Here is a 144,179-nt window from a genome sequence, read left to right on the forward strand (position 1 = left end):
TCCCTGGGTTTTTCTTACTCCGTACACTAGGCTAGATAGCTCATGAGCTTCTGGAATCTCTCCTGTCTCTACTTCCCATCTTAGGAACTCTGGAAGCATTGCTGAGTTCAGCCTTGAATGAGTTCTGGAGATTCGGGCTCAGGTCCTCACATTCACACAGCGAGTAGTTACCCACTGAGCCACCTCTTCAGCTCTCTCAGCGCGTTCTAATGGATCAGTGTCGACTCTGGGGAGGTTTCATTTTAATTGCCCCTGTTAGCAGTAGCCACCCCACCCCGGCCATCTAGCCGCTCTGAATTCTGTGTCCCTGTGGGCTGGCTCCCAGGTAGGAGTTGAGGGCTCAGCATGCTTTCCACTTCCTTCTCCTCGCTAGGAGTTGGACTTGGAATACAGTTAAGGTGGCTGTGATTCTAGGGTGAAAAGGAGACAATGGGGCTGTCCCTAATAGCTGGGCTTCTTTCTGTCTTCCTGATTATCTGTTACCTGAACAGGTATACAGTTTATACATACTGTAGCTTGGACCATGAAGGTAACTGTCAAACCCATATGGGCACAGCCATCTCCTAGGTTTTTATTGTGTATCACAAGAACTGGCTTATGAAAAGTTAACCGGGCAAGCACCATCCTCCATCGTCTCTCTGGTGCGTTAAGTGGTTGTCATTACCGAATAAAATTGCAGCAATGAGCCTCCTTTTGGCCTCTTGTTCTGGAAGCAGTTCTCGGCACACGGGTGACTCTGAAGCTGAGGTCCCCAGCAAGGGGACTGTGGGAGTCACTGCAGTGCTGGCTGGGGATGCATTAAAGGGAATGGGTGGGCATGAGGGCTTTATGGGGGACACACAGGCAAGACTATGTAGATAGAAAGGGAAGTTGTGGTATCAAGGGTGGCATTCTTTGACTCAGGGCAGCCTGGAGATTCGGGCAAAGACCTTTGACTGTGGAACAGAAATGATTTTATTAGACTGTTCAGTTGCTGCTTTGTTTGTTTTTGTTTTTCCTGGCTGTTGTGATAAAATGCCACAACAAACACAACTTAGGTGAGAAAGGTTTATTATAACCCACAGTTCCAGGTTAAAGTTCATCAGAGCAGGGATGCCGCGGTGGCAGAAGCTTGAAGGAGTTCATCATATCACACCCATAATCAGGAACAGAGGAATAGATGCACGTTAGTGCTCAGCTCATTTTCTCTGCTGTTACACACTCGTTTTCTCTGCTCTTACACACTCGTTTTCTCTGTTCTTACACACTTCGGAATTCTCCTGCCTAGGGAATGGTGCCATTCACAGTGGGCAGATCTTCCTGTCTCAATTAACACAGTCAAGATTGTCTCCCATAGACATGCTCATAGGCCAACCCAATCTAGACTACACACACACACACACACACACACAGACTGAGAGAGAGAGAGAGAGAGAGAGAGAGAGAGAGAGAGAGAGAGAGAGAGGGAGAGAGAGAGAGAGCTCCTTGGTTATAAACATCTCCCCTACTACAAAACTCCATTGTAACAGTCCCTTTTGCGATGCTCCTGAATAGTCTTCCAATTGTGTTTTAACACACCATTGATTTTTTTTTCTTTCTTTCTTTAATAAAACAAAGGTGAGGAGGGGGAGAAATCACCCAGGGCCTCTATCAGGAAAACGTACTTATCCTTCCCTCCTAATGCTATATAAACAGGATTGAACCTGTGACGTTGAGCCTTCTGCAGTCGGGTTTGGTTATTATTACCCTACCTGTAAGACCGGCTGTCAAATCTACCCTAGGGCAAGTCAGAATAGTGACTGGGACAGCTGCAGGATGGGAGGTCACACCCTAGTCTCCAATGCTTCCCATGTACCCTCAGGTAATCGAGCAATGACGTCAAAGGCCTCAGGCCTGCGGGAACCGCTGCGGGGAATGGGAGCCCCAGGGCGCGCAGCGCGGGGGTCAGAGGACGCGGGGGACTCCCGCAGTGCGGTGGCCGCCAGGTGGCACCACGGGCCCGGGGCCCAGGCGCTCCCGCGGGCGCGGGGCGGGGCAGGAAGGGGTTAAGACTCCGGCAGAGCGGCCGCGGCGGTCGGGGGAAGCCCGGCGCGGGGCGCGGAGGAGGGAGCGGCCGGCTGCGGGGCCCCGGCCAATCGGGCGGCTGGCCGGGCGCGCGGAGCCACAGCGCCATGGAGGGAGGCGCGGCGCCCGGCCGCCCGTGACCGAGAGTGGCGAGCCCAAGCGGCCCGCGGCGCCCGTGGCGCGGAGATGAGCAGGTCCGCCGCGCTGCTGCTCTGCCTGCTCGGCTGCCACGTTTGGAAGGCGGTCACCAAGACGCTACGGGAACCCGGCGCGGGAGCCCAAGGTCGGTGGGCGGCGGCGGCGGGGCCGGGGGCTGCTTTTGTGTCGCGGCCGGGCCTGGCGCGGCAGCGGTGGCGGCTGGACCCGGGCCGCATTGTGGCGGAGGCCCAGCAGCTCGACCTGCACCGCGGTCCTGCAGCCCCCCACGTCGCGATACCCGGGGGGCGGCGCCGCCCCGGGAACACGCTGGGCCCGCGGCGCAGATGCTCCCTGGGGATCTGGGTGGCACCAGCTGCTCTGGCTGCCGCTTAGGTGGCAGCCGCTGGTGACTCTTCTGCTTACAGCTGAGGTTCTTTCCTTTATGCATGACTCGGACACGCGGCTCCATAGCCCCTGCCGCGGGGAGAGGGCGACGTGGGTCAGGCTGTCTCCCTCTGCTTCCCTCTCTGGGGTCCCTGGAGCTCCAGTCCTGGAGTCCCAGCATGAAGGCTACTCCCGGCCCTTTTGTTGTAGCAGGAGGGGGCGGCCGCCGCCCCGGGGTGCCCCCTGAGCCCTGGCGACCCGAGGTCTGCTGCGGCAGTTTAGGAAAGTTTCGGGGTCTTCTCCCCCCAACCCTTATGCTACATGGTTTCCAGACCTTTAGGGATTTGTTAGGCAGCCACAGGAATCATCGTGAGAAAAGAAGAGAACTGGAACTGGGAAGCCCTAATCACTTAAAACCATTTCCATGTCTGTCTGTCGCCAGCTCCTGCCTTTTGTCTAATCTTTGGCCTCTTGCAAATTTGCTTTCCAGCCGCACAAGGAACGTGGTCGCCACCAAGAATGGCCATAGGTTAAAAAATAAAATCAGAATTTATTTGAGGACAATCCTGGAGCTTCCTTGACATGATTTTGTGGGGACAAAGTCTAGGGTTTCTCTATTGCTGGCCTTTTTCTGAAGAGCAACTAAGGCCGGCAGATGAGCATCTGTGAATCTATCCAGGGCACCTCTTGCCGGGGGTTAATTTGGTTAGGGAGGGGCCTTCGCTGTGCTTCTGTGAGCTCCAGCAGGCACTCAGACCCTTGCCAAGATTCCTGATTCATGGCAGAAAGGTGTGTGCCCTGCTAAGTTAGCCCTACAGGCTGAATGAAGGAGTGCTTATCCCGGTATCCTGTTACCGGTTCTGCCTGACCATTTTTCCCCATCCTTTGGAACTTGGGACTAGGGACACCTTGACTTCCACAGGATATCTTGTTGGTTTCTGTTGACAATCTGAGTTTGGTTAACGATGCTGAGGGTTTTCCTATGCAGTGCTTGCTGAATCGTTGGCTGGCATCTTTTAAATGCATTGCTGCACCGCAGCTGACAGTAAGATATGACCGTTAGGAATTGGGTGTGAATTTTAGTAATGTATGTTATGGAAGAAAGGCATTGACAAGGTACCAAAAGACCCATGAGTCTCTGTAAGAGGGGGGTATTACGACATTAGGCCATCAGTACTGAATGATAGCCTCTTTCATTTACACCCCACTGCTTTTTGAATCAGCTGTTTTAATGAATGATACTTGTGCCTCAATGAGGTCATTATTTTCTGAGGGCAGGTTGGGTTTTTTTTTTGTGTGTGTGTGTGTGTATGTGTGTGTGTGTGTGTAGTTGAAATAGCACTACATGGAAATAATGAATTCATACATTTATAAAATAGGAAAAGGCATGACTTCAATTGAAAAAAAATCATGGAGGGGATAAAAAATACCTAATGGTTTCCGGTCTAAGCCTATGTTTTTATTAAGGTCTTACTGCTAAACCCCTGGAAATGGACTTTTCTGTGAAGCAGAAGGGAAATGACCAGCCCGTGAGACTCTTTATCCTTGTCTAGGTATATCCTAGGGTTTCAACGGAACGTGGATACCGTTCCCTTTGCATTTCCGTCTTATTTGCTGTTTCCGGTAAGGGTGGCGTTTAAGGTGTCAATCTCAACACCTGTATCAGAAGTCTCTGTCGCACCACCTGACACCTGGATTTTGAGCTAATGGGTCTGTAAGGAAATGGACCAATTCTCTTGTCATTTGAGGGTAACTTGAACTCGCGGGGTTCGTCAAAGCTTCTTGCTGTCTGTCATTCTCCAAACATAGTTGGTTTCTGTTTGCTCTCTCTCCTAGGTCTGTATACAAGCAAGACGAGCGCCAGCTCTGGTTTCACTGTGCATATGTAAGCCAATTGCGCGTTTGTTTGGCACAAATTTGTTAGTCAGTGCTGGATGGGAAAGAAGTTGAAGATACTGAAGTGTATACCACAATGTAGCCTGAAGTCCTTTTACTGCGTGTATTTTAGGAAGTTTGTATACTTCCTCTAAAATCCAATTTTTAAGAAGCTTTGCTTCTATTACAGAAATGAGCTTGAATCATAGCTTGAACAGACACTGTATAGAAACAGGGCTTGGCGATTGCTTAAGGAAAACTACTGAAGCCTCAAACATAAAGAAGCCATCCACGCTAGGATTACAGCTAGTTCCCAGGACTCGACAGTTCCTCCTTTAGTAAGGGAAGCCTTGTCGTGATATCCGGGGAAACGATCATTTACAACATTTCCTGCTATTTCTTTGCTCTTGAAGTATTCATGATAAGATTTAAGGGTTGGCTTCCCTTGTTGTAGCTGCTTTGAATCTGCAGAGTAACTTACAGCATGCAACAGTTAGTGGCCACGTGACCGGCTGTGACTCTAAACTATCCAGAATATGACTGGATGTTTTTAGATGTTTCCTCTGCATTGTTCCGCAGTATATAGTATCATTGTGTGGGAACTTTGCAGGAGGCATTATTGAAAAGAGTTGACCAACAGCTCTGTGTCTCGTACAAAACCACACTGAGGAGCCTGATAGAAGATTCTTCTCCAAAGATGAGCCATGCAGATGTACTCTACGGGATGTCATTTTGAAGCTGGACACGAGTGCCGGAAGAAGGCTCAGAGCTAGGTGAGGGACTTGGTGCTTAGACTCTTGTCATTTGACCTTTATTTTGCTATTATCTGACAGAAAGGTATTTTGTAGTGATATATTAACTTTTCCTTCATCTTGGAAAATCTACCATCTGCTGGAACATTTGAGAGCACGCTTAGCTTCTTCTCTTTCCAAGAGGCCTATTTTTTTACTGAACTTGAACTTCAGTTCAGAATAGCATGTTCAGGTGAGAGACAGGGAAGCAATGGATGAATGGGAGTGGGGGTGGCTATCAGGAAGAGTAGCCAGCATGCTATACCCCTTCCTTAACCTAAGACAACTAAATGCAACTCCTCTGGGAACAGAATGTGTTGGACTTACTGAGCCCATTGGGTTTCAAAAGGAGGATACATTTTTCCACCTCACGCTTCTACACCTTAAAGTCTAGTTGGAAAACAAATGAACTAGAAGATATCACTGCTGTCCTTTTTATGTACTTGGCTAAGCATCTGTGAAGTAAGGTGAACTACTCACGGGACAGAAAGGCTAGCTCCTGACAGTCGGCCATGCTCACTTCTAGGCGTGTCAGGCTCCCCACAGTGCACAAGGGAAGCTGTAGTAAGGGCAACATAAGCACACAACACCTCACTCCATGCTCCAGGAATGTGGAGTTGGGCGGAAGAAGGCCTCTTGGACAGCAGATATTTGAGCCGCCAAAGCATAGATTAGGCGGCACTGGCACCGGAGCTGTAGTGATTTCCAGTCTCGGTTTGAGGCCGCAGATAACGCCTCTGGAGGCAGTTAGCTGAAACTCTCTGATGTTGGGTAATCTAGTTGGGAGGGTAAGATTGTCACATGCATGTCTAATATAGTCATCAAAAATTTTAAACCCTTGATTTTTAATAAAATATAAAAAGACAACCTCCCGTGTGAGAACTACAAGATGGTTTGGAATTGCGGCAAGTCACAGCTAGAGCAAAAAAGAAGGCCTGGGGGACAGATGTTTGGCAAGTGAGTTTGTTAAAGCCAGTGTCCCTGTACGGCCTGTCTGTCCTGCATTCAGCTCTCCCCCACAGGATAGGAGTCTGAGTTGAAGGATGAAGGGCACACCTATTTTAAAATCAAATGAGTACCCTCATTTGCTTAGACTTCTTTCCTTGAGATTTGAATAGAAAAAAAAATACTGAATTTGTGATGGGAAAATGATTTTTTTAAATGTCATCCTGGAAGAGCTGAATGAAAGACACCGAACTCTAGTTAAAGCTGTGCTGTGTCCCTCGGGTGACTCACATCAGTAAGGCTTCAGATTTCAAGACCAGTCTCAGTGGATAAAGGTTCAGCCGTGTGGAGTAGGGCTGATCCCTGGTCATTCCTTTGCACCAGTATATTGTCCTGATAAAGAGGCCGACAAGCGGTATTTCCTAGTGGAAATTTATCTCACAGAAGAAATTCAACCTTGTGAACATTATATCTGGATATTTTCTTAGTAGTGACATTTGTTATTTTGTTAATTATATATTGACCATTATTATCATTTTACAAGTAATTTAGTTGTGGACTTTGTTGGGTCATTGATTATACTTTCTTATTAATGAAGTTTTAGAAAGTGTATTTATAAAATTTAGATCCCGAGCAGGCCTCCAAGGGCTTATGCGATTAGATTGGATGCATAGGCTAATCTGTGATCTGAGCTCTTTGCCTTTATTACTTACTCCTGTTACCTCTGCAGTCCCTTTGCCACTAAAAAAAAAAAAGTGCCTGTATGTGTAGTGTATATGTGTTTGTGTTGTGTGCACACACGTGCACATGTGTGGAGGTCAGAGGCCAGCATCAGGCGTCTAATCAATGGCTTATTTTTTGAGGCAGGGTATCTTACTGAACCTGGAATTCACTGTTTCACCTAGACTGACTGGCCACAAGCCCCCAGAGTCTGCCTGTCTCTACCCCTCCAGTTCTGGAGTTACTGACACATGCTACCGCGTCTCACTTTTTGCATAGCTTCTGGGGTTCCAGACATCGGGTCCTTGTGCTTGTATGACAGGCACATTACCTACTTAGCCACCTTCTCAGCTCTGTCATGACGTAGCTGTAGAGCTCAGAGAGATAAGGGTGTGGGTGTCAGGTTGTGCGTCTATGGTATGGGCTGGATCTTGTCTGCGTCAGAGAACAGAGGCTGTCTATCCTGAGACTAGGTATTTCGAAGAAGGCGAAAACGGCCATGTTGGTTAGTATTGTGCCACTATGACTAAAATACCTGTCAGAATCAACTTAAGCAAAGAGAGGTTCATGTTGGCTGATGATTTCTGAGACTGAAATCATTATGATGGGGTGGAGGAGAGTAGGGCCGCTCAGTCTGCAGCGGTGGTGGGAACGTGACGCATTGTTCATGCCAGAGCAAGGGCTGGCCTGTCACCTTCAAAGACCCCTTGTGACCTGCTTCTGCCAGACAGGCCCCACCTCCCAAGGACTCCACAGCCTGTCATCAATGTGGCCAACTAAGAAACAAGCATTCAAAGCATAAGCCTGAGGGGTCATTGTAGGTGCAAACCCTGACTGCTAAGCACATGTGTTTCCTACTCTTCTCGGGAAGTGTTTGGGGGCAGGGGACTTCAGAATTCAGCATAGACACACACAAGAAAAACATAAGGTGGCTTATATGATACCGAAAGCTGTGCATAGAAGTGGTACATTTAAAATTGATTTTTTTCTTTCTTTTTTGAATTTTTAATTTTTGACCTGAGCACTTAGAGTGAGGCTTTAGAAATTAGCTGTGATTTATTAAATTCTCGTAGTTGTAAATATTTATGGTATTTCCATCACACTTAGTATTTTACCAGTGTATTAGAAACAGGAACCCTCATAGGAAAAAGTAACGGTGATAGGCTAGCATGGTTAGGTGCTTGCTACCATGTGGTACAATCTCATGGGTTATCATCGTGTGAGTCTCCAAGGATTCCCCCGTCTCCACCTCTCCAGCTCTGGGGTCACACGTGGCAACTGGTACAACCAGGCTTTTTATATGGGTTCTGGGGATTTGAACTCAGGGCCTCATGTTATATAGAAAGAACTTTGCCAACCAAGCCATCTCCCCAGCCCCTCAACGTATCATTTTCCTTAGTTAAGAATGTACACTATTCTCATTTTATAGAAAAAGAATGTGGGGCAGAAGCAGCAAACCACTTTCCCCAAACCACACAGAGATTCGTATCCGCTGGGTCACAGGAGGCTGCCCCACCCTTACCCTCAGACTGTGTTGCTGTATGACTGGTGGGGGGGGGGGATCAGATTTAATTTTATGCAATTTCCATCATCATACTTTGCCAGTGTGAATAAGAGGTTCTTAATGGTACAGATGATTTTTATGAAGACAGACAACAAGTATCATCTGTGTGGCCCCTCTGTGACCTATGGAAAGTGACCTTCAACAGACGTTGGCTGAGCTGCTCCTAAGAGCTAAGCTTGGATCCAGATGTGGAGAACAGATAAGAAAGTCATATAAAAAGCTCCCAGGGGCCCTTGAGGGAGGTCTGTAGAGCAGGGTGCGATTGTGGGTTGGGAGAATCTTCTGGCTTGGTTTCAAAGCCCATTAGCGTTTCACAAACAGTTTTCATAACTAGAGAAATGTGTTTGACCCTGACTGTTGTGGGGTGGGGTCAGGAAGTATGTGGGCCCCTCTAAAGCATTCAGATGGATCCTTGAAGCTGAAGGAGTTGCCTTTCTCTCTGCAGAGTGAGGAGAAACTCTATTCTGCTCCGCGTGTGAAGAACCGCGGCGATCAGTGTTTGTATATGCTCACAAAAACTTAACCTTTTTCTTTCTAAAACAAACTTTCTACTTCCCTTTTGCTTGTACAATGACCCCAAAATTAACTCTTATAGAAATGGTGGTTTTATGTAAGCAAAAAATTGTTTTCTAACCTGCTTCATGTAAAGGATGTTATACTGAGTACTCAAACACACTAGATTCTACAGTCGACACCTTACCGAGTTTGCTTTACTTGCCTGTTACCGACACACTGTCCTCTCCATCCATTAATCTTGATTTTTTAAAAATGCATGAACATGTCTTTGGTACCAGTCATCTTTTCCCCCCAAGTACTTCAGCATGTATATCTTTAGTGTTGAGTATTTAGTTTTCTCTTAGGCAAATTTAAATATGAGGAAATATATGATTTGCTTAACATTTGCAAATACCTGTGCACCTCGAGCCCCTTTCAAGGTATAAAATATTATCATCACGAGAAACCCTGTCTCGAAAAAACAAACAAACAAAAAAAACCAAAATTATCATCACTCCAGGAAGTCCCTCGTTCTTTGTCCCAGCAAGTCCCTGCTCCTGACACTCGAGAGCATCCTTGGTTCTGGTACTTTTCCTACCATAGATTATTTTGTTGCTGTTTTCCTAGAACGTTAAGTAAACAAGACTAGATAGACCATATTCTGACATCTGCTATTCGTGAGAACAATCCTGAGATCTACCATGTTATAGATGATCGCGATACAGTCATTTCTTTCCTTGTTGCCAGTTTTCCATTCTATAGCTATTGTAGGTTGCTCATCCATTCTTCTACTGATGGGTGCTTGTCCTGGCTAATTTTGTGCCAAATGGCACAAGCTAGAGTTATCTGCAGGGAGGGAACCTCAATTGAGAAAATGCCTCCGTAAGATCTGGCTGTAAGACATTTTTCTTAATTAGTGACTGATAGAGGAGGCTCCAGCCCGTGGTGGGTGGTGCTATCTCTGAGTTGATGGTCCTTGGTTCTATAAGAAAGCAGACTGAGCTAGCCATGAGGAGGAAGCAAGCCATTAGCAATCAGTGTCCCTCCATGGCCTCTGCATCAGCTTCTGCCCTCTTCGAGTTCCTGTCCTGACTTCCTTCAGTAATGAACTGCAATGTGTAAGCTGAATAAACCCCTTTCCTCCCCAATTTGCTTTCGGTCACAGTGTCTCACTGCAGCAACAGAAACCCTGACTAAGACAGTATTCATCATTTCTAGCTTTGTCTGTAAATGTGGTTTGGATGAACATTTTACAAAATTCTTTTGTGTGCATGGTTTTCATTTCCCTTGAGACTATACTTACAAGTCACTGGGAGGATGGCTCAGTTAACAAAGTACTTGCCAAGGACCTGGGTTTGGTCCCCAGAACCAACATAAAAATATATGTAATTATAATTCCAGAACAGGGGAAGTGGAGACCAGATGTTCTCGAGGGCTTGCTGGCCGGCCAGCCTAGACCAGTGGATGAACTCTAGCCCAGTGAGAGACTCTTTCTCAAAGAAAGTGGATGATGTTCCTGAGAATGACACCCAAAGTTTCCCCCTTACCTTCAAGCACAAGCACATACACGCATGCACAAACACTTTGACATTTATATACTTATACACAAATGCATATATGCACACATAAACTTGTGCAAGAATGTTTTTGAAAGAGGATTGCTTGTTTAGGCAAATGTTTACTTTCATAAGAAAAATTCTAGAACTTTTTAAAAAATTGATTTTATCTTTATAATCTTTCTTTTAAAATGTACAAACTGTTCTCTTGTTCTCTCAATACTTGTAATTGTTCTTTTTTTAATTTTAGCTTTTTGAGGACATGTATCTTATATATATATTTGATGAAAATATATGTAGTGTATTTAAATTGATTGAGTTTTTGATGTGCTGAAGCATTTTTAGAAACTAAAATTCAAGTTTAGGTAATTTACACTTATTTTCAATGATATGGGAGTGTAAATGTTTATTTTTTTCTTTGATTTTTAATTAGTTCTGTAATGCTATCAAATTATCTAGGTGACTTTCTTGTCTCATCATGTAGAATCACTTCATCACACACCTGTCTGGTAAACTGTTGTGTGGGTGTAGGTTTACAAGAGCATGTATGCACACGCATGTGCGCATGCACCTGTGTGTGACCTCATCTAGGTTGGAGAGGCAGCGGGACAGAGGCAGCTTGTGGCTGTCTCAGTGCTGTGTTCTTTCTTCAAAGACACATGCCACCTAGGGGTGCCAGTTCCCACCCTCAAAAAGAATCAAGATCTCTTCATGCCTATGCAGTTTCTAGAAATTATTTGGAGTCTTCGTGAACCCTTCTGGGTCGTCAGTGCAATGAGTCAGTTCTTTAAAACATTCTAGTAGCTTTGAAAAGTTAAGATAATAGAGTTCTAAGTGTATCCAGAACAGAAGGCAGAAGATTTGGTCCAGTCTTGAGGGGCCAGGAAATGGTGTACCGTAAGACGTAAAATGTCTTGAGATTTATGCAGCTATCCCCAGAGACTGGGTTCGTCCTTTAGAATGATGGCAGAGTGTGACTGTTTCCTTATTTCCTCCCCTTGTGTCATCGGCTTGATGTCTGTAGGTATGTTCCTGTATGATACCAGTGGCAACTCCCGAGCCAAAGCTGAAGGCACCAGAGCAAGGCTGACATCCTGCATAGTGTCCCCCAGAGGGAGGCAGAGAAGTGACGTGCTGGAGATCTAACTCAGCCCCTGCGTAGGCTAGGGTTTCTTTGGACCTCCCCTGAGACTTGTAGCCACCATGCTGCCAAGTGCATTGCCTCAAAAGCATGACTTCCCCCACTTTTGAATGCATAGCCCTAGTGACACTTGGAAGGTGGGGGGGTTACCCCAGCACAGTGTGATTTGGATGGGTTACTGCAGTGGTTTTACCCTCACACATGCACCATCCTGACCCTCAGAACCATCAGTCCTCTGCTCAGCATGCACTCACCTCACTGTTGCTGTCCTAGGGGCTTTTACAAAGACAGTGCCCAGAGTTGATCGCATTAATTCTGAGTCACCATGTATGTACTTGGCCTTTCTGGTGACTATACCCATCCAGGTGGGAAGAGCTATTGCAGTCAGCCATATTTGGATTAAGGAAGAAGTGGGTGCTGGAATCAGTTTCTTCTCTCTGCAGCTCTTCTTTCTAATTTCGTGGAGTCTTTCCTAACTATTCTGTTTGTGAGCTTCCTACTTTTAGAAATTGCATGGAGAAAACAGCCCTACACACAGAGTTATATATATTGTCTTTCCAGTGGGGCTAGTTCTCAGTGTCCTTTTGTCTGGCCTCTTTGGACTTTGCGTAGACAGGTAGGATTAGTGTCATAAATAGTCCTCTGTTGTTTGTTATTAAGACAGTATTTATAAAATAGAGGGTTTTCTTTTTTCAAGCATAACCCGTTTTCTTGCGTCAGTACTCATGAGGCATGCTCTTCAGCTCCTTTCTCCTGTGCAGTCCTACACATACCTGGGATTTAAAGTGACAGGAAGTCCTGTCTTGGAGTTGCTAATCAATCTGACATCATTACACATGTGCTTGATTTTAACCCATTCCCCCCAACACTGGCCTTTTGCCCACCCCTCGCTGGCTCCCTTCCACTACCTAAATAGTCTCTCTTACACTTTATTTTGTTGCCCTCTCTTTTCCCCTTGCTTAAGATCTCTTCCTCCCACTGCTGATCACTTTCTAGTTTCATGACCTACACACACACACACACACATACAAAATATGTATATATATATACATATATAAGTATATGTGTGTATACTTATAGTTTTAAATCTAGGTCCTTATTATGAAAGAACTCATGCAGCATATCTTTTTTAGCCTGCTTGTTTCACTTAACATAATGATTTTCATTTTTACGCAGGTGTCATGATTTTACTCTTCTTTATGGCGGAATAAAATTCTATTATGTCTGTGTACCACACTTGCGTTATCATTCATCTGTGGATGGAGATGTAGGCAGGTTCCGTTTCCTCGATATTGTGTAGCAATGAACACTGTGCAAGGATCCCTGTGGTATGTAGACTTAGAGTCCTTTGTGTGGATAGCCAAGAGGGGTATAGCTGGGCCATATGGAGATCTATTTTTAGTTTTCTGGGAAGCCTGCATGTGATTTTCATACTGACTGCACAAGTTTACATTCAAAGCAGAAGTTTACATGGTTCCCGTTTCCCCACGTCCTCACCGGCATTTATTGTCATTTGTTTTCTGAAGATGGCCCTTCTGAAGGAGGTGAATGGGGTCTCAGAACAGCATCAGTTCACGTTCTCCAGCGACTAAGGATGATGCACACGTTAGGGCCATTTTCCCCTTGGGGAACCTGTCTGTTCAGTTCTTTAGCTCATTTATTGATCAGATAATTTGCTTTCTGCTATTTAATCTTTGTGCTTTTTTATATATCCTAGATATTAATTCCTGTCTGATTTGTAGACAGTTAATTTTTTTGTTTGTTTTTGGCTTTTTTTTTCCCATTCTGTATGGTATTTCTTCACATTGGCGATTGTTTCTTTGCTGTGTGGAAGCGTCTTAAATTCCATGCAGTCACCTCGCCTGTTCTTAGGCTCATCCCTGTGCTGGTGGGGTCTTCTTCAGGAAGCCCTTGCCCATGCCACATCTTTAAAGTGTTTTCCTTGCGTTGCCCTCCAGCAATCCCAATGTTTCAGGTCTTGCTAACACTAAGACCTTTCATCCATATTTAATTAATTTTTGTCCAGGGTAAGCTATGTGGATCTGTAATAGCTTCGTTACTTTATGTGTGGAAATTAGTTTTTATCAGAACCATTTGTTGAAGAGGGTACTTTTCTCCATTATTTGTTTTTGACATCTTTGTCAAAAGTTATTTGTCCAGGTGTGTTTCTGGATCCTCCGTTCCAGCCCACTGATCTACATGCCTACTTTTGTGCATGCTATTTTGTTACCAAGACTCTGTAATATAATTGGGGATCAGATGGTGTGATACATTATCCTTTCTGCTTAGGGTCTTTTGTGATTCCATATGAATTATGGGATTTTTTTTTACCCTGTTTCTGTGAAGAATGCCATTCGAGTTCTGAAATAGCTTACATTAAATATGTAGATCAATTTTGGTAATACAGTCATTTCCCAATTCTGCCGATCCATAAACAGGATTCATAGGTACTTTTCGGCTATTATAAATGGGATTTTCACTGGGACTGATGGAGCATGAACCCTGACAGCTCTTTGGACTGGAGATGGAGAGGGGAGGGAAGGGGGGTGAGGGGGAGGGAAATGGGAGGAGGGGAGAAGGTGAAAATTTGTAATAATAATAATAACATAATAATACCAAGCAAAAAAATAAAATAAATGGGATTTTCCATTCTATTTTCTTGGTATATTCTTTATTAGGATATAGAAAATGATACTGATTCTTCTCAATTTTGTAGCATACTACTTAGCTAAAAGTATTTATCAATTCTGAGAGCTTTCTGATAGAGTCACTGGAGTCTTAAGCATTGGATCGTGTTTCCCTAGATAGGATAATTTTACTTTTCTTGTCTATATTTTTCTTCCTTGTCTTCCTGCCCTGAGACATTGATATTGGATAAGAGTGAACAGAGTAAACACATTTGTCTCATTTCAAGTTTTAGAGAAAATATGTATACTCCGTATTTCTGTATTTAGGTTAACTAAAGATTCATCATATATATAGCCTTTATTATATTTAGATATATACCTTCTATGTCCCGTGTCTTCAGGACTTTTATCATGAAAGGATGTTGAACTTCAACAAAGTCCTTTTCTGGAAAGACTCTTGTGATTTCTGTCATTAAATTGATGTTCGGTATTATTTATTGATTTGTGTATGTGCTCAAATAACTTTGCGTCTCTGGTTTGGAAACAACTTGGTCACGGTGTGTGGATTTCTTAGTGCATTTCTGGATTCAGTTTGCATCTGTGTTTCCCGGGGAAACAGGTCTGTAGTCTTCGGTGTTGTGTTGCTGCTGGTTTTAGTTTCAGGCTTCACGCAGTGGGGTAAGTAGTGTTCCCTCCCTTCCCATTTTATGATCAGTTTAAAGAGCAAGGCTGCGCCACCCGTTTTAAAGTTTGTTAGAATTGGATGGTGAATCTTCCAGTCCTTTTTTCTTCTTTTTACTTTGTTGAAAGACTTCATAGTAGAGCTGCAAATCTCACTGATTGTAATGGGTGAGCTGATTTCGCTTATGCCCTCTTGGTTCACCTTTGATGAGTAATCTATGTCTAGGAATTTATCTGTTTCTCTTTTATTTTTCAATATGTGTGGAATATAAGTTTTCCAAGTATTCCCCAGTGATTGAGTTGCAATGGAATCTGTAGTGACCCCTCCCCGGCTTTCATCTCTATTTGTGTAGCTACCAGAAGAGACAGGTTTCGCTATGTGGTTCCTGGTAAGTGGGCCACTAACCAGTGGAAAATCACACATCCAGAATATTTGGACATTGCAAATTAGTCTTGAAGTACTGAACAAAAAAGGATACCGTGGTTGCGTTGCGGCTTCCCGGTTCCCCTCGGGGGGGGGGGGGCACCCGAGAGCGCAAGAGTCCTATTAAACCTGGACATCTTTTAATTTGGCTTCTTTTGATTTGGCTTGATTGGGATTTTTGTGACGGCAGAGAGCTCGTGTTAGGAAATATTTCTAAAAGTTTCTTTGTTAATTTTTAGTTTTGCCAACCTCTCTGGAGGTAAGAGCAGGGAATGGAAATCACCCACGGTCATTGTGTCAGAACCTGTCTGACTTTTGATGTCCATTAGTGTTTGTTGGATAAAATTCAGAACCCCAACATTTGGTGCATATGTGTATAGTTATTAAGCCCTCTAAATGGATGTCTCCATTTATTGCTATGTAGTTAATTTCTTTATCTCTTCGGACTGATTTTGGTCTTCAGTATACTTTATCAGACATAAGAATCAGAGCCCCAGCTTGTTTTCAGCTTCCATTCCCTTGATAGATGTCTTCCATCCATTGACTGTCGGTCTGTCAGTCAGTAGCCATCTTTACCTTGGAGACAGTAGATGTTTGGATCTAGTTTTTTAATCCAGATTTCAAGTCTGCATCTTTTTGTTGGTGAGTTGAGGCCATTTACATTTAAGTTTACTAATGAGAGCAGCTTATGGTTTCCTCTAATTCTCCTGGCTGTTTTTATATTGTTTGGAGTGCTTCTTCTGTTCCGTCTCCAAATTAGTATCAGGAATTTGCTGCTTTGCTATGTGAGGCACGACAGAGTCTTTCCTAGTTCCCTTCATCCATTTGCTCCTCTTCAAAATTGTCTTTTCCTGCACTCCGGTAGCTGACACTGTCTTTCCACACTGTGTGGAATACTCATGTAAGATCCTCGCCAGGGCTGCTCTGGTGTTCATGGATCGCATTGATTTGTGATTTCTTGAAATGCCTTTATTTCCCTGTCAGTTTCATTGCATGTATTTGTGTCTGTGCGTCTCTGTGTGCGCACACACACACACACAAATGCATGGACACAAAGAAAACAAAGCTTTTGGATGCGGCTTGTGCTTCCCCGCCCCGCTGAGGAGCTGCTGTCACTTGCTGTCCTGTCATTTTCTTCCTGTTCTCCACTCCTCTCTTCACCTTGTCACTTCCTCCATAGAGTCCAGAGCTCCTCCTCTCATTATCTCATTGGAAGAGGTCTTTTTGTTGTTTTTGTTTGTTTGTTTCCTATTCTGACTTTCTCTTGGAGTCACCTAAAGTCAGCCGCTATCCTGCCCTCTATGTAGAAGTCTGGGTCGTTCTTGTCTGATACGGAGGAAATCTGTCATTATTTCCACTTAGATAAGCAAAGCAACGTTAGAAAAATGTTAATCTATTATTCTAAATATTATAATATGAGATGACAGCACTGGCTCTTTCCGGATGGTGTGAAAGAACTTACTTATGCGTATTGTCACATGGTTTTCTAAGCATCCCCATTGAGTCTGAGTTTGGAGGGGAAGGGTTTGGATGCCGCCTTTGAAAGGGATTTTCCGCTTTTTGCCCTGCTGGTCCAGCTCTGCTCTTGGTTTCCTCCCATCTGCTCTCCATGTTTTTTGCATATGTGATAAGGCATATGGCTGAGGGATGGAAAAGTCAATGCATGCAACTAGTGAGGATGGAGGACACTGTGTGTACAGTCTGGTCGAGTTAGCAGCCCAGCTGGCAGAGCACAGAGAGCCCTTTTAGCAAGCAGCTTCCCTCCCGGGCCCGCGTGGGGAGCCCCTCAGTCCACATTTGTCCAGAGGATTCAGCGTGGCAACATCAAAATGAAGACTTTCCTCTCTAAGTGGCTCGGCACAAAGTGCAAGCCCTGGCGTGGCTTTACAGACACCTTTGTTTTCTTTTGCTGTAGACTTGAAGAATGGTAATGAGATGAAAGGGGGAGTGAGCCCCTTGCTCATCTATCTCTTTACCTCCTCCCCATCAGTGTCTCACAGTACAGCCAGATTGACCTTGAACTCCTGACCTTAGGCTTCCTGGTGCCAGGGTTCCAGGTGTCACCATGCGCAGCTTCTGAGGGGCTTTTCATGTACATTTGTGTCTTCTGTGGAATTGACTTGGAGTCTGGAAGTTGGGCTTTTCGTTGGACTGAAAATTAATGAAAGGCTCTTATTGTATGCTTTCCCCATGACTGTGAAGGTTTTCTTCACCATCTGGACTCTTGTTTGCCTTTTTAAATTAAAAAATAAAACCACTGCCTATGCTGTTAACAGTGCTAACAGATTAGTGGGAATGAGATGGGGTAGACACTGCATTAACTATTGAAGGTGGGCATTCTCCATCGCTACCTCCTGTATGCTAAGTAAACAAGAGAGGGCTTGCTGGAGTTTTGAAGCAGGGGTTTAATTCATGTGCACACATTAGAAAAAATAAATTCTAGAGTGGGACTTCTCCCTAAACTCAGACTCCTTCAAGTCCACAAAAGAAGGGGTTAGCAAGACTCTGAGTCAGACACTTCTAACTTTATTCTGTTCATTTCCTTGTGGCTTGTGAGCCTTGTTTATTTGTCTGACACAAAAATATGTCAAAGTACTTTATGTACTTTGGCCAACAAAATGTCTGCATCAATATTGTAAGTGTGCATGGTGTCCTTGATAGACCTCCACATCATAACCTGTTCTGCGCCTCACCATCCTACAGCAATCCGAAAGATGTCAGTCCTTTTCCTAATGAGAAAAGCGTGAGTTGAGGTCTTGTGGTACACTGGGTGGAGGTGGCAGTTCCACATGTGTCTCTTGTCCTGTCTCACACATACTGCCTCCATGGCTTAAGCACCCACTTTCTACACGGGCGACTGTTCTGAGACACATAGTTCCTCGGCAGGCACGCGCTGCTGCTTCTCAGCACAGCTCAAAGGGTCATGGAAGTGTGAGCAGTCACTTGGCATATCCCAGCTCTGGGGATGTCGAAAATTAACACCTAGTCCCTGCTTTCTAGGAACTGAAGCGCTCTTGAGGGAAACAAAAAAATAAAATAATAAAGAATCCAAGTGGGATAAAAGCACTGTTGGTAAGAGCATGCCATACAGAGTGAGTGGGGAATGGTAAGGATGGCCGGGGTAGGGGGAGAGAGCATAAGACAGGATGGAAGACAGTGAGTGGGGAATGGAGGGGTGGGGGAGGGGCAGCATAGCTCCAGCAGGGGTTCCAATTAGTCATGTGGGGGAGAGAGACACCCTTTCCATGGGCCATAATATTATTTGTTTGAAGTGTATTTGGATGGAGTATGAATGTTTTGACATCCTGACATCTTCCACTGCCAAGATGTCTACATTTATACATTATGAACTATTACAGAAATAATAGTACGGGGGGGGGGCGGGGGTCTGAAAGGTAGCTCAATGGATAAGTGCTTGCAGCAGAAGTGTGAAGATCTGAATTTAGGTTCCCAGAACCTGCCTGAAAAGCCCGATGTAGCAGTGCACACATCTGTAATACCAAGCCTCCTGTGGTGAGTAAGGAAGCCTGAGCAGAAACGCTCAAACCAGCTAGTCTGGGTACACAGCAGCGATCATCCGTAGAGCTGGTGTTAAGCAAGGTGACAGGCAAGGACTGCCACTCAGCTTTGTCCTCTGCCCTCCACAGGCACACTGGCGTGTGCATAGTGAGACTCATGCAGAAGCATACACATATGAGTGGAGAGAGAATGCTTTGTTTTCATTCTCCTTTTCTGCAGAGTAGCCAACTGCTAAGGTTCCTCGTCAACTCAGTGGGTAGTGCGTGGCAGTCTGAGTCCGTGACCTCGTTGCCCTGTCTGCTTGGTCTTCCTCTTTCAAGTCACTATAAATCTTCTTTGTCTATTTGTGCTTGTTGGTTGATTAATCTTCAACCCGATATTCTAACATCAAAGCGTCCTGCTCTTGTACTTCCCTCGGCCCTGGCCTCTCCTCGTGACGCGTCATTTGCTCAGAATGTAATTAGTTGTTGTCCCAGTGACTGGCGACTGATCTCTTTCTTTCCTCATTCTTGTTCTTGGCTTTTCCGTTGAGTTCCCTGGGAAGTGTCCACATCACAGCTAACAGAAGGGCACAGAAAGTTCAGCCCCTTTCAAGCAGGCTCGAGGGTTCCCTGGAAACCATAAAATGGTTGAGTGAAGCTGCCGGGCCCAGTTTATATAAGAGTTATCAACTGTGCAGTGTTTGCCTTCCTAAGTCTCCAGATATTTGTGGTGAAGAAGCTGGTATTTAGTGTCTTGGTGGTGGTGAAGGAGGATTCGGCTCCAGGGGAAGGGCTCCTTTGGGGGCCTTTGTGGATGATGCCCAGGAGGGAACAGCTCATGTAGGGCATGGCCTCTTGGCAATCAGGAGTGAACTGGGCTCCTTTCATTCTCTTGTCTTGGAGGAGTCGACGAGGAAGCAGGGCACTGCAGGGAGAGCCAGTGCCTAAGTGCTGGTCATTAGTCTTGCTTTTACTATTATTCATGGAGCCCTGTTTGACAGGCACTGGAAAGTGACACATGATTGCCACCGTCTAAGTTTATATTTAGTGCACGAAGGCCTCTATTCGGTTAGCAGGATTGCCATTCCAGGTGGGAAATACGTGCTTAGACCTGTTGAAAACACCTGTCTACAGGTGTGCGGCTGTGCGAGCAGCCTAAGTACATTTCATTTTCTTGATAGTGCTCTAAGTGACTTGATGGCATGTGGTGAAAAACCAGGTTTGCTAAAAAAAATCAGTTAGCAACGATCATCGGAAAGGAAAAATATAATGCAGACCAGCTACTGTTAACCTTAAAGCTATGTCCCCTATATAGGAAATACTGCTATGGAAAGAAAGGGGACAGAACTCCCAAATGGCAGCATGCAGCAAAGGCAGAAAGATCCCTGGAGCCCCCTGTCCAAACAACCTAGCTGAAAGCTGAGCCTCAGGTTCTTTGAGAAACCCTGTCTCGAAAGAGTAAGGGGGAGAGTGACTGAGGAAGATGCTCTGTACCACTCTCTGGTCTGTACCACTCTCTGACTTCCTCATACACACGTGCATATGTATACTTATGCAGCCATTCAGTGCAGCCACCTAAACTCACATATCTAACCAACGCACCCCCTAAACACACATACTTACCCAATGCACCCACTTAAACTCCATACCAAACCAGTGCACCCACATATACAAATGCACACACACAAACATGTTTACATACATACACTGCACACACTCCAACAAAATTTTTGAATAAAATAAAAATTAAGGTTTTTGAGTTAAACATGATGGTCCAGGCTCTTAACATAGCTGACACAAGAGAGAAAGAACAGTTAGAAGCCAGACCGGGCTACACAAGATCTTGCCTCAAAAACTAAAATTAATAAATGATACCGATGGATAAAGAAAAGGAAAACAGCATTATATTTAAAATCTAACAGAAGTTATAAACCCACTTAATGTATTAAGAGCACTGCAGGGTAACTTCTCCCCCCTTACTTGTCCCTCATGTTGCCTTCGGCTGGAGGGTAATTATACAAAAATCTGGGCTTGCTCTTCAGTGCCATTGTCACATGCACTTCACGTGCCTGTCAATCACCTGCAGATCTTATGAATGAGTCCGTGGGTCTTGTGGGGTCCTTGAGAGAGTGAAAGTCTTAATAAATTGCCACTGACCCCTGGGGCTGTCCGCTCTGCACACGAAATCCCAATGTGTAGCAACAGACTGGGCAGGTCTAAGACACAATCCATGGTTCTCCTCGCGTACACTGTGATGCTGCTCCTGCACCTGGCAACAGCAAACAAGCCACTCCTTCTGCGGTACACATTCACCCTGGGACACTGCTCTTCACCTCATCCAAAGCCTAGCTTCAAGCCAGGTATGTGAGTTGGTGCATTAAAGGGACCAAGGTCCGCAAGAGCCTTGGAAAGACCCTGCATATTTTCCCCTTGGTAAGTATTCACTTGCTGACTTACATCCTATTATAAAAATGTTTACTATATCATGATTAAAACACTCCATGACCCTTAGCGAGACAAGTTGCGCACTTTGCTTCGTCTTTAATCTGCATTTATGGACCGCCCTTTATGCTTTCAAAGTGGGTCACGACTCTCTTCAACTGTAAACCTTGCGTGTTTCTGATTCATTCGTGCTTCTAGTTTTGTGCAAATGGCGCTTTGGAAAAGTCACTCCGTGCATGCTGGGGAGGGGGCCATGAAGAAATCATAATCCACTCTCTGACTCCAAGATGCAGTCCTTGAGATATAGCTGTATCTATAGCTTACCTTATTATAGTTTTATTTACTTCTTTATGTATCTGAGTGTTTTGCCTGCACATGTGTGGTGCAGACATGCACAGACGCATGCATGTCTGGTGGCCTCACCTGGAACTGGAGATGTGGATGGTTGTGAGCCACCAGGTAGGTTCTGGAAACTGAACCTGGTCTTGTACAAGAGCAACAGGTGCTCTCAGCTACTGAGTCATCTCTCCAGTCCTGAGATTCTCTTTGCTGTTGTTTGATTGGGTTTTTTTTTTTAATGCTTAAAGTTATTTATTTTATGTGAAGGAGTGTTTTGCTCACGTGTATGTTTGTATCGTGTGCACCCTGGAACTGGAGTAAAGGACAGTTTTGAATAGACATGTACGCGCTGGAACTTGAACCAGGTCCTTTGCGAGAACACATGCTCTTTACCATCAAGCCATCTCTCTACCCCTACTTTTTTTTTTTTAATACAGAAGGGCTAGATCTCGGAGTGGCCAGCTTTCCCTGGCTGCATGCTGCCTCTTTGTCCCTGTGTACTAAGAGTTCAGGCACTGCCACCCAGTGACCTTTGAGTAACTTATGTCTCTGGGGATTCTTGGCTACCCTCTCAGCCTCTACTGTGAACTTTAGAAGAGCCCTTAAAACAATGATCTCAATGAATCTAATTTTCCTCTTTGAGAGGCTTTTGTTTCAGTGTGTGTTTCTAAGTGAATTAAGTGCATTTGGGTCCCCTCGTCCTTTACCTCATGAACCACCTACCTCCATACCCTCCGTGGGAAAATGACTCACCAAACCCCATCCAGGGCTGCAGACACGGCTGGGCCATGTCAGATCCCCGCACCAGGGGCTCTGGAAGTTGCAAAGGCACCTGGATTGGTCACTTCTGGTATCGCCTTTCTTCTGTTCATCTGGAATACTGTCTACCTCTCTGCCTGTGGCCTCATCTCTTGAGGCCTCTCTTGCCCCAAGAAAGAACATGTGATGGATAACACTCGACTTCCTAATTCCTTTTATCCTGTTACCAGGACAACTGCTGTCTACTCTCCATCTCTCGTATGGCTCAGCCCATATATATGTCTTATTTCTGTGTTACCCGTCCTCTGTCCCAGCCACACACACCCTTCTTGTCTAATCCAGAGTTCCTGGTCTGCTGTCCTCCTTCTGGCATTCTAACCTGGCATTCCTCCACTTGCCAGGGTGCCATCTTTTCCTTAGTCTCATTTGGGTCCTTCCTTCCCTCAGTTTGCCCTTTAGAGGAAAAATGGGCCAGACATCCATCTCTGTCCTCCCAAATCATCTTTTCCCTACTTGGGCTTCAGTTCTGAACCAGACATATCTGTCTGTACCTGGTCCAGATCTTGCTACTGGCCACCTGCCTGGGCTGCTGTCTTCCATACATGTGTGGCTCAAGCACACAGGCTAGTTACATTGCTCTCCCCCCCACCCCCCTTCAGTGTGATGTGGCTTCACTTGGGAAGCCATCTATGGTCCCCCTGCCCCCAGGACTGTTTGCTCCCTGCTGTCCATCAAACCATGTGCTGAACACTCAGTGTTCTGGGCGCTGAGGGTCACAGGACTTCCCCCCACAGCACTGTGGTTGCTTGTCCTTCCATGCTATGCATCTGTCCCTCCCCAGGCCAGAGCCACCCCTTACTTGTCCAGTTCTCCATGGTGTTTGCCTAGAGCAGACCTGTTCGTGCCAGTTTCCTCCCCTGCTCTCCTCCCCCTTTGCTGTGTCTTTTCATCACCTCTCCCAGGAGCCAAAGAGAAGGAAAGAGGAAAGAGAAGTTCATAATTGCAGGATTAGACTGATCAGATTTCATCTCCATCCATTCTGTCTTCTGCATGGGGTTGGTTCAAGCATTTGGTGTGGTGCAAGGTGGGGGGTGAATGCTTCCTTTGTTTGCTAGATGTGCTCAGCTGTGGGCAACAACAGAAGCTTCCTTTCTGCTGAGTCCTTTGTTCGTGGCTTCAGCTCCTCCTTCTTTAGAAGTCCCTGTGAGAAGGGAGGACTCTGGTCACAGAGGGCCCCTGCCTATGAATATGAGAGCATTTTATTAGGCAACAGACTCAGGATCTGCAAACACTTTTATCTTGTAATATTGTAATATTTAATATTGTCATTCCTTTGCCCTCAAGCAAAGAAAGTAACCAAATCTACTAAAATTCAATGCCTCAAAGCAAGACAAGTGGGGGGAGGGGGTTTGATATCAGCTGGTTTGCCAGATAAACTATAGAGCACATTGTTCAGTTTACATTTCAGAGACGCTGTGAATTATGTATATGTGTTTTTACATGGAAACCTCGGGCTTTGCACATGCTAAACATCCTCTCTATAATGAGCTACCTCTTAGCCCGAACAGTTTTCTTAGTCTAAATATGTCTTAAATACTTCTCAAGTATTTAAATTATTTTGTCTATAGTTCCATGCAAGTGGAGAGCCCAATGTCTTATACACTGATTTTTGTCACCACTTACTACTGGCAGAAGCCAGTTGCTAGAGCTGACAGTTTGCTCTCATGGTCGCGGTTCAAAGGGACAGCTCAGTATTTGACATGAGTTGCTCTTTGTCAGTGTTCTCAGCCACACGTCTAGTAAGCTGCTTGGCCCTGATTGAGAGAGCCATGGAAGAAGGCTCCCTCGTTCATCGCGTGGCTTACCTACTACAGAAATGGAGGTTTTCTGGTGTGCAAATGTATGTGGCTTCGTCCAGTGGGAATTCACCGAGCACCCACGTGTTAGAGTGAAGGAAATGGTGGCAGCCATGAAGACAGTCCCTGGGGAAAGAAACCTTCCCGGCCATGCTTGGGTGATAGTAACCTGGAAAGCATCCCAAAGCAACTGCTCAGGGTCCTCCCGAGTCACCCAGTGCTGAGGGTGGGAAGGTCATCTTGGCTGCCCAGACTCCGCTGTCCAGTGAGTGTACTATCCAGATGTCAGCATGTTGTTTCCTAGTCCAGAGTGACCCAGCTGAGGCAGAGCCATGTGCAGGTGAGAAGGGCAGGAGCCAGGGAGGTCTCTGCTGCCTGTCCTCTGAAAGCATCTCTCCGGAAGTTTCTCGTGAACTCTGGACACACCTCCTGTTCACCTGGGTGAGGTGGGCCTTGAGACTGCATTCACCCAAGCTGACATTTGCACAGAACTGGGGTGTTTTTTTTAAATTGTTTTTTATGTGTGTATGTATTTATTTATTAAGAACTCTCTTTTCTCATTTTACATACCAATCCCAGTTCCCACTCCCTCTCCTCCTCCCGTTCCTTCCACTTCTGCCCCCACCCCCCCATCCACTCCTCAGAGAGGGTAGGACTTCCCATGGGGAGTCAACAAAATTGCTTTGAGGAAGGTACAAGGCCCTCTGCACTATATCTGAGCTGAGCAAGGTGTCCCTCCACAGAGAGTGTGTTCCTTAGCAAGAGAAGCAGGGAAGTGCAGACTTCCATTGGCCTGAACAAATATACTCAACCAATGCCAAGGCTCGCCTACTTTATTTTGGTACACAGATTTAAAAATCATTTTTAAACGTTTCTCTTTTTAATTATGTGTATGAGCATATATCTATGTATGGGTACGTGTGCCCTGAGTGCAGGGCCATGGAAGCCAGAGATATCAGATCCCCTGGAGCTGGATAGTTGTGAGCCAGCCCACAAGGATACTGAAAACTGAAATATAGCTCTGTTCCGCATGACTCTGGAGCAATCATTTAGTCCACCACGCCATGTCCCCATTCTGTCTCTATCTACTGTGTTAAGTTCATTCAGACCCAGGATATTGCCCTTCAGCTGAAGAACCTGATTCATACCTGTCATACCAAAGCTGAGGCAGGAGGAATGCCACAAGTTCGAGGCTGGCCTGTGCAACAATATGAAACTCTGTCTCCAAATGAGATTCCTGCCCAAAGAATCTATAACTATTTAAAATGTATTTTATCATTGTATGTGTGCATATTTCTATACCAAGGGTGTGAATGTCAGTACCCGTATGCCACAGTTGTATATGTAAAGGCCAGAAGGCACCTCTGAGCATGTTCTTTCCTCCAACCATGGGTGTGAGGCCTGGAATTCAGGTCATCGGGCTTGCCTGGCAAATGCTTTTACGCACTGAACTGTCCTGCTGGCCCAAGGAACTATCTTCTCGACACTGTTTCCAGGTTACCCCACGGTTAGCTTGTTGCGTACATAGTGTAATTGATATGGAAAATATTAACCCTGTGAGGAAATATGTTAACTGGGAGCATACTATCACTTTTGGATTGTATTGACATTTTAACTAAAGCCATACCTGTATAAAACTTAAGGCGACTGGAAAACATGAACAGTGTTATCTTGATTTGAAGCATGCCTGAACTGACACTCCAGTGTGCTGTGCCCATATGGGTTGTAGAACATGTCCGGATTTTAGAACTATTAGCAACGGAATAGAAAAATCACATCTTAACATTAATCCTGGTGATACCAGTTTTTGCTGCCTCCCCCACAAATGCTTCTTTTCTCTTTTGTGCTCTTGCAAATCCCACAGCCTCCCTGGGCTGGCAGCCATTGATACTTGAGCGCCAGTATTCCTTCTCTTGTATGTAGGGTATGAATAGAGATTGCTGATAAAACCGCTGTTTGCTTTAAAAGAAAACAAACGAAAAAGCAGCTCTCTTTTAGCCACCCTTTCAACAGAAAACACATATGCAAAATGCCTAGTCACCCTAGGAGTGTTGGGTGTCACCTGGATGGTGGCCTTTGGTTACGGGCAGGGGCCGTAGGTTTCCCTGTGGCTCCCGTCTATTTTTTAGGTGCTGTCCTCTGAAGGGCGTACTTTTCATTGCTGTCATCATTCCTTTCTCCCTCAGACTATAGTATTGATTAAAAAATTTTAGACAGTTATGTATTTATGTTATGTTTGTGTTTGTTTTGTGTGCACACATGTGGGGGAGGTAGAAGCATGTGTGCCACAGCAGATGTGAAGAGGACAGAGGACAACTGTAGGTCCCCACACTCACCATGTGGACCCCACTGATTGGAGAGTTGGCAGCAAACGCCCTTACTTGCTAAGCCATCTCTCAGAGCCATCTCACTGGCCCCAGACTACAATATTGTTGACAGAGTATAGATCAGATTTCACAGCTGTCAGTCCTGAGGACCTTTGATGTCACCTGCTGTGTTAAGTTACTGATTGTTGATTGGAATTTAAGGGCAATTGCAGGGATCAATAGGTTTCCTTCCCATCACCAGTCATGATAAATAATGAAAGCTTAACCAAGTCAGAAATTCAAGTCTTAATAAAAGATAAATAAAAACAACCTCAACCTTCATTATCAATCTTAAGACCCTGTTCCTTTAAGAATATATATATATGTGTGTATGTATATATATATATATATACATATATATATATATATATAATGTGTATATACATATTCTTAATGCGCTGATAAGAACAGAACCCAGGGCATCGTGCCTGCTAGGCAAGGTCTCTACCCAAGTTCCCCCTTCTGGCCTCCACTTCACTTTTAATCCACGTTAGAGGAGACGGCATATCTATATCCACACACTTGCTCTGTTTGCATGGAAACAAAGATAAAGTTCATCCGTAAGCAGAGATAAAGCACAGGGAAACTATAGTTTGCTTTTGTTGACAGGTTAATCTCTCACACAAAGAATGTGTTCTGGAGTCTAGCACAAAACTTTAAAAGGCTGAAACCCCTCGTCAGCATCAGACTACAGAACAAACAACTTTGGCGTTTTAGTTTGCAGCTCTAGGTGTTATTGCACGAAAGAGCACATCTCTTGTAAAGTGTTTGATTGCTATTTAAATTTTAATAATGTCTTTGGCCTACATGTTGCTTTCCTCCTATTTAAAAAACTGGTGAGGGGATTGGAGAGCAGGCTCAGAGCACTTGCTGCTCCGTCATGAAGCCTGGGGTTCAGATCCAGTACCCACATCAGCTGTTCACGGCCTTCTGGGACCCCAGATCCAGAAGATTCGAGCAGCCGTTTTTGTCATATGCACAAGCATATACAACACACACGCATGCACGCGCACACACACACACACACACACACACACACATGAAAGTAAAATATTTTTTAAAAAGTTAATCTTGTTGAGGGACTCTATGAGGCTGTTTCCATGGGAATGTCATCCCTGATGCTCTAAATGAGACTTCTCAATGATACAGTTGTTGGGGTCACTCATGCTTCTCTAGGGTACCCCTCAGGAAGCTCAGTAAGTAAGTCTAATAAACTCATTACAATAAACTAAGTTAGCCAAAAAGTTCTTTATGAGTATGGTAACATTTTTTTTAGTGGAAAACTTTTTTTTTCCACAAACATACAAGATTAATTTTAAAAGTGGCATTTTTAGTACAATTATGTTATTATTAGCCAACTTCACACTTGCTTCCTAAATGACAAACGAGAACAGTATTGAAGTAAGATAACATCTTTGAGCACACATATTGATTCCTCCGCAGTGTAGGAGGCTAGACCTATTTTTACACTTCTCCTGAGTCAGGTTTTTTATGAAACTACAGCATGGAAATTATTTTGGGAAGGTGTCTTCCTGAGCAGCAGGGTTCTGAACTCACGTGACCTTGCAGGCATTACATGTATTCAGCCATTTCCTGAAATATGCAGAACTGCTTTATTGACTAGGGGTAGAACTGGCAGTAAAGTGTGTGCTTAGTATGGGTGAACTTCGGGTTCAATGCCTGGCACCCTGCTCCCAAACACACACAGTCCCTCACCACAACAAGAGCAAAAAGAATCCAGAAAGCAAAATCAATCACTGCCCTGTTAGCAAACCAAGCCTAATAGGTGTTTGGGACCCCAATGGAGTCATGAGATATTTCTCAGGGTGAAGTCTGAAGCACAAAACTACATCCTGGCTTGACACCGCTCAGCTTAGCCAGAAGTAGAAATACAGAAGCCAGCACAGGGTTGGCACATTTAGGGGCTTTCCCAGAACTTTGATGGAATAGGTCTTTGTTTTTATTCTGGCAGGTGTTGCAGCCTGTAGGCTTAGTGTGTATGCTGTGTTCCAAGATCTAAATGGTACTTCTATCATGGCATCAGTTGTGTTAAGGCCTGGGGCCTGTCACAGGAGCAAGAACCTACCTGTTAAAACAATTAATTAAAAAATAAGAAGAGAATGAGGAGGTGGCTCAAAGAGTAAGAACATTTGCTGTGCAACCTTAAAGACCTCAAATCCTCAGCACTTACCTAAGAAGTAAGACAGAGCTGTGAGTGCCTGTACCCCAGCATTAGGTATAGGGGGTGAAGGAAACAGGAGGACACCCACATAAGAAGCCAGACATAGACGTGTGTGTGCCTATAACCCCAGCACTGAATGTAGGGGATGAAGCGAACAGCAGGATCCCTGGGGCTTAGTGACCTGACCACATCCTAACTCAAATTTCAGTGAAAGTCTCAAGGGAATGAGTGTAGAAGGTGATCGAGTAGGACTGTGGCATTGTGGTTTCTGTGTGCTCACCCACGTGTACTCCACGCAGAGAGGAAGAGAGAGTGAGAGAGCACTGCTGTGGGAACTGGGGGTATGGAAGAAACATCTGTGAACCTGAGGTAGGAGCTGTGGGCTCTGGGGTTCCACAGATCACCTTATCTAGTGGACATTTTGAGAGGGGCTGGCATCAAGAAAATGCCTTCTGTTTGCCCCAGGTCTATGTGTGCACCCTTTTCAGGAATTCCAACAGCCATCAGTGTCCTGTGCCTACAGTATGAGGAACACCATCTTCAAGGTCAGATAGTTTTGATTTTGTTTGGCGTTAAATATTTCTTCAGAGATCTGTAAATGAACTGTGGTGTTGGGTTACTCTAGTTAGCTATTCCTGTAGATTATAAACAAGAGTGAGGTTAATAATGTAAGCGGCTAACCACCAAGTGAGAAATAGGAAAATTCAACCCATAGTCACAGAGTTATCCTTAAAAGTCCAGGGCTTGAATTTTCCTCTTTCTCCCTAAAAGGGAGAGTGGAGGCAGCAGGAAATCCTTGCAGTTAAACTACCTACAAGGGATATGTACAGAGAAACCATAGACTTGCCAAAGTCATGCTAACATAGCTGTGACATCTGGGTGAGCTCATTTGTATGGATTGGGGACATGCTGGAAGTCAAGGACTGTAGGTCTTGGTGGAGAAACTCCCAGGAGAAGGGCTTTGGATACACAGGAAGCAGAATTCCAAGTCTGCCCTCATGAAGCCTGTTCCTGAAACTTTGAGATTTAGAAAGCAAGGAGCCGTGACCACGATGGGCAAGAAACTCTATGAGGAATCAAGGGGGAGAGAATGCTGCTTTTAATACCTCCTTTATTTTGAGATAAGATCTTTCTTTTTTTGCCATCGAGGCTGACATAGAACTCACTGTATCCCCCAGTTTGGCATTGACCTTACAAGCCTCTTGCTGAGAAGGTGGAGGTCCTCTGAGTGCTAGGATTACAGCCCAGTGCCACCATGCCAGCTAGCTAAGGAGAATTTTAAAAGCATGATCAGCCCCGGACCCAGAGCCTAGGAACCCAGGCAGAAAGATACTATTACGCAGGCAGCACTGGGTGACCAGCGTTCTCCTAGGATAGAGATGTGCAGGGTGACCTGTGCACTCACATCATGGAGTGGCTGTGACGGTAACATCAAAGGGTTGGAGGTGTTCGGTAGGTGTGCTCCTAGGTGAGTCTCATATCGCCGAGTCATTGGATCATCTCTTAGTAGATTTAGTTCCCTTTTGTTACCATAACTATTGTAAGACTGAAAATGACTCCCAACACTCCCTTTCAGAGGTTGTACAGACTGAAACATTTTGCTCCCAATCTTCCCATTCCTTAACTCAATTTTGGGAAAGATCAGAAGAAAACCTAGAATCAGGGGCTACAGAGATGGATGACTCAGGGATTGATTTCCACACAAGCATAGGACCTGACTTTGGATTCCCGGCACGGTGTAAAAGAAAGCAAGCCCAGCCGCATACACCTCTAACTCCAGCCCCAGGAGGATACAGCAGATGGCCGAGACAAGAACTTGATGGCTGGGGTGGCCAGTCTCTAGCTGCCACACCGCAGGTTGGTGTTCAGCCAGGCCTGTTCTAGGCAATCCCCCTCAGAGGCTTCAGCCGTGAGTAGGAGTCACCAGGTGACAGTAGGGTAGAGGTTCACTGGACTTGAGTTAGAACACCAGGGGTTTCCAAGTTTCGGCTGCTCAACTTTTGACTTGTGGGCATGACCCAGTATCTGTAGACCCTGATATCATAGTTTGAATATAAATGCCTCCCCCAAGCTCATGTGTTTAAAAACTTAGTCCACAGCTGGTGAGAGTGGTTGTGCAATGTTTGGGACAAGGGGTCTAGCCGTAAGAAGTGAGTTGCTGGGGATGGGCTTTGGAAGGAATATCCCCCTCAGGTCCCAGCTCAATCGTTCTGCTTTTTTTTAACCTTTGTTTTTTTTATTATTGATTTTATTGAGCTCTACATTTTTCTCTGCTCCCCTCCCTCTCTCTCCCCTCCCCTTCTACCCTCTCCCATGGTCCTCATGCTCCCAATTTACTCAGGCGATCTTGTCTTTTTCTACTTCCCATGTAGATTAGATCTATGTATGTCTCTCTTAGGGTCCTCATTGTTGTCTAAGTTCTCTGGGATTGTGAATTGTAGGCTGGTTTTCTTTGCTTTATGTCTAAAAGCCACTTATGAGTGAGTACATGTGATAATTGTCTTTCTGGATCTGGGTTACCTCACTCAATATGATGTTCTCTAACTCCATCCATTTGCCTGCAAATTTCAAGATGTCACTATTTTTTTCTGCTGTGAAGTACTCCATTGTGTAAATGTACCACATTTTCCTTATTCACTCTTCGGTCGAGGGGCATTTAGGTTGTTTCCAGGTTCTGGCTATGACAAACAATGCTGCTATGAACATAGTTGAGCATATGTCCTTGTGGCACCATTGAGCATCCTTTGGGTATATACCAAAAGTGGTATTGCTGGGTCTTGAGGAAGCTCTTTTCCTAATTTTCTGAAATCACTATACTGATATCTAAAGTGGCTGTACCAGTTTGCATTCCCACCAGCACTGCAGGGATGTTCCCTTTACTCCACATCCTCTCCAGCATAAGTTGTCATCAGTGTTTTTGATCTTGGTCATTCTTACAGGTGTAAGATGGAATCTCAGAGTTGTTTTGATTTGCATTTCTCTGATGTCTAATGATGTTGAGCATTTCCTTAAATGTCTTTCAGACATTTTAGATTCTTTCTGCTTTTTGATCCACCAACTTGTGACAAGCTGCACTCCACGATCTTGCCGCTACCAACAGAGCCAACCTGGCTGCCAACCTTCCCTGTCTTGATGGACAGATACTCTTGAAAGTCATAAGCCAAAATAAACTTTATTTTTTACTGTTTCTGTAAGATGTTTTGTCACATCTGCAAGTCTTAGTTCGGGGTTTCTAGCTGTAATAAACACCATGACCAAAAGTGACTTGAAGAAGAAAAGTTTAGTTCAGCTGTAAGTTTATAGTCCATTATGAAGGAAAGTCAGGGCAGGAACATGGAGGAAAGAACCAAAGCACAGGATGCAGAGGAATGCTGCCTATAGACTTGCTCCCTGTCTTAGGGTTTCTATTGCTGTAAAGAAATACCATGATCATGACAACTCATATAAAGGAAAACATTTTATTGGGGCTTGCTTACAGTTCAGAGATTTAATCCTTTATTGTCATGGTGGGAAGCATGGTAGCATGCAGGCAGACATGGTGCTGGAGAAGGATCTGAGAGTTCTACCTCTAGTTAGGCAGGCAGCAGGAAGTAACACTGGGCCTGGCTTGAGCTTTTGAAACCTCAAAGCCCCTTGTGACACACTTCCTCCAACAAGACCACGTCCCAAATAATGCCACTCCTTACGAATCTATGGAGGTTATTTTCATTCAAACCACCACATTCCCTATGGCTTGCTCAACATGCTTTCTTTATACTTACCAGGACCACCTGCCCAGGATGTACCACCCACGGTAAGCTGCGCTCTCCTACAACAATCACTAGTCAAGAAAATCCCCCAAAGGGTTGTCTATAGGCCAATTTTATGGAGGCATTTACTCAATTGTGTTTTTCTCTTCTCAGATAACTCTAGATTGAGTCAAGTTGTCAAAATAAATAAATAAATAAAGCAAACCAGGTGTTGGTGGCACACACCTTTAATCTCAGCACTCGGGTGGCAGAGGCAGGTGAATCTCTGTGAGCTCGAGACCAGCCTGGTCTACAAGAGCTAGTTCTAGGATAGGCACAAAAGCTACACAGAAAAAAAAAAAATCTGTCTCAAAAAGCCAATAAATAAACAAACAAATAGATAGATAGGTAAAACAATATAGCTAGTACAAAAAGTAACTAAGACACCCACTTTCTTGTTCTACAGTTATTTTATAATGTGTCCCACTCTGCAGGGATGTTGTTAGGTTCCGGTGAAGTCATGCATGTGGAAACATACTGCAGAGGCTTCAGGCATGAACAAATGCTTTTCAAGAAACAGTATATGACATTTATATCTATGATATAACAATAAGTTGAGAAACCGTTGGCTAGTTATAATGATCTTGTTTAATTCTTAAGGGATCTTCCTAACGATGCCCAGTCTTTGGGACCCAAGTGCCTACCAGTTCTCTCCCTTTGACTTTCATGGAGAAGGTTTTTTTTTTTCTCCTTTACTTCCATTTGCAAATGCATGGCTCACTACCCCAAAAGCCATGGTGTAGACAAAAGGGATAAAAAGAAGAATATTTGAAAAGATGGGTCTTTGCCAGTGTAGTAAGATGATGCTATCTAAAACAGACCCAAGCTTTCCATCCCATCAACTATTCTGGGGGAAAATGTTTAGCAAGCAAATTCAGTTCATAGAAAATGATGTTTTGGTCTATTGCAGTGCTATCCAAAGCAGTATGCAAAGTGTTTATCCTAAATGTATCCTACAACAGGATTTTAAAATTATTTTAAATGCATTTAATCTTGCACAGTTGTGTGTGTGTGTGTGTGTGTGTGTGTGTGAGAGAGAGAGAGAGAGAGAGAGAGAGAGAGAGAGAGAGAGAGAGAGAGAGGAGATACTTTGATCACGTTTCCCCTCATTCTCTCGGCCCCTCCCTTCTTCCACTTTCATGTCTTTGTATGGCACTGTATTTAATTAGGGCTCCTGAATGAGCATGGGGTAATTGAGCAAAAATGACTTACCGTGGCTACCCCACTGAGGATTATGATCCCCAGCTCCTCCAGCAACCATTAACTGCCCAGAGCTCCCCAGGGAGGCTTAGGTCCTTATCAGCCCCTCCCTAATCCATGATGGAAAGCTACAACAGTTTTTCTAAGTTAATAAGAAATTTGACTAAAAACTCACTTAAATAATAAAGGTAGTGTTTGTTGGTTTATGAGACTAAAAAGCCAATTAAGTTAATAAGAAGCTTGACTGAAAACTAGCTTAAATAATAAACATGGTGGTGTTGGTTTGTGAGACCAAAATCCAAAGGCATAGTGTTGTCTTCAGGTGAAGCTTGGCGGTGTCACCAAGGGCTGTGCTTGCCTTCTCCGTGTCTTCTTTGCTCCCAGGCATTCTGTCTGTTCTAAAATGGTTCTTCTTGCGGTCTTAGCGTGTCTTCAGTAGGTTGTTGGGCCATATGAACCTTTGTTCCGGCATCCTCTGAAAAGATTGCTTGCTCCATTTATCCTTAAGGCTGTCGACTGGTTCATTATTCTTATTAGGTGTCACCTCTGGAGCCAAGTAGAACCCTAAATGGAAGCTGGGGACAGTCATTACTGAAGCGCTCCTGCTGTCCCTAGCTGTCCATTATTATGACTGACGTGTCAGGATACGCTATTCCTATTTCATTCAAGTTAGCACACCCATTTTAAACTTATAAATGAGTATCTGTTAAAAGGGTGTCAATCTTGCCCCACCCATCATTGTGACACTTGGCCTTTTATTTTTTTCTTGTACCCTCCACTGTACTAAAAGCTTCCTCCGGCTTGTTCCCTGCTGGAATGTTGGTGCCTTGGTGGTGGTGGCTCACTGTGCTCACCGTGAGCACAGTGGGAGCTTGGCCATCGCCTCTTGTTTGGAGCACAATGAGCCAGAGGATCTTGATGTAACTCACCCTCTTTACGGGGTGTTTTGAATGTTTCCTGGGCTGCCATAGCTGCCGAAGGAGACCAGTGATGGACGTGTGGTTGCTGATCCCAACCCTGATAGTGAGGGATGGGAATGAAGGCTGGCCAAGTCTCCTGGTGCCCTGGAGATACCTGTTTCTGCCAGACATTAAAATTGGAAATGAAGATGTTTGCCAAAGCCCAGGTGTTTTGCCAACCAGCTTGCCAAATGCCTGGAGCTAGATAAGGAGTAGGCAAAAGAGGGTGAGGATGTCAAGGAAGCCAGGCGAAAGGAGAGCAGTGTCTGTCTAGTGAAAGCAGCTAGATGCCTACATTCGTGTGCTTTGGAAAACCTGCACTTAGGGTAATTCTGTCTCAAGAGGCGGGACAGTTACATAGACATCTGAGTTACGATGCCTCGGCATTGAACTCCAAGGCAGCTGCCTACTCTTGTTTACTATTGCTCAGTTCCCGAGAAAAGCCAAGGCTCTGCTTTCTGTCTGTTCACTCTCCCATCCATTGACTTTTGAGGTGGGATCATGCTATGTAGTCAAGACTGTCTGGAACTGTGTATTACACGCTTCATACTTGTGATGCTCCTGCCTCAGCCTCCTGAGTGCTGCAATTACAGACATTCACCCCCCACATCTGGATCTTGAGATTTGTTATTAATAATTTTTTAAAGGTTGCCAACATACCTGGTGGATCTAAACAGTAAGTGTGCAGTTATGTCTGCCTGAGCTGTTGTGAGCTAGTTCCCTTGTTAAGAGAAAGTGCACAACAAGGTTAGGACTGTAGGATATGCCGCCACGCCTGGCTTTTTAATAGGTGCTGGGGATCTGGACTCAGGTTCTTATACTGGCCTAGCCTTTTACCAACTGAGCCCCAGCCCTGAACTGTAATTTTTTAATCAGTATTTTCTCAGGGGAGAAAAAGGTCGCTGATCACTGATACTCAGTTGTCAACACATTTTAATTGTGGAAGTACACGGTGTGCCTTTGTCCCCAGGAGGTGGCCACTTGAGACTTGTTTTTAATACCTACTGATCCTGCTTCAACAGACTAACTATTTGTAAAAGGAAAACGGGGGGGGGGGGGGGTGATGGAGGAGGCAGGGGGAGTAGAAGTATGACCTCAGGTGACATTTGCAAATTATTAATAGAACAAAAAACAGAAGAATCTAAACTTTCTCAACAGATAAGTTAGGGAGTAATTAGCTGCAGTGGAAAATGATTCTTTTACTGAACAGTTCATCATCGATTTCTTAATCCTCTGCATCCTCGGGGTGTTTACAGTGAGGCCTGGCACAGAGATGTCTCATCTGTGTTAGGCTAAAGTCAGAAATGGAACTTAAGAGCGGGATTCTAGGTGGATCATTGTTTCAAAACGAGCATAGCAGCGCATGCCTGTAATCCCAGAGCTCAGGAGACAGACGTAGAAGGATTGTGAGTTCAAAGCCAGCCAGGAACATAGAGAGTTGAAAACCAACCTGTGTTATACAATGAGATTCTGATTCTAATTAAAAAGAAAAAGGAAAAGGAAGAAGAAAAGAGAAAAGAAATGGTAGTGTGGAGAGAGATGTCTCCGCAAATAAAACACAGCACAGCCTGCAAACCCGAGTTCAGACCCTAGAGCCCACGTAACACCAGGTGTAGTTGCACACATCTGTGATCCCTGCCCAGCTATGGAGAAATGGGGGGCAGAGACAGGAGACTCCCCAGAAGTCACAGGCCAGCTAGCCCACCATATACAGGAGCTATGATACTGTCTCAAAGCAGGTCAGAAGTAAAAACTGACAACCAGGGTTGTCTTCTGACCCCACACACGTCATGGCATGTTGCTCACACATTCACACACACATACAAATACACATACTAAAAAATAAATATGAAATGAAGATAGAGAGAGACTAGTGGGACCCTCAAAGCAACTTCTCTTTCCTGTATGGACATCTTTGCCTATGTCAGGGCAAAGTAGTGTTCAACCTTGTCCCACTCTTCATTTCCTGGCCCGACTGGACATAGAACCCAGGCATTGTCACGGTTGAAGACGAGCGTGCACCTGGAGACTAAACAAGGAAATGGAGTATGCACTCCAGGATTTATCCAGGATCAGAGCTGAATTCTGCTGCATGTCCCGGCCCTGGGCCCCAGAACAGGTTCTGTGAGGTTTTGAGTTCCTGCAGTGTGAAACACCCTGACCTAGGCTAATCATGCGTAGGGTTTACAGTGCTGCAGTTCACAGAACGGCCTGGAAAGGAGGCAGGTCTTGAAGGGTCCTGGCATTGCGACCCACAGACAGAAAGGGAAGGCTGGGAGAGAAGATCCGAGGTCCAGGCAGAGTCACAGGGGTTTTGAAGGAGGCAGCTAGATGATGGTAGTGGGAGCTGATTGTTCAGAACGTGGGGTGGGGGTGCCAAGCTGACTGGAGGAGGGTGTACAGCCAAAGCAAGCATTCCATCCCATTCCAGCCCAGTGCTTTTGGCTTCTAAGTCTCATAAACAAATACCACTTTTATTGTATAAACCAGTTTTGAGTTGAGCTTCTTATTAACCCAAAAAGGCCCATTGTAAGATGTATTTAAGATAAGCCCTTTCTGCATTCACAGGACGGCACTCAGCCCCATTCGGCAGCATTGTGTGTGAGCTAAATTTGCTCGCTAAACACTTTTCCCCAGAATGGACAGTGGAAAGCCTGACTCTATTAGACATGGAATCGTTTTACTGTGTTGTCAAAATCATGATCCTTTAATAAAGTTTTCTCTTTTTCACCCACTTGCCTACACTATGGCTTTGGGGAGGAACCATGCAATAAACAAACAGTAAAAGGTAAAAAGGCAGGAAATCTTCTCCATGATAGTCAAGGAGAAAGAGCTGACAGATGTTCAGATTAGAGAAATTAGTGTGAGTGTCTTTAGTTCTTGTTCATCACGATCATGTCATCTTGATAATAAAATAAGAGGAGTTACCTGTAGGGAAACTTGAAGACAGAAATTCTGGCCATATATATATATATCAATGACTTCTAATATACATACATATATATATATCAATGACTTCTAATATACATACATATATGTATGTATGTATGTATGTATGTATGTATATTAGAAGTCATTGATGCTTTACTTAGTAAAGCAGATGATCTTGGCTAACTGCATTGCTGTTTCAGGTGTGATAAGCATCCCCAGCTTGCTAGATCCACCAGTAACTACATGGGCCTGGGATGGGTGCCCATGGCAACAAGTACATAGTGAGAAAGAACTCCCCCAACACACCCAGTCCACAAGCCACACTGCCCTTGGAGTTGAAGCCCTTGTTTGGAGAATCAGTTTTGTTTGTAAACTACTGTCGCCAGTTGAACTTGTTGGTAATTAGATGTTTTAACTAAACATTTCATAAACCAAGCAAGTGCAACAAGCAGACTAAATTTCATGAGGAATAAATCAGAGTTTTGAAAAGGCTCAATAAAAGTCAGGCCTGGTTTATGTATCCCATTGCACAGTAAGATTGGAAAGAGGGTAGTCACAGTGTGTGTGTGTGTGTGTGTGTGTGTGTGTGTGTGTTTCTGTGTGTCTGTATGTCTATGTCTGTGTGTACAGGTGCATGGACATGTAGATGCCAGAGGACAGCCTGAAGTGTCGTTCCTCAGGTACGTTCCTCATTGTTTTTTGGAACAGGATCTTTCACTGGGTCAGCTGATCATCAAGCTCAGGACTCTGCCTGTCCCCATCTCCCTGGCGCTGGAATTAAAAGCACATACCGCCACACCCAGCACTTTCATATGGATGCTGGGACCCAAACTCAACTCCTCGTGCTTGTTTGGCAAACTGTTTACTAACAGACATCTCCCAAGCCCTCATGTTGTTCCAACTAGTTTGTTTATTCCTGTTATTTGCCATGCGAAGCCCCTCTAGCTTCTCTCGAGTCTTGTCAGTTAGATTGCTTTTTCCCATTTTGTTCCAAGTCTGCAGATGTGAGATATATGTGTTGGATGCAGGAATTGTTAACAGATGTTTTTACTCAATTGTGACTCCCGTCGTGGTAGCAAGGATTTAATGGGCTGGCTTGGTGGGTTCTTTCTGTTCTTGTTCTCAGTGGACTCTTATCTTTTCCCCTTACCCGTCTAAGCCTTTTTAATAATTACTGTGGTTAAATGAATTTTATAGTATCTATCGGAAACCTCTTGACATGCCTTAGGTGGATGTGTGTGGTGTGAGGAAAGCCATCACTGAAAACAAGCTTGGTAGACATGACATCCCTAAGGGTAGGAGAGCGGAATTGAGTCCCAGAAATGTTCTCATGTTTGTTAAAGATGATCGGCCCCCAGAAGAATATGATTAAAGAACAATTAGGTCTCAGGTGGGCAGGAGTCAGGAAGATGCCTTGATGTTCTACCCCCTGCTGTTCACAGTCAAACGTGCTGCTTGTTCATCTCCATCCCTTATTTGGAGTGAAGTTATAACTTGCATTTATCTGGCAGTCATTCATTAGGCTTGCTGTGAATTTTGGGAAATATAACAACAACAAAACTACATGATTGCACTCTTCAGAAATTGGCCAGCTGCCACCCTTCCCATTTCTGATGCTCCATTTTGAAGTGGCCTGTGTCCTATGTGGACTTTTTCGATGTATTCTTAGTAGCACCAAAAGGGGAAGGGGAAGGTTTTCCTGCAGAAAATGGCTCTTTTAAACTGGACTCTCTCTCTCTCTCTCTCTCTCTCTCTCTCTCTCTCTCTCTCTCTCTCTCTGTCTCTGTCTCTGTCTCTGTGTGTGTAATTGCTGAAAGTAGATAAGGTGCATAACACTGGAATCCTAACATAATGATCTTTTCTCCCACTTAATATAAGTATAATCATAACATGAAAGTTAACAGACACCAAGGCTCCTCTGACAAAACTCTTCTGAATGTGAAAATTACACACACACACACACACACACACACACATACACACACACTGGGTTATTTCAGCCTGACACCATTTAAATGCTTTTGAATTCTGTAATCAGCTGTCCCTTTTCTGATTCAGTCTGGCATGGCATACACGTATTTCCATATTATGAACTGCCTTCTTGAATGGGTCTGTTTCCCAAGGCAGCAAACATTCTGGTCATCTGATCATACTATTGTGGTCTTAGAAGGTATATAATTTTCACTTGCAAATGGAGATTTTGATATTTTGCTTTTATCCCCTAGTCTCTGGCAGCTGACTGATAGAGTTAAGTCTATCCTGGAGCCAACCTCTCTGCCAAGGCAGAAGACAGACACTGACATGAATTTACCAGTCTGAGAGGTCACATAGTAGCCATCTTCCTTGCTGTGTGCAGCCATTTTTCATGCTTGCTATTTGAAACTCTCAAATGGTTTGGAGAAGAGTGATCAATAATGCCAACTGGGGGTCAATATGTTTGAATGTGTGTAATATGCAGTAACTTGGCCATAACCAGCCATAACTCGACCTAATCCAGGTAGCTTGACTTAAGCTATTTCCTTTAACTCCACAGGCTATTGACTCTAACATGGATGGAGTGTGATGGAAATGAATTAAAATAAAACCATCTTTTAAAATGTGTTTAAGATAAATACGACTGGTTTGAATGTTGGAGAGCATTCTGGAAAAGAAAACCTGGTAGTGAACCAAATGGAAGTCCCTTGGCGGCCGACTCTGCCTCCAGCTGTATGCAGTTATTGAACAGCTGTCAAAGAAAGCAAAGCATTATTTGTGCATTAGAACAGTTTCGGAAAGCTGTTTTTAACCCCCAGTGGTGTTTTTCTGCAGCCTTCTAATCTCTGCGAAGGTTTTAAAAGCTGTAATGACCTATGCCTGTATCTGTACCACGGAGCACAACACGACACAGTTAGTATCATGTGCAAGGAATTATAACCATTGGAATTTTATTTCCTGCGGAATTTTGCACTGTGTCATATAATTACGTATAGCTCTTTTGGCCCAAAGTCAGCAACAGTATCTCCTATTTGTTTCACACCTACATGACAAATGTGTAAGACAGGAAACCATGCTGTATGCAGCTCACGCATAGCAAAGGGGCTGGAAAGAACTCCTGGATGAATTCCTGCCCTGTGCATTTCCTATTAGAGATGGGCTAGACCAAGGCAGTTTTGTGAATTTGTAGTGATATGAAATACTTCCAATGTGGCATTTCTTTTTGGCTTGTTACACAACTTATTTGCATGGATCCGGGGGATGAAGCCCAAGTCATTATGTTTGCAAGGCAAGCAGCTGATCAGCTGAACTGCCTTCCCAAGCCTGAGCTACTTCATTTCCTTTTGAAAGCTTTTTACATTGGTTTTGTAGAATTTTATATGGATGGCTGTTTTGCCTGTATGTATATTCATGTACCATGTGTGTGCATCACAACTACCATTGCCAGAAGAGGGCATCAAATCTCCTGGGACTAGAGTTATAGATGATTGTGAGCTCCTATATGGGTCCTGGGAATCGAACCCAGGCCCTCTGGAAAAGCAGCAAGGAGTCTTAACTATGGAGCCATCTCTCAAGCCCTCCATACTGAAAACTTTAGATAGTTGTTTAAAAACTTGAGATATTTCAGAACAGATATTATCTTGATTAACTTTCCCAAGTAATAAACTTGAACATAAAGAATATTCTTTTACATGGGAACCTTCTTGACTCAGACACAAAATGGTCAAATATAAAGTAAATGTGTGTGACTCTGCCAGTGAGTGCCAAGGTCAACGAGATCTGCTCTTGTCACAACTCCATTAACCCTCAAATATTCTATCTCGCCCTGATTCTACTAGACAAAATAAACGTTGTCTGAATTAGTTAGACTCTTTCCTGGTTCCAGTGGTACATTTCGCTCTTATCTCCCATAGAGTAATTGGTTTAACTGTTTAGAAAAGCTAGAAGAATATTATTTGTGTTCATGGTTATTGTGTGGTTAATAATGGCTGATCTCACTTTTATATTTTGCATTGCAGATAAGTATTCTTTACCCGTTGTTCTCAATTCTTCTGTAATCAAAGGAATACTGATAGGGAAGTATTTCATCAAAGAAAATGACTTGTGCATGTTCTCTTTTTCCTGACATTCTTATTTGAAGGAGTTGTTTGTGGGCTGTAACCTTGCCTCCCTTGCCAGGCCCTCCCATCATACACATGCCTTTCTGTGCACTCCTGACTTGTCTGCTTCCTCGCAAGCTTCCTTTTTCCTCAGCGGGCAAAGGCCTGTGCTTCTCCCCCATGCAACTGTCATCACCTTGTAATTTCACTCCAGTGTCCTCCACATCTGTCTGGACAAGTTACTAGACAACATCTACCGGGCAAGAGCAGCTACCAGCTTAAATGACAATGGCATGTTTAGTTCCTCCATCGCTCTGGCCCCCTTCAGGGCACTGGATGGGCAGGCCTACACTTAGAATAAATTCTTAAATCTTTTGTCAAAGACTATTGGCATTTCTGTATTTGATAGTGGGTTTTACCCAGTTGCCCTCCCGAAGGCTTATTCTAATTTATATTCCCACCAAGTATGATAGTCAAGTTGACATTTTGCCACAGTTACGTCAACATAGTGTATCTTCAAGAGGTTGATTTTTTGATCAGTCAAGTGAAAACTTACATCTCACAGAGAGCTTCCTACACTAGGAACATCTTTCTTTGTGTTTCTTCCTAGCTATTCCTTCTCATGGAAGTTGGGAGAAAATGTGGCCGAGCCAGCGTCTAGAAGGCTAGTGCTAACGGAAGCCAGGTGCTGTGCAGTTGTCCCTCATAACAGCCAGACTAAAAGAAGCCTTGAGGGATGACATTCAGTGGTCGCCTTAAGATCTAAATGGAGGATATAGTCTTTCATTAATCCAAGAACCACCTGCCGCTCAAGTCAGATAAACCTTCATGGACTTGCTCAGATGTGCACCATGACACTACATATAGTAATGAGAACCTGGAGCCTACAGAGCCGCACTGGGGTATGACATCATATCCACAAGTTAGGTTTCCGTGTGTGTGTGTGTGTGTGTGTGTGTGTGTGTGTGTGTGTGCATGTAGCAGGGGTGGGGAGCTAAAGTGCACCGTGGCAATGTGACACTACATGCCTGTATTGGTTCCAGCTCTGGGGTAACAGAGACATAAATCATCACAAATTTGAGGCCACTCTGGGCTACATAGCACATTCTAGGCCAACTACATAGCAAGGCCCTGTCTCAAAAACACAAAACAAACACACAGAAGAAATATGCCTGTAACATAACCTTCCTGTCACGTAAAGAATTGCAAAAAGCTACAAACATAAAAATGAACCCTGGGTTCAAGACAAATGTTGCCCTGTTCTGTATGGGAGCCACTGGTTGTGTGGGTATGGAAATTAAAAGTGAAAAAAGTTAAAAATTAAATAAACAGTTGAGTTCCTTGGCCACACAGGGTTCATATCCAGCATTCATCTGCCACCCCTGGACAGCACAGAAAGAACACTTCATGTATACATTATAGTCTACCAAATCCAATTAGTGCTGCATGTGTGCATGACGCTGTAGGGCCATCCACTGGAACAAAGACAGCCCACCAGAGGTCACACTCCTGAAGAAAACTGGCCCTCCCACTCCCATGAACCATCAGCAGCCAAAGCTCCTTGGCCTGAGGTGAGGACTCTTGTATGGACAACTGCAGTTGTTCCCAGTTCACGAGCACGCTGGCCCTGTGGTAACTAGAAGACCCTGCTTCACAGGAGCTGTCCCCATCTCTTGCTGTTAGTTTTTCCATACCCTCTTCTATAGGTTCCCTGAGCCTTGCACGGAAGCATGGTATAGATGCTTCCTGGCATCCTGGCATTTTTTTCCTGTACTTTGGCCAGTTGTGAATCTGTGTTAACCACCAGAAAGGACATTTTTATCACTGCCCGAAGTTTAGTTAGTTGGCTAACTAAATGAACTCTAAAACATTCTGCGTTTCTTTTTGTCCCTTCTCATACATGCAGACCTGCGTGGTTTTTGTTTGCTTGTTATGGCATCGCCTGTGGGCTCCTATTTGAAACTGTACCCCAGCCACATGGTGGTGGAGTGGCCCATTGCAAAGCACATGGCCAATCTCATGGCGGGTCACTCCTGCACAGCATCAGGCATGAGCAGTGAAAAATGGCCTCTCTGGGTTTGTTCACAGGAAATGTCTACCAGGATATGGAGAAGACGTCAGAAAACATGGCAGGAAGTGAGGTTAGATCCCACTGCTCATGCTGATCTGTGGCTGGAACTCGCGCAGAAGTTGCTGCCTGTACAGAGCATGGACGCTGATGAAGTTCTGTTTGTCCAGGAAACCAGTCCCTCGTGTTAAGGCATGCAGAAGCTTGCTTCAGTCTGATCACATCTCTTGCAAATTATGATGGGGTTTCCATGAACATGTTTTATACTCTTTGCCCCATCTACTGCGAGAATGAAGACCATTCTCAGCAATCAGACTGTCGACATTCCAGAAAATGTGGACATCACTCTGAAGGGCACACAGTTAATTATGAAGGGCCCCAGAGAAACCCTCCAGAGGGACTTCAATCACATCAATGTAGAGCAGAGCCTTCTTGGGAAGAAAAAGAAAAGGCTCCGAGTTGACAAATGATGGGGCAACAGGAAGGAACTGGCCACCGTCAGAACCATCTGCAGCCATATTCAAAACATGATCAAGGGTGTTACGCTGGGCTTCCGCTACAAGATGAGGTCCGTGTATGCTCACTTCCCCATCAATGTCGTTATTCAGGAGAATGGGTCTTTGGTTGAAATCCGAAATTTCTTGGGTGAAAAATACATCCGCAGGGTTCGGATGAGGACAGGTGTTGCTTGTTCTGTCTCTCAAGCCCAGAAGGATGAATTACTCCTTGAAGGAAATGATATTGAACTTGTTTCAAACTCGACGGCTCTGATACAGCAAGCAAAAATAGTTAAGAATAAGGATATCAGGAAGTTTTTGGATGGCATCTATGTGTTTGAAAAGGGAACAGTGCAGCAGGCTGATGAGTAGACCTAAGTTACCAGCTCCAGAAACAAGATCCTGAATTTTAATAAAATTTTGGGTGTCTTTTGGGACAATAAAAGACTTGTATTAAAAAAAAAAAAGAAAAGGCACAGAGGCATGATAGATAGATAGATAGATAGATAGATAGATAGATAGATAGATACATACATACATACATACATACATACATAGAAATAGCTAGATACATACATACATACATACATAGAGATAGATAGATACATACATACATATAGATACATACATACATACATAGAGATAGATAGATAGATAGATAGATAGATAGATAGATAGATAGATAGATAGATAGATAGACTCTAGAAATAAATCCCACATAGCAGCATACTTTAGGATTTAGAAACAAGGTTGCAGTGTAGGTTGGGATATGGTGCTGTGCATATTTATGTCTCTTGTCTGTGCACATGTGGAGGCCAGAAGATAATGTCTGATGTCTTTCTCAGGCAGTATCTTCTTTATTTTTTGAGACAGGGTTTCTTATTGATCTGGAACTCACTGATTCTTGGCCATAAGCCCCAGGGATCCTCCTGTTTCCACCTCACCTCTGGATATAGGATTGTAGGTGTGTGCCACCTTGCCTGGCTTCTTTGTGCAGGTGCAAGAAGTAACTCAGGTTTTTGTGTTTGTGCGGCAAGCAACTAAGCCAATCCTAAGCACTATTTTCCTTAGGCTGAGCTTTTGCAAAACTATATCTGCTACACAGGCAGAGGAAACATCCTATGGATAGGCTAGGGCAGAGGAGAGCTGAGTGTGCAAGTTTCTTTCTTCCCTGAGCACTAGTGCCCTCTAGGGAAGGACATCATGGCACCTCACTCCTTGGATTCTGAGAACTGGCGCCTGTCCTCCAACCCCCTGCAATTAGTGTAGGGCAGATTGCTGTAATGCAGCGGGGGCGGAAGAAGTTAGCACCTAGACTGAGCTGCAGCTAACCTAAGAGGCGGCAGAGAAATGGGCCTGAGCCCTCTTTGCTGTTTAATGACAGGGAGGAAATCCATTTATTTAAAGGAGGAAACAAAAGCCTTGCGTAGAGCAGGCAGAGCTGGCTTTCATGCAGACTTGATTATTTCGAGGCTATTTCCTACTTTTCCAGCAAGAGAACTAGAAATTATTAAAAGGGAATATGAGCTTAATATTTTCCCCCATCTTCTCCCTGCACTCCAATTCATTGAAATAGTAAATGCAAATGGAAAATTTGCAGCGATGGGTTGGGAATATACTTATGCTGGCAGAAAGCATTGAATGTTTTCCATCTTGTGCTTGTAAAAATGCAGAGAAGCCTTCTCAGTCTCTCCGAACAGAAATGCTTAGACTATGAGTATTGAGCCAGTAGCCAGGATTTTTAAAGGAAGGCAGAAACTACATGTATTGTTTGAGGGACCAGGGAGCAGCCTCTGTGCAGACCTTTCTGGCTGAAAGTGTTAAACACACAGTACAGATTCACCTTGGAACCCTGCGGTGACCTCTGCCCTGCTGACCTAGGCTCTGCCCTTCCCCAGTGCCTGTACTACCTTCTGGGGACAGGGAGTGACAGGGTTAAAGGAAACCTCTGAAACTTACACCCCATAGATAGTTATACAAGAAAGACTGTTTTGAATGCCCACCAGCTGGGAAGAGTTTTGGGTGCAGGAACGAGCCAGGACGAGGGGAGACCTGGCTTGCTGCCACTTCTCAGCAGAGCTAGCCCAGGCTAGGCCACTCACAGTGTCCTCACTCACCACTGAAGTCTCACAGTGCATGCCAAGATAAAGCCAGTTTGCTGCTCAACCTGGCCATTCTTAAACATTCTCAGCCTTCCTAGGTCATCTTTACTTTGCCTATAAACCAAGAACATGGCTTGGTCTGCCTGTATCGTGAGATTCCTGTGGTGAGCAAACAAGAGAACCTGTGCCCTTGCTGTTGGGAATGTAATATCCGAGGCTGGCGAGCTGGCACTGTAGTATTAATCAATTTTCTTTTCTGTCTTACCCACCAAATGCCTTTCTCAGTCCACCCCACCCCCATGCAGGCATCTCAACAGAAACTGGAAACTGGTCATTCTTGTACATATTTGGTCTTTCAAAGCCAGAGAGCAGTTTTAACTATTGGCATCATTGGCTAGCTAAGCCCAGCTGTTTTACTCCCAGGCTGGTCTAGATTTGTGAGATATATATATATATATATATATATATATATATATATATATATATATTTGAAAATAAAGTGATGTTTTGTGTTCTTTTTCCCTCATCAGAGATTCACCTAAGTAAAAATTATCTTTTTATGTGTATGGGTGTTTTCACCTGCATTTATGTCTATGCACCATGTGTGTGCACTGCCTAACCAGACCAGAAGAGGGCATCTGATGCCCTAGAATGGGTATGCAAACAGTTGTGAACCACCATGTGATGCTAGGAATTGAATACGGGTCTTGGGAAGAGCAGGTAGTGCCTGTAGCCTCTGAGCCGTCTCTCCAGCCCGGGTAGAAATAATCGAATGGCCACTGGAGTCCTTCATCCAGCTGTTTACGGCTCTTCCCTGTGCTTTTGCTGAATATTTGTTCCATATGCAGAAAATAAGGCATAAAGCAAGCCTATAGAAGTTAGATGTCAGCAGGTTCTCTGCCGCCACATTTTCACTTTCCTTCGGATTAGCATACCATTGAGTATCTCACTTTAAACTTGGAAAAACGAAACTGTGCAAATGGCTCAGAGATTAAGTACTTGCCACACAAACGTGAGCCCTGGAATTCAGATCCCCAGAACTCGCATGAAATGTGAAGTACCAGGTGGGCATGGCAGCCTCCTGTATCTACCTCAGAAAGCAGACATGGGGCATCCACAGAGCAAGTTGGCTAGCAAAACTAGCCATATCTGTGAGGTGTGGATTTGCTTGAGAGACCTTGCATCAATGAATCAAGCATGATTCTTGATGTCAACCTAAGGCCCCACGCACTTGTTCACACACAGACCCATACACATATGCACACATACTTGAAAACATACATACACACAATGCATACCACACCTTTGGAAAAATGAAAAACACTTGGTGAAATCTTAGTCAAGAGGGTAACAACTACGGTTTGCTGAAGGTGTCTTTTAAATCGTCAGTTGTAAGCCAATGTTCATCTTACGCGTTATTTATTTCATCTATGTATATTACAAAGTCAGATAAACTTGGTTTCTGCTTGCTTCTGGTTTGTATTTTACTCAGGTTTAAGTTGTGTAAAGCCGTTAATTTTTGCTCACTCATAAAAATAAGAAATTTGCAATATACAGAAAACTGAATATTAACTAAATATTCAAATTCTAAAACAAAACCAGATTTTCACAAAGGAATAGCTGTTCACATAAATGGTCGTATTTATTTTTATTTAACATTGAAAAACTAGCAGTTATTTATAGAAATGCTGATTAAAATATACTATCCAGATAACATGTCTGAGCTGCTCCGTGCCTTTAAACACGTTCTGCTTTTCAAAACTAAATGTGAGCAGATGTTTGTTTATTTACAAAGCTTCCACTGGAGAACTTCTCCCGCTCACATTTATTAGTCTTCATAATGAGGTAGTGGCATTTTTTTCTGGCATTATAGTCTGTGTGCATCCTTAGTGAGCCCTACATAGCGCATGAGATGGGAAGTAAAGTGTGATGTATTCCGCGTGGGTTTCGTATGTGACTGTCACATACGAAGATTAATAAAAGATCAATGCATTAGAATGACAACATGTGAAGTATTTGGTAATTATCAAAAGCCAGCCCAAGGAAGTGACTCAAGAGGTAAGGACCTGCTGGCCTGAATTTGATCCCCAGAACCTGTATGGGCAGGAGAGAACCCCCTGCCTCTGTGTTCAGCCTCCAGAACCCACATGAAAAGCCACACGTGACTGTAATCCCAGCACTCCTACACTGAGACCTGGGGGAGGGGCGACAGACTTGAGCACCTCCCCTGGTGGACAAGGTAGACTGGCAGAAGTAACAGGAGACCCAGAAACAGCATAGAGGTGAGAACTGGATCCTGAAAGGGTGGGTGTGCTCAGACTTCCCCATTCGTGCCCACACTCTTGACACACACACAGAGTAAGTTAATGTTTAAAAAGAGTAAAAGCCTCATGTCCCACATTGTCTGAACTACTGAATAAGTACTACTCATTCGTTTGTTGGTTGCATGGAAAGGAAACATCATCGTATTGGAAAAGAACCATATTTTTGTGGTGGTAAATACAGTCTTCCTCGGGTTTTTTCCATAGTAAGATGAGATCTTTACTATTTAACCCTGTGTATGACCCATTAGCTTGACTTGTTAGGAGCCCGTATGCATTACACCAAGGTCTTGGGTATACCCATATGGCCATGTGTGTGGCATCCAACAGCATCGTGCAGGCAAGTGGAGAGTGGTTGGCTGGGTGCTGGTTCACAATTTCCTGAAGAAAAAAAAAAAAACAAGTCTAAGTATCTGCTCTCTTGGGGATAGAGGGCGGCATCACCGTTGCACTCTGCGATAGCACAGGGAAGGGAGAGATGAGGTCACCCGCTGGAGAGCATTTTGACAGTAGGCTGGATAAGTTCATTTCTACACCCACAAGATGTAACCACCCGGGGCCCTGGGGAGAGGCTCAAGGCTCAGCTCAGTTACTGTGTGTTCTTGAAAGGGCTTGCGGTGTGAGACAAAGCCTGGCTCTCTGACGCTTGATCTGGCAGGGGTATCAGCCGTGATGGATGTGTACTGGATTTGGCTCCTATGGGAAGGGAGGATATGACCTAATGGAGCAGAAGAGAGAAATCCAGAAGTAACCGCCAGTTCTCTGGGTGCAGGTTGTCATTTTTTTTAGATTGGTTTTTGAATACAGGTTCTTATGCATGTGAGCTAAATATAGTTCTACCTAGTCCTCCCTTTTAATTGTTCATATGATGTGTGATATAATGTATGAATGTGTGTATGTGTGCGCACACGTGCTTGTGCCAAGCCATGCCTACACAGGTCAGAACACAACCTCAGTTATTTGTCCTCATCTTCTACCTTGTTTGAGGCAGGATCTCTTGGTTGTTGGTTGCATATGCCAGGCCCATTGGCCTGAGAGGGTCCAGGGGTGCTCCTGTCTCCAGCTCCTCCTAGCAGTGCTGGGTTACAGGTGTATGCTACTGCACCCACCTTTTAAGTGAGCTCTGGAGATTTGAACTCACATCCTCATACTTGCATGACAAGTACTTTGCCCACTGAGCCATCTTGGTCCCCAAGTTCTTTAAGATGTGCTTTCCTGTGCTGTTATCATTTATGCTTTCTGCGTTCTCCTTGAGAGTCTTCACCCTGAGTCTGATACTCCTGTCAGTCAACCTGAAAGAAATATCTGGCTCCCAAGAAAGCAAAGGAAATTATGCTAAGTTGGCTTGTATCGATGACAGGACAAATTTAACGTTTTTCCACTGTATAATTCTAAAATTTTAAAAGTGACTTTTTCAAGAAAGAACCAAAAATACTCTTCCCATCCTAGTCTCGGTGAAAGATCTGCACTGAGGTCAGTAACTTGGGCAGGAGGAGAAGTTGGTGGGAGCTCTTGCATTGTATGCACAAATCCCTGGATATAATTCCCAACACCCAACAAACAAACAAATAAAATCTTCTCAATCAAATTCTTCTATGTACTTCCAAACTAGGGCCATTCTTAACCAGAGATGTTCAAATTATACAGCGAAACCATCCCTGATCTATGGTTGCCTTCTGTCTGTGAATTTTCTCCAGTCTGTGATGTTCCTTGCAAGTTTGTGTCCCTGCTGTCAGGCCTGCCCTGGGTAACTGAAGAGCACTTTCCCCATTCCCTTGCTTTGACCTCTCCTCTTGTGTTGAGAAGTGGGAGGAAAATCAAGTTACTCTTCTTTCCGTTCCCATATCGAACACACGCACGAATCAGTATGGCAGCTAGTCACCCGTACTCTGGAACTAGGCAACATTTCTGTCATTATCCATTGGTCCACAGCTGCCTGCTGTTGGTGTTTGTCTTGTCTAGTGCTGTTAGACAAACCACTTTCTGCCCCTGCTTAAAATCTTCCGTGACGCTCTGTCTGTCAAAAGTCTTTCTTTGGTTGGCCTGGTCTACTATGTTGTTGTACACATGTCCGTAGTTTGAAGGTGACTTGGAAGTGGGTTCATCACATCTGAGGCTGACCCCAATCTGTGTGTCCCTCAGCAGAAATGTTCTCCTTTAGGGGCTTAAGCATTTTCTGTTCTAAAATTTATTCATTCTAGAAGGTTCGTCCTCATGGCAAGTGTAAACATAACTAGCTCTCTACCAAAACTCTGCTCACAACATATCCCCACCCAGGAAAAGCTTGAATTATCTATTTTGAAATGCAGGTTTTATTATTATTCAGGTAGGAAGAAGCTGGGTGATGGAGAGGCAGTTGTCACTGAATGCCCTGCCACAGCCTCCAAGAGGAAGGGGCATGCTGAACCCCTGAGGAAGCAGCAGCAGCAAGGTGCAGTCTGTGAACAGGAAGTGGGAAAAATACAGGAAGAGCTGTGAGTGTGTGTGTGTGTGTGTGTGTAGTGAGTATGGGGGGGGGTGAATGTATGTGAAGTATGTGTGCATGAAGTGTGTGAGCATGTGAAAGTGTGTGAAGTGCATTGTATGAAGTGTGTGTTTCGTGTGTGTGTGTGTGAAAGGGGGTAGGGATAAGCCAAGTCAACCATTTAGAATTGGTTGGTTTGAATATGTTTTCAGTTCTAGAGTTTAGAAGCTGTCTTCATCTATCTGGTTTCTGGCCCTGGCCTAAGGGCAAAGTCCTAGTGGCCTGGAATGCAGAAGCATCACAGGAGGTGATGAGGAGAGTGGGCTCCGGATTGGAAAGTGATGCGCAAGGACGAGTAATTTATTATCCCTAGGAATTAGCTGTTCTGGGGAACTGTGGTCCCCTCTTGGCTCAGCTAAGCTCCAAGATCAAAAAGGCAGAATACAAAGTCGCATCCACGAACCTACTTATCCTTGTGGTAGCATGTCAGTTATGAGCTATCGGTGCAACCTTGACTGAGAATTTCAAGTTCCTCGCCTAGACAACAACAGGTTAAAGACGGTAGCATATTGAGAGCCCCATTTCCTCCCCGTGAAGATAAAACCTGGACACTTCACGCCACTTCCTCACAGTCCCCAAGTCCTTCAGACCCACGTTCCCGTGGGATGGTACACTGTCTACCCTAGAAACAGACCCTAGGCCCGGACACTGGATGGCTGTCTTGCTGTGGCTCCTGCTCAGGAGATCTGCTTAGCAGCCAGACCCCAAAACTTTGCTTTAATCTCTTTTGCATGTGGACTTCTCTTCCTGCCTCCATGTTCCTAATGATTTTGGCTAATGGCCTCTCTCGGGGACATAACCATTCGCCCTGAAACTTTTCTAACTTCGGAGTTCCTGGTCAGAGCCAAGCAACTTAAGTGTCTAATTCATGTCTGTGATGGACAACATTTAATAATGCCTTTGTGGAGGAGAACTAAACACAGGACCATTTCCAAGTCTAACGCAAGTCATGGCAATCGCCTCTTGGAAAAAGAACTAGGCACTGGGGTGGCAGGGAAGGGATATGTGGGGCTCTCATTGTTCGGGGTCTGAGAAATGCTTTATTGACATTGCTGCCAGGACATGAGCAATAAAGGTTACAAGGTGGAAGGTTAATCCACTTGGCACCAATCTATAAATTTGAACTGTGTGAAAAATATTATACATTAGTGTTTACTATGGGGAAAATAATCAGAAACTTTGCTATTTGTAATAGATTTTTTTACCCCATAGACAAAGCAGGATATTTCAGTTGTGTTGTGAAAAGGTTTTTCAGAAAGCTGTATGTTGGATTTCATAAATATTGGTGTTAATCGGACATTTATGAGGCTTGGTAACTTGTAGGCGTGAGCATCGTTTACAGTGCTGCCCCACTTTAAGAGCTGGTTTAAACAGATGTGAAAAGCAAGAGGGGTATTTGACTAAACAAAAGAGCATATTTTTGAATGCTAAATGAATAGCAAGCTACTTAGCATATCATTTGAATTCTGCTCTTCAGTGACCTAAATGTGGCCTCTAGGGCTTATGGTTCAGCAGGAACTAAAAGGATCTGTGCTTTAAAAATGAAATACTCACCAAGGCTTAGAGGGAACAAGCCTCTGACTCTCTTACTTCCTGACGTCCTGCAGGAGAGGCTGGACCTCTGTGGAACATTCTAGAGCAACGTGTTAAACTGGTGAAACAGAACTTCTGGGGGGGGGGGCGTGTGTGGCTTGAGTAGCGGGAGTGATTAAAGGACAAGCTTGGCCATTACAAACGAGGACGAAGACTATGACAACCCATTAGTAAACAGCCACTGCATCCAGCTCGGAGCCTTCTCCGCTGTGCTTTTTTCTTTGGCTCTCAGGCCCCTTCTCAGCCCTCAGCCTCTTTCCTGACTCGCTTCGTAATTGATGGAATGCTTTGTGTGTCTGTACAACTGTCAAGGACTGTCTAGAGCCCAAGAGTCTAGCCTTCCTGGAAGCTAATACCTTCTTCTGGCGCGGTTCTATAGATGCTGCCAAAGAGATGACAGTCCATTTATTGATTGTGGTGGGAGCAGTAGCCCCAATCTTAGTTAGCATCCTTACAACAGTTCCCTGAGCCCTGCTTTCCACAGTAGCCAAGAGAAGCCAAGGTGATTCCTGTTCACACAGTGGGTGATTTTTAGGACAATAGCCCTTTGCGGTAGCAGGAGACACTAATTCTGTTTTGCCTTGTTGTTTGCTGGACAAACTCCCTTAAATTACAGCCTCTGACCCAACATTATTACTCAGTCATAAAGTACTTGCCTAGTGTATAAAAGGCCCTGAGTTCACCCCCTAGCCCTGCAAAAACTGGAAGTAAATAATAGTTCAGTACAGAGGGCTTTCAGTGCCTTGCTTGTCAGCTGTGCAGAAATGAGAGACACACGGTATTGTCACCATTGCGTATGAGAGAGAAATACAAATCCTATGTACTCAGCAAGGTACAGGCAACACCTCGATTGAACAGGTCTAGAAATCTCTTACAATATTTCTGAGGGCCCTTGGTGACTCTTTTAGGAGTCAAATACTGGTAGAGATCGGCTCATTACAAAGCCATCTAGTGGTGATTAACCATCGCAATGTGTCTTACTCCATGAGAAGTTTCCTTGTTCTGGTTCCTCATGGTAGCTGGGAAACTATGGACAGAGATTCTGCCTATTTCTTATGCAGGAGGAAATTCTACGTTGAAATATTACATCGTAAGTGTCAGAGCTGACACTAAATACAGGTTGGCAGAGTCCAAACCTCTGTCCCCTGAGAAACATACACACTCTCCTCCTTCAGTTTTCTTTGATTAAAAAGCTGATGGTAGACGTGGTAATAGTTTGGTGGTGCTGGTGGTGCTGGTGCTGGTGCTGGCGCTGGCGCTGGTGGTGCTGGTGGTGCTGGTGCTGGTGCTGGCGCTGGTGAGTAATGATAACCGGGAGGGTGGGAATGGTGGTAGGACCCAGCGGTAATAGTGATGGTGACAGTGTTCATGGTGGAGTAGATGATGGTGATAGTGGTTGTGGTAAGAATGATGGTTTTTAGATTGTGTTTCACCCGGTAAAATTAGCTTCAGAATGCTAGCCATGTAGGCAAGATCAGGAATATCCTACTCACAGAACTGATGCATATACTGGTTCCCATCATCAGTCCTCCAGCAGATCCTATAATGTCTTCGAGGCAGTGGGTGTTCCTATTTTATGAGCAAAGAATGGTGGGCTGCAGAGGCTGTCAACTTGGCAAGGCTGATTATGTTAGGAGCTAGACTCCATTCCCCTCCTGTTTGCCACAAAATGGATGCTCTCACCAAATCTGTTCCTCAGTAGACCCTAAAGTGCCCTGAAATATTCCGACTCCTTCTGAAACATGCTTTCATGATGAAACCGCTCGCGGTAGCTTGTTAGATCACTTCATTTTTTTGAAAGATAAGCACATATATGTAACTTAATCAGCACATTGATTAAATTTGAGTTTTTGCAGAAGCCTTTATCTGGCTTTCATAGTATTTCAAGAGCCAGGGAGTCTTACACACTTGAGCCATTCACAGCCTTCCAGCAGCCTCTTCAACTAGCCCTTTCTTTCCCATTCTTTTTTAATCCTTTTTTTTTTATGGGTGCAATGAACTTTATTGATGGTATTCAAGAGAGTAGGGCTCCCTAAGCCCCTCCTGCTATTCTGGGGGTCTGGGATGGAAATTGTGAGGGAGATGCTCAGTGTCAAGGGTTGAGTTAGGACAGGGACTGCTCAGCAGCCGAGAGCCTCTCTCTTGCTGTGTCCTTGCTGGGATGGGTGGTCCAGGGTGGGCTTCTTACTCCTTGGAGGCCATGTAGGCCATGAGGTCCACCACTCTGTTGCTGTAGCCAAATTCATTGTCGTACCAGGAAATGAGCTTTACAAAGTTGTCATTGAGAGCAATGCCAGCCCCAGCATCGAAGGTGGAAGAGTGGGAGTCACTGTTAAAGTCACAGGAGACAACCTGGTCCTCAGTGTAGCCCAGGATGCCCTTTAGTGGGCCCTCGGATGCCTGCTTCACCACCTTCTTGATGTCGTCATACTTGGCAGCTTTCTCCAGGCGGCATGTCAGATCGACGACGGACACATTGGGGGTAGGAACACGGAAGGCCATGCCCGTGAGCTTCCCGTTCAGCTCTGGGATGACTTTGCCCACAGCCTTGGCAGCGCCAGTGGACGCAGGGATGATGTTCTGGGCAGCGCCACGGCCGTCTCGCCACAGCTTCCCAGAGGGGCCATCCACAGTCTTCTGGGTGGCCGTGATGGCATGGACTGTGGTCATGAGTCCTTCCATGATGCCAAAGTTGTCATGGATGACCTTGGCCAAGGGGGCTAAGCAGTTGGTGGTGCAGGAAGCGTTGCTGACAATCTTGAGGGAATTGTCATACTTGTCATGGTTCACACCCATCACAAACATGGGGGCATCGGCAGAAGGGGCGGAGATGATGACCCTTTTGGCCCCACCCTTCAAGTGGGCCCCAGTCTTCTCCATGGTGGTGAAGACACCGGTCGACTCCACAACATACTCGGCGCCAGCATCCCCCCATTTGATGTTGGCGGGATCTCGTTCCTGGAAGATGGTGATGGCCTTCCCATTGATGACAAGCTTCCCATTCTCAGCCTTAACTGTGCCTTTGAACTTGCCATGGGTGGAGTCATACTGGAACATGTAGACCATGTAGTTGAGGTCGATGAAAGGGTCATTGATGGCAACAACCTCCACTTTGCCAGAAGTGAAGGCAGCCCTGGTAACCAGGCGTCCAATACGGCCAAATCCGTTCACTCCGACCTTCACCATCATGTCTCTGGAATGAGGCTGGCACTGCACGGAAAGAAGCGGCTGTCTCTAGGACAGGGAGGAGCAGAGAGCCTCTTTTTTAATTCTTAAAGTAATTAATGAGTTCATTTCTTTGCAATTGCCTCCCACTTAGCACTTTCTAAGCAATCTCTTTCCATGGGGAGATATGACTTGCTAAAAATCACCATTATCTTTCTCTTCAAATCTCAAGGCTTTGTTCAAAATACATGCTTTGCAGTTTTACTCTTACTGTGTCTTAGACTGCCCTCCCCAAAGAAAACGATATAGGTAGGTCTGGAAATATACATGCAGATTTTTCCCCTACCCAGGTTGCCTTGGTAACCACTGCACGAGCATTTCCCAACAGATGTCTGAAGCTTGGCTAAGGTGTGCACACTAGTTTTACAGACATGTTTACCACTGCTCATTAACCTAGCCATTCCCAGGATCTTCCAGATCTGCATGAAAAGCGTCTGTACCTTCACGAACATTTTAAAATACCAGTGGAAGAGGAGTGTGTTAAAGTGGTTTGTCGTTGCTATTTCCTTCTAAGCACTTGTGGGTGCTCTGGTTACCGCCATGTTGTGTCATTATCCTTCTCTCGTTCAGTCATATGGAGCACCGTGTGAAGTTTAGTAAACACATCTCCTATGTTTGCGTTGCTACGTAATTACCACTGTACATCTTACCACATCTGTCAAGAATGAGGATATTGGTCGGCCTATGAATATTCATCAGCCTTTATGGACAAGTTCTGTGAAGCTGGGACCATGGCTTTATTTTTTCTTAGACCATATTTACCATTCTTTTTTATATTCATTAGCTGTTTCAGTTCTTCTTTGCAATAGCCACATTATCTCTTTATTTCTTCAAAAAGTTTGCGGAGTAATTCTATTTTTTGCATAGTGCTTTAAAGCTGCCCTTAGGTGCTTCCTGATACCATATATGGAAGGCTGGGTCATGGCAGTTCAGTGTACTGTCTGATGCAGAACTGACGCGGTTCTTTGTTAAAGTGAGATCATAGGAACATTATATCTTTCATTTTTTCCCCCTGAGCATGTGGTTATCAGCATAAATTATTCAAGTCCAGCAGGAGTTTAAAATAACCCTGAGATATTTAGCTCAACAACCCCTTGGTTAGCTGAGAGGACTCAGCCACTCTGAATTTGTTCTGGTGGCAGAGTGCTCATGTTGAAGCAGCCCCAACAGTGTTCGTTTTCCATCTTGTACCACGGCAGAGTGTGGACAGCTGCTGCTTACCTTAGCATCGAATGGACAGGCTTTATAGGATCCCTAACTAGAAATTACAGGAGGTCGTTCGTATTTTCTCTTTCTCTGAGAGTGTGTTTAAAATGAAAGGCTTGCTGACACTTGAAAACTAGAAAGTCCTGTGTGCATAGGTGCATATGCATGCATGTGTATGCATTGTGTGATTTCTTTAATTGATATATTTTTATGAATGTTTGGTATTCTGCATTTCAGCATTCTGGCAAGTGGGTTAGAAATCGCTGTTCATGGGATGATCATGCCTCGTACATCTTATAGATGTATGGAAGAAGAGGTAGGGGAATTCATTGATTGGTTTCCCTGAGATCTCCTGGCCCAGCCAGAAGCATATACATGGGAGGCAGGCATAGGGAGAGATAGGGAGGTTGAGGTTGGAAAGAGAACATCGTGTGCAGAACCCGTCAAGACTGTGATGGAATTAAAATGCTCTAAGCGTGTGCCAGCAGCACTCGCTGCCTGCCTGCGTGCGTAGACCTCTTCCTTTCCCAAGCTGAAGCTGTTGTGTCTACCACATCACTATCTCTTCCTGTGCTACAGCGTGTGAGTCTGGTGCCTGTGGTGGTAGACCATCAAAAGGCACAGAATGGCATTCTGAGTTCCCAAGGGCTGTCGTCACAAACTTATCTCCTCCGTGCTTTTCCAGAGAATAGAAAGGAAGTCAGATACTTGTACAGAGATTGCAGTACCCTGGTGAGCACTAAGGAGTGCTTTTAAAAATAAATCTAGCAGAGGTAAGAAGTCTCCGTCAGACAGTATGACCTCAGATCAGCAGAGAGGCGGGGGGGGGGGGGGGGGGGCGGGGCTCTTTGTACCATCAACTGCAAAAGGCGTCTACGTGAAGATTGGCCAGAGAGGGCTAGTCAGGGGGCCGGGGGGCTCCAGGGCCTCGCACTAAAGTGGGCCTACCTTGTCCATTCTCTTTGGAAGGCCAGTACACAGGTCTGACCTCTGCATCTCCTCGAGTTAAGTATTCCTTTTAGAATCAAACAACCACAGGGATTGCCAAGTGCTCCAGTAGGCTGGGGAAGGAAGCCAAGAACGTACAAGTTATAGCAGATGTTTATTGGGCTATATTATATGTAAATATACTGATTCAGTTTATATATGACACTGACGAGACAGAGGACTGCTAGTTATCCCAAGCTTGACTTGACCTCACAGTGTTATTGTTATAGGTAACCTATTTTGTAGTATATTATGAAGTGTATAATGTATAGATCTCTATAAGTATATCTGTAACTTTTAGTGGATTTCATTCTCTAGGATTTGAAAATTTTAATCAATTTAAAAACCAAAATAAGCACGCCTTTAATCCCAGCACTCGGGAGGCAGAGGCGGGCGGATCTCTGTGAGTTCGAGACCAGCCTGGTCTACAAGAGCTAGTTCCAGGACAGGCTCCAAAGCCACAGAGAAACCCTGTCTTGAAAAACCAAAAAAAAAAAAAGTAATATAAGGTACGTCAAATGGGTCAAATGAATTATGGGAATATGCATGACAAAGTACATCCTAATTTTATCAGATCATTTAGTCAAATAAGTCTTTCGTGTTTGTAAAAGAAATAAGGTAGACTAACAGAAAACTGCCCTGTGCTTGGCAGGCGTCCTCAGTCTGCTTCTGCTTGCTGTACAGAGATTCAGATCGCACACTGCGCTGGTGAGACTCCAGTAACAGGAGCACACATACCATAGATAAAATAAGAGCAAAGGTCTGTAACATTTTAAAAATAAAATCTCATTTTGGAAAACATTTAAGCTGTCAAGTGATCTTTTACTGTTTTAGTTAAGAGATGGGAAGCCCACTGTGAGTCTCTAGACTGGGGTTAAAAAATAGCTAAATATGGTGGATGCTAAGTGACTTCAGCTGCCCTGCCTACCCCGGGGCCGTTCCTGGAGCTCCAGGCAACATGACGTCAGAGTCTAGGCTGGATCCGCAGGGTAGACGTGGCTTTCTTTCCTCCGGGCTCTTAGGGCCAAGCCAGAGGAATGTCAGGTTCCCTGCGAGGATGGACACCGATGAAAACTGCCTCAAGACTATTCAAAGAAAGGAGAAATTACCCCCCACACACAAAGATAAAGCCAATTCAAAGAAATAGAAAGGGGAACCAGAGGAGGGGGCTGATAGCAGCACAGAAATCACCACCACCGAACCACCAGGTCTGCAAACGTCGCTTTCCCTTCCTTTCACAGATCCAGAGTGTGTTAGACGAGATGCTGAGAACGGAGAAGTGTGGGCTGTTCAGACAGCAAGTGAACATGTTCTCCTAGCTTTGCTTCCAGTGAAACCCTCAAGTGTTCTGGAAGGGTCCACGCTAGTGAATGGTTTAATCTGATGTTTGGATGACATATTATAAAATAAATGTCATTTGCATAAAAGTAGACTATATGTTATGTGAAGATGAAGGGCGTTGGGTGCCCTTCATGTTTTCTGCCCTTCTGTGCCCTCTCACGATTTTGTCAAATCCCGATTCAGGGAGCCTCATGCCTGTGTGGGAATTATATGCCATAATACACAATTCCCCTTGTTCATGCAATTATGTCTGCTTTTAACTTACTGCTTAGAGCTGCCCCTCCCAAGCCAACCATTTGAAGCAGCCCTATTGCACTTAGTTCAAAATCTGTGGCAGTTAGAAAGGAGATGTCTAAAAGATAATGCTGGACTTTTAAAAGATAATGTTTAGTTTCCTGCCCACAAAGCAGATGTTCCCTGTATTGCTTAAAATGGACTAGTCAGTGTCCACAGAGCCCAACTGCTCATGTTTGCGAAGAGCAGAGGCTCTCTGAATCATGGCAGAGGAAGGCTTCCTCAACATCTGCTGTCCCCTCCACCCTGACTCTGCCACTGGCTGATCTAAATCTGAGGCTGAATTAGAGGCAATGGCTAAATTCCTGTCAAGGAATAATTCACCGTATGAGTGTGTATGGCAAGAAGAGGCCTGAGCAGCCACAGCTTGGGTCCCCAGCCTGAGCAGACAGCAGAGCAGAGCTCATAGAGTACTGAGAAGAAAGAGGGAAAGGGGAGCCCAGGAGATGTGGCTGAGGGAGATACTCTTTAGCACCGTCCGGTGAGTCAGCCCAGGGTGGCCTGGCACCTAGGAGAGAAACCAGCACTACCCACCCTAGCGGGTACCATGAGAAGAAACATTCATAAAGCTTTCGTGGGGGTCACAAGACTTCCAAGAAGACAGAACCAAAGCCAGAGCAGTATCCAGCTGTATGGAAGGACTCTTCCTCCACGGTCCCCAAACTACACAACCTCTGTAGGCCTTTGCTCAGGGGAAGCGCCTGCATCTGTCCTCCAGATCAAGTGTAGAATGTCACCCTCGCAGAGCCAGCTCTGCCTCCCAGTCACCAGGGGCCCTGGGAAGATGTAAATGTGCCCCCCGCCATCCACTCCTCCCGCCCTTCCACTCTCGGCCCTGCTTGTTTCTCCCAGAAAGCACTTCTCTTCTCACTGGAGCCATAATCCATAGCCAGCGCAGTGTAATGAATCACAGAAAGCCACACCCGACCGTCATCCGTCCGTCCATCCATCCATCCATCCATCCATCCATCCATCCAACAGAGGTTCTCACCTACCACTCCCAACTCAACACTGTTGTGGCTTTCTGGGATCCTTTTGGCATTGCTTTTCCACTCACGATCTTGGTAGATGCTTTTTTGCTATTTTTTTACACTGTGTACCCAATATGATCGTCTTTAGTCCCTCCAATGTGAGTAGGTCTCCCTTCCACTTCAAAACCACTACAGCCCCTTTAAAACCAGGTGCTTTATGTTCTTTCTTCTTTTTGGAAAATATTTTATGACTCTTAGTGTCAGCTATGTATTGCATAGCTGCTCTATATATATTTCCTGATAAATTCATTCATTATCTGAACAAACTGGTGCCTTTCAGATGAATTGAAATGGTATTTATTTTAAGAAAGGTGACTAAGAAACAAAGAATACAAAACAGAAGTACTTTGTGTTCCAATAAACTTTATTTATAAGCACGGAAATTTAAATTTTAGATCATTTTCACTTACACAAAGTACTATCCTTTTTCTTTTTCTTCAGACATTTTAATGTAAAAGTTACTCAGGAGACAGAGGCAGGTGAATCTCTGTGACCTCGAGGCCTGGTCTACAGAATGAATTCCAGGCCAACTAGTGCTACATAGTGAGAATATGTCTCAAAAAAGGGGGAGAAGTACCTAAAATTACCTTTAGATTGGCACAGTTAATAAAAGTGCTTGCTGCCAAGACTGAAACTAAGGTCAATCCCCAGAAGGAGAGAACAGATTGCTGGGAATTGTCTTCTGACTTCCACACTTGTGCAATGGTATACACACGCACACACACACACACATAAATGTGTTTTTAAAAGTTATCCTGAGCAAATAAATCATTCAAAAACAACAGGCTGGAAATGTGAATCAATGTGCAAAGTGTTTGCCATTCAAGTGTGAGGACCTGAGTTCAAATCCCCAGGATCCATGTAAACCCAGGCTCCACAGTATGAGTCTGTTATCTTAGTGCTCCCAAGGCAATAGAGGAGACAGAGACAGGAAAACTGACAGGCTCTCGCAGGCTTCTATCCTGGGCATATGCGGCAGTGGACAAAAAGAATCTCACTCAAACCAAGCAGAAGGCAAGAAATGACAGCTGAGGTTGTCCTCTGAACTTCACACATGTATGCTGTGGCACACACGTGCACACACTTGCGTATATGTGCACATCATACACAGACAGAAACACACAAGAAAAAACAGGCAGTATAGTGGACCATTCATTGACCCCTGATACAAGTGTTGGAGTCATTAGAGTATTCTGTGTCTACTATGGATCCTGCATAGCTCCTAACTTCACTAGGACTTCAGGGCTCGGGGCTAAAGAGTGGCCGTTTTGTTAACAGGCTGTGCCTCGCTCTGCGTGATGAATGGTGAGGGCTTGAAATAGGGCAATGGGGACAAGGGTGCACAAAGGGGGCACTCTGGGAGATGTGTGTTTTGGAACCAACCTCAGCAGAACCTAGCGACAGACACGCACAATAAGGTAAACAGAACGGTGTCCAGATTTCAGGTTAGAAATCAGGCATCCCAGCTTAGAAGCCTTCTCAGGCTCTCACTGAGCAGCAGAGAAATGGGATACAGCTTCTTAAAAGGAATTGTATTCTTATCTATGTGTTTTTTGTTCTTATTTAACAGCTTCATACATAATAACAGTGTACTGTGATGGTGCCCACCCCCGCTACCTCTGCTCCCTCGCTCCTGCTGACTCCTCCCAAGTAATCCTCCTCCCGTTCTGATGCCTTGTATTTGCTTGCTTTATTTCTTGTGCTGGTAGCCACAGCTGCCTGCAACCCCTGCAGCATCTGGCACAGCCATGCCATAACCTGAAGACAGTGTTTCATAATGCCCCTCATCCAGGCCCAGTTATAGGGCCTTCCTGTCAGACTCAGGGGGAGTCGTGTGGGTAATAGAGCCTCACAGGAGAGCCCACTTCTGGCTGTCATTAGCAGGAGTACTTTTGCTGACTGGATGGTCTCATGCAGGGTGTTGCCCTGTGAAAACTTGAGTCCTGCTAACTTGTAGGGTGGTGCATGCTAAGCCTGGAGTGCACAAAAAGAAAGAAAACTCTCCCAGAAAGTGACACTTCAGTGGCTTGTAGTTACCCTCTTATACCCCCATCCTGTCACACTAAAAGTCAACGCTAAGCGATCTCTTCCAAAATACATCACAGAACACAAACAACAACACTATTAGAAGTCACTGAAGTCATAGGAACGAAGGGTCTGATGGGAGTGAATGCCCTATTTCCCTGTTTACTCATCAGACAGCGCAGAGAGTGTGGAAGCTGATGATCTCAATTGTTAGTAAATGTTACATTACCATAAAATTACATAAATCATCAAGGTTGCCTGGCAAAGCCCTTCTCACATGCCTACTTCTAGAGGATTTTTACAGTGTGAATATTACTGAAAACAGCTGATGTTATCATTTATTATATTACTTGAGGGGCAAGAAAGACCAACATAAGTAAGAAACTATATGTATTCTATAGCTGTGCTAAACACCCTGCAGGAAGATAAGACTGGAGAATTGGCCACATCCCTAAATTTCACGCCCTCATTATTATTACTGTTATTGTTACATTTATTTATTTGAGATGGGGTGTGCATGCTCCAGTATGCACGTAGAAGTTAGAGGAAAACTAACAAGATTTAGTTCTTGGGGCTGGAGAGATTCAGAAGTTAAAAGCACTGGCTGCTTTTCCACAGGGCCCAGGACACCCATACATAAAAAATAAAAATAAAGGTTAATTTAACAAAAGAGTTCTCTCCTTCTGCCATGGGTCTTGGAGATCAAACTCAGGCCAGTCTTGGCAGCTGGCCTCGCAGCCTTCTATCTGCTGAGTATTAGCTTTTTCCTTCTAGGGCGTGAAGCATCCCATTTCAATTTCTGTAACTTTTTTTTCTTTGTGAAAGATTTTAAGGAATTATTTGGTGTGCTTTGTTAGTAAATCTGAACTCCTTGGGGCCTGGGAGGAGTGCTAGGGATCAAGCCCAAGGTGTTTGCGCATGCTAGGCAAGCGTTCTACCACGTACCCCAAGTTTTAGATTTGTAATTATTTAGCTGGGTTCTATGATCACCTGCCCAAGAAATCTGTTAAATCAGTACATGGGGGAAGTGAGCAAGAAGATGAATGATTAGATGAAATGCACGACTTTGAAAAGGTGGTGTCAGTCTCATAAAACAAATAGTCTATTACCTATGTGGTTTTGTGCAGAAGTGATATTTTTCAATATTTTTATGTTATTGAATACTAGTGATTGAATCCAAGACCTAGTAAATATGAACTATGCATTCAACCCCTAAGCTGCACCCCAACTCCAAATCTTCAGGAACAAAATATTAACATTCTCAAAGGGATGCCCACCCCTGCCTTTGAAACCTTTGTGGCTGCACGTCTGCTCTCTGAGCTCACTCCATCCCAAAGATGAAGTGCATACACGAACAGTTGTTGGCAGAATGGACGAGCAGTAGCTCTTCTTGTCCTTCCTCTCTGCAGCCGTGTGTTCTGCTGTTTGCCCCTGTAGGTTATCTGTGCATCGCTGGCCTCCCTAGCTACAGAAGGGGAAGGCGATACCTGGAGAGCATAATGACTTGCCCAGTGCCACATAGGTCCTGATGGAGCTGAGATTCGATCCCCAGTGCTAACTGCAGTAGTCCACCACAGCATGTCCCACTAATCAGTTCCTGTGGGCTCAGCCTGATCCTCCACCTTCATCCTCCCCCTCAGGTTCCTCCATATCCCGACAGTCTCCCTGGTGGCCAATCCAGAGAGCCTTGCTCCACATGTTCTGTGTCTGTGAGACTCTCTGGTCACATGTATGTTTTTGCTAGTCCCTACCTCACTCTACATTTCAAGTTACCATAAGACTTTTAGATTGAAGGCAGCTTAACACACACATCAAACAGTGTGGGAGTGTGCCCAGAAGGACTTATGTCCACTCCTTTCCTGATCAAAGATCTTTTACTGGGGTAGTGGTTTCTTCTGACTTGGCCTCTCTCTGGTCCTGAAATTGATGCCCACATGAGCCTGACCCATCACCATCTCCTCTCTTGGCTGCTACAGAGTGCCTGAGCCCGATGTTGATCTGCAGATTACGTCACACTCAGCCCATTCTCCACCGAGATCTAGAGGTCTCTATAACTAACTTCAATTTCCACCTCCCATGGTCCTAATGTGAAGCTCCCAGAGTAACCTGTGCCCTGCTTACCCAGCATCCCTGGATTTCTCACACCCTTTACGTCTTGCAGAACCCACCGTGGTTTCTCCTGGAAGTGTGTGCTTGTCTTGTTTCTGAGCCCTTGCTGGCTCTTCACAGCCATAGCATTTGCTTTGAACTCCTGTGTCTTCTTTACCGCCCACGGTGTGACAGTTCCAGCCCTAGAGAAAGAGTCAAAACTCAGTGAATATCTCTTTTACTGAGTAAAGGGAAATCATTTATTCTGTTTTAAGTTTTCCAGTTTTGACCCGTGTGCTTTCATCCTTCATAGTATTACAGAGTGGATTTCATCCCTCCTTGCGCATGAGTATTCTTGGTCTCTTTATTCTTCCATCCTTTGGGTCTTCCCTTTTTAAAAAGTGTGTGTGTGTCTGTCTGTCTGTCTCTGTGTGTGTGTGTGTGTGTGTCTGCGTGTGTGCCTCTGTGTGTGTGTATCTATCTATCTATCTATCTATCTATCTATCTATCTATCTGTGGGGGGGGACCTAGTGGTAGAAATCTGTTGTCTTCCTCCATCATTGTCCACCTTCTCTTTGGAGACAGAAGCTCACTGAGCTTAGAATTCACCGATGTGGTGACCTGGCTGGCCAGTAAGCCTAGGAATCTTCCTGCCTCCACCTCCATACAACTGATATTTCAAGCATGCATTGCTGTGCCTGGATTTTTATGCCCAGGCTAGGGATCCAAATTCAAGTCATCATACTCACACACTGAGCCCTTTACCTGGACATTTCTGACTGCTACTCAGTCTTGTCTTTGTGATGACCAAACAGTAATCCCAGAATTATGTTGATTGTGCTCACCTTCACTGAGACTTTTGATGAGCCTGCCTACAAGTCTCCCAGCTCACCATGAGTCTTCCAGCCCACTGTGGTCCTTCTGTGGCAGCCTGAGTTCAATAGGAGCTAGTGTCCAACAGTGCAGGAAGGATGTTTCCTAGTGTGATAAAGGGTAGGACTTGCTTCTCAAGCAGCATGTGGGAGCATGCTTCTGATGAAGATAGGATATTTTATAAGGAAAAAGTGGGGTTTTTTTTAATTTTAGAGTTAAAAAATAAACTTTTGTTTAAGTTTTAATAATTAGGAAGAAAATTACCCTGGTCAGAATTATTGATAAAAGAATGAAACCTTAGATGTTCTTAGCATATCCCCCCTTGACCTCCTGCCAGGGTTAATGTGCTTTTTTTATTTCCAGAAGTGACCTTGAAGGTGCATATTAGTGACGCCAGCACCCACCAGCCCATCGCAGATGCGCTCATTGAGATCTTCGCCAACCAGGTGTCTGTCGCCTCTGGCACGTCTGGGGCAGATGGGGTTGCTTTCATCAAGTTCCAATACAAGCTGGGTAATCAGCTGATTGTCACTGCCACGAAACACGCCTATGTGCCAAACTCTGCCCCGTGGAAGCCCATCCGATTACCGGGTAAGCTGTTCATCTTTCTCTAAGACAGACCTCCGGTCCGAGTGATCAATGAGGAAGTCAGACACGGGGGCACACCTGTGGTGGGAGTCAGGGAAATCTGCATGCCAACTCCTTGAGCCACCCGTTCAGGTTCCATTATGTGGAGGAATGACACTGTCTGGGACTCAGTTGTCTGCCCATTTTTCCCGATGCTCAGCCCCATGCCTGTTTGATAAGCAGTCGTGTGAGCTCTGTACTCTCGTGTGTGGCATCCTCTCTGCTTGACAGACATCATAAACAGTCCTGAGCTCGCTCACCAAAGAGTGAAGGACAGTGGGCTCCATATATATGCCACCAGCCGTCCTCATTGCTGCAACAATGACAAGGGCAATTGAAGGAAGGAAGCTTTTTAACATACAGTTTGAAGGAGAGTACATCATGGTGGGGAAGGCCGAGCAGCAAGAGCAGGAGGCAGCTGGTCTCATTGCATCCAGAGTCCGGAAGCAGGGAGTGAAATGCTTGTGCTCGGTTAGCTTTCTGTGTTATATGCTACCTGAGACCCCAGCCCTCAGAATGTCCCTACCCATATGCAGGGTGGGTCTTCTCACTTCAGTTAACCTAATCTAGATAACATCTCCCAGACTGTCCAACCTCTTCGGCAATTCTTAGATTCTGTCAAGTTGACAATCAATAATGTCATCACAGGCATCAGAAAGTGCAAAGCCCTTTGCACTAGGTTCCATTTAAGGAAATGTTTGATCTCCCCCTTGTATCATTGGAAGTATTTGGGGGTTGTGCAGACAGTATCTACCTACATCAGAAAAGCAGCTCTTCAAGGTAGGGGCTATGTATATTATTTGTCAAAGTTACAGTCTATAAAGGCTTCAATCTCAGAACTGGCAAACACTGAATCTATGTTACAAGGGAAAAAGAAAAGGCTAACTTCCCAGGGTGCTCTAGTTACAACATGTTTATCACATGGTCAGTATATACCTCTGTTTTATGTGTGTTTCTTTAAATACGCTACTGAATAAATGTAGTGACTTGGTAACATTGAGCTCAAGCCCATAGCACCATGACCTATATCTGAACAATGTTTATCTTTCCCCTGTTTTCTCCATAAGGCTCATTATAACCTTCTCGTATTCAGGACCCTCAGCTTTGTGCATAGGGAACCACATAAAATAGTGACATTACCAACAGAAAGCACAAAATGTGAATAGTTTGACACAAATGGGTAAAGAAAAGGCATTTAACAAGAAGGTAGGGTGCTTCCCGGCGTGGCCTCTGCTGGGGATGAGCACCATGTGACTCTGTCTGTGGGCACTGTGCACACAGGCACGTACACACAGGGACTGTTGTCTGGGGTAGAAGGGACATTTTAGCAGGCATGTCTAGTTGTAAATATGGGACCTGGGACCTGTGAATGGTGAGAATATAATGGCTTTCATTTAGACATTATTAATATGATTTGAAGAAAGGAAATTGTTTCCATAATATCCATTTTCTTGAATGAGTCCAATATGGGAACAATACAGTTTAATTGAAAGAGTTTTAGATACAGCATAAAAACACCTGGAACCCAGGCCTGCCTTCCACTAGCTGGCTCTGCCCTCACGGGCCCAGCAGGACTTTCAGAGCCTGTGCTGCTAGCTTCTAAAATGGAATTAACTGAATCATTTCAAAAGACCTTCCCTTTGCTATTTGGTGACCTTTTCATATAATAAAGGCAACTCCTAGATATCACCTAAAAGAACTGTGGCCAGACTGTAGCCTGGTCTTGGCGAAATGCAGAGTAAACTGTTATTTTAGTGTGGGTTTTTGGACTCAAGTCTAACACTTCTAGTATTCCAAACAATTGAACAAAAAAGGCAGAAGAGCAGGGAGCTCAGAAATAGAATGAAGATTTGAAATTGAGATCCTTTCTGTTCCACATGTGCAGTGTTTTTGTTTACACGAGCGTTCTTATAAGAGTTTGGGATGGAGGTGGGTGGTCCTTGGACTTCCCACAGGGCAGGGAACCCTGATTACTCTTCGGGCTGATGATGGAGGGGGACTTGATTGGGAGAGGGGGAGGGATATGGGAGGGGGTGGCGAGGAGGAGGCAGAAATCTTTAATAAATAAATAAATAAATTTTTAAAAAAAGAAGAAAAAAGAGTTTGGAATGGATTTCTTTTCTCTTCCTTAGCAATAACTCCTAAGAGATGAGTTAGGTTTTCTCATTTGTGGAAGAATGTATAGACTAGAGCAAGGGAACTCAGCAAACAGGTCAAACAGGGGTACACCAATTTGTCCATTTACTACAGATAATCATTCTGCATCGGAGTTCTCCCACTGCTCTGGCAAAGACGGCGGTGTTCCAGGACAACTGCCCTGGTTTCTGACCTGGTTAATTAGTCTTCAAAAAACACCCACCAAATTGCAAGCACCATGTCTGTAAATGCATGTGTCCACCGTGGTTACCCACACAAGACAGCCTTCCCGCCATGGCTAGAGAGAAGCTCTGAGACCCTGAGAGCTCTTAATAGTTAATCGTTGCTGGGGAAGAGTGTCGTTTTCTACAGTGATGTAGCCATCGATAAGCTGAGCGTGCTCCTCTGAGTAACCCCTACCCTGGCTCTTGCGGGCAGCCCTGATTAGACTCAGGAGCTCATACAGCATAGCAGATGGAGCAAAGGAAGGGGAGGAACTGGGTGGGAAGAGGAAAGTGGTCAGCAGCAGTGGGGCATCGAAAGGGCAGTGGGGCCTGAAAAGGACCAAAATGCATTCTATGCATGTGTGAAATTATCAAATAATTCTTAAAATTCAATGCATGTGCCCATTTACATTATACACTGCCTGAAATCCTTCAGTGGCCTCCAGTAATTCTAAACGGCACACGGAGCCTCCTCCCTTAGTGACTTCTCCCTTTTTGTATCTCATGAGTTGGCCAGTCTGGGTTCCCTGGAGGAGTCTGGACAATACTATCGCCCTCTCTGCTCTCTGTATGCTATTCTGGACGCTCCTTTTTACCATGCTCTTGGACAAAGCTTCTGTTCTATCTTGAAAATCCCGGGTGAGCTAATTTCACTCTAGGAAGTCTCCCTGCTCCCTAAAGCAGAGCTGAGATGTTCCTATCTCTCTACTTAGCAATTTTTAAAAAGGCACTGGTCAGTTTATAACTCAGTGACAGAGTGTTTACCTAACATGTGAGAGAGAGACCCTGGGTTCCATCCTCAGCACTTGTAGCAGAGGACTGAATTCCTCCTTCTTGTGAAGAGCCTTCAGTCAACACCCTCTCAGAGTGAGTAAAAATACCATGCACTGGGAACTCGGGGCCTCTCTGCCACCTCTCATCCCGCTACAGATTTGGGCCCATAGCCCAGTGCTGCTGCTCCCTGAAGCCCCTGCTGTACATAGCTGACCCATTATAATACATCACTTGTTTCCCTCTGAAAAGTAAAATTTGAGAAGCAGTTCACCCAGGCAGTTTCCCTGGTGATGGAAAGTTCCATGTGAAGCAAGTTTTCTAAGCACATTGTCCCAATCCCTAGTGTTTTAGTCACTGTTGTACTGCTGTGAAGAGATACAATGGCCAAGGCAACTCTTATAAAAGAAAACATTTAATTGGGGCTTGCTTACAGTTGCAGGGGTTTAACCCATTATCATCATGGTAGGGAGTATGGCGGCAGGCAGGCAAGTGCTAGAGCCATAGCTAATAGGGCTGTGTCCTGATCGCCAGGTAGAGAGAGACACCGGGCCTGGTGTAGGCTTTGGAAATCTCAGAGCCGCACACCCAGTGATGCACCACCAACAAGGCCATTCCTCCTAATTCTGTCAGAGTTTTATTCCCTGATGACTAAGCATTCAAACATATGAGCCTACGGGGGCATCTTATTCAAACTACCACACCTAGTTTTTGATAAAGGTGACAGGTGGTTTCAGAGCTCACACCAGGCAACACAGAGGTGCTTGGGGCTATTCAGGGTATTTCCAGGCTCTGGCAAACTCTGAGAGGGAGCGGAGCATGGAGAGGCATGTGTGTGGAGGAGGCAGCTTGATGCAGCCTGACTTGTAAGTGAGCTGCTTCGATGGGTTACACCCTCCACAGAAGTCCTGTCCTTTCTTCCTAGCCACCAGGGGCCTAGCCTGTGTTATCTGGGGTTCAGCTAATGGTTAAAACAGCCTGCAAGGCATCCATAGAAGTGTCCGTAAAGGATTGACACAAGTTAGAGACTTGAGCCCTCTAGCCTTTGCTCATTTATGGCCCCGCCAGGGTCAGGAAGGAAAGAAGAAGAGATCCTAGCACCCTCTGCTGTTTGTTTCCTCTTTTATTCTGATCTTTACTCCTCCAACTTTGTCTGAACTCTTCTCCCAACTTTGATGTCCCAATAGTTGTGATTTCCTTTTTATTTTGTTTGGGTTTGGTTTTGTGTTGCAGTGCTGAGCATGGAACCCAGGGCTTCAATAATGCCAGGAAAGTGTTCTGTCGTTGAGCTACAGCCAAGTCCTTTTGCTATCTAATTTTTTGAACCTTACTGAGTTGTACAATTTGGCCTTGAATTCACTGTGTCATCTATGTAGACCCTGAATTTTCAATCCTCTTGCCTCAACCTCCAAAGTATCAGATAAATTTCACCTACCCATAAAGCACACCATTGTAGAGACTATGGAAATGGTCCAGTCAGTAAAGTACTTGCTGTGCAGGCATAAAGGACCTGACTTTCAGTCTCCAGCACCCAAGTGAAACACAGGTATACACAGTGTTGTACACTGTAGTCCTAGTGCTGGGGAAGCACAGGCAGGAGAATCTCTGAGCATGTTGTCCAGCTAGTCTTGACAAATCAGTGAGCTCCAAGTTCAGTGAGAGACTGTCTCAAAAAATAAGGTAGGAAACAATAAAGGAAGACACTGATATTGGCCTCTGACCTCCATGTGCATATAAATAAACACATATGCACCATGATGTATACACATATTCACATGTACACTACACACCAAAGAGCACCATTTAAATGCACACTTTAGAATGCCTGACTGGCTTAGTTGGTAGGGCATGAAACTCGAAAAATGTGTCCTTGATGGCTTTGTGCAGCTATCATGTCCCCATTATCTATTTCCAGCACATTCCATCACCCTCTATTAACTGTATCCATTAGCTCTGACTTCCTATTTCCCATCCATTCCAGCTCCTAGCAACTTCTAAATTGCCTTCTGTCTCTGGATTTGCCTGTTCTAAAGATTGTATATAAATAGAATCAGACAGTATGTGGCTTTTTTATGCCTGCCATCCTTTCGGCATGTTTTCAAGGCTGTGATAATTAATTTTATTGTCAGCTTGGTCAGATTCGAATTGCCTAGAAAAAAAGAGCCTCTGGCTATGCCTGTGATATTGTATAGATTAAATGAGTTGGGAAGAGCGACCTCACCTGTGGATGGAACCATTCCCTGGGCTCGGGTCCTGGACTAAATTAAAAGGAGAAAACACCCTGAGCAGGAACGCTCATAGCTCCGTGCTCCCAGACCGTGTGGCCTGCTCTCAGGTTCCCACTACCATAGCCTCCCTGCCTTCATGGACTGTACCCTCCAACCGTGAACTCAAATAAACGCTTTTTTCCTGAAGTTGCTTTGGTCCAGAATTGTCACTCAACAAGGCAAGCAAGTAATACACAGGCCATCCTTCTTGTGGCCTGCCAGTACTCCCTGCCTTTCTATTAATGAGCAATATTCATTCGTATGTATATGCCTAGCTTCATCTGTTTCTCAGTCGACAGACGTTGATTTGGGCTCATTCCACTTTTGCTGTTATGGACAGTGACTGTGTGAACATACATACACAAGTTTTTGCACAAACATGGCTCAGTGCTTTTGAGTTTGTACCTAGCAGGGAAATTGCTGGTCATTGTGTGTTGAGTATCTGAGGAACTGTCAGGCCATTTTCCATAGCACCGAAGTGTGTTCTTGTCCCCTTCTGCTGGTCCTCTAGCTGTTTCCTGTGGGCCATGGTCCTCTTATAATGAGTGATTCTGAAGGCACAGCCCACATTTATGTGTTCTGTTCATGATATAGCATGCAACAGAGCCACAGCTAAATGCTGAGTAAAAGGGACGGTAGAGGGCACACTAGCAAATTGGGGGGGGGGGGTAAATGCTTGTGGAAAGCCAGAACTACGAAATCATTAGGATCTTTAACACTTGGTCTAAGTTTTGATATTTTCATAGAAAGTTGAGTTATTTCCTGGAGTCATAATGAAGACCCATAATTCCAGTGTGTGTGCTTCCCTGGGAATTCCAAGTCAATCTCAGTTACATAATGAAACGATGCCTCAAATATACATACATACATACATACATACATACATACATACTTACATACATACATACTTACACACATACATACTTACATGCATACATACATACTTACATGCATGTGTGCATACATGCATACTTACATACATACATACTTACATGCATACATACTTACATAGATGCATACATATTTACATACATATATACGTTCATACATACATACATATATACATACATGCATACTTACATACATACATATATACTTACATAATACATACTTACATGCATACATACGTACTTACATGCATACATACGTACATACATACTTACATACATACATACTTACATACATACATACTTACATACATACATGCATACTTACATACATACTTACACACATACATACTTACATACATACATGCTTACATACATACATACTTACATGCATGCATACATACTTACATGCATGCATGCATACATGCATACTTACATACATACATACTTACATGCATACATACTTACATGCATACATACTTACACACTTACATACATGCATACATACTTACATACATATATACGTTCATACATACTTACATACATATATACATACATGCATACTTACATACATATATACTTACATAATACATACATACTTACATGCATACATACGTGCTTACATGCATACATACTTACATACATACATACTTACATACATACATACTTACATACATACATACTTACACACATACATACTTACATATTTACATACTTACATGCATACATACTTACATGCATACATACATACTTACATGCATACTTACATACATACATACTTACATGCATACATACTTACACACTTACATGCATACATACTTACATACATATATACATTCATACATACATACATATATACATACATGCATACTTACATACATATATACTTACATAATACATACTTACATACATACTTACATGCATACATACATACATACTTGCATAGATACATACATATATACATACATACATACATACATACATACATACATACATACTTCCCAACTTACATACATACTTACATGGGGAGAAAGCCCAGTCAGTAAAGAGCTTGCTGTGGCAATAGTTGCTCACTAAGTTACCCAGGTTGGTAACTCACTGTGTTCCCTCTCCATACCCATATAAAAATCTGAGCTCCTAGCCCCCGCCTCTCAACTGGGGGATATTTGGAAAGTTATTTCCTCATTTATAAACCTGTTTCCTTCCCTGAAGAGCAGGCACATGAATAATACCTACTTCTTAGAATTGTTTTAATGCTTAGCTAAAGTATCCAAACTTAGAGCTACAACTGGCCTGTCAGCAAGAACCTGAAAATGTTAGTTTACAGTAGAATTATTCACAGGGTTTTATCCCTCAAGTTCAAATTGCATGTGACAGAATGCCTGGAAAAAGGAGGATTTCTCATGTCTCAGGTTTAAGGAGAAATGCAGACTGTCAGGAAGAGAGGCATAGCAGCAGTAGCGTGTGAGGACCGACCACATTGTGTCCATGGTCAGAAAGCAGAAGACAGACCGGAAATGCTCAAGGCCTGTCCCCAGTCACACACTTCCTGTAACTCTACCTCCTAAATGTTCCACAACCTTTCAAAACAGTGCCACCAGCTGGGGACAGTGTTCAAGCTCATTTCACAACCAAATCACAACACACATCTGCCCTAAAACATGTAAACCTTGTGAATCAAAGTTAAAAGTCCAAATATCAGTATAATTTGTGTCGTGTTATTACTTCCAAGTTGGGGGAAACATTCTGAACATACTGCATATGTGATCCCAAGTACATATTTTATAATTTTTCTAATGCTAATACTTAACATTACATATGTATGTGTGTATGTATGTATACTCATATATTCTAGGCATAATAACTTTTAATATACCCCAGTGTCAAGAGGCCTTACTTCACTAAGATCTCTTACAAAGGAAATGAGAAGATAATTCAGTCATACCAAGAAGGCCTGAATTTGTTCCCCAGCACTAATGTAAAAAAGACCAGGAATGGTTGTAATCCCTGCCTTGAGAGTATCAGGACAGGCAGATCCCTGAGGCTTGCAAACCAGCCAGTCTATTCTCATCGGGTCCCAGGGAGAGAACCTGTCCCCAAAAACAAGGTGGATAGCCCTGAGGAACGGACGGTGCTGAAAGCTGACCTCAGACCTCTACACATTCATTCACACATTTGTACATGTGTCCCCCTCACACACACACACACACACACACCAAAAAACCTCAAGTTGACCATGGCAAGACAGTAGTTATTACAAGACGATTACAAGACTGGCATTTTGAACGTGTTTCACTCATCTTTTAGAAAAATCAATATTGTTGATTTGTTTGAAATAAGAAAGTAGGAAGAATGCAGAGTACCCAGACAGTCAGAGTGAGTTCCCTTATGTCCATTTTGTTCTTGCAGTGTTCTCCTCTCTGAGCCTTGGCCTGCTTCCTGAACGCTCTGCCACTCTGATGGTCTATGAAGATGTTGTTCAAATAGTATCAGGATTCCAAGGTACGTCTCATATTTAAAGAGAAAAACAGTACTAACACTTGGGCCAGACACTAACGTTTAATCTTCTTATTGGATGGTGGCAACAGTAAATTTATCCATAGCTCAGATGCAGTGCTTGTTGTCCCCCTGAGGAGTCTGCATTTCAAGCATATTATAAGTTGGCTGTAAAATTACTCCTCCCAGAGCAATCCTTTAAGTTTATGTGGGAAAAGAAAGGGGCCTCCCTGCTCTGTTCCCCATCATCTCTATCCTAAGATTGCTCATCTTATTTGGGTCGCTGTCCCCATCTATGTCGCCTAGACAGTCACTCACAAAGGTAGTAAGTGTGTGGGTATGGCTTTTTCTTCCTTGCCTCCTATTTTTTTCTGTGTGTTTCGTGTGTGTGAACCCTCACCCGAACCCACTTGGCTCTTAAGATATGTTAACACTGAAGCTTCCAGGCACTTGCCCTCTTCTGTCAGTAACAGGATTCAAGTTGAGAATAAGCCTCACACAAAATATCTCTTTGTGTTGAGATCATTTTATTCTACCCCAGGCTAGAAATCGTCATATTTCCTGGTGCTTCTGAGTGTTCTGTAAGGTTTATTTGCTGGGGTGCTTACATCTGGGCCTGATTATCCTAGGGTTCATTGTTGCAGGTCCATATAAAAATGTGTGGGCTGGAAATATGGCTCAGCAGTTAGGGATAGTACAGTGGACCGGCATGCACTTCCCAGCATCCACATCAGACAGCTCACAACCCCACCCTCTTCTGGCCTCGTGGGCGCCAACACACACAGGTGTATACACCCACACAGACACATATACATATAAATAAAAGATTTTATTAATTATTTGTTTACTTAAAATGTATTACAACTGAACATATGTAGACCTTTATTGCCATTATTCCCTCACAGAACTGTTTACATTCCTCTTCCAATATACTGTTTGATTTAAAGGCTATGTAGCATTTATCTCTGAACTATGCAAAAAGGGCTCTGCTATTTTTTGTGAGAGACTAGGGCCTCTCAGGACTTTTGGTGTCCGAATGGGTGCCCCACATATATGCAGAGACCAATGCCCATCATTCTCTATCACACAGATCTATGTAGCATTAAAAATGAAGTATGTTCATTTGTTCCTTCATTAGCAGGGACAGGCAGGGAGGTACAAAGAGCTTCATATACAGCTACTGACTTTAGAGGATGAATTTGAAAAGTAAAGGAAGTGTCTGGCAGCATCTATGACTTAGACTTGGGAAAGATAACAAGAACAGAGGTGCGGATTTTGGTGTCATTTAGCAGTAAATTTCTTGTTTTCTTTTCTTTTTCATAAGAGACAACAGTGCTAGGCTTGAGTCTTCCCTCAGCACTCCATGGCCTAAGTCCATGGCCCACAGACTTACAGTCCATCTTTCATTAGCTTTGCTGCAGTCAGAGTCACTTACAGCCTCCGTATTGCCCGACCCCAAAGACATCAGTTACCACTTCATCCTCTTGATACCACTGTGTTCAACAGAGGTAGCAGGTTAGTCACCTGCTTTAAAACTGCTTTTCCTCAAGCCAGGCATTGGTGGCTCATGCCTTTAATCCCAGCACTCGGGAGGCAGAGACAGATGGATCTCTGTGAGTTCGAGGCCAGCCTGGTCTACAGAACAAGTTCCAGGAGTGCCTCTTACATTCATTACTGTCAACCACAAGCCTTGCTTGGCACCAGGCTCTCTGCTCTTGTAACTCTGAGGAGGCTCCTGAAGAATCCCAGAGTCCCTGTCATGCACGATCTGTAAGAAGTCACCTCCCTTTGCAGCATTTTGTGTGGCCTTCATCTTCCCTTCTTAGACCTCCAGGAGTCAAAAACCAGTTATGAGAAGTCTGGCTTTACAGCCTGAGTCAGCTTCACCATCACAGTTCCTGGGCCTGCACACACACACCTGTGTGCTTTTCTGCTGCCCACATGTTGCCCATCTGTGCTCCCAGGACCCTGGTGGGTCTCTGCAGGTGCCTCCTGCCAGCATGCTGGTGTGCAGCCATTACATTAGGGGTGGAGTTGATGTCAGTCATGAAACTACACCTCATGGCTTGACTGTCTCTTTCCCCATGTGTCACACACTGAACTGTTGACTTAGTCTTCGTGAGGCCAAGCTCTAGTCCTTTCTCTTCCAGGATGCCATCTCACTCATCCTCACTAAGCCATGCCACAGACCACTGTGGTCCAGCCTCAGTCTCCATACTTAGTGTTCATCTGCATGGACTACGTTAATAGCCCAGCTCACTTTGTTTTGCTTCTTCCTATCTCAGCCATCCCATTCCATCTTCCATTCTGACTTTAAACTCTCCTTGAACAGCAAGGCCAGCCTACAAACCACATTCTCTGGGACCTCCTGTATCTCCTTTGGAGATACAAGTCACACCTCCTGCCTTGCCATCCAACCCAGCTGTTAAGGACCTGGAATAGTATGACCTCATCCCCCCTGGCCATGGCTCGTAGGTTTGGGATGAAGCACAAAGTTACTAAGACATAAAGGAATAAATGAATTGCAAATGAATGGTCATGAAATGTAGGCTAGGTCAGGGCTGTGGACAGGCCTCCTGTGAGTTCAAGGAAGGCAGCAGAAGCAGAGAAAGCAATTTAGTAGGAGGTCAGAATGAAGTCCACTGGGCAAAGGGCTAGTGTAGTCATGGCAACGATAAGTATTAGTGTGCAAATGAGCCCCCGCACACTTCTGCCTACTCGCCCTTCAGCTGCTGAGGCAACACCAGCCCCTGAACCTTCAGGGTCTTCTGGCTCCCATCCTCCAATGGCAGTAAGTTCCCCTCTCTCCCTTTCATCCTTCTGAACAATCCTCTAACCTAGGAGTCCTTAGTCTTTTAAATGGCATCCCTTTTTCCACCATTTTTACTGATGTTCCATCTTAGTTACTTTTTTGTGCTGTAACTGATACCTAACAGAAACAACTTAAAGGAGGAAGGGTTTAGTTTGGCTCACAGTTTAAGAGGACACAGTCCATGATGGTAGGGAAGATTTGGCAGCTGAAGCTGGTGTCTCTGCTTATTGCATGTTGGCAGACTAGTAATCAGAGCACTTAGATCTGAAGAGCAGACGGAGTCTAAGGGACCCGCTTCCTGCAGGTAGACCCAACCTCATAAAGGGTCCCCAATTCCTCAAAACAGTGCCACAAGCTATGGACCACTGTGTGTGCAACATTTAGCAGTAATATATACTCTTCCTCATCAACTAAGCTTTTGTATCATCATCTTAGTTTCCTCAAGCCCAGGCAGGCCCTGTGCCTGCTTCTTGACAGGTACCCAGTGAGCCATTGAATAATCAAGTAAACAGAAATGAATCCATCTGTTCTTTGTTCTTCCTTTGTACACGATTGGAGCTGGGGATACAGTTAACATACAGATACACACACACACACACACACACACACACACACCCTGGGGGAGGGAGAACTGAAATATATGTATACCCCTGAATCCTGCAGCTAATCAGAAACCATCTCAGAGCAATGTCTTCCTTTCTGTAGTCATGCCCATACCGGCTTCCTGACATTACAGATATTTGTTAATTTGAAAACTTATCCTACTTCATGAGTTTGAAAGGTTTATTATACTATTTCTTATCTCAATAGAGTCGAAGCAGTATTAACAATGCATCATTTCATTTGATTCCAAGATTTTTCCTGACTGGAAGGAAGATCATATGTAGTTGAATAAATGGGAATTTTTGCCATCATTTGCTAAATCAGTTCCATTCTGCAAAATCAATATGATCCCAAATTTATGAATGAAACATAATGTTTTTTAGCCTCCGACTGGTCACATTTTGTTACATATGTCATTTTTCAATGGATCTAAATTCTTGCCTGTTCATACAGCATATTCTAAATTCTTGCTTGCTCACACAGCACTATAAGCTGGATGTTCATAAGCTTAGTGTTCAGATGGCATGGTACGCCAGCCCGTCCTGGAAAGGTTCCCCAAGCTTGACAGTAGTTCACTTAGGAAAAGCCACACCACCAACTATGTACAAGGTCACATGATGCTGCATTGTGTTGGATGGCATTAAAGGAAAAGCTCAGAAAGAATAAAGGTCACTAGAAGAGATGGATACCAGGGGCAAAGGGGGAAAGAGGCCATTGTTCCCTGACATGTGCATGAAACTTAACTTGAAGGTTTACATAATTACATCCAAATAAAACACATTAATGAGAACTTTTCTAAAAAATAAAACATAGTATCCCTTCTCTGTAGATAGACTAGAAGGCAGTAATGCAAATTCTAACCCTATACACTGATAAAGTAATTCTCATGAAATTAGACAGAGTAATGAGCATGCCTGCAAAACATGAGCTACACAGTAAATACATGCTTCTAATAAGAGTGTCATGAGCAGTCACAGCCCTTGAATTTTATAAGTGAGGCAAGTGATCATGCTGAGTGTTACTGTGACTCTGAAAAAGCCTTATGACAGTGAGAGAATGAGGGGCACTGAGTGACTGGGGGACACTGGGTAACTGGGAGACACTGGGTGACTGGGGCACTGGGTGACTGGGGGCACTGGGTGACTGGGAGACACTGGGTGACTGGGAGACACTGGGTGACTGTGGGCACTGAGTGACTGGGGGGCACTGAGTTACTGGCAAGCTAGGGGGATTTCCCTGAGAACAGGCTGTGGCTGAAAATGTGTTACTTGTAAAATGCTGGCAAATTTCTTCCAGACTTGTCATCAAAGGATGACAAGATAAAAGGATGAAAAGAGAGAACATCGTAATTGTTTTCTTAGAGAGTTTGTGTGCATCGCTGAAGAACCAGTTAGTTGAAATCTCCTGGGGAGAGGTTTAGGAGAGAATCCAGAAGTGAATCCCAAGACGCTGAGAGATGAAGGGGCCGGGGAGTTAGCTCAGAGGATAAAGCCCTTGCCGCACGCACCTGATGGCTTGAGTTCGGACCTCCAGAGCTCGTGTAAGAGGCTGGCACAGTAACGCGTGCGGCTGCAGGCCCAGCACTCCTGCTGGGGATGTGGGAGACGGGCTGGAGGCTCTCAGAAGCTTGTAGGGTAGGCAGCCTGCATTGGTAGCAGGAAATGACAAGATCCTGTCTCAAATGAACAGGGTTGAAGGTGAAAACTTAACACCCAGGGTTGTCCTTTGACCTTCTCCACGTACACACACTGACACCCGTGTAATCCCCCGACCTCCACATGCACAGTGTGGCTTGTGTATGTTGTGTATGCCTATGATCACACTCACAAATACATAGTTTTTAAAGCTACTAGGAAATGATGGAGACCAGTCTGTAGACCTGTCCTGCCATTCCCACAACCCCCGCCCCCCAGAAGTTTCATGTTCCCTGGACAGTCCCTTTATTTTTCCCAGGTGTTCTGTGGAACATAAAGCCCCTCCTACCCCACATACACACTCCTTTTAGCAATCTCCTCGTTTCTTGTTTCAGAGGGAAATAAAATACATGTCTCAGGGAATGACATCTTCAGTTGTCTTCTTGTTCCTTCTCCGATGTGTGATGATAGCACCCCTTCCCACTGCTTCTCTATCCTTCCATGAGTGCCTTCCCATCCCCAGTGGGTCCTGCGGCCCCTTCTGCACCCTCCCTCCATTTATGTGCCGAATCCTCCGTCAGCATTCTCTTCGGCCTTTCTTGCCTCTCGCTGTTACTCAAGGTGTTGACCTTTGAAAAGAAACCCTTTTCATACACCTTTTCCTTCAAGTTGTTCCCTTTCCTTCCCAACCTTTGGAAAATCACCCCTCGCCGCACACATGGCCGCACACATGCTATTAAGCTCCTCTAACCTTGGCCTCACGCTGCTCTCCAGAATGTTCCTGTTCTGTTCCAGAGCTGAGGTCCTCAGATCCGCTCCTGGCCAATCACTGTCCTGCCTGACTTCTCCCAGGCTTCCCGACACCACCTGTTTCTTCCTTGCCTCTTGTTTCTCAAGCAGCTACCATCTCTGCCTGCCCCTGTGTTCGCTTCTTCTCGGCTTCTGTCCTGCAGTCTTACTTCCCCGCATACTTCCTCTTCCAAAAGTGGCTTTCGACTCTAGTCTTGGTTGTCGTCCTTGTCATTGTGGTCCTCCACTTCTGGGTTGACCCCTGGTGTCACCGCCTTGATTTGTGTTTCCCCTTTGAAATTTTTAGCAGCGGGCCCATCCTTAAACTCCTGTTATCCCCAGACATTCTTCATGGTTTTAAGCTGAAGGCACCGTGCCCTTCACAAGTGTCCTCTGTCCCCACGACCAGAGCCTGTGCTTGGCTCACATATGCTTCCTCAACCTTCCCATGTGTGATATCTTGCATGTTCTCAGTCTTACCATGTGTGATATTTTGCATGTTCCTCAGCCTTCCCATGTGTGATACCTTGCGTGTTCCTCAGCCTTCCCATGTGTGATATTTTGCGTGTTCCTCAGCCTTCCCATGTGTGATATTTTGCGTGCCTGGGTTTTCCTGTCTGTGGCCTGGTCTCATCTGCCCCTTCTTCACAGCAGCCCTCCAGACAATGATCACCTAGGAAACTTCCTTCCTGGACAGTCAGCCATTCATTATTAAAGTTGATTTTGTTATTTCTGTCATCTCCCTCTTATTCTGGGATGTATGATGTTATGATAATTAAGCCATCTCACTCTCTGCCTCCTTTGCTCTTGAGTTCCAGGAATACAAGGGTTTTGTTCTTTTCTTGTTTATATATCCTGTGTCTCCTTTACTTGAGACTCTTCGTATGAGTTGCCTAAGTTATGAAGATTCATAGAATATAGAGTAAGAGGTTCTCCACTGTGGTGATTTCACATACCCTGGGACACTTGGCAGTTTCTGGGGTCTTTGGAATTGTCACATCTTGGGTACTGCAACTGGCATCTGATGGGTAGAAATCAGGGATGTCATTCAATATGTTAATATGCACAGGGCAACTCCAACAGAGAATTTCTGGACCCTAGGTGTTAATGGTCCTAATCTAGTTTCAATTAAGTCATAGCATTGTTGAAACATAGTGAGCTGCTTGGTGTGGCTCACTGCATTCGGTTCCATAGGTATTACTGGTAGCAATAAACACTGAGTGCTCTTTGTCTCAGCGTGCCTCTGATGAAGACGTACAAACATTCATACAAATGAGACTTAAGGCCATAAGAAAAATACAAACAGACCATAAAGCTTGAGATGGATGGATAGAGGTTATGCAAAAGAGGTGGACTTTGAGATGCATTTGAATGATACATAAAGTATGGAAGCAGAGTCAAGAGGGAGTTCCGGGCATGGGGCAAGTATGGCCACATGCATAGAAACAGACAGCCCCACAGTCTGTTTAGCCAGATGATGGAGGCGGGTTGGTCATAAATAGAGCGTCTATTTTGAGATAGACATTGTGACAGGAAGGAATGCCGAACATAAGTTTTCTACATTTTCCAAGCACACTGTCGTTAGCCAAGTTACTTAACCTCTTTAATTTCTTCACTCCAAAGAGCATGGTGGAATTCCTTCTTCCCAACCCCTTTGTTTATAAGTTCTAAAGACTGAATTGTGCCTCTCTGTTGTAGGAGAAGATGAAGTAGTTTGAGTTTATCTTGATCTACTTATTTTTAGTGTTTTGTCATGATACATTTGCTTAGTGGTGTAGACTGATGTCTCCTGAGCAGGAAAATCCCACAGTCAGAATGGCATCTCTGAACAGTCAATGTGCCCATAGGTGGAATGGAAAAGGAGGTTAAGACTTAAGCAGGATAGTTGGGAGACCTTGAGGCAAAAGATGGAGCATAGGTCTCATTGTGTGGAAGAAGGGAGAAGGGAGGAAATGTTAACAAAGGAAGAGTAGCCAGTCTTGGCACTTGAGTGATCGTGTAAGATGTAAGGAAGGGAAAGAGATGTTGACTTGGATCAAAACTGGGGGTTGGAAAGAACATAAGTTCATTAAATGAGAGACAGTAGATGCTGGTCCTAGAAAGCCAGATAGGTGTCTGGTAGAACTATCTAGAAGACAGAGGGAGATGCAAGTGAAAAGCTTAGACAGATCCCAGGACTGGAAAGGGCTGTGGCTGTGAAGGGGAGCCTCTAAGACCGCAGAGGTGATGGATAGCAGCCCTCTGGGAACTGCTTCATCTAGAGCCAGTGGGGGGAAGAAAGGATTGACATGAGAACTTGCAAATGAGGATTTGCAGAATCTGGAGAGAATCAGAGGTCAAGTATGAATGCCAAGAAAGAGGGGACTGTGGGTGAGGCTGATGAACACTGTGGCCCATTGTGAAGAGGTCAGGGGATGCAGGCCGAGAAGCGATCATGGGGTTTGCAGATTATACAGTGGACCTTGCCGTGTTGGGTTGTGGGTGAAAGCCATGTCACTGAAGGCAGAATGGAAGAAGACAGGCATTCATATACGGGGAGAACACAGTGAAAGTCATGTGTGATTGCGAGGGAAGATGCGGGCATGTTTATTGCTGAAGGAGGAATCACCAATAGACAAAGAGATTGTTGGCAAAGACAGGAACAGTTGGTAAAGGTTCACCGTGGCATAAACAAGAAAGCAGAATTTAGGATAGGGGCTGGATTTGACCTTGGATGAAAAGAAGAGAGAAGGGAAAAAATAGATTTAGAAGTTTGGGGAAAAGAAACGTAGGTGATCTGTTGTTTTGGTAAGTCAGGATATGAGCATTTGAAAAAGAGGATGGGCCTTAAGTCTGAAGAGAAGTTCCAAACAGCTGCTGATGAATTTAGAGGCAACCAGTGATGGCAGGCGGGCTTTCCACACCCTGCTCCTAGACAATCACATGAAGATTTAGCAACTCTAAAGAAAGGCAGGCTAAAGAGCACAGCATCTTCGGCCAGCCCCACACATGCCCACTTGGACCTTGTTTACACTGTGGCCTGGTACAGCCTATATATACCCTCAGATTCCTCAGATGTCTTCTGGCCATTTCACCGATCCTAGGTTTTGCCTAGACTTGTCCGTAGTCCTCTGCCTGCACTTGAGAGTGTGTGGCTCCCTCAGCGGATGACATCTATGTCTCGCCAGTCACAGCAGGTGTCAGTTCAGCTGGACCTGCCACTTCCTGCCCTACCATAACCCTATGTGTGCCTGCCTTCCAGCTAGCACAGATGGCCCTGATTATCTGGTGACATCCCAGGTTCTCCGGTACAAAGAAGGAAGTGGTGAGAGGTGACATGAGAGGTGAGGCAGAGGGAGAGAGGCAAAGAGAATCTCCCTCAGAGTGCATGCGGTACACAGGCCCCTCTCAGAGATGGAAAGGGATGGGAGAATGAGTTTTAAGGAGGCACCAAAACCCCTGAGCTTTGGTCTGTGGTTCTGTGCATCCTATGGCAGTACCCTAAGCCCTTGTTGGATGTATGTCCTGAGTCCAGTGTGAACCTCCACCTGACTTTTAGCAGCCTCTCTCTTGTCTCAGTAATTTTCCATTCCTCACTGCCAGAGGAGCCCACACATAAATCTCAGCTTTCCCATCCCATCAAAGTTATGCAGGGCCCCTGAGGGACGCGTAAACCCAGCCCTGTTCTCGGATACCTGACCTGGATTTCACCTTCTCCCTTTGCTCTCGTGAAGTCCAGCGCCCTCTTAGCCCTTTCTTGTTTAGATACGCCATACTTTCTTTCAGATTAGCTGAATTCTTTGCTCTTCCTGATTGTGGCACGTAGGTGCCCACCCGGTGACACACTCACTGAACATCAGCAGCCGCATCGGCCATTATTGGGGAAAATAATCCTGTGTAGTCGAGATGAGGAGATGGAAAGGGAGATGTTGACTTTTCATCAGAGAGCTCAGCGGAAGTGAAGAACAAAAGAGGCAGGCAGGCTGTCCAGCCAAGTGGGTAAAGGGGTGAGAGCAGACAGCTCCCGTGGGGCCTATAGCACCTGTGGGCTCCCTGAGGGATTTGGATTCAGTGTGGACCAAGGAGACAGCAGGATTTAGAAGACTGAACTCAGAGATGGTAGTGTAAGGGGATCCCTGGAGGCTGGCACTCTGTTTTACAAATGAAGACAGGACATGGGCAGCCTGGCATATGCCTGACAGATTTGTGTGAGAGGTGACTAAAGAGAGGGAGCAGTGGCTTTGGGCCCTGGCTCCCCTGGCTTTGGGACTGAACCTGTGTTTTCCTGGCCTTTGAGCAGATAGAAGTGTGTAATGTTCTACCACCTTAGCCACACAGACAAGTGTAGCCCGGAGAGCCTGCCCACATAGCGGCTGTCAGCCTTAATGTACGAAGACGGTCTTAGTGTTATCAATTCTCTGAGCTCTGAAACTCCCATATCACAGAAAAATTCTAGGGAAGTTACCACTTCCCACCCTAGAAGTTCAAAGGGAATGACTTTACAGACTTGGTCTCTGGGTGAGGTTGGTATTCCAGGACCTCTGTGCATTGTGAGGCGGAATGGAAGGAGCCCGGAACTGAGCACAGCAGAATGACGTCAACTCAAGCTGGTATATGTAATTTTGATTTTAAGGACATCTTTGCCAAGTTTGTACAAAATTACTTCTCCTTCATGTCTGGTAACCGTCACCACAATATTAGGCAAAAAACTGAGATCATAATGACGTCTGGAGAGAGGTAAGCTGTAAGTGACACCACAAGGTTGGGTCAGTCCAGTGGCCACAGAGAGGGATGGAGTTGGGGGAGGGAGGACCACTTTGCATCTTTGCCAAATCTGAAACATCATCTGTGTACAGAAGGAAACACTCCAGAGCCCGTGTCACCCGGCAGCTTCCTCAGGAAGAAAACAGTTCATCTTGGGCGGTGGGGGCTCTTGTTTTCGTTTCTTTCCAGGACTGCACATTGCACCCCCTTGTTGCTTCAGTTTGGTCGGTGGCATTAAATCAGATTTTTTCAGGAAGTTAGAGGAAGGTTTTGTAGCTATATCAAAGCATATCCCTTGCATTGCTTGTGTAAAGAGATTAATTGCCATTTCCCTGTGTCATTTACTGAGACTCTCCCAAAATGTTACCCTATCCATAGCCAAATACCATGCAGTGGAAAAGACTGGTCGCAAATAGAACTCGGGGAAAGCTTTTTGTTCAAAACCTAAATAACATCCTGTGTCAAAACAAATGTGACAATGGGCTGTTATTTCTCGCCCCATAATAGCATGTTGTCACATCCCTGTGTCCTGATGAATGAGGGATGGGTGGCTCGCCATGTGGGAAGGAGCAGGGCCGAGGGATGAATGTTGGAGCCCTGGAGAAGCCTTTCATGGCTTCCCATTTTCTGAAACAGAAACGGCTTCTTGGGGAGGTAACTCAGAGGTTGATCCCTACAGGTGCCCGGCCACAGCCTCGCGTTCATTTCCAGAGAAGGGCCTTGAGGTTGCCCGAGAACACCAGCTACAGCGACCTCACCGCCTTCCTCACCGCCGCCAGTTCCCCGTTCGAGGTAGACAGCTTTCCTTATTTGCGAGGACTGGATGGAAATGGAACAGGTAATTGGAGTCTCCTCTCTTTCGGGGTGGACCTTATTATTTCTCTGTGAGTTCTTGGATGTGGCGAGAGGTCCTCACATTAAATTGAGATGGAGCAGGGCCTTGATCCCAGGTTCTGGGTTGGTATTGTTCCTTTTACCAGCTGAAGGAGGTATTCAGTCTGCACCACCATTGTTGGCTTCCTCATTGAGCCCTTCAGCAGTTGCCAAGAGCCTGAAGCACTTTCTCTGGGCTTTCCTGTGTTGGACTTAATATTTCAGCTCAATTGAAATTGTAAATTTTTTTAAAGTACAAGATCAGAAACAAAGGATTTCTGCCCCTCTGATCTCTACCTAGTCTACTTAATTTCTGAATGTTGGTGCCACAATGTCTTATTCAGTTGTGCAGCAAGAGACACTCAGCCCCACCCTCTCATTCACCATGTGCCCCAGCTGAGAGGGGAAGGGTTGGTTCCAGTGACATCTAGAGATGAGCGAGTGACATTCCATGCTCCGCTATGGATGGGTCATTGAGGTGTGAACATTGTCTGCTATTTCTGGCTGTGGCCATCAGCTTTCACCCACGTCTTCCTCTCTGCTTCTGGATGCTCACCCTTTCAAAGGGGATTTGGGAAAGTCCCCAGTGGAGGATTTCCATAGTGAAGCATGATTAATAAAAGCTCCGAGACTGAAATTAGGGTTCAGCCTGAAGATCTGAAAAGCAAAGCAGTCAACCACTGGCTCTTACCTCAATCCCAGTCCAAAATGGCAGTCCTGCCTCCAGGAATCTCAGAATAAGACTGTGTCTGAGAGCTGTCTCCTCCCATCTTATAAACCTCTCTAGGGCTTGGATGAAAGGTGTGCACCACTGGGATTAAAGTCATGCACTGCCTGGTTTCTATGGCAACTAGTGTAGCTACTGGGATTAAAGGTGTGTGTTACCACTGCCTGGTCTGTAAGGCTGACTAGTGGGACTGTTTTAAGCCCTGATCTTCAGGCAAGCTTTGTTTATTAAAATACAGTTGACATGCCACTACACCACAGACCACCAGAGAGGAGCCAGTTGACTTAGAATCTTCTTGCTGATCACTAAGTTGGCTCTGTCACCATCACTTCTCTGACTAGACACAGGACGTATAAGATCAGAGAAACCAAGAGTCACCAGCCAGAAGAAAAGTGGTAATTCCTTATCAGAGAAGGACCAAAGCTGCACCTTTCTCCTCTTGTGTGACAGAATGGTCCTCAGACCTCCAGCTACTGCAGAAAAGGTTCCACATCTTGGAATTCTGAATCCATCCATCTCTCTCTCTCTCTCTCTCTCTCTCTCTCTCTCTCTCTCTCTCTCCCTCTCTCTCTCCCTCTCTCTCTCCCTCTCTCTCTCTCCTGTGCCTCTTTATCACCCTTTATATTTAGACACAGCATGAAATTGAAAAGCAGACATTAGTGTTATAGACTGCTAGGTATATTGCAGTCCCCAGGGATGCTTTGATTAAAACTCGGTTTTCCAAGATTTTGCATGAACTGGTGATTCTAGAAAGACTTATAAACCTTAAACATCTCATTCGTTCTTGTAGCTTGTGAATAAGTTCCTACTTGGAGGAAAGGTACTTGGTGACGAATTGCTTTTCCTCTATCTGTGGTTCTTGTTTTGAGAAATGTTTCTTCCTTTAGTTACTGAGGACTGATCACATGATTAGAATGCCAGTCATTTGCCATCACACAGATATGTAGTGATCATCTATAGTAAACTTTCTTGGGGAAACGTATCGATTCCGGATCCTGGACACTTCTAGCCTGAGGTCTTCATAGGCTGCACTGAGGAAAGGTAGCATAGTCAGAAGCACAGCGAAGAGGAGCAGCCTCACTCGGGGCTCGTTCATGTTCTGCGTCCCTCTTCCAGTAGTGCTAGAATAAACTATGAAACTTGAGAAGCCCAGCCAATGAAGAAAACAAAAGCACAGGACTCTTGATTTTTTTTTAGAAGCATGTTTTATTTTAAAAATCAGTCTTATTTCAGAGGGAAGGTAAAGGTCGGAAGGTGACATTAAACTGTTTTTCCAGTGACAAAATAGATCAATTGCCCGAGAGAGGATCCAAGTTTTTCTGAGATCCGCTAGGAAAGGGAGTCAACTCATGGCGTATCCATAGTTATCCTGGGAGACATAGGAGCCGGGGCTGCGTGGAGCAGAGCATCTGGAATACAGTGGGTTACTGTGGGCTTTGGGCTAGTTTGTGATCAGGCTCTCTTTGGCCCTATAGTCACTTTCCTTCTCCTACGCAGGCCAAAGACACTCTGACTTCTAGAATCACACTCTTCTCCTAGTCCCTAAGAAAGACCAAGACTCTATACCATTCCCATGGGTCTCAGTGAAATAGCCTCCACTAACACCAGGGAGACCCAGAAGGCAAAATGGCTAAGGTGTAGCATTTTTGCTGACCCAGAAAAGTTGGTGCAAGATGATCTCATCTTTTATACAAAATACCTGAATGCTAAAGTGTTTTGAATTTAGGATCCGTTTTGGATATTTTTTTAATATTTGCAAAGACTTCACCAGAGGTATTATAGCACCTACCTTTTGAATTTCAGAAAACTCCAGGCTTCAGCCTGGTACTAAAACATAAGGACAAAGAGAATCTTAAGTGCTGGGTAAAACCCATCTTGTTATAAGCAACCAATTGATAAGAAGGCTAAAGGGACACCATCTAGTGGTCCTTGCCCTCCCTCGCCTGGGTGGCCTGACACCTGTCTTTACCTGGACACAGAGGGCCAGGAAACATCTAGGTAGAGCAGAAAGGAAAGCCTTGTTACAGACAGAACACAGTACCTTGTGTGCGATTGGAATCTCATAGCAAGATGTGGAAGAGAAATCGTTTAGGCCTCTAAGCCTGAGTCACTCGAGAATAAAGAAGTGGGAGAGTAGACGGAAAGACATGGGGGTGGAGTAAAGTAGGAACGGCATTTCATGGAGCACAGAGAGAGGGCAGAGCCTCCAGAAAGCAGAGGTGAAACCTACATCTCTTCCTCCATTCCTTTCTTCATTCCTCCCTCCTCTCTGCCTCCATCCCTCCTTCCTCTCTGCCTCCCTCCCTTCCTCCTCTTCCTCCCTCCTTCCCTTTCTCTCTCTCCTTCTTTCTTCCATTCTTCTCTCCTCTGTCCTCTTTCTTCCTTTTTTCTTTTCCTTTCTTCAGGGTCCCACTGTGTAACCCAGGCTGGCCTTGTTTTGGCATCCTGGCTCATCCTACCAGGTGTGAGTGCCAGGTACCGAGTACAGGTGCAGCCCCATGCCCGCCAGGCCCACCTCAGCTGGCACTCTCTAAAGGTAGCGGGTAAGCATGGGAAGCTAGAACGTAATATTTTCGGTTTATCTGCTCGTTTCTGAGGGGTTTACTTCTGCATGCATGCAGCTGAGAATAATTATGTCCACACACTCAAGAGGGTTTCTCACCTGCCCACCATCCTTAGTTGTGAAGATCAGAGAAACAGCCCTCAGGGGAGTGGAGTACCTGACAGGGGCAGCTGGCTGCAGAAACTCATCTCCCTAAATCAGGGAGATGCAGATGAAGAGAAAAGGGGATGTAAAGATGCTGAGGAAGAAGAATGGAGGTGCTCTTTCTAGAACTTTCTACCTACCTGTTTGCAAGCAGGTTCTGCTGCATGGGGCTTAGCAAAGTAAGACACTCTTCTTCATTGAAACCTTGTGTCTGCAGCGCATACAGCATCCTGTGAGTCACCTAACATCTCTGGGTTTAAGAAATACCTCATTGAAAGGGTCTGATGGCTGAGAGCAGTGCAGGGTAGGCCTGGCCTTGCACTCCTGTCTCCTTTAAGCTGTGGGTATGTGTATGTCTCCATCCATGGTGCATTTTCCAGAGAAGCATGGTAAATTCTGATCTTCGATTTTCTTATCCCAAAACGAAATGGTTTATTAACTAAAATATTTCTGACCTCGACTCTGTGGTTCCAACTTCAATATTTTGAGGAAATCTTTTTAGCAGGTCTTTGTCATCATGGAGAAACAGAGATGGGGTATAGTGGTTATTGATGTTTACAGATTACTCCATAGAGGACTTAGCCATTACATCATTGTTGCAACTGTAAAGCTCACTGCATTTGGTTTGACTGTTTACTCTTAGTCCAAAGTGGAGACTGACGGGAGCTCAGATAGGTAGGTTAGTATATACGAAGTATATATGTATATATACTTTACATAAACCTACTTATAATCTGTCTTTCTACTTAATAGTAAGGCATAGTATAAATAGAAATAACAGTAGTAAATAAATCATAAATAGTATTGTATTATATAAGAGATCCTGTATTATAAAATGCCTTAACATTTTTATCACTAAGAAATTCATCCTATTAAGGCAAAGTTGTAAAATTATGACAAAAACGTATTTTGTGTGATATTGTATTTCACTAAAAAAAAATCTGAAATGGATTGCTTAAGTGTATAACTATCACTCCCATTCTCTTAATTTGTCTATAGACAGTCATTAAAGCACTGACTTGGATAAAAGGTCTCTAATGGAGAATAACTGGAATATCAAATTCCTTATAAACAGACAAAAATAACAATGGCAGCTAAAACAACACATGCACATTTCATGTCTAAGTTTCAGTCCTGTACTTCTGGTAGAAGTAGTTAATATTTTGAACCAATCCTTGACAAAATTTTTTGTTTAAAGGATGGTCTCCAAAATATGTGTTTTTAAGGTGCTGACTTGTTGCTGGTGTGTGTATAATATATCCTATAGATGTATGTCTTGTGATATGCACAGAGCTTATTTTGTGAGCCTTTTCTCTGTAGCTTCTCCCAAACTCTTTATCTTGTATTAGAGAAGAGGTTTTTCCACCATGGTCATACTCTTAACCCTTGAGAGGCTGAAGCATGGTGATCATGAATTCCAGGCCACAGGGCAAGACTCCGCCTTTAAAAAAGAAGGAAGGAAGGAAGGAAGGAAGGAAGGAAGGAAGGAAGGAAGGAAGGAAGAAAGGAAAGGAGAGAGAGAGAGGAGGAAAAAAGAAAAGGAAGGGACGGGAGGAAGAGAAGAGGAAGAAAGGAAAGGAAGGCAAAAGAGAGTGGGCAATGAAGGCACAGTTTGTTACACCTGGCAGACTTGACCTTGGACTTCAACTCTGCCGCTAACTAGTATACACCCTCCAGGAAGCTACTGCCACATCCCAACCTATTTCTTTATAAAATGTGGGTTTGAACTGCCGCATGAGGTTGTGGGTGTGAGGGTTACTGATGCCCACAGAGCCCCTGACCAGTACGTGATAGTAGCGACTGTTTTTCCCCAGAGGGTTTCTGAAGCCCAAGTCCTCCGAGTCAGTGATGGACATACTTCTTCCTTGCAGGAAACAGCACGCGGTATGACTTGACCCCCGTCACCGCCGTCAGTGTGCACCTGCTCAGCAGCAATGGAACACCGGTGCTGGTGGATGGCCCCATCTACGTCACTGTGCCCTTGGCCACACAGAGCAGTCTGAGGCACAATGCGTACGTCGCAGCATGGCGGTTTGACCAGAAGCTGGGTAAGCTAGAGTCTCTGAACGTGCCCTCTGGAGTAGATATTTTTCTTGTCTGTTTTTTTTGTTGTGGTTATTTTGGTTTTGGCTTTGGCTTTTGGTTTGGTTTGGTTTTTAATTTAAAGGGGGGTCTGTAAAGCCACAGGAGCTAAAATTGACTTTCCTAACCTTCATCGTTTTAGTTTCTCTGAAGGTTCTATGATCTCTCTTGGCTATATGCTCTTTTGTTTACCTCCTGAATAAAGGAAAAATATTTGCCAGCATTGTTTGAAACAAGGAATAGTCCCCATGGTCCTACAGCCTAGAGAAAGATGCTAATCTATTTTTAATTCTCTTAGTCATTTGTCTGTACACACATGTGTGTTGTCAGCTGCTGCTTAAGAAGTTACCCTAAAATTTAGCAGCTTGAGATAACAACGAGCATGTCGTGTCTCACAGTTCCTGAGGTGGAGGAACCCAAGCACTGAGGACCGTGGCTCAGGCTCAGGGCCCCTGCAAAGCTACAGTGGGACCGACAGCCAGAGCTCTGCTCAGCTTAGCAAGGTTCTACAGGGCCTGGCAAGCATAGTCACAGGCTAACCGTAGTCCCTGCTGGTCGGCGGCCAGAGCTTTCCGCTCTTTGCAATGTGGTCCTCTACTTAAGGCTGCTTCCAACATGGCAGCAGGCAGCTTGCTTTCCTCTGAGCCAGTGACATTAGAGAAAGTGAGGCGCGAGTTTCTCAGTACTTCAAGTAGAAGCTCTCCAGCCTTGGCAGGCCAGCTGGGCAGGCTAGCGGAAATGCTGTCAGGATCGTTCTGTCTCCCGCTTTTGCTGTCATTACAGCAAGGCGGTGTCTTGCCACAGCAGCATGGTTCTGCAGGGTCAGTGGCTTTGGCGTGATGCAGTTTTCCACTCTGAATATAAATACGTGACTCGGTTCACCAGTCCTTTACCGTTTGGGAGAATATGGACCAAGGCTGTGGTAAATACCTTTGAGGCTCAATGTTCAAATGTTCATACACAGCCTGGATGACGTTTTTGTGTCCTGTGAAAGTCAAGCTTATAACCAGCTCTTAACTAGCAACAGAACATTGTTAAACCATGATGAAGATTAGTGAAAGTTTTTGTTGGTTTGGTTTATCTTGGTTTGAATTGGTTTGGTTTTTGGGGTTTTTTTGAGACACGGTTTCTTTGTGTAGCCCTGGCTGTCCCGGAACTCACTTTGTAGACCAGGCTGGCCTCGAACTCACAGAGATCTGTCTGTTCCTGCCTCCCAAGTGCTGGGATAAAAGGCATGCACCACCACCACCCCCAGCTAATGAGAATTTTTTTATATCAAATAATATTTTTTAAATACTTAACTCCTTGAATAAGTCAAAACATAATTTTACACTTGAGAATAATTATCTTTGGGGCTTTCATGGAGCTTTTGACTTGTAACTTCCCAAATAATTAATAGACTTCATAGTAACTTTTAAAGATTGCTTCAGTTTAAATGACTATATTAAAGTTGACATTGCTAGTTGTATCATAACACTATATTAATGCATACTGCATTTCTTAGTTAGGGTTTTATTGCTGTGATAAAACACCATTACAAAAGCAACTTGGGCAGGAGAGTGTTGCTTCATCTTATAGCTGTGCTCCATCAAATGGCTTTCTTGCCAGACGTACATGCTGGAATCCCAGCATCAGGAGGCTGGAGCAAAAGGGTTCCTATGAGTTTGAGACTAGCCTGAGCTACACAGCAAGACCTTGTCTCAAAACAACAGAAGAAAAGAACAGCATTTTTCAGACTCACCTTCTTGTCCTTCTCTGGGTTTCCTGTGGCAGGGATGGGAAACCATTTTATCAACTCCTTGAGTCATCTGGCTGGCTGCCTCCTTTTTTCCTCTCCTTCCACTGGGCCTGCTGTAGTGTGGCTTAGGTTACCTTCTTCTTCTTTTTTTTTTTTTTTTTTTTTTTTTTTTGGTTTTTCAAGACAGGGTTTCTCTGTGGTTTTTGGAGTCTGTCCTGGAACTAGCTCTTGTAGACCAGGCTGGCCTTGAACTCACAGAGATCCACCTGCCTCTGCCTCCCAGGTGCTGGGATTAAAGGCGTGCGCCACCACCATCCAGCTTAGGTTACCTTCTTAGTCAAAGACTGAACTCCTACGTGGTACTTCTAAGAGCTTGTATCATAGCATGGCACGCAGGTCTCTGTGCAGACATACTGACACTTCCCCCTCGGGCCTTGTCACTTCACTAGCAGACCCATCAGAACTGGTCTGGTTCATATCTCAAATGTTCTCCCGTGTCTTGGGCTAAAAGCCTGGTTCTCAGTAGGTGGTGCTTTTGGAGGGGGCTCACACCCTTAGGAGATAGGGCCTAGGGGGAGGAAGTAGGTCACTGGGTCATGACCTTGAAGGACTCTGGCCTCTTCTAGTCCCTGGTTCCCAGCCACCATGAGGTAAGCAGCTTTGCTCTGCCGTAATTCACCCCAAACCCAAGGAGCAATTGAGCCAACTGACCATGAGCTAAAACTTGATGAACTGTGAACCAAAATACATCTTTTCCCTTTTCAGTTGTTTTCATAAGATACTTTGTCACAGCTTTGTAAAGCTCAATGAAATCCCTTTCCTGGTGCTAAGTATCACTGCCCCTTCTGCAGGTGTGTGCCTCCGTGGTACTAGCAGTGTGTGGAGAAGTGACTGTGCTCCTGCTTAGCCATTGCCTGGCCCTGCAGTGTCCTGTCTACTTTTGTGTGGTTAGGAACAGTTCCTGGTTAAGGCCCTCATTGATCAGATAAGGGTGTTTGCAGCATTTTAAAAAATCAGAGTAGAGCTGAAGAGGTAGCTCCTCTGCAGAGTTGAGTTCCCAGCACCCAATAAGGTGGGTCAAACCATCTGGACCTAAAGCTCCAGGGAATCCAGGGAGCCAGCATCCTCTTCTGCCCTCCACAGGCGCTTCACCCATACACACAATTAAAAGTAAAAATGAATCCTTTTTTTTAAAGTCAGAAGAATTTAAGATATAACATTTGGAAACAAGATGATAGAGGTAGGTGTGTGTGTGTGTGTGTGTGTGTGTGTGAGAGAGAGAGAGAGAGAGAGAGAGAGAGAGAGAGAGATTGGTTAGGAGAATGGTTGCAAAGGAGAAGATTGACATTGGATTCCATCCCACCCCCCATCAAAATCCTGGTGCTTATGTCCTTAAAATTCTTATTTTCCTCCTTCCTGCCTCCTTATTTATCACATGAATGTATTTGAATATGGGTGAATAGGGCTGGGATATTAAAACCTATGTTCCCAATGTGATGAAGCTTTCTGCAGAATTTGTTGCATGTCACATATGCCATGACAATGAATATATTAAAGAAGCATGCTCACCCTCATTAGTGTACTCTGCATATAGTTAACAATAAAAAATTATTTAAATATTTTTTATGTCATGAGCTATAAAATGTTCCCCCAAATATTCCATGTCCTGATTCTGGAGCCCTATGAATGTCATATTATGTGATAAAGAGGTGCTGGAGATGTGATCTAGAATCTTTAGGTAGAGAGGTGAGCCTATCCAGATGGACCCTTTGTCATCACCAGAGGCCTCGGAAAAGAGGAAGACAGAGTTAGAGAAGTTATGGGGAGACCAGCAAGCAGGAGTAGGAGTAATATGCTTAAAAAGTAGAGAAAGGTGCTGTAATCCAAGGAGTACAGGTGCACACCAGATGCTAAAAAAGACCAGACTAGGAAGCTTCCCTTCCAACTCACCCTGCACACCTTGGTTTCAGCCCAGAGGAGCTGCTTTTGGCTTCTGACCTTCAGAGATAAGAGATTTAATCTGGAAAATATTATACTCTTTATTTTTGTGAGAAACTTGTTACAGCAGCCACAGAAAATGCATACACTATAGAAATCAGTAGAAAACCAAGGCACATTGTGGTAAAGTCTCTGCAACCTGAGGTAATCCTCATGATGTTAATCCTTTTTACACCGGGCCTCCTCACTGTATGCTCGATCTTTTTCCATTAAATGGCCTTTAAAATTAACATCTACCACAGAAGACCTGACAGCCAAGCTCCTCTTAATTACAGACTGATTGTCCGTACACAGAGCAGAGCCAACATCTGTATCATCACTCCAAAATAATCAAATTAATTAAAATGTGTTTCAGAAAACTTTAAAATTGGACAGACAACTCATAGAAACCATATGTTCTTTAACTTCCTCAATTCAATTAAGCCTACATATCTCATAAGCTGTTTCACTCTCATATTTAATCATTAATGTTATATTCTTATTAAAATGTTTCAGTTAAATATAAAAGTTCCAGATCCTGTCTCAACAGTGCAATGGGAAGAAAATGCAGCAGGCTATTTCAAGCCCATCCCATATATTTACTATAATGATCACTTGAAATCATTTAATTCTTTAAATTAATTACTTTGGAGGTAAATCAAAATAATTGCCAATTCCAAAATGTTAAATACACAGAAAAAGCAAATTATGAATCCATTAAGAAGTCTTCACTTGAACCAGGATCACTTGGCTAGAGCCTAGAAGCTAAGCATGATTTTTATATTTTTAAAAGATTGAAGAAAGAATCAGAAAGTAGAGGGAAGGGGAGAATGGGAAGATGAGGCCAGTGAGCACAAAGCTCCCTCATGTACACTAAGAAAGTTCAGAAGTAAACTCTACAGCAATGTCATAACGGTTGACAATGCTGTGTTCTTAAATTTTGTTGAGAATCCATGTTGCTTGTCATCAAGAAAATGGTATCTGTGAGGTAATGGCATACCATTTATTTTGATTTACACATCAAACATTAAGTCATACACCTTAAGTGTATACAGCTTTTATCTGTCAATTATACTCAATTAAAATGGAGACAAGTAAACATCAAAGAAAGATCTCAGAACACATGAAAATCACATAAAATGCACACACAACCCCTAAATACAGTTTTATTGGAATAAGGCCATGTCCATTTGTTGGTGAGTTGTCTGTGAGTGTTTTCATCCTGTGACACCCAGCGAGTATTGTCACTGCACCAACAGCTCACGTCCCCACAATCCAAAAGCTTTACTAAGATTTTTACTGAACACTCTTGTGACTCCTGATCTAAACACCTTAGCTGAGGAAACTCTCTGAATTTACTACTAAAATGCAGGGGTGCTTTCTTTCTGCAGAAGGTAACTGGGGTGCTGGCTCAGCTGCCACCTTCTTGTTTGCTGTCACCGATGCAGACTCCAGCAGTTCCAGGAGTGACAGCTGGTATTCAGCATGGAAGGCATTCAGTGTAGGACTGGGACTCCCAGGGCTTTCACCGCTCTCTCAGTGTGGCTTCTGTGTGAAAGATAAAGGCACATTTTTATTTATTTATTTTTATTTATTTTTTTTTACTTATTAAAAATATTTTATAAATGCCGATAAGAAACATGGACAAACTGTCTTGCACAAATATTAAAGGCAACAATGCAGTTTAAAAATAGAATTATGGCCATATAGATATCTCTAAATAAGTCCAGAGCAGAGTTTGGGAAATCAACAAAGTATCAGTATTAGAAAAATTTTAATGGTCAATTATTCTTCAAGCATAAAAATTATAAAACCATCACACTTAGAAGACAGAATTAAAAGCTTTTGGGATGAAAAATAATGAATATAAATTTTTGCAGTGATATTTTAATTTCTCAAATCACATTTCTATTAGCTATTCCAAAGAGAGACAGTTTTAAAATGGTAACTCAATAGCTAACTTTGATCTTTTTTTATTAATTAATTTATTTAATTATTAAAGATTTCTGCCTCTTCCCCGCCACCACCTCCCATTCCCTCCCCCTCCCCCAATCAAGTCTTCCTTCCTCCTCAGCCCAAAGAGCAAGCAGGTTTCTCTGCCCTGTGGGAGGTCCAAGGACCACCCACCTCCATCCAGGTCTATTAAGGTGAGCATCCAAACTACCTGGGCTCCCACAAAGCCATTACGTGCAATAGGATCAAGAACCCATTGCCATTGTTCTTCAGTTCTCAGTAGTCCTCATTGTCCATTATGTTCAGCGAGACCGGTTTTGTCCCATGCTTTTTCAGTCCCCGGCCAGCTGGTCTTGGTGAGTTCCCGATAGAACATCCCCATTGCCTCAGTGTGTGGGTGCACCCCTCGCAGTCCTGAGTTCCTTGCTCGTGCTCACTCTCCTTCTGCTCCTCCTTTGGATCGTGAGACTTCAGTCCAGTGCTCCAATGTTGGTCTCTGTCTCTGTCTTCTTTCATCTAAAGGCACATTTTTAATGCTGATCTAGTGAATGCGTGTTTAGCTCTGATGCAGACCTTGTCTTGAATGGATAACTGCACAAGTGCTCTTAGGAAAGACGTAGAGAAGTTCTCTTGATCCCGCCATTAGAGGGGTCAATATTTAATGTGGCCATTTAGTCATAGTTGCCTTTTAAAAGATTTTTTTAAAGATCCATTTTATTATTTTTAAATGATGTGGGGGTGCAGGTATTATGGTGAGGGTGCCTGTGGCGACGAGAAGACAGCATCTGGCCCCTACCCATGTGTGTGTGAGGAACCAAATGTGGGTCCTCTGGAAAGGCAGCCAGTGCTCTTAACTACTAAGCCATCTCTCCAGCACCCCCAGTTGCCTTTTCTTTAATGGTCACAGTTGTCTTTACTTTTGAAGCAAGCAAAGAAATCCCCAGTATAAAGATCAGCATCTTTCTATTTCAACCTCTGTCTATTAGAGTATGACCTAATAGATTAACACTTTACCAGGACACATGAATTCGTTCTTATTGACCATGTTACAACACTATGTGTGGCTCATCACCACATATACTCTCGAAGGACTTGTTTGAAGAGGCACAGCATGCATGTTTTACATTGAAACGTGTACACACACACACTCTGTGTGTTGTGTTGGAATGCCACTTGCAACATACATGTTCTACATTGGGACATTTGCATGTACGCTCTTGTGTATTGTGTACCAATAGCCTTACTCAGCAAAGGAGATTCTCCACTTGGTCTTTTGAGGCATTAGCAGGATTCTCTAACTTCAGATCCTCTCATAGACTGTGCCCTATGGCCCACGGAGGTGGTAACTGGTTGGTAAAGCGAGCAGTGTGTCCACACTTTGTGAGTTATGTGCGGGAGCCAGTTTGGCCTTTGATGTAAGAAGTTTTCCTTCCCACACCTGGGGAAGAAAGTTGGTCATGGCAAATGTGTGTTAGCTGGGGCTTTCTAGACAGTGAGGGCCAATTGTGTCCACTCCCTTTATGGACATTTATTCTTTCCTTAGTGTATAACTAGGGCAGCAGATGGCTTTCTGGAGTAGGGGCTTGTTTGACTTGTTGCCCTAGGGAATGGTCATGTATGAATAAGCAAACCAGGTCAGTGGTTTGAATTGAAAGTGACTGATACTGAGTAATCAAAACATCAATAATGTTTTAGATTTGGGATTTGGATTTCTGCTGTTTAAGGGTCACTTCATTTATTTGAACCCTCTTACTCTGGTGAGATGACAGACAGAAAAGCATAGGCTGAGAGTGAAGCTATGCTGTAGAACCAGTTTTAACTGCCTTCCCAAACACAGCAGGCAGGGTATGTGTGGGTTGCTATAGAGATGGTGGCTACTGAACCGGCCTCTCATCACATCTGGTACATCCATAGCAGGTACTTAGGAGTACGGCCATAATTCCCTGTGGAGTAGACCTGCCTCCCCTGGGACCTGGCTGCTGCTGATATATGCTGGGGGTCGCAGTCTTTTAGCTAAGTCCTGGCCAGCTTGCCCCCTGGAGGTGAAGTTTATTTAAAATGCAAATCCATTTCATTTATTTGTCAGTGTAGGTCCATTGATGTAGCAAGAATACTGTAGGGGTGTTGTTCGGAGGATCAAGTGTAGGGGTGGGGTAGAAAGGAATGAGAAATGTCTGCACCATTCTCTCAAATTTGATGCGAACCTAAAACTGTTCTTTAAAAAATGAAGTCAAGATCATTTTATATGCCTCTCTGACCTCAAGTTTGGTCAAAGGGTTATCTAGGTCACCAAGAGTAAGTTAGAGACTGCTGAGGGCTTGGTTAATTGTGTTTTTCAAGGCTGACCCAGAATTCTGACATGGAGAAATAGATGCAGGAATTTAAAATCATGTAAATATTAAACCATATGTCTAGATGGAGGATCTCAGTTTGTTGTGGTTTGACTGACTTATAGGGATACACTGTGCTATAAAAGTTAGAAATGGAAATGTCTACTTTTCTAACAGTTTAAATACATAATTTTATGTGGCATTAATTTTAGAACTATATACACTACCCTTTTTTCCTGAAAGAACAGATGTGACAATTAAGAGTATTGCACAAAGGAAGGAGTTGGCTTACCTGAGAGTGATATCAGTATATTCCTAAGAAAGACAAATAGGCCATTTCTCAGGGAAGCCTACAGTGGAGGAACAAAGAGATGTCCTCATTGTGTAGCAGGGGTGACCTTGAACTTGTGACCTTCCTGCCTCTGCCTCCAAGAGCACCTGATTTTTGGAGTGCTGGGGAACTGAACCTAGGAACTTGTGCATGCTAGAGAAAGGCCTCTGTTTTCCCAGATATGAAAACCAGCCCAAGAGGGAACTGGGTTTTGATGAGATTTCTAGGTGGGAAGGCGATAATTCGTCTGCAAAGAGAGCTGGTAGAGCTGGCATTGGGGTTAATGCCAAGAGCCCACTAAAAACCTTGTCTGGACAAAGATCCTGGGACAGGGCACAGACGAACAATCTGCTTTGCTTTTTGAGACTAAGATGGGGCGGGGAGTTCATTGCTATAGATCTATTAGCATCCCATTGCAAAGCTCCGCCCCTAAGGATGAGAGTTGGAGTTAGTAATACTTGTGCTGCCCTGTGCAGTGATCTAAGAAGACAGACAATTGTTTTGCAGCGTTGCCTAGGAACTCAGAAAACAGCCTTGTAATTGTCATGCATTGCTAAGCACTGTTAAGGCCTTTGTGTTGGTGGCCTCCTTGGAAAGATGATTTTCAGAAAATTAGTTCTTGGGTAGCTGTGGTTTGGGGCATTTTTGTTTGAAAACTCTATTCTTAGGGTGTTGGTTTTCTTAAAGTATCACTTTGCATAGAACTAGAATTTACCATGCTTGGCTCTAACCAAAACCATTTTGGGCAAGCCTGACAAATGAGTATTGCCTGCTTTTGTGGTTTGAGAGTTTACAAATCAGTCCTTCTCAGAGGATCCCTGTATTCTGTGACAGTTACCCATTAGCTACCACTGATGGAAGTGCTGGGGGCTGTGTCGCAACTGCATACCCTTCAACTGACCTTTCCACTGCCAGAAAGCGTCTAGGCCTTTCAGAGTCTGCTTTTTGGCCTGGGTTTTCAGCAGAAATTTGATGTTTGTTCTACGAGCCTAAGTGAAAAATAACTAGGACATTAATATGCCCTAAGTTATTTTAGAATTGTTGTTGTTGCTTGAAACAGTGTCATGTATCCCAGACTGGCCTCAAGCTTGCTACATAGCTGAAGATGGCCTTGAACTTCTGATTGTGCAGCCTCCACCTCCTGAGTGCTGAGATTTCAGGTGTACCGTACCACATCCAACCTATGCTGAGGACTGAATCAGGGTTTTATGAATGCCAAGGAAGCAAGCACTCTACCAACTAAGCTACACAGCCAGCCGACCAGATCTTTGTGTGTGTGTGTGTGTGTGTGTGTGTATGTGTGTGCACCATTTATGTGCAGATGTTGGTGAAGGACAGAGGAGAGTGTCAGACCCTTGCAACTGGAGTTAAAGTTACGATACCCAGTATGGAGACTAGAAACTAAAGCTGGGTCTTCTGCAAGAACAGCCAGTACTGTGAACTACTGAGCCATCTCAAGCCCCCAGATACGTGTGTGTGTGTGTGTGTGTGTGTGTGTGTGTGTGTGTGTGTACATAGATATACTTTTTTGTTTTGTTTTTTTTTGTTTGTTTGTTTTGAGACAGGGTTTTTCTATAGCTTTGGAGTCTGTCCTGGAACTCACTCTGTAGACCAGGCTGGCCTTGAAGTCACAGAGATCCACCTGTCTCTGCCTCCCTAGTGCTGGGATTAAAGGCATGTGCCACCACGGCATGGTTCAAACCCCCAAGTATTTTTAGCATACATTTACACCCACTTCCTTTCACTTGAGAGAGGAATGAAGTCTCCTCTCTCACCAAGTCACTAAGTGAAGGTCTCTTTGATGGGTTTATACATGTCATCTACGGTTTCTGTCATTAAAGAGAAAACAGGGAGCCATAGACCAGCAATAACAACAAAGTGAACTTGAACATCCCCTCCTCATGGCGTCTGAGCTAGAACCAGTTACTTAGCCTTAGTGGGCCTCTGATTTCACATCTATGAAGGAGTACAGTAGCCAGAGTCCCTATGCCATAGAAATATGATTAGAGAGAAGCTATAGCAGCGTCAGGAACTTGGGGAAATCCTTCCTAGCTGCCTTCTCCCTTCTCCTCTCTCCTCCTCCCCCAATCCTCATCTTCTCCACCATCTTCTCTTCTTCTTATCCCTCCTCTCCCTCGTTTGCCCTTCTTTTCCCTACCTTCCTCTTTCTCTTCTCCCTTCTTTCCCCTTCCTCCTTTTCTCCCTCCTTTGCCTCCTTCTCTTTCCCTCCTCTCTCTCATCCTCTCCCTCCTCTTCCTCTCTCATTCGTTCGCCTAAGCACCCTCATTGTCCTTATCATTACTATTAGCCCATATACAGGTTGATAATTTTTGTTGCAGTGTGTGAGAAAGGGGCAGCCGCTGGAGCCTGTGATTCTGTTAGTGCTGCACTCCAGTCTCCCCTCAGCACGAGTCTCTGGGACACTCCAACCTCCTAGCTCAATGTCAGCGCTCATGTTCTACTGGGTGTTCCATATTTACTGTTGAAGTTGAACCTCCAAAGGACTGCTGAGTTCAGGATAGGCGGTCCCTCGTGTAGGACGTGTCTAATGTGCGCTGACTCCTCATCTCTGCTCCTTCCAGTCAGTTGAGCACCACCGGCTTCATGGTAACCTGTGCCACCATCTTCTCTTCACAGGAGTCATAAAGAACCCACCAGTCCGCCATGAATGGGTGACTGTGGTTCTTCCAGCCTTTCTCTTGGGTCACCCCCTCTAAAATCGTCTCTGTGTGCACATTCATAGGCACACAAGCACACAGAACAAGCTCCGCACATTCAGACTGTGTTACATTGTAGGTTCTGGCAGAAGTACCCCTGCTAGCGCCGCCATATACCACACAACAGCCCACACATTTCAGAAATGCAGTATGAAGTTACTCACAGTTAAAGGGGGAAAGAAAAGAAAGGCGACAACTAAAAACATTAGACCCAACCAAAGTTTAATGTAGTCACTTCACTGGGTATATCCATTAATAAGACAAATATTTCTATAAGCCAGTGTCTTTCATTGCTTTCAGACCAAGCCTGAGGTGGGGATCCCATCTTTCTTATTAGACAACAGCCGGGCGGTGGTGGCGCATGCCTTTAATCCCAGCACTTGGGAGGCAGAGGCAGGTGGATCTCTGAGTTCGAGACCAGCCTGGTCTACAGAGCTAGTTCCAGGACAGGCTCCAAAACCACAGAGAAACCCTGTCTCAAAAAACAAACAAAAAAAAAATCTTATTAGACAACAGCTGGAACCTAGCACAGGGAGTGCCTAGGGCACACAGTGTCCAGGCCCGAATGTGGAGAAGAGGGGGTGCAGACTACAAATCCTCCTTTTCTGAGATAATGATCTCTGTGCATGGGAGAGCCCTCCACTGAGGGAGCAGTTACCTAGGAGCACAAAGCAAAAGCCACTTGCGCTCCTACTTTGTTCAGCCCATCTGACACTTCGGGAATCTCTGTCTGTTGTCTTTTAATTCTCTGCTAATATTTCAAAAGCAAACACAGACTTGCCTTGGACTTCTAAGCCTGGATTTCCTTTTTCACAAATTGAACAAGTACCGGGAGATGTGGTGGGGGAACGGCACTTGCCACCAACTTGCTGGCTGGAGTTTAATCCCCAGGCCACATGGTGAAAGGAAAGAACTGCCTCCAGCAGGTTGTCCTGCGACCTCCATAGAGTGCCATGGTGTTCGTGCACACGCAAAATACAAGCAAAAGTAGAGAGATGACTCAGAAGCTAAGAGCACTTGCTGCTCTTCCGGATGACCTGAGTTTGGCTCCCAATACCAACTCAGGTGAGTCACAAGGCACTATGAACCCATGCCCAGGAAACAGGACTCCTTCTGGCCTCCATGGATCCCCTCACATGCCTTTTATCCACTCACACAGACACATACATATGCATATAAATAAAAATAAATGTTTTCAGTAAATAAATATGGTGAAAATGTAATTGAACAATTCATTTGTCTAGCTTTCCCCCCCACCTGGGTGTTTGGTCTACAAGTATGTCTGTCCATCACAACGCCCATGGAGGCCAAAAGAAGGTGTCAGATACCCCGTGACTGGAGTTACAGATGGCAGTGAGCACCATGTAGGTGCTTGAGATCAAACCTGGGTCTTCTGGAAAAGCAGCCAGTGCTCTTACCATCTCTCCAGCCCCACAGCATGCATTCATTGGACGTCATCTTCATGCTGGCCCTCTCTCGGCTGCAGGCTCAGAAATAAAGTAGTGAAGCAGACTGACTCAGGATATGTTCCTCTGGCAAGGTTTTGTTCTTAAATGAGGCAGTAGAGCCATGTGCTTGAATGAAGTCAGGACCACAAGACAGTTAAACAGTATTGTCATCGGAGTGGTGACGCTAGTCAGAGCTTGTGGAGAGGATACGTGATATCCTAAAGACACCCAGAAGCCTTCTCTAGAACGTTATATGGACAGAACAGGCTGGGATGCCATGGTGCACCCCAGGGTCTTGATTTTGAACCAGTTTAGCCTCACACACAGCAGCCGTGTGGCTGAGTACCACTTTCTATCATACAACATGCTTTCTCACTCATTTGACCCTGTCAACCCCTGGTATGGTCTGCCAAGGGCTGGATTCTTCCTGAAGAGATCATAAAGAATACTTACAAAGGCGCTTTCAGCAGTGGCCACATTGTAGGAAATAGCATCAGGGTTATTTTAGGACGTCCTCCAGCCCTAAAAGATCTTCATGTCTGAAGACTTTGCAACTGGAAATGCACTTCACAGGTGAGTGGCCTGACATTGTCCAGGAACTTGTTGAAACAGCCCCCTTTGACTTTCGTCCAGATGTACTGAACCACAGTACAGCACATACAAGTGTGCATGAGCGCGCGCACACACACAGGCACACACACCTCAGTCTTTGCAGATTCTTTAGCAAGCTGTGGTGATAAATGCCCTACCATACATGCAGGTTCCCTGTTGTGCCATCTTTTATTCCAAGCCATTTTTCTAACACTGAGGACCACAGTTCTGTCTACTAACACTGAGGACCACAATCCTGTCTACTAACACTGAGGACCACAGTCCTGTCTACTAACACTGAGGACCACAGTTGTCTGCTAACACTGAGGACCGTGATCCTGTCTACTAACACTGAGGACCGTGATCCTGTCTACTAACACTGAGGACCGTGATCCTGTCTACTAACACTGAGGACTGTGATCCTGTCTACTAACACTGAAGACCACAGTCCTGTCTACTAACACTGAGGACCACAATCCTGTCTACTAACACTGAGGACCACAGTCCTGTCTGCTAACACTGAGGACCACAGTTCTGTCTGCTAACACTGAGGACCGTGATCCTGTCTACTAACACTGAGGACCGTGATCCTGTCTACTAACACTGAGGACTGTGATCCTGTCTACTAACACTGAAGACCACAGTCCTGTCTACTAACACTGAGGACCATGGTCCTGTCTACTAACACTGAGGACCGGTCCTGTCTACTAACACTGAGGACCATGATCCTGTCTACTAACACTGAGGACTGTGATCCTATCTATTAACCCACTCACTCCCTTGTGACTGTCATGGTAGGATTTGCCAATTGCTAGGTGGGAACTGAACATAGCGGATAATGAACAAAATTTCTCTCAGGTAGGGCTAATTAATTTCATACTTTAGTGGTCTGCATTCTTGAAATCTCTATGTACCTGTTATAAATGGAGGGTCCTCACTATCTTGTATCAGGATGACCATGTATCTGGTGCTTCTGGCTAGGTCTATAAGCTCTTTAGCCTTTCAAAATCTTTGATGTTTCCCACTATGGCTCCTCTCCCAAAACTTATTTTTTAAATCGTCAAGCCCTTAAAGAGGAAGACAAACAGCTGCTTATAGGTTCAACTCATTTTTAAGATTAGCCACATACAGTGGCACTTGCCTGTAATCCAAACCCCTGACCAGCTTAGGCATGTTTAAGACCCTTGGCCAGATCTCCAGCACAAAAGTAAACTAAGTAATTAAATAAAATAAATAGTTTAATTTAGCTTTAAAAGTCTCAGGGACCTGGGATTCAACTGAGCTAGATTAAAACACTTGTCCTGCAAATCTGATGACCTGGGCTCAGTCTCCAGAATCCACATAAAAAGCTAGATATGGAGACACACATCTGTGATCCAGGAATTTCTAGAACAAGATGGATGTGGAACTAGTAGAATCTGCCAGAAGCTCCCCAGGCCAGCGAGCTTGGTGTAGGAAGCAGCAGAAATGAGAGACAGTGTTTCAACAAGGTTGAAGACTCCCAATCTGCTAACCCCAATACATGCACCATGGTACACACATGTTCAAACACATGTATCAACATACAAAACTAAAAACTTTTAAAAAGTTAATCTCTTCCTCAGAAACTACCATAAAATATTAAAAGCATGTGACTATAATATAGTGATTGCTAGACACCCCACCCCATCTCACAGATAAGCATGAGGTCCTATTTGATGGTTACTTTATGTAACAATAATTACAGTTAAATGCTGCTACCATGTGAAGAACCCACAGCTCTTCACACATGGTGAACCTTGCCAGCTAAGCACATAACAAAGTCACTTCCAGAAGATGAAGGAACTCTTTCAACACATCACCCATTCTTGAAAATATTTCTTAATCTTTCAGTGGTGTGTAGTTTAGCTCTTAAGAATATCAGACAAAAAATACCAAATTTGGGTTCAGAGTGCCACTGTTTGAAATTGGGTTGACCTCATGTCCTTACACTGCCTGGACACATTATTCTAGACAGCGTTTTGCTAAGGGAATAGTAACAGAGTGCTGAACATGGCAAATTGGGCATGACAATAGTAAAGGAGCAGAACTTGATAGCAAGAACATGGCATATAAGAAAGGCACAGTGGGGCTGGAGAGATGGCTCGGAGGTTAATAGCACTGGGTGCTCTTCCAGAGGTCCTGAGTTCAATTCCCAGCAACCACATGATGGCTCACAACTATCTGTAGTGAGATCTGGTGCCCTCTTCTGGCCTGCAGGCACACATGCAGGTAGAACACAGTATACATAATAAATAAATAAACCTTATTAAAAAAAAGAAGAAAGGCACAGTGAGCATGTGGGCAACAGAAGAGCTATTTATCATAAGAGCAATCAGTCATCTCCAGAACCCTCAATTCTGTGTTCCTAGGGACACTGAACCTAGAACTGCCATTGATCATGACCTCAAGTTTTCAAGGAAAAAAATGTGTCTGAATCAAAATTACATGTACTCTTTAGTATTTATGCCAAACCTTCTTCTCAAATGTTGGCAGGTACAGAAGAATAGCCTCATGGGGGGGGGAGACTTAGCTTCCATTCCTATGAACAACCTACCTTTGCCTGTTTTCTGTATTCAGTTTTGCTCAAGATTCCATTAGAAATGGTTCCAATGACTTTAAAGCCATTTGCAAATGGATTAGCTAGAAACTGAGTAGCCAGTCTTGCAGCATCTCTTTCCTCAATGCTGGCAGAGGGATCACATGACCTTCACTCACAGTGCCAACCACAGGTCCATGAGAGCAGAGGCACATGTCACCTGCTGGCTCCTGAGATACCTGCTCAGCAACCAGGTTGATGCAGCTGCACCTGTGTGGCTTCTGCACATCAAAGTCACCCTGCCTATCTGCCGTCAGCAAGTGACAGCCTTGATTTCTGTGTCTCCCAGCAGTAGTCCCAACTGCCTGCATATGGAGAGGACACAGAAGGAGCAGTTATAAGCCTTAAAGGGAAGCCATGGAAGAGGTTGAGAAGGAGCAGGCTAGGGAAAGATAGAAAAACAGACCACAAGAAGTGGGCCCAGAGAGGCCAGGCAGTGTTGTACATTGGGGGCTGCTCTGTGGTTGGATCCCAAAGGTGAGAATCTTCATCAGGACAGCCCTTTCACAGAGACAGTGTTCAGCCGCACCCAGCGCCATCTAGAAGGTGGCCTCGCCAAGTGACAGCTGTATCTTTCTTCCACTCATAAAGTAGGAAAACCTGGCACCTGCCTTGTGCTGTCTGCGCAGGACTGGTGTCCGCATGCGCACACATGGAAGCACCGTTTCGAGCACCTGCTCATAGCACCCAGCTACCTCCGAACATCACTCAACACAGGACCCTTCGACAAGCTTTGTCCGCTCTGCCATCGGTTTCACCTGTAAAGAATCCAAGTCTTGTTCCCCACCTTAGGCACAATCATCATTTCTGTGCACCAGTGTGCAAGTGGGAAGCCATCCTCCTGCTGCTGCCCAGGTTGGAAATCCTCATCATCCTACCACAGCAGCAGGGTCTCAGTGACGAGAAGCGTGCGTTTCCAGCACACAGTTCATTAGTCCTCGTGTTTCCTATAGCCTTCCCTCACACAAAAAACCAAAACCTTGGAAAATGCTCTTGCTAGTAACAGCACAATCGAATCCCACAACAGCATCACACTTTTTTCGCTGTCTATGTGTGCATTTGATAGAAAGCATGCCCAATTTAATGACTCTTCCCTGGCTGGCTGTGTTCCCTGCCACTTTAGTCACACTCCTGCTAAGATAGCTTTCCTGTCGACCACACCCAGCCTTCCTCAGAAGGAGACGGATGCTATTTTTTAGATTGTGTCTCTAGGTTCCACTCAGTGTGGAGTTCCTACTTTGTAGATATTTGAAGGCACATAGCAGAAGACAGAAGATAGAAAACACACAGGTCCGCATTCTCAAAGCTTGTAATCTATTGGAGATCAGACTTACAACAGCATGTTTACAACATGTGCCTTGGGAAAATTATGATACAGTAAAAGCTTTTCCTAGGAATGAAGAGATGTAGAATATGCAGATGTGTGAGTTCTCAAACTCAGATTTGCATCTTTTAGAATAGAGGGAAACTCTATGAGTTAGAACTACAATAGCAGTCAGTCATGAGGACTAGCTGGGCAGAGACTAAGCAGAGGGCACGGGACCATAATTGGCCTTTGTTTACAGGTTCCCATAGCTTCCCATTGTTAGTGGTATTTATTTCAAGTTCGGTGCAGGCAAATGCAAAGTTTCTTCCCAGCCTTGGCCCACCTGCCACCTCCTGTTCATCTCGAACCTGTCTGTTCTGCACTTGGTCCACTGTTTCATGCTTCTGCGTGCTGTTCCTTCCGTGGGTGTCGTCCTCTCTCTCCAGGTGACACTATTCTCTTAACGTCCTTCCAGAGTACTTTGTTGTATCTTTAGCAGATGGCCTTCCTGTATGCCGCTGGCACCAGCACTATCACCGTCGGGCTGAATCTTCCAAGGTAGAACAGGGACCAGTGAGCGGGGCAGTAGATATGGGTGTGGGGTGTTGGTAATACCTCCACCCATTTGGCTCGCCTCAAGTGTAACTCGGAGGGATTCATCGAGTCTGTTTCAGTTGATCTTCTTGTATTGTAAAAGGCAACTCAGGCAGAATCGGTGGTTTGTTTATGAATGAACAGGCTTTAGGACTCAGGTTCCAGCTCTTGCCTGCCGGATCCTATTTAGTACCCACCCCATTTGAACAGCAATGACTCAAACATCTAATCTGGGGAAAGTGCAAACCAAAGAATGCATAGCTGCATCCTGGCTCATCCCGAGATGCTGCATGCTGCGCTGGTGGGGAAGCACTTGCGTGGGAGTGGGTACGGCATGTGAGTCATGGCAGAAGAGGATGAGGGGTGATGGGAGCAGTTGAAAATTTCCATTCTCTTCTTCTGGGGAAACTTGCTTGCCTAGCAGAGAAACCTTCTCTTGACTATATTTAGTGTCTTCTGTTTCTATTTCCCTAGAAGCCATGCAGGACTACTGGTTCTCTCTGATGCTAAGTGATCTCTGAGTTGGCCTGATTCATGATCCAGGCTATGAGTCTAAACTCAGCATCTGTGGTCTCACACTAGTTTTAGAAACCTATCAGCTTATATTGTGCTCTAACTTGAACCAGAATCACCCACAGCCATGATTTATCCTGTTGCATTTGAAGGTCGCAAATGCAGAACTCTTCCTATGCCTGGCTTGCCCTGCCTTCCTGGTTGTGTTGCTGCTGTGCCGAAGAGCAGGGGTATGAGGTGGGAAGCATCACCAGGCACCTTTCCACTCTCTCCATTTGAGTGTTGCCATAGCAACTAATAGTGCCTAGAAGCAGCCCAAGTATTGCTTTGTTTTGTTTTTTTTCTTCCTTTAGCATGGAAAATCTACTTTTGCCTTAGTAATATGTGAACCTGGAATTTGAGGGCATACGGTAAAATATTTGGCACACTTGATTCAATGAGGCCTGTAGTACTCTGGGATCGACCATGTGGTGGTTTCGGGTGGTCCATGATTGTAGGAGTGAGGAGGGCTCAGAAGGATCCCTGTGTGTACAGCCCATGGCACCGTCTTGGTTCAGGAGAGGTGTGCAAGCCTTGGGAAGACTGAGATGGCTGCTGCCTTACTCTTACCTTCTGTCTACAGTGGCCATCAAAGGCCTCAATCTAAGGTTCCTGCAGCTGGTGAGCACTGTTGCCATTTGGGCTAGGAAACAGCCCGGAGGCCTAGAAGGAGTTTATCGCTCTCAGTGAGCCTCTGCCTGCAAGCTTTCGGGAGGAGCAATGTCATCATTCTCTAGGAAGGTCTATGGGAACGTTGCACGATAGGCAGAAGAAACAGCCCCAGCCTTGGAGTCAGCCAGATCCAGATCCCTTCGGGCTATGCTCCCAGCGCCCAGGCCTTGTGAAATTCACCAGTCCTCAACCGCCTCATCTCCATAAAAGGAAATGAAATCATGTGGTATGGAGTTGATGTGAGAATTACAGGCAATGAATGGAACCTATATACTGTAGGAAGCTAGTAAGTACGTAGCTGATTTTCCTTTTTAAAGTTGTTGCCTGCACCGGACTTACTCAGAGTATGCAAAGGTGGCATTGATGAATCGATGTTTTTAAATTTAGGGCTGGGGTTGTGATTCAGTGGTGGAGTAATTACCTAGCATCCCTACTCCCAGTATAGATAAGAGAGTAAATAAATCTTTTCTAGATAATTGAAACATAGCCTTAACTGGGGATAAGAACTGTGTTTATTTGCTTGAATGTAAATACGATAAACAGCTCTGGGTCCTCCTTTCCCACCTCTACCAGCCCCTAGCACACGGTGTCATTGCTCCGTGATATTTCTGAAATACAGCGGCTTCTGCCCAGATTTTCTGTGTTTGGAAAGAGTAAGGATTGATAAAGCAGCTGAAACTCATTTAGTTGATAAGACAAAAAAAAAAAAACTGTTCACCTTTCTCTGAAGGAGAGTTGCAAAGACTTTCTACAGAGACTTGTATACGATCTTCAGATAACAACGTGACTATCTAGGCCAGTCATCCTCAACCTTCCTAATGCTGTGACCCTTTTATACAGTTCCTCATGTTGCTGTGACCCCCAACCATAAAATTATTTTCTTCCTACTTCATAATTATATTTTTCTACTGTTATTAATTGTACTGTCAATATCTAATATGCATGATAACTGATGTGCAACTCCTATGGGCATTGTGAACTACAGGTTTGAGAACCACTGATCTTGGCTATCCAGCGAGTTGTTAATGTGGCATTTCAAGTGACTTTTATAAACATTTATACCTGCAATAGGAGTTTCCCAAGTGTCCTGCTGAATTTCTTTTCTGAATCCCACAGGAACGTGGCTAAAGAGTGGTCTCGGCCTTGTGCACCAGGAAGGCAGCCAGCTTACGTGGACATACATTGCTCCCCAGTTGGGGTACTGGGTGGCAGCCATGTCTCCTCCTACCCCAGGTAATACAAAGTCAACAGTGGCAGTGATCAGTGGCTTTCTTTGGGGGTCCAGGATCAGTATTCATTTAAAAATAACTTCGATGGGCAGTTCATATCATATTTTAAAACATCAAATGATGGAGAAAGGCTGTTCTGTGGGGCGGGAGCAGTGGATGGAACTCCCCATGAAGGTCAGGCACAATGCGTGGAAGCGGCCCCACCTCCAGTCCCGTTTGGCTCACACAGCTGCCATAGGGGGTTCTTAAATGAGAATGTACGGGGGCGACCTCCCCCTAATGGCTGAAACAGCTGTGGCCTGGTGTGTGTGTAGCTTGAGGCCAAGTGCTCAGCAAGAAGCCGCTCCTGGGGACTTGAGGCAAATGCTTGGGTTAGCATTTCTGAACACCTTAAATACAAGCCATCTGCCCAGTGTTCAAAAGAATGATCTCCTCGGGATATGTAGATTGATTCCTATTTAGGACATGACATATACATGTGCGTATGTGTATGTATACATATATGTATATAAACATAGCATAATCCCAGTGGTCTTTCAGAATAATGTGCTTGTCGTAAGAATTCTTTCTAGGGATAGCTCCTATAGCTGCCTTTAAAAGCCATGCCACCTGGGTTGAAACTCCTCTTTCCTCAGCTATGTTTATGCTCAGAGTACACCTTGGTTCTTGTTTTGTGTTGTTTCTAACACATGTTAAAACACATGCAGTTCTAGACAGGATTGAGGTAGGTTAAAGACAAGCTATGATTAAACGGTGCCTCTTACAAAATCACCTTCAATGCATTCCCCAATGAAAACTCAAAACATGTTAGCAATGGAACTATTATTGAACCAAGAAAATAAGAGTGTAGAGGCAGGTGTTGGAAAACCTTTTTCACAGAGACACCACGTTCCCATCGGAAAAAATATACACTCTTGAGAGCTTTCCTTGGAGGTAACTGTTCTCACAGCATAGCCAGCAGGAGCCTGGCACGGAAACACCCGGTTTCCCTAATGTGAAGACTCAAAAAGTAAACTAAGAAAAAGAAATGTGTTGGGTACCAGAGTAACAGCCACAAAGTCCAGGTATTAAAGTGAACCTTTTTTAAAAGATAGATTTCAAACAACCGTGGCTGTCAATTTTCCCAGCATGCAGCAGATTAATATTAATATATGCTATTATAAAGGGGAAAGCAAGGGCTGCTCAACACAAATCTCCAGGCGTTTCTATGCAGTGAAAGCAGCAGCTCGGAGCGGTGAAAAGCAACCCCAACCCAGCCTCTGGTGTGAGCATGGGAATGCACACATGGGTAACCTCACCGCCATCACTTTTATTAAAATACATTGCAGTGATGCTGTGCCTCCCTGAGCCCCAAACCAAGAAAACAACAACTAGGGTTTCCTTCTTTAATTCTCTGCTTAAATGGGAACCAAAGTCTAGCTGTGAGCTTTGTGAAGATTTCTTTTGGCAAAGGCTAAAATAATTACATTCTGAGTACTTAACAAACCAAAGTTTAGTTCCTTGAGAGTGGTTTTATATGCCCAAAGCTGTCCCCCACCACACACACCCTTCTCTTCTCTTTTTTTCTATATGAAGGATCAAATCTGATGTCTTTGAATGTTGCCTTTGTGTTAGAATGCCCTGTGAACAGTCAAGGTAGTGTGGTCACTTCCCCACCCCACTAGGTGTGCATATTTGAGGGAGGATTTCATTCTCCTTCTGGACTGAGAAAATATCACTGATTCCAAAACCTGCTTAACTTCCTTGGATTCATTTGTCTCTGGGAAGATTTGAACAAGGAGTTCTGACATATGCTCCTGTCATTCACGCACAAGTAGGGCAGAGGCAGAAGAAGCGCTGAAAGTTCAAGGCCAGCCAGGCCAGGCAGGGCTTATAGTGAAACCCTGGGAAAGGAGACAGAGGGAAAACAGGGGAGAAGGGGAGGAAATGAGAATTTGTCTCCTTAAAAATATTTCTGAAAAATCTGTCCATTGAATGTCAAAAAGAAATTTTTAATATAGCAAATGGGTGCTTAATTATAAATAATATGAAGCCACTGCATCCCTTCTTCTGTGCACTGCAGAACACAGGGCAAGAATAAGTGCCTAAGTATTGTCATTCAGAGGTTTTGTTACCAGTCCATTGTGACTTAACATGTAAGCCAGCTTTATATTACTCTTAACATTATAAGACAGATTTAGATCACCCTTGAACATCAAGAATATAACTTACATATTCCCCTTGGGGTTCTTTACAATGTAAATTAAAATTTGTTTTTGTATGTCTCTTGGAATCTTATCTTTAAGTGCTATAGAGGACTATGGGCATGAAAGCTTAGCCTTGTTAAAATAAATAAACAAAAAAGATGATGTGGATGACTGTTTTAAATAGGAAAGCATCTTGGTCACACATGACTTTTTAATGTCACTGTAAATTTATATTATATATTTAAAGTGATTCATTCAGGCAGAGTGTTCTGTATGGTAATAATTACCCAGGAAAAGTGAGAATGAAATCATTGCCATTTTCTCCTACCTTGTAAAATCCCCTGATACTTGGTTCATCTCTTAAATGAGAATCTACTCCATGGTTTATCCTGTATTCATTTTCCTTTATTAAAAGATCATGTATTTAGAATGCTGAGCATGCTGCTGAGAGAGGCTGGCTTCTCCACTAAGTGGGAAATAAGAGCATTTCATCCTTGAGCATCAGGGGCTGCGGGCCACTGGAGTGCTGGTGGTCAGCACGGACAGGAGGGGCAGTGCCTCAGTGCATAGTCCAAGGGGTGCCTCTGCCTGCTCACTGCTCTGACCCTCAGGCAGGAGGCGTTAAAAAACCATTATATTCTCAACTTATTATCCCTATTCTTATTTGAAGGAATTCAAAGTTCTAAAATGAGATTTTCTGACCTTCTAGGTCCCGTTGTGACACAGGACATTACCACGTATCACACGGTGTTTCTTTTGGCCATTTTAGGAGGAATGGCTTTCATTCTTTTGGTTTTGCTGTGTCTCCTTTTATATTATTGCAGGTAAAGTGTTACCATTTTGACAATATATTTGTTTAATGCAGAATTTCTTGTGCAATTGATATTTGGAAGTCTTTCTTTTTCTTCTTCCTCTTCCTCCTTCTCTTTCCTCTTCTTCTCCCCACCCAAACCATGCTAGGTTTTCTCATGAAAGATCACTTAGAACTCAAACATGTGATCTAAGTTGCAAAGAGCCCACAGGTTATGTGATAATAAAAACATTTAGGGTATGTTTAGACAATGCTAAGAGAGTTATAAGATCTTAGAGGTTGGGGGATGCCTCAGTGAGTAAGGCTCTCTGTGCAAGCATGGGGGCCTGAGTTCAGATCCCTAGCACCCATGTAAAAAGATGAATGTAGCCACACTCTCACCAGTCTGTATTCCTAGTGCCATAGGGGACTAAGACAGGAAGAGTTGTTGGCTGCCAGCCTCACTCCGGATTCTTTGAGAGATCCTAGAATAAGGTGGAGAATGACAGAGAACACTCAACATGCTTCTCCATCCTACACGTATGCAAGACACACACACACACACGATGTTTAACAAGGACTTGGGAAATAGCCCAGAAAAGTATCTGCTGGGGCAGAGAGATGGCTCAGCGTTTAAGAGCTCTGCCTGTAATGTGAGAGGTCCTGGGTTTGATTCCCAGTGGAGACAGGGTGGCTCTCGGCTGTCTGTCCTGAGGTCCTGCACCCTCTTGTGGTATGAAAAAAAAAATGTGCTTAGATTAAGAAAAGTATCTGCTGTACAAGCATGAGAACATAAATTGGAGTTTCAGAAGCCACATACAAAAGCCAGGTGTGGTGGCCCATGACATAAGCCCAGCACTGTGGAGACAGAAACGTGTGTGTCCCTAGGTTCACCAACTAGCCAAACTAGCCTACTTGATGAGATCTAGATTAAATGATAGAGCCTGTCTGAAATAATAAGGTAGATAGTGCTTGAGGAACAATACTCAAAGTTGATCTCTGGCCTCTGTACACACACACACACAACCCTACACAAACACACACCAAAAAAGAAAAGAGCTTGGCAGCTGTTACATGATTCATTCATAATATTCCTCAACACTCACTAAGAGTTGAAATTCTCAAGGTCAAAGCACAATTATTCTTATTTTGATGCCTTATCTGTTACCCTAGAGAGAATGTGTATTGCTGACTCCTAGGTGCTCCCCAGTGAATAGATAACTTGTGGGTGTGGACTGAGGGGGCTTCGGGCGCTTAGAAATTGTTGTTCTTCCTTGTGGAGATTGACTTAGGATCTTCCCTGAAACTTTGACATAACGAGTCTCTCATTTTTGCTCGTGCCGCCTGTTTGGTTGCAGGAGGAAGTGCTTGAAACCCCGACAGCACCACAGAAAACTGCAGCTCCCCCCCGCCATGGAGAGCTCCAAGAGGGATCAGTCCACATCTATGTCTCACATCAACTTGCTCTTCTCTCACCGAGCATCAGACTGTCCTGGGCCTCTCTCCGTCTCCAGCCATAGCCGCCCAGAGGCCCCAGGGACAAAGGAACTGATGGGCGGGGTGCACTTAGAAATGATGTCCCCCAGTGGCGAGGGGGACCTGCACACACCCATGCTGAAGCTCTCCTATAGTACCTCACAGGAATTTAGCTCCCGGGAGGAGCTTCTGTCCCACAAAGAAGAGGATAAAAGCCAAGCATCCTTTGATAATCTGACACCGAGTGGGACGCTGGGGAAAGACTACCATAAATCGGTGGAGATTTTTCCCTTAAAGGCAAGAAAATCTATGGAACGAGAAGGCTACGAGCCCCCTGGCAACGATGACTACAGGGGTAATTATAATGCTATGCTTTCCCAGACTTTATTTGAAAAGCAAGATCAAGAAGGCCTGGCATCGGCAGGAAGCAAACTCACCATTCAGGAACACATGTACCCCGCACCTTCATCCCCTGAAAAAGAGCAACTGCTGGACCGCAGACCTACTGAATGTATGATGTCTCGATCTGTCGATCACCTGGAGAGACCAACTTCTTTCCCAAGGCCAGGCCAGTTGATCTGCTGTAGTTCTGTGGACCAGGTAAATGACAGCGTTTACAGGAAAGTGTTGCCTGCCTTGGTCATCCCAGCTCACTATATGAAACTTCCAGGGGACCATTCCTATGTGAGCCAGCCTCTGGTGGTCCCCACTGACCAGCAGCTGGAAATAGGAAGGCTGCAGGCTGAGCTGTCCAACCCCCATGCGGGGATCTTCCCACACCCCTCCTCTCAGATGCAGGGCCAACCCTTGTCTTCCCAGGCCATCTCTCAGCAGCACCTACAGGATGCTGGTGCACGGGAATGGGGCTCTCAGAATGCATCGATGTCAGAGTCTCTGTCCATCCCAGCATCCCTGAACGATGCAGCTTTGGCTCAAATGAACAGTGAGGTGCAGCTCCTGACTGAAAAGGCACTGATGGAACTCGGAGGTGGGAAGCCACTTCCACACCCTCGGGCGTGGTTTGTCTCCCTAGATGGGCGGTCCAATGCCCATGTTAGACATTCGTACATTGATCTCCAAAGAGCTGGAAGGAATGGAAGTAACGATGCCAGTTTGGACTCTGGCGTGGATATGAATGAACCAAAATCTGCCCGGAAGGGAAGGGGAGAGCCTTTGTCTCTCCAGCAGAGCCACCCACCTGTACAGGAACACCAGCAGAAAGAACCCAGAGCACACGACAGCACTGCCTACACGCAGCTCGTGTATCTGGACGACATGGACCAGAGCAGCAGCGAGTGTGGGACCACAGTCTGCACCCCTGAGGACACCGCTCTGCGATGCTTGTTGGAAGGGTCGGGTCGGAGGAGTGGGGGACAGCTGCCCAGCCTGCAGGAGGAGACAACCAAACGAACTTCCGACGTTCCCCTGGAGTCGTTAGCCAGTCCCAGCCAGAGCAGATCCGCCAATGACGAAGATGAAGATGATGATGATGACGATGACCAAGGAGAAGATAAGAAAAGCCCCTGGCAAAAACGAGAGGAGAGACCCCTGATGGCGTTTAACATCAAATGAGCCATCAACGAGTCCCTAAATGTGGAATATAAAATTGCCAAATATCCATTCTTATGGAAGTGCATACCTGTGTGTGGAGAAGCTGAGGAATGAAGTCCGTGGAAGGAGATGCATTGGCATGACTGTGCCGGTGGGGAAAGAAAGTAAGGTTATGACTCAGAATAAAGGCTGACTGGCATGCCGCCCCTCCAGGGAGGTGGCTGGGAAACCCGTATGTCATTCCGTGGACCTGACTTGTCCCAGTAGGGATGCTGACAAACCACATGTGGTTGCCATGCTCCAAGGATCACCTCAGTTCTCCCTCCGATTCTGGAAACAGAGGAAACTCTTTTTGCATTCTTTGGCCCCTCCATTCTACCATGATAATGCCACTGTAAAGCTCTTCCTGGGAAGCGGGGTGGTTTCCCGAGGTCGGCATTATCACTAAGGAAAGCTATGCATTGCTGCTCCCTTGTCGTTCGTTTGCTTACGCTTCGCTTTGTTTAGACTTCTCTCTCTTTTTTTCATGGGGGGAGGGGTGCTTTTTTTTTTCCTTTAAAAATACAATTCAATTCAGTTGTAAAGTTTTTATTTCCTTGTTTTGATCTGTTCTGCTTCTCTGTGGTTGATTTTCAGTGTCTCTCTTCAGGAACTCCTGTGTGTCGTCTCTTATCATCTAAGCCTTTTGATGAAATTGTACTGAAATTTCTATCAGCTAAGAGTCCTTCAATTCTGGTCCCATTAACTCCAAGTGCCTTTTTTACAGTGACAACAGACAGTCCCTCAGTTTTATGTTTTTTCTTAACCCTTTTAATTGAACTGCCTGGGTTTTATATAAGGTTACTAAATGATACCCTTTTCTTTGAACTGCATGCTGCCAAGTGCCATTCGTGCTCAGCATCGTCATTCAGCACAGTATACTCTCTAGTTATCACGTGTAATGTGGGTTCTGTTAGCTAAGATAGACTAGAGGACACTGTAGAGATGCCCTTTCCTAGTCCATCCCTTTGGCCGCTAGCCACCATTTTGGTTCCACTGGCTGTTTGTATATAGGGTTATGTATTAACTCTGGAATCCCGTGTGCCCATCTTGCTCACCAAAGATGAGAGTATGGGCTGAGCAAGGGGATTGAATGTGACTGTTCAAGAACACTCTTATGTACTATCCAAAAGTGCCAGAATGACTCTTCTGTGCGTTCTCCTTCAAGAGCTGCTTGGTTGTCCCAAAATGAAAACTCAAAATAAACTTGGAAGACAGGAAAAAAAAGCCTGTGTTCATTCTGATTCATTCTGAGCCATTGTCTGTTGGGAAATTATCAACAGCACTTTGCTATTCATTCCTTGAAAGACTTCAGTTTGGGGGGTTGAGTACATAAAGACCGAGGAATTAGTGCTAGGGTTTTTTTTTTTTTTAAAGTCACCTTTGTCACTCAAGAACACACAATAACATCCCGGTAATGTTTCAGTTATTGAGCGAGATCTGCATTCTGAGAGGAACCCCTTTTCTTATGTTGAAGATCAATTTGTCTTGCAACAGTTTCAGGAAGGTTTTGTTAAAATAGCCAAAAGATATCCCAGATATATGATGCTGTTCATCCGAATTATTAACGGAGGGCTGAGGATGTGGCTTAGTTGGTAATGTGCTGGCCTGGCCCACGTGAAGTCCTAGGTTCCATACCAGTACCGTGTAAAATCAAGGACAGGGATAGTGCACCCCTCTAATAGCAACACACTGTATGAGAGAGGGGGAGGCAGCCATTCAGGGTCATTCTCAGATACATAACAAGTTCAAGGCCAGCCCTATCTCAAAAAAAGTTATTAGTGGATATGATATCAGAACATGAGAAAAATTGGTAGAAATAAATTATGGTGGCTGTGTTTGCTGTGAACAGCTTTCATACCAAATCTTCATTTGTAAATTCCACATCAGTATAAAGCTAATGGCACTAAGTTTTATTGTCTAAATTCTCAGGTGAAGTTTTTGTTTAACATTTTACTTTAAAAGGAGGAAATAGTTGAGACGGTCCTGACAGCTGCTGAGTGAAGAAGAGACAGTGGCTGAAACCAGTAAGGTGAGGCAGGTAGGGCTCCTGTAATAAACACGGTCACCCACAGGTGGCGACTTTGTTAAGACCCCCTAGAAGAAAACCCAAAGCCAGACATAAGCCTTGGGCGTGGGAAGGAAGAGGCTGGGAAGTCCTCCTGCTGCCGCTGGTTCCCAGCCCTTTGCAGCTCTGTCTGCCTGTGCTTGCTGCCAGTGACATTACACACTTGTGTGTCTGTTTCCAGAGGAGCTTTGCTTAACACGTAACCTCTGGAAAGCATGTAACGTGCACATTACCCGTGGAAAGCATGTAACATACGAACTGTCCACCTCTGGTAGATCTGAGGCATTGAGGGCTGCTCTCGAGTCCTTTGGTGACACACGACTCAGTGGGTTGAGATTCAATGGCGGAAGTATTGAGCAGCTAGCAGTTGTCACAGCACACCTGAGCTGGCCAAAGGGAAATTGCTTCTGCCAAAGACACCTTCGTTTCCTATCAGAGCTGTCCACAGTGGGGTCCAGACGCCAATGTATTTTTATCTCAGAATGCCAGCACTGATGGCCACTGGAATCCTCTACACAGAGCACCGTGACTGCAGTCTTTAAACAATTCATTTATCTTCCCCCTGGCCTGGGGAGGGCCACGACAGTGAAATATGTCACAATACTTGGCATCAATTTTCAGACGACCAAAGCCATGAAAGGCACCTTGCTCATGCCACCTAGTGGTCAGTTCTCGTCTCTCTGGAAAAGAGCGAGGCCAACCCATACATTTGGCTCTTGGGGTGGGTTGTGGGAAGGTGGGAAACAACCCTAATTCTGTCTTCCAGGTAAGGAGGGAAATGGGAGAAGACTGAGGTGGTGCATGATGTACCTTCCTGAAAACAAAAGTACTAGAAACAACAATGAGGTAGGTTTGAGATTTTGGGGACAATTTTATATTATTCCTCTTTGTTTTACACCTAACTGAATGGACGCTTGGTGGCAAAAGAAATAAAAGTCACTCGACTGTGAGCAGTTGTGTTGCTTATATAGACATCTCTCTAGGAAGGAATTGAGGTTACAGATGTTCTTAATAATAAAGTACAGAATACTCTATTGTCAATTCTTTGACAGTTGAATCTGCCCTTATTTTAGCCAACCCATGTCATTGACATGGATGATCTGACATGATCATTGTTATATTCTTGAACTAATGATTAAGATGAAATTGAAGGCCAGTGCCTCTCTTAATCGCAGTCAGGAGTGATATCTTTACTAAGCCAGTTTTAGAATCTGGATGGAAACACCCTGACTCTTCAGTGCTCTCCACTTCATAATGGACCCCGACATTACACCACTGTGATATTACTCTGAAAGACAATCAGCATGTTCTCCTTCGCTCTTCTCAACAAACATTTTAAGCCTCTTTGGGCACTCGGTTCCTGTGGTTGGTATAAAACTCCCAGTGGCCGATGTCAGGCAACTAGTGTGATACCTCAGTACCCACAAGTTTGGAATAGATGCTTACTGTCTCAGTTACACCATTTGCCAACTGAACACACAGTGGAGCATAGGTAATAGCAAAATAGCTAATCCTCATTGTTCAGGGATCAAAAATTTGCAAATATGCATCCTCTCCAAAAATGTATCTACAAACCCCCAAAAAACAGTCACTGCAGTTTTAAATTTTTTATTGCATCTTTTTATTTATTGGGTGGGGTGTGCTCACCACAGTATGCCTATGAAGATCAAAGACAACTTACAGGGGTCAGTAGATTGTCTCCTACCATGTAGGTGCCAGGAATTAAACTCAGGTGGGCAGGCTCAGTGGTAGGCACCTTTACCCCATGAGTCACCTTGCCAGCCCTCGCTGCATTTTCTGTTATCTTTTGAGACAGGGTCTCCCTGTAGCCTCAGACTTGCCTGGAGTTTGCACTGATCCTACTCCATCCTCTGAAGTGCTGTGTTAACAGACAACTATGATCAAAACCAGCTTCACTGTCTATTGTGGGTCATTCAGAGGCCTGCAGAGAGTATAGAATTCTGAGTCGTGAAGGCACATGTTTCCAACGGAGTAAGAAGTCAGTGCCCTGCCTTCTCGCATCAGCTCTCACCCTCTGAAGAGGTGTCCTTTCGCATGTCGTGGCCACTGCCACGTTTCCTGTCTGTGTCTGTGACAGCAGCTTTACAGCCACAAACAACATCCAAGGATAATGCTGAAGTCCTGTGTTGTTCTTGAGCATGAGACAACTCTGGCGCGTTTTGCAGAAGAGAGTGTCTGCTCAGGTCTGAGTTCCACTGGTGACGTAGTTAATGAGTCAGGGCTGAGATGTAGCTCAGTTGGTTGTTCTTGACTATAACATCCATGGGGCCCTAGACTCAATTCCCACCACTGGACAAACAGGGTGTGGTGGTGCACAAAGTTAATCCCAGCATTCGGGAGGCAGAGGCGAGAGAAACAGAAGTTCAAGGTCATCTGCTACAAGCCTACCTGGGAGCTTGCGGGGAGAGAGGGAGGGAGGGAGGGAAGGAAGGAAGGAGAGAGAGAAAATGGATAATAAATAGGGTGTCCTTAAAGAGAAACACACAAAACAAGGTTGTGTGATTGATCCACTAACAGATTGGTAACCTATCTCTTACTCCCGCAGGAGCATTGGTTTATACTACTTCATGCTAGTCATAGACTAACGTCACAGACTATAACTTCTGCAGACAGTAGGAATCAACCATAGGAAACAATTGGGGTGATGACTTTTAAGTTTGAAAATGTTTATTTTAATATGATTGAACTATAGTTGTGCAATATCCACTTACATTCACGGTGCCTGACAGGTGACCTGCAAGTCTGAGAACTTTTAAATGTCTCTTAACTCACTGCTGGGAACAGAAAGCAATAAATTAACCAAAGTGTTCCTGCCCCCGTTCATGGCCTCGTGCTTTTCGGCTTATTTTTTTCTTATTTACTTAATTTGTATGTGTACATATAACATGTGTTTGTGCAGATGTGTGGACGTCAAGGGAACTTTTCAGGAGTCAGTTTTTACCTTTGACATTGTTAGAGTAGGATCTGTCTTGTTTCTGCTATTACATGCATTTTCCAAGCCAGCTGGCCTGCAAGCTTCAGGAAAGTTTTCCTATCTCCATCCCCCATCTCCCACTGCAGGAGCCCTGTAACCACAGAGGTAGGCTACTGTCTCCAGTAGATACAGCATGTACACGGTACACTTACACAGCAGGCAAAACACTCACACACATAAAATAAAAAAGTAAAGTGGTCAGGGTAGAATATACCAGAACTAGGCTTGCAGTGCATGCTACCACACCCAGCTTGACACCTAGGTTTTGGGGCTCAGACTCAGGTCAATTAAGACTGTATAGCAAGCACTTCACTGATGTAAGTCATCTTCTGGTCACTAAAGTAAAAATACTTAAGGAAATTTACATGGGTAGAGCACTTCAAGGGAAACCCCAAAACAGCAGCAGTGGTCATCTCTGCATGGTAGCTTTTGGTAACTGATTTTTTTTCTCTTCCATTTATTCTTTTAATTTTTAAAAGAATGATAAATGTAGACAAATATAACCAAAATATGTACCTTTTGGATATTAATGGGGAAAACAAAGTAAAGTGGGATAGTTTGTAGTTGAGTTCACATTATTGTACAAACATTGATTTCTTGGCTTTATTTTTTGTGTGTAGTTATGTGTGTTTGTACATGTTCATGTGTGTATATGTATGTACACAGGTGTGTACATCTGTGGAGACCAGAGGTCAACTCTAGGTATATTCTACCCTGACCACTTTACTTTTCTTATTTTATATTTGTACAATTTGAGAAAATTGGATTGATGGAAATTTTTTATGAATCATTTATGTCTTCTCCCAGGAATGCTATGTCCAAGCTTTCCCAAGACAGTTCTGAATATTCTATTCCCCTTGCTTTAGGGGTATATCCTTATCTACTTGAAGGTTTTCCTTAAGCCTTGGAGGCTGTGACACACATAAAGAAGCCAGAGGTCTCTTTCTGAGGCTGTGAGACAGTTTTGAAACATCTGTTCCTGTACTTACTCAGAAACAAGGTAACCAAAACAAAGTAAACTGAAAAAGGTCAACAAGATTCGGTGGGCTAGAGGAGTTGGCCACGGCTCAGATTGCAAGCCTCTTCCCACTGTGCACCCAGGCAATTGTGTGGCACATACAGCAACAAAGTTAGACTAGCTAGAGTTATCTCTGTCTTACAAAGAGACCTATTCTGATGGACAAAGAATGATGTAGAAAGACGATAAAATTATTCTATAAGGATATAAAACATAAACACATTATGCCAGAATTTGAATAATAGCTACAGAAGCTTGGGCCTGAGGATATTTTGGGGATAATAATACACTGTTTTTGGATATGGTAGTATGTCCGGAATGGCTTGAAGATTGTTTTGGTCAAATGTCCCTGTAGTCAGAGAAGCAACCAGCCTGAGAACAACTTGTCATATGCCTCTAGATTCTTAAAAGTTGGGTTAAGTGGTTAATGAGTAAAGATGATAACTCTGTTTATCAATAATGTCAAAACTTGAGGGAAAATGATTGGAAATGATAACTCTGTTCTGCCATAGTTTATTAATGATGACTAAAAACTGAGCAAGAGGAAATGAAACGCATGTCCATAAACAAAAATGATGTGATCTATGCTTTGGAACAACATGAATGTATCCCTGCTTACTAAATTCTGTATAAATAAAGAAGCGCTCTGGCTGCCCATCAGTCAGGCTGTAAGATTCTCCAGACCATCATGGCCTGGCTCCCTCCCTCCCTCGCCAACTCCTTCCATCCTCCCCTAGGACCTGCCCACCGTTGGGATGGCTCCCAGCACCTCAGCGTGCTTTTCATCTTCTAGACACCTCTGAGTGTAATCAACTACCGCACGAAGAAAGCAAGTAAGTGATGTTAAAGATCAGAGTCCACCATTTCTCAAATCTCTCTCTCTCTCTCTCTCTCTCTCTCTCTCTCTCTCTCTCTCTCTCTCATATGTGTGTGTGTGTACATACATATTAGTGTGGATGTGTACATATGTACCCACTCATGCATATGGAAACAAAAGAGGCCAATGCTAGGTGCCTTCTTTGATCTCTTTCTGTCTTTGTTTTATTTTATTTTAATTTTATTGAGACAGTGTCTCTCACTGAACAAGAAGCCCATGGATTCAGCTAGACTGGCTGACCAATGACCTCCAGGATCGTATCTGCCGGTCTCTGTCTCCCAGCACTGGGTTACAGGCATTCCCTACTACATACAACGTTTTATATGTGCTAAGAACCCCAACTCAAGTCCTCTTATTGATGAGGTAGGCCCTTTACCAACTGAGCCATAACTCCAGGCCCATGTTTTGGGGAATTTTTATAATAAACTTTGATACCATGGAAAATTGTTGGAACAGGCATGTAGGTTGTTATGATCCATAAAATGGGAGAAGGTAGCAGGTGATAAGGTTGGTGTGGGAAGTCTTTCTGTATATGTGTTGCTTTTATTGGTTAATGAACAAAGAATCTATCTTGGGCCTGACAGGACAGAATAGAGGTAGGCGGGGAGAGAGGGGGACTAAACTGAATGTTAGGAGAAAGAAGGCAGAGTCGGAGAGTAGCCATGAAGCCACCAATGGAGACAGACCAGCTGGAACCTTGAACCTCATGGTAAAATATAAACTAATAGAAATGGGTTAATCCAAAGATATAAGAACTATCTAGCAATATGCTTAAGTGATTGGCCAAGCAGTGATTTAATTAATATAGTTTCTGAGTGGTTATTTCGAGTCTGGGCAGCTGGGAACAAAAAAGAGGCCTCCTACAACGAGAGGAGACAGTCAATTCCAAACAGATGGCAAAATATCCAGCTGAGTCTTCAGTGAGAAAACTCCTTGAAACTATTTTTAAAGCTGTGAATATAGACACACACCAAAATACCTAGCCAAATGGCTTCTGTCCTTCACAGCGATTATGACTTATTGAATGTTGGTGTTCTGGTCCCTGCAACATGACTGACCGTTCTTGTAAAACCATTTGCGCACGCCCAAGATAAACAGGTATTGAAGAGCCTGTCAATATGGAACATGGAAGGTCCATGATGATCTCATGTGGGACGAACGACAAGGTGAAGTGAGGGCAGTGAGTGTGCAGACATCTTTGCAGGCTACCTGCCCATCTTTTGCTCTTTCATCTGCTCTGTCAAACACAGTAGATAGCCAGTAACTAATCTCAAGTATTATAAGCCATGATGACCAGTCAATGTCTAGGAAGGTAGGAAGGACACTGGGCTTGGCGTCATGTTCCAGGGATCTGGGTGCTGTCCCTCCTCAGCTGATAAGATTGGTGATGGCACACATCTATTCATCAAAAAGCAGAAGGAAATATTTGCTCAGACCACTAGTGAGTTGGATTCAGTTATAACAGTGAGCATTAAGATCCCTTGTAAACTATAAACTAATGCACAAGTGTTGGGTGGGATTCCTCTCATTCTGTGTCCTGTAGTCTCATCCTCCTGCTGAGAGACATAGTGACTTTTTTCTGTTATACCCAATGCTTCGTGTTGTACAAGAAAATGTTATTTAAAGGAACAATAGCATTTCTTCCTCATCCTGCAGCTTTCTGCATGCTTCAGTTGTGGGAGTAGTAGTTTGCCAGCTATTTGAGAATAAGCGAGGGGGTCAATGAAGGTGCTGCCTCCTTCGATGCCTGAGAAGCAAAGCATGTCCCCTACACCCATAGGGATGCAGGACAAGACTCCCAACAAATAACTGAAAACACAGACAGCCCTGAAAAATCTATACATGAAATGTTTTCTTCCATATGGGACATGCATATGATAAAGCTTGATTTATGAATTATGCACAGCAGGAGATTGATAGCAATCACTAACAATGAAAAATAAAATTTAAGCCTATTCTAAACTACATGCATTAAATATGAAAAAAGACAGTTTGTAAATTAATAATAATAGGTGGGCAGCATATGTAGTTTGGACATGGTGGATAGCAGAATGATTCATATCCTGAACAGGAAGAAGGGTGGTGATGGCATAAAATGTCATTACACAACTCCATGAAAGTTACAACCTAAAGCTTTCTAGACACTTACTTCTACAATTTTCCTTTTAAAAAAGTGTTTGATATCTTCTTTTTTATTTATTTATTTATTAAAGATTTCTGCCTCCTCCCTGCCACCGCCTCCCATTTCCCTCCCCTTCCCCTGATCAAGTCCCCCTCCCTCGTCAGCCCAAAGAGCAATCAGGGTTCCCTGCCTGGATGGAGGATGCTCACCTCCATCCCAGTCTAGTAAGGTGAGCATCCAAACTGCCTAGGCTTCCACAAAGCCAGTACGTGCAGTAGGATCAAAAACACATTGCCATTGTTCTTGAGTTCTCAGTAGTCCTCATTGTCCGCTATGTTCAGTGAGTCCGGTTTTATCCCATGCTTTTTCATACCCGGGCCAGCTGGCCTTGGTGAGTTCCCGATAGAACATCCCCATTGTCTCAGTGTGTGGGTGCACCCCTCGCAGTCCTAAGTTCCTTGCTCGTGCTCTCTCTCCTTCTGCTCCTGATTTGGACCTTGAGATTTCAGTCCGGTGCTCCAATGTGGGTCTCTGTCTCTGTCTCCTTTCATCGCCTGATGAAGGTTAATATTCAGGAGGTTGCTTATATGTTTTTCTTTGGGTTCCCCTTCTTATTTAGCATCTCTACAATCACGAATTATAGGCTCAATGTCCTTTATTTATGGCTAGAAACCAAATATGAGTGAGTACATCCCATGTTCCTCTTTTTGGGTCTGGCTTACCTCACTCAGGATAGTGTTTTCTATTTCTGTCCATTTGTATGCAAAATTCAAGAAGTCATTGTTTTTTACTGCTGAGTAGTACTCTAATATGTATATATTCCATACTTTCTTCATCCATTCTTCCACTGAAGGGCATCTAGGTTGTTTCCAGGTTCTGGCTATTACAAACAATGCTGCTATGAACATAGTTGAGCATATACTTTTGTTGTATGATAGGGCATTTCTTGGGTATATTCCCAAGAGTGGTATTGCTGGGTCCAGGGGTAGGTTGATCCCGAATTTCCTGAGAAACCGCCACACTGCTTTCCAAAGTGGTTGCACAAGTTTGCATTCCCACCAGCAATGGATGAGTGTACCCCTTTCTCCACAACCTCTCCAGCAAAGGCTATCATTGGTGTTTTTTATTTTAGCCATTCTGACAGGTGTAAGATGGTATCTTAAAGTTGTCTTGATTTGCATTTCCCTGATCGCTAAGGAAGTTGAGCATGATCTTAAGTGTCTTTTGGCCATTCGAACTTCTTCTGTTGAGAATTCTCTGTTCAGCTCAGTGCCCCATTTTATAAATGGGTTGATTAGCTTTTTACAGTCTAGTTTCTTGAGTTCTTTATATATTTTGGAGATCAGACCTTTGTCAGTTGCGGGGTTGGTGAAGATCTTCTCCCAGTAAGTGGGTTGCCTTTTTGTCTTAGTGACAGCGTCCTTTCCTTTACAGAAGCTTCTCAGTCTCGGGAGGTCCCATTTATTCAATGATGCCCTAAGTGTCTGTGCTGCTGGGGTTGTACGTAGGAAGTGGTCTCCTGTGCTACAATTTTCCTCTAATATATTCTGACTGTGGTTAAGCAAAGGATTACTGAAACCACAGAATGCAAATGATCAGAAAGAGGAAGTCTACTGTAAATACTTACATAAAGATTTCAGGTGGCGCACGCCTTTAATCCCAGCACTCGGGAGGCAGAGGCAGGCGGATCTCTGTGAGTTCGAGATTAGCCTGGTCTACAAGAGCTAGTTCCAGGACAGGCTCCAAAACCACAGAGAAACTCTGTCTCGAAAAACCAAAAAAAGAAAAAAAGAAAAAAAAAGATTTCAGGGGCTGAGAAGAGGCACAACTCTCAGTAAGACAGCTCACAGCTCTTGGAGAGGACAGAGTTCCATTCCCAGCACCCACGTTGGGCCACTCACAACCAATCATAAATCAAGCTTTTGGGGATCCAACACCCTCTTCTGGTCTCCAAGGAAGCTGCACACATATGTGCATACATATCTACAGACATACACGCATACATATTAATAAAAATAAAATAAATCTTTAAAAAAATAAAGACAATTTGCTAACTTTCCTGTGGTTGCAAGTGACAGGACTTCACTGTTAAGGGCATTTGGGAGGCAGGTGACACTAGACTGGATGAAAGGTGCCCACACTGTCTGCTTAAATATATCTATGAGGGTGTGTTATGGCATAATCTTTTTGTACACTGAGAAGATGTGTCTTTGCCAAGGTGCCTTCGGTTGGTTTTAAAAAAAAGGCTAAATGGCCAATAGCTAGGCAGGTAGAGGTTAGGCAGGACTTGTAGACAAAAAGAGAACACAGGGAAGAAGAAGTTTGGGGTCACCAGGCAGACACAAAGGAAGCGGGAGGTGAATATGCCATGTTGAAAAAAGATACTGACATGTGGTAGAGCATAGATGAGAAATATGGGTTAGTTTAATATGTAAGAGCTAGTTAGCAATAAGCCTAAGCTGTCAGCTGAGTATTCATAATTAATAATGTCTCTGTGCAATTACTGAGGAGTTGGCAGTTCCAACAGAAAACCCCACCTACGAGGGTGTTTCAGGGTGAGACCAGCAAGGCTGAAGAGAAGATAAACCTCTCCCCGTTGTGGTGGGCATCGTCCAGTCCACCGAGGGCCTGAACAGGACAAAAGACAGAGGAAAGAGGAATGGCAAGCTCCTCTGTTCTGCTGCACTGTTTGGGCTGAGTAATTTCCTCATCTTGTCCCACCATTGGATGGAGACTGATCATCCATTCTCTTGATGTTCAGGCTTCAAGCTGAAACCAAGTTATACTAATAGCATACCTAGGATTCTAGACTGTAAGTATCAGAAAAACAAAACCCGTATGTAAACATAGCTTATATAATACATAATATGTAATTATGTATAACATATATCCTATTGGTTCCATGTCTACAGAGAAGCCTTAGTTACAATCAAGAAGTATAATTCCAGCTGCCCAATTATTGCTATCACCCACGGTGACAAAGCAACAGATTCTTATCGTGCTGCCTTTTTTTTTTTTTTTTTGGTTTTTTGAGACAGGGTTTCTCTGTGGCTTTGGAGTCCTGGAACTAGCTCTGTAGACCAGGCTGGTCTCGAACTCACAGAGATCCGCCTGCCTCTGCCTCCCGAGTGCTGGGATTAAAGGCGTGCCCCACCAACGCCTGGCCTCGTGCTGCCTTTTACATGTCCTCCAATCGATAAGCGAAACTAAGAACTGTCTTCACCTATGTTAAAGTAGTTCTACATGACAGATACAGAGAAAGTACATATAAACGCTAAATTTTGAGAATGTTAATCATAGCCTTTCTCTAACTCACCAGGAAATACTTCTTAGCCCTCCGTATTAAGAACAGAATGGAAACAAAGATTTCCATCAAAGCTGAGGTACAGAAATTGTCTGAAAACATGTTTAAACATTTTTGTGTAAGCCAGGCACAGTGGTGCACACCTTTAGTCCAAGCCCTTGGGAGGCAGAGGCAAGAGAATCTCTGGGAGTTCCAGACCAGCTTGGTCTACAAAGTGAGTTCCAGGACAACCAGAATTACTAAGTGAGAGACCTTGTCTCAAAAAAATAAATAAATATAAAATACACACACACACACACACACACAAACACACACAGGAGGCCATGGGATGGACTGGATTGGACTGGACATACACAATGGTCCCAACTGACCAAACTGAGCGAATTCAATCACAGTTACTGAAAGTGGTTGGTGGACTCAATGCCTTGTGGCCAAGTATACAAGCTATAACTGAAAGGCCAAGGCCCCAGCAGATCCATAGCCCTAGCACAATCCATGAACACCACCCTGTCTCTGAGCCCAGAGCCAGTGAAAGAAACACACCCTGGATTTGGGACCTGAGCTAGAGAAAGAAACACTTTACCCTGAACCCAGAACCAGAGGGGGGGGGGACCCCACTTTGCCCCTAGAATTAGAGTCTGTGAAAGAAATTTGCCCTGTTCCTAAAATTGGAGCCTAAAAGTCAAATAGGACTGGAGAAAGAAACAGTTTGGCCCTAAATCAGAGCAGATTCTGCCCCTGGAAAACAAAACAAAACAAAACAACAACAACAAAAAAAAAAAACCAACCAATCCCTGAGCAGGAAAAACCAACCAATCCCTGAGTAACTTATAGTCTAGAGGCATGACCTTTCTGAACCTCAGCCCAGAGGGGACAGCCAATCATAAGCCTGTAGGCTTGGAATTCCCTCACCCTGGGGGCAGCCAATCATAAGCCTGTAGGCCTGCAATTCCCTAAGCCTGCTCTTCTGTGAAAACCCCTCCCCACACCACTGGGGGTCTCCTGCCCTGTTCCTGTTGCTGCACTGTGCTTTTAAGGGACCCTGTTTACCTCACAATACTCTTTGCTTTTGCATCAAATTAGGTCTCATGGTGGTAATTCAGGGATCCTAAATTTGGGCATAACAATAACAACTGAGCAGTTAGGCTCTAACCACCTGATTGACTGACTAGGTTGTAGCCAATCCAGTGGTTTTCTTTACCCCCAGATCCCTGCCCCTTCTATATCACATGATCACGATGCTTGGCATTGTTAGAACCTGCTCTAACTCTGAGAGTTGCCTTATTCAACTCTTGTTGATAAAGAAAACTCTTTTCTTGTGTTTTGCCCCAATAAATTCTACTAAATTGGATTGATCTAAAGAACTTTCATCAAATAGAAAATGAGCTTTTAAGTTAATTTATTCATCATTTAAAAGTTTATTTTTAAAGCCTTTTTTTCTTCTTTTTTTAATATTTATTTATTTATTTACTTATTATGTATACAATATTCTGTCTGTGTGTATTTCTGCAGGCCAGAAGAGGGTGTCAGACATCATTACAGATGGTTGTGAGCCACCATGTGGTTGCCCAGAATTGAACTCAGGACCTTTGGAAGAGCAGGCAATGCTCTTAACCACTGAGCCATCTCTCCAGCCCCAAGCCTTTTTTTTTCTTAACAACCTCTTTGAAACTTTTTATATACCTTTCAGGGACACCTATATAGTTACTTAGGGACCAATCCATCTGTGATTGTGATATATTTTGTGGTTTATTCTCCACAAATAATATGAGTTCACAAAACAGAATAAAAATATATAACCAACTTCCCTGGCTTAGGAGTCTGGGAATGTCAACCACAGCTCTTCATTATAGGGATGGCTATCTTCTCTGCTGAGACCTGGCCCCATATGGTCTAAAGACAATCTAAGACTATATGAGGGTCGTGGTGGCATTTAGTGACTGGAGGATCAGCTGCTTCCAAGGAGCCTTGTATCTCACTCATGTTGTCAAGTCAGAGATTTTTATAAGTAGAGAGGAGGCGATTGGAACCAAAGGCAGAATGAGGCAGCCTGTCGAGACTCCTGATTAGAACTCTGGAGGAAATGCACAAGTCGGAGTGTTCAGCTATTTCTTATGCCTGCAACTCTTGCTTAAAGTTGTAGAGTTGAACCAACCTCACAGAACATCTTGAGTTTTCCATCTGAATGTTAATTATCTTAATTGAATTAATTTTACATAAAACTTATCCTTGGGGACATTAGCTAGGTGATGATAGCATCTACTTTGTGCATCCGAATCTCTTCATTTTTAGGAAAAGGATAGTAATAGTTTTTTTCTTTGTCTCACTGAGAAAACCTGTGAGCTAATTAGGAAAAAAAACAAAATTGGTATCTCAATACTTCTCCTCACACCTCTGTCCTCTGCGACCTCCTGACCTGCCTGGGGAATTCAAGATTCCAGAAATTTCTAGTGTATGAAGTCACCACATCCTGTCAAATTACTCACAAATACCATTATTCTCTTATCTGCTTCCTTCTTTTACACAATTACCCGAATGGTTTCAAGACTTCAAGACGGACAGAATCAAATCATCAAACATTTGTTATTATTCATACTCTTAGCGTGGTGACAAGCAAGATGATAACAGGGTGATGATCCCATGGTGGTTCCAAGTATTAAAAGTCACAATATGAAGTTTTTAAGTTGCATAAAGCGGGTATGAACAGAACATTCTGTCAGTAAAATTCCCTGTTCCCATTCCCTTGGTTCTGGGTGTGGAGCACACAGGCTTGGAACCAGCTAGGACTGCTTGACCTTTTGCCTCTCAGGGAGACGTTGAAACTATCTCACAAGTAAGGCTGCCGAAACACAAAGAGGGCTAGCTCCTTCCCACACAAAGGGGGTTTATCAGCCTTGTTTCTGCTAATGGGGTTACAATCTCACTGAGGCAAATGAGGCTCAAAATGGAGGGCAGCGCTTTCCTGGGGAGTCCCAGTGTGGGTGAATGATCAGCCTGTGCAAACAGCAACTGAGCAGGTCGTAGGAGCCTCATTTTTAATCTAGTCCCAGCACTCAGGAAGCAGGGGCAGGCAGATCTTTGTAAATTTGAGGCTGGCCTTGTTTACAGAATGAGTTCCAGGACAGTCAGAGCTATACAGAGAAACAAAAACAACCCCCCACCCCCCAAAAAAACCCCAACTTCTGCAGCTCCCTCCTTCGGGATGCTTACAGCCGCAGACTAGGGGCCTGCAGAGACCCCCTGCAGAGGCTAACTAACCTTGCCTTGTGAGGTCATCTAATAAGGACTCCGAGGTTTCAGGTTGCTGGTGTAGCATCTTTCCTCTACACACGTCTGTGTGTCTGTCTTTTCTTCACTCCCTCACTGCCCATTGTCAGGGTTCCAGATCTTAGAACTGCCTGAGAAATTCCAGGTGAGACACAATACAAGTATCTTTGAGACAGATCCTGAGGTAAGAGAAAGCAAGAATGAGGAGCATTTCAACGTGGGACATCGCTACCTCCATGTGGAAGAGCCCACACTGCAGCAGCAGTGACAATGAGGAGAGAGATTGAGTGCGGATTTATTTATTTATTTATTTATTTATTTATTTTTTATTTATTTATTTATTTATTTTTGGTTTTTCGAGACAGGGTTTCTCTGTAGCTTTGGTGCCTGTCCTGGAACTAGCTCTTGTAGACCAGGCTGGCCTCGAACTCACATAGATCCGCCTGTCTCTGCCTCCCGAGTGCTGGGATTAAAGGCGTGCACCACCACCGCCCGGCTGAGTGCGGATTTAATTACAAGCATTGGCTCTCTGTCTCTGTCTCTCTCCCTCCCTCCCTTCCTCCTTCATGTCTCATGCCTTAGATTGGTGTATGAATTTCTCATCCTTCCTCTACCTGGGTTAATATTAGAGGTGTACACGCCCACACCTGGTTTAGGAGGTGCCAGTATTCATAGCCAGGAGTCTATGCATTCTAGTAAATGCATAGAAACACTTCCAACGGATCTACATCCCCGGGGACCCAGCTATCTTCGTCGGGGTTTCTACCTCTGTAACCAAACACCATGACCAAAAACAAGTAGGGGAGGAAAGGGTTAATTTGACTTCCACTTCCACAGCAGTGTTCATCACTGGAGGAAGTCAGGACAGGAACTCAAACAGGGCAAGGTCCTGAAGGCAGGAGCTGGTATGGAGACCATGGAGGGGTGGGGCTTACTGGCTTGCTTCCACAGCGCTGGCTCAGATTGTTTTCTTAGAGAACTTAGGACCAGCAGTCCAGGGATGGCACCAACCACCATGGGCTGGGCCTCCCTCATTGGTCACTAATTAAGAAAATACCTTACCTCTCGATCTCAAGGAGACATTTTCTCTACTGAATCTCCTTCCTCTCTGATGACGCTAGCTTTTGTCAGGTTGACACACAAATCCAGCCAATATATCAGCTTTCCCCGTATCCCTAGCACAACCTCCAAGCATCCTGGCTCTACATTCAGAGCCAGGGAATGAAACACACCCTAAAAATGGGACCAGAGCCATGGGAAGAGACACTTTGTCCCTAAACCTAGAGCCAGAGAAAAGTCCCCAGACACTGAAACCACGACCAAAAGAACACACTAAGCCCCTAGATTCAGAGCGTGCCAAAGATTTTTGCCCTGGTCTAAAAATTAGACTCAAAAAGGTAAAAAGAACCAAAGAAAGAAACACAGTCTGGCCTCAGAATCAGAGCCATCTCTGTCCCTGACACAAAACCATCCAATCACTGAGCAGGGAAAACGGACCAATCACTGAGCCCCTAGAGGCTTGACCTTCCCCTCAGGCAGGTACCAACTGTTAGGAATTCCCCTCCAGCCTGCAAATCCGGTTACATCATAGGGGGCAGCCAATCACGAACCTGGAAGTCTGGAATTCCCTTCACCCCAGTTGGTGGCAGGCAATCATAAGCCCAGAGGCTTGGAAGGCTCCAAACCTCTTCCCCTGTATAAACCCCCCTCCATCTTTTCACCACTCAGGGGCTCTCCTGATCTGTTCCTGTCGCTGTCATTGCTGCTGCTGCCACTTTGGACAGAGGAACCCAAGATAACTCACAATAAAGACTCTTTACTTAACCGTTGGATATGGTCTCCTTGTAATGTTTTGGGGATCCGGACGTTGGGCATAATAGTGTGTATATATGTAGACAGTATTTTGTGTGTGTGCCTGTGTGCACATTAGCATGTGTGAATGTAGACGTGAATAACATAGCAAACATGTGGAGGTCAGAAGACAGCACTGGGTGTCCTCATTTGAGACTTTATTGTTTTTCCACTGTATATGATGGCTATCTGACCTGTGAGACTCCAGGGATTGTCCTGTCTCCACTTTCCATCTCCCTATAGGGATGGTATAACAGATGCTTGTACATGGGTCTCGTTTTTATGCAGACGCTGGGGATTTGAACTCAGGTCCTTATCTTTCACAGCAAGCATTATTAACCACTGAGCAATCTCCCCAACCCCAACTTTCCCTCCTTTACAGAGGACTTAGTCTAAGACAAATCCTTTAAATGGATCAGAAAAGGGAAGGACTCCTCTGGAATTTGATGGTGGTATGTGGTGTGCAGGATTTACAAAGGCAGTGTTGGGAACCTGGGAACCACTCCCACAACTCTTAGCTCACTCCTAATCAGGGAGGAGGGCTTTTCCTGATGAACAATGCTGGGTTGTGAGGGCCAGCTCCCTCCACTCAGCCACCACTCTCAGGGTCGGGGGTGAAGGGGCAGAAACTTCTATGAGCAAAGAAACTAAAGACACAGAGGAAGGGACACAGAGCACAGGTGGCCTCTCACTTCAGGTTCTCCATTAAGGTTGTCCCCCCAGGAAGAAAAGGATTAATGCAAAAGGACAGATAGAGAGAGAGAGGAGAGAGAGAGAGAGAGAGAGAGAGAGAGAGAGAGAGAGAGAGAGAGAGAGAAAGAAAATTTGACTGTTCATAGAACTGAACATTTGTCGTGTTCTGTGACCAGAAATGTCAACAACCTGCTTGAGATAGGATCTAGCTATGTAGCCTGTCTTCCTGCCTCTACCTTCCAACTGCTGGCCTGGCAGCCACGTACTATCTCAGAAACAACATGGCAATTTTTCATCAATAGACAAAGAAAGGTTGCCCTGCCCCACTAAAGAACTGAGGGAGATAAAATTTATGATTTTTTACTCTAAGTCATATTCATTAAACTTGAGGGTTGCGGTTATTATTCTTTTAAAGCAGAGAGTGACCCAGAGGCCACGTCTGATTACCCAAGGGGCAGCAACAGGCCACAAGGGGCAGCCAGTCCTGCCACCTGAGGGCTCCGCAGAGCTGCGATGGTCACCCCAGGTCTCAGTGGGGCATCCTGTCCCAATAGGGGCAGCAGAAGTGGGTCCCAGGCAGGTGGCAGACCACGGCGGGTGAGAGATGGACAAATACACCATGCAGAGAGAGAGTGTGGGTACAGAGTCTATTTAGTGGGTCATGGAAGGGAAGGCAGAAAGGGCAAGAGGGGGGTAGAGGAGGGGGAAGGGGGTGAGAGAGGGAAGTCGAGAAAGCTAGCTTTCTTCTGATCTCATTTATCTAGTACATTTTTGTTTGTTTGTTTTGAGTGGTGTGCATGTGTGTGTGCCTCTCATACATGCATGCATATGAATGGCAGCAGGCAACTTGTGAGAGTTTTTCTTCTTCCACCGTTTGGGGCCACATTGAACTCAGGCTGTAAGATTTGGTGGGAAATGCCCCACCCACCAGGCCATCTTGCTGGCCCTACACTGCATTTTCAATTTTGTGTTATCTACTGTGAATTACATGTCATGGGGGGGAGGGTTTCCTGCCCAGCACACCTGGGGTCAGTTCTCTCTTGCCACCTCTGGGTGAGTTTTGAGCATAGAATTACGTCACAAGGGTCACTGTGCAGGTGCTATACAAACCACTAGAGAATCTTACCCAGCGTATTTGTTTGTTCAGAGACAGTTTGTCTCTGCATAGTATAGGCTGGCCTTGAACTGTTGTTGGTTGCTTTTTTTTTACTCTTTTGGGGGCCTGCCATCCAGCTCCCAAATAAACACAAACAGAGACTTATTATCGTTTATAAATTGCAAATGCCAAGCCTTAGCTTGGCTTGTTTCTTGCCAACTTTTCTTAAATTATATTTTCCCCCTGGGCTTTTATCTTTCTCTGTTCTGTATACATTTCTTTACTTCTTACTCTGAGTGGCTGGGTAGCTGGGTAGCTGGGTAGCTGACCCCTGGAGTTCTCCTCTCCTCCTTGTCTTGCTTCTTCTTTTACGTCCTTTTTCTCCTTGTATTTATCCTCTCTGCCTGCCAGCCCTGCCTGCCCTTTCTCTGCTCAGCTATCTGCCATTTGTCTCTTTATTAAACAGGGAAAGTAACACAGCTTCACAGAGGTAAACAAAACAACATAAAGGAATGCAACACATCTTTGCATCATTTAAACAAATGCTCCACAGCATAAACAAACGTAGCACACCTTAAAATAATATTCTACAACATTGAACTTTCAGTTTTCCTGTGTCTGCCCCCCAACTGCTGCCAGTCTTTATTGTTTCATATGCTCAGAATCATGTGCAATTAATGTCTCAAAAATATTTTTTGTTGTTTAAGTAACACTTGAAAACCATTTTTCCTAGACAGTGACAACATGGTCTTGTTTTTAGATTCAATCAAGGTTTTTTTTGTTGTCATTATTGTTTTGTTGAGAGAGAGAGAGAGAGAGAGAGAGAGAGAGAGAGAGAGAGAGAGAGAGAGAGAGAGAAATCCCACAGAGCACAAGTGTGGAACAGAGGGTGAATAATGACAGCCAAGCTCCCAAAGTAGTGGGAGTGTGGACTTAACATCTGGAGGGAGAAAAGAGATGAAGGGGCTGGGCCTGCTCCCCATCTTCCAGAACAGCAGCAGCATTGCCACCTCAGTTCTCAATGGAAGAGTTAAGCAAAGCGAGTTCTCAGAAACAGAACCTCAGTGAACTCTCTCAGAGGTATAGCCAATCACTGCGAGGCAGCACACACCTGCAGTTAAATTACTCTGTAGGCAGAGACAGCAAAATCATGAGGTTGTGACCAACCTGGGCTACCTAGCAAAACCATATTTCAAACACATACCCACACAACTTTTTTAAATGTTAAATTATTTTTTAACAGCTGTAATCCAGAACTGAAGAAAAGTATTCAGAAAGAGTCTCTGCTTCTAGACCATCGGTTATCAGCCTGTGGGTCACGACCCCTTTGTGGATCAAACAACCAACCCTTTCCCACCTAAGACCATCATCATATCAGATATTTATATCACGATTCACAGCAGCAGCAAAATTACAGCTGTGAATAGCAATGAAAATGATTTTATGGTTGGGGGTCACCACGACACAAGGAACTGTATTAAGGGGTTGTGGCATTAGGAATATTGAGAACCACTGTTTTAGACGTAGGTCTGATACTTTGATTCTGTCACAGAACACAGCTAAAAGCCCCTACAAGGTCACCTGGGCCAGTCTCATTTCCAGTCATAAGGAAAGGCTCGAAGGGCGTTGGATTCACTGTCTATGTACGGGTGACCTACATCTGCTGATGGAGTGCTGCCTACCCCAAGTGGAATCTTTTCAAAATGGATCTTCTACCCTAAAAAGAATTATTTTGGGACCTTCAAAGATAATGCCTCAGAAGCATGATATCCCTGGTGTTTTTTTTTTTTCTTCCTCTGTGTTTTTCGCCCTACATATGGAATCTCTGGCATCGCCTATCCAAAGCACTCAACACTGAAGCTATTTGGGAGAATCCATGGCTGAAAAATATCCATGCATAAATTATCCATTGCTATTTTTAATTTGAATTTGCATTAACTATTCCCTGTTTGCCTCTCCAATAAAGAAGGTGGGTAAATTTTGCTAAGCAACACTCTTCTGTTACGTAAGAGTTAATTGATGTGTCTTTCTCTTTCCAGTTTTTCTAATGAGTCCTCTTATTCATATCCAGATCTTTGAAGGCTGAAACGGGAGAGGATAAATCATCTAATAATAGCGTGTACGGCTTTAATGCTTTCAATATCGTTTGCTGTTTCCCTGTCACTTTTTTGGTACAACTCTGTCCCGTGCTCTAAGGCACAGCAACACACTTGAATAAGGCAGGTTCTGTCCTCACGGCTCCCACCACTGGCAACCCCAGAGACAAGAGTAATGAGTAGTTCTCAATCCTACCTGTGATAGTCTTCCCTTGTTAGAAGCATGAAATATGGACCAGTTTACCTGGTTCCATGGGCAATATGTGGAATATTGTCATGGCCACATTGATCCTCAGGGCTCAGTTAGAACGCTTGAAACATCTGGTTAGCCTGTGATAGAATGTCCCTGAGGGTCCCAGCTATTTGGTAAGTAAGCTAAGGCAGAAGGAACAGTTACACCTAAGAGTTTGGAGCCAGCCTAGGCTACAGAGCTCACAGAGGCTGTTGTGAGACTTGAATCTCCCTTCTCTAGTCATCAACAGAGGGCAGGACAGGATGCGGACGTGCAGATGTGCCTGTGGGCCCGAGCCCAGCCTTTTACAAAAGCAGAAGCTGTTATTCACTCTGCTCACCTGTAATGACTGGAAGTGGAGACCTACCTGGCAAGACCTTCTTTAATTCTTATAACGGAGAAAAATGCATAGCTCAATAAAAACAACAACAACAAAACAGAATCTTCCACATTTACATGAATGTCAGGTATGGATTATACTGGTCAACAAAGATCTATAAAAAAAAGCATATGAATAAAGATCATAGTTCTATGTAAAGTTAATAGGATCAGACAGGGTGAGCCTTTCTAATTTTTTTTTTTTGCCTTTCTAATTCTTGGAAGAATTGTTGATGTTACATGCATGTCATATGAGCAGCAAGTACCAGCCTGGAAGAAATGTCTACGAGGACCTTTGCTTTGATGTGGCAAATAAATCCCACCAGAGAACTGTTTGAACTACTTATTTATGGTCCCTAAGTCCATTAGAGATCTATATTCCATGCCCTTCTCTTTAGTTCTCCAAATTACAGAATCTCTAGTTATACCTGATAACTTTGCAAACAAAGCAAAACATTGGAGCTGGAGAGATGTTAAGAGCACTGACTCTCACAAAGGACCTGGGTTCAGTCCTCAGCATCCACCTCCTTCCTGTAACTACAGTTCGGGGGGGGGGGGAGGGCATCTTTAATCTCCTTGGGCTATGTACACACGGTGCACATATATACATCCGGCACTTACACATATACATAAAAATAAATCTTTAAAAACAAAACAACCACATGGCAATAGAGAGTTATAAGATCCTTGAAATGAAGCCGGGCGGTGGTGGTGCACGCCTTTAATCCCAGCACTTGGGAGGCAAGGGCAGGCAGATCTCTGTGAGTTCGAGTCCAGGACAGGCTCCAAAAACACAGAGAAACCCTATCTCGAAAAACCAAAAATAAATAAATAAATAAATAAATCTTTGAAATGAACATAATAATAAGCATTGAGAGACATGAACCTAGAGTATTAATTATTTTCACATACCAATGAACAAGATAACAGAGTAAACAGTTTGAAAGCTAAACAGATTTATTTTGCTCAGGATTTCAGAAGGCTCAGTTCACAGTCACTTGGTTTCTTCACTTAAGCAGAACATCATGGCCATGGGAATATGTGGCCGAGGACAAATCACTTCATGGTACCTAGGAGAGAGGAGGCAGGTCTGGGAGAGTAGGCCTTCCAGAGAACGCCCTCAGTGACTCACTCCCTCCTTATAGTCTTCACCTCTGAAAGTTTCTAGAACCTTGCAAAATAGTGCCACCCTCTGGAGACCAAGCATTTAAACACGTGGATCTTGTGGGGGAACATTTTATAATTAAGCATATTATCAGGTTGTAGGCCACTGCACCGAGACAGAGGGCAAAGTCAGGTAGGAATGACTCTCCCAGTAAAATGGCAAAACTGTTGGAAGAAGAAGAATTCAGGAAGAGGCTGTTGGTGCGGGGGGGGGGGGGGGGGGGGGATCCTAAGTGAGCAAGAATGATAACAGAATTCCCCAGGGCAGTTGCGACATTGAGTTCCTGTCCTGGGAGTACAGGTGTCTGTGTTAAAGTTCCAGACTTCCAATAAGTTTCCAGGTGTCTGGGCCTCACTGTGGAGAGAGGCAGGCAACTCCCAAGGCCTGCCTTCAGGGCAGAGAGGAACAAGTCAGACTTGTTCCTGCTTATCCTACTCTGAGGAGTAGAGACGGATCCTGAGAGCACTATGCGGCATTTTGCAAAGCTGAGCAAAAACTGAAGTCTTGAGTGACTTAGGAGGTAGAGATGCTTCACTGTCTCTAAAGGACTCCACAGGTAGAAATTCAGGATGCTATGAGCAGGAAGAAGTAGGTGCTAGCTCAAACTTTTCCCTTCCTTGTATAAACTTACGGCCTGGAGCAGCACACACAGGCAGGGTCATTGCTCAGGACTCTTAACACAAGCGTGGAAACAGAAATATGGTGTGACAGTCACTTTTCAGGTGCTGTGACCGACCAAATACCCGACAGCAAACAACTTTAGGGAAGAGACATTCATTGAGGTTCATAGCATGGAAGGCATGGCAGAGAACAATACTTTCTGCGGTGACAGAAGCTTGCAGAATAGCTTGCTCATGTCTCAGAAGATCAAAAGCAGAGGGGTCAGGCTGAACCAGAGCTTCAGCTAGAACCCATAAGCACCAACTCTACAGTTCCGTGTTTACTGGGTAGTTCGAGTGTCTAAAATGTTTCACAATCTCCCCCAAAACATGCCACCAACTGGGGACCAACTGTTCAAATACGTGAGCCTGTGGGGGACATTTCACACTCAGGCCACAACAGATGGTGTTCACAGGCTGATGTCACTGATATCACAAGCAATAGAACTCTGCTGTCTCATCTACTTTTTCTGTCCAGGCTTCTACTGATGGTACCAAGCTCTTTGAGTACCCCTCTATACACTCACTGCCAACTGTGTACACCTTTGGCCAAAGACGACCATTGTGGGGTGACTAACTACTGAGGACAAGAGACTCTGAGACTAACTATATCTACTTGGCTAATGCTCAATAGTCAGCCATACAGAACACCAAGGATACGCATCCTCAGCCAAAACCCAATTACGTTTCTCAGCCCTGGTCAAGGCTGAGAATCCAGAACAGCAAAAGGGAAAAATCTAGGCTAGAAAACAGGAGGAAAGAATCAGTATCAAGTTCTGACGTGTAAGGATGAAAGCCAGATGCAAGCTGCCAGAAAGGAATAAACGAAGAAGCCAGCGTTTAGAGCCAGGAGTCAAATGACCCCAACTTTACAGTCCAGATCCAAGTCATCAAATCATAGCCTTGGTCTGGTTGAGTGGTATTAATTCTTGGGTGGGATGCAAGATGCTCAGACTGGAAGATCTATAAGTAGAATGTAAGAGCCAAGTTTTATTAACCCTCAGCTGTTCCGTTTCTTATCCAAAAAGTTGAGGCTAGCTCACCAAAAGTTTAGGGAAGAACTAGAAATTCAATTTTCACTAAACTTATTCTCTCACTTCCATCAAGCTGAAGCAACAGAAGGACTTTTAAGCACCAAATTCCATCTCCTGATAGCTGGAGTCATCAAAGACTCTGGACCACACAGAGGACCTGGTGGGTTCTGGACCACACAGAGGACCTTGTAGGCTGAACCTCACCACAGTCAACTTGGCCTTCATTTCATCGTGCCTTTTCTCTCCAGTAAGGCATGACTTCTGGAAAGCCTCTAAGAAGCAAAATCACTACTGTCATCATTTCTTCTTATGTTTCCCAGAGGGAGAGAAAGGAAGGAGGATGAGACTTGAGGGAAAGGAGGCCAGCGGGGCAGTTAGATACTGATGTACATGAAGATGAGCAAAGCAAAACCAAGCTTGTGTGGAACACTTAGCTCCAGACTGACTGAAGTTTAATCTAGGAACTGGAGAGGGGGCTCAGCAGTTGGGAGTATATACTATTCTTGCTGTGTGCCCAAGTTCAGTTTCCAGCACCCACATCCAGTGGCTCAAAATAGCCTTTAACTCCAGTTTCAAGAGATCCCATGCTCTCTTCTGGACTATGTGGACACCTGTATTCACATTTGCATACATGCATGTGCACACGCATATCCATGTGTGCACACACAATAAATTAACTAATTAATTAATTAATTAATTAATCTTTAAGTCTAAACCTAATGGCGGTTGGTTGTGTAAGACTCAGTTCTTACTTCCTGTTGTGTGACTCTTCCTAGGTGACATAAACTAAAGTCTCACCCCAGATAAAGCACCAGCAATAAACCAAAGAAACAATTCCACCCAAGACAAGTCTATCTCAGAGCTTTGGGAATTACTTACAGGAGCATGGGTGGTT

General features: G+C 44.4%; 1 protein-coding gene across 2 annotated transcripts; it reads left to right on the plus strand.

Moving 5' to 3' along the window:
- The first annotated feature begins 2,019 nt into the window (after positions 1 to 2,019).
- Positions 2,020 to 119,643, plus strand: Fam171a1 (family with sequence similarity 171 member A1). Of its 2 annotated transcripts, XM_057787681.1 has the most exons (8): positions 2,020 to 2,326; positions 66,318 to 66,545; positions 75,276 to 75,368; positions 86,623 to 86,781; positions 92,122 to 92,298; positions 112,275 to 112,391; positions 115,283 to 115,397; positions 116,722 to 119,643. In XM_057787681.1, the coding sequence occupies exons 1-8, from the start codon at positions 2,230 to 2,232 to the stop codon at positions 118,409 to 118,411; spliced, it is 2,676 nt and encodes an 891-aa protein (XP_057643664.1). In that variant the 5' UTR covers positions 2,020 to 2,229; the 3' UTR covers positions 118,412 to 119,643. The 2 variants fall into 2 exon arrangements, with proteins under 2 accessions (XP_057643664.1, XP_057643666.1); XM_057787683.1 differs by lacking the exon at positions 115,283 to 115,397 and having other exon boundaries at positions 116,722 to 116,871.
- Positions 119,644 to 144,179: the final 24,536 nt, after the last annotated feature.

The sequence above is a fragment of the Chionomys nivalis genome, chromosome 13, assembly GCF_950005125.1.
Source record: "Chionomys nivalis chromosome 13, mChiNiv1.1, whole genome shotgun sequence".
Classification (NCBI taxonomy): Eukaryota; Metazoa; Chordata; class Mammalia; order Rodentia; family Cricetidae; genus Chionomys; species Chionomys nivalis.

What these genes read in the sequence shown, in the direction of transcription:
- Fam171a1 (XM_057787681.1), top strand. Translation starts at nt 2,230, where the DNA reads ATGAGCAGGTCCGCCGCGCTGCTGCTCTGCCTGCTCGGCTGCCACGTT. An exon ending in ACCCGGCGCGGGAGCCCAAG is followed by an intron (nt 2,327 to 66,317) that starts GTCGGTGGGCGG and finishes TTTTATTTCCAG; the next exon opens with AAGTGACCTTGAAGGTGCAT. An exon ending in ACTGGATGGAAATGGAACAG is followed by an intron (nt 86,782 to 92,121) that starts GTAATTGGAGTC and finishes TCTTCCTTGCAG; the next exon opens with GAAACAGCACGCGGTATGAC.